This window comes from Esox lucius, chromosome 15 (assembly GCF_011004845.1).
Source record: "Esox lucius isolate fEsoLuc1 chromosome 15, fEsoLuc1.pri, whole genome shotgun sequence".
NCBI classification, from domain to species: domain Eukaryota; kingdom Metazoa; phylum Chordata; class Actinopteri; order Esociformes; family Esocidae; genus Esox; species Esox lucius.
Genome location: NC_047583.1, coordinates 18,838,981 through 18,980,547, shown reverse-complemented (window position 1 = coordinate 18,980,547; position 141,567 = coordinate 18,838,981). Strand labels below are relative to the sequence as shown.

Genomic DNA, 141,567 nt, shown 5'->3' with positions numbered 1-141,567 from the left:
TTTCACTAGTACTTTACTTTTAAGTTCCAATCTCATTATAAGATTTTTTCAAAGCCCTTTGATGCTCTTTATCCTATTAATGAATGGTGCCTTGAGTGCAATTTCCCTTTTATTCCAGCTCTTAAATTAATCTGAAGGTGAAATAACATCACACATTTATTTAAATTTCCCGGGGTATTGTGTGAGGACGTTTCTGAGGGTTTCGCTGAGTGTAGCTTCTTTTCTTGCACTCAGTCGCTTCTCAGCAGGGGCTGGCCTGTGGCTGAGTCGTGCTGCAAAGGATTACAAACGTGAGCATTCAACTGTGATTTACACAACCTTCAAATTGCGGTTTGCTTCATGCAAGCATTCAGCTGGCTTTCTTTACCTCGGCTGAGACATGGCTTGTAGGCTGCTTTGAGTCGTGCCACCTTTTCATGGATGCAGATGCTCCAAAGTTTTAATTTTATTCCTGGAAGTGTAATTTTCACTGTGTTTTTTAATTATCAATTCTTTTTTTAGGAACGCATAAGGAGTCAGTTTACCAGACAAAGTTCTGCGGTACACAAACACATGCACATTCCTGAACCAAAAGGTGTGCTTAATTGACATTTGCCATTGAATGTGTTTTCAGTCCTGGACTAAACTTAATCTAAGTCAGAGAAACCGACCATGTGTCTCTGAAACTAAATCCAATTCAATCAGTCTCATAACAACGGTTGTTTGTGGAACATAGCAGGAAGATGCAATAATCAGTGTGACATCCAGAACGCAGTGCAGGTGAGCGGAGAGCCTATGGACAAGGCTGTCAAATCCTCTTAGGAGAGGGAGCCCATATGTTACAGATGAACACTGACACCCATCTCTCTACTACTGATTACGTACACACACACACAAACACAAATCGTTCTTTTTCCTCCACTCTCCCACACCATCATCCTTTACCTACCAGGTGCAGAGAACTGAGCTTTCTGGAGGATGAAGGGAGACAGTGGATGGAGAGAGACAGTGTGACGAGATATGAGAGGACATGAAGTAGAGAGAGTGGGAGCGTAGCGTCTGTAGTGACCCTCATAATAGGTTTTCAACAACACCATAGTCTCTCAACCAAGAGAGGCAAATGAAGAATTAACTGCCTGCTCATCTTCACACAAAAACAGACAATACAGAAACCACCTGCCTTGTCAAGTGTGGATGCTTGACTAATGTATTTTCTTTAGATTTTAACAAAGCATTTAATTTTTCAGCCAATTCAAGGGCTGGATATAACTGTTGAAGCACTTGACACATTGGAGTCAAAAATTTAGACAGGCTTTGGTTTTATTTCTTCATATAAAAATAAAATTAAAATAGTGCCACACTCAGTTTGAAGTAGTCCATGCTGGATTGTAATCCACTCTACTGTCAGTTTATTTGCGCCATTTGATTAATCAATGTAGCCAGTGTAATAACATTGACATCTCCCTGCATTTAAACTCCCTGCATGATAAAACTGTAAATCTGTACATTACTGTAAATCAAACCAGTCAAACATTTGGACACACCTACTCATTCAAGAGTGTTTTATCTTTATTATTTTTGACATGGAATAACCAAAAAAAGTGTTAAATAAATCAAAATAAATTTATATTTTAGATACTTAAAAAATACTGATGACAGCTATCTTCATGAGGTAGTCACCTGGACTGAATTTCAACAAGGTGTGTGTTGTTAAAAGTTCATTTATGGAATTATTTCATTCTTAATGTGTTAGCGTGGGTAAACAGAAGGCAATCATAATTCAAACCACCCTGTACATAAGTTAGCAATAAGGCACAATATGTTGTCTAGAAGTAGCAGTTGTAAAACACTAGTTGCAGCATTTATTTTTTTATTTAGAATCATTACAGCAATGCACCTGGCCTTAGCTACTTGAAGTTAAGGCTAAGTTGAGTGTTGGGCAAATATGGCATTGCAAATATTTGTGGAGTTACAGATGGCGAAGCAAGGCTCTTAAGACAATGAGACAATTTTCTCAACAAAATAGTAAAAATAATTACCAGCAGACTACACAGTGAAACATGAATGATGATTCAACAGCAATCCCTTCCTGTTTATTTCCTTTAGGCAGTCACAGAAACGATCCATTAATCAGGTGTGGTGTCAAAAGAAAGAATCCAGAACCAGCAACACTCCCCATTGCAAAGTCTATTTTAAATATCATAAATAACAAGTGACATGAGTGTTGTTACGCCCTTCATCCTTGCTTTTGCTCCCTTTCACTGAGTCTACATGGTTGTGTACTTGTTGACATTTTCCACAATGCACCAGGATCCCTGCCATAGCCATGGTGACTTGAGAATGACAAGCTGAAGAAAAGTTTGTTGTATTCTTTGCAAGTAAACTTGATTTCAGTTAGGAGTTCCCTAAAATGACATACAATCTCCTTCACATTCTGTAAATTAACAGTGAATAAATGGGACTTGCTCTCATTTTGTTGTTTGTGACACTATTCACCCGTTAGGGACTATTTTTGACGAGCTCTACCAAATCACGAAGGGCAAATGACAAGATAAACACTTGGGTCAATGAGGGATACATGGTATGTTGAAAGCAGGCACTTCCATATGCAGAATTAACATCCCATCATCCCACTTTAGGATCATCTGGAAAAACACCAGGCAGGACTAGTTTTTCTGTTTATCATGACTAAAATAAGAGATCTCATTGACTGTAAAAGAGGGGTGATGTGCGTGGTCCACTGGGAACAATCCAAACAAATCACTAATTGGGCCTATAATGCATTTTTGTAGGCACACAAACTATTTGAAACAGGAAGGGAGGACACCTCATCCACCATATATCTGGCTCCCTGCCGGAGACCAGGGTTCAATACCCATCTCCACCTTTCACCTCTGTCTCCCTCTAATTCCTAGTGTCAATAAAAACCTTGCAAATAAAAATGAAATTAGTGGAAGAGAAAAAGGAAAGATTGACTTTGACAGAGGGTTAAAAAGGGCAAAGCAGGAAGAGCATAGGTGAAGGAAGAACAGTAACTGGGAAACGACAGATAAGAGTAGCGAGAAGGTCATGGAGGAGTAACTGTAAGTGGAGAAATGGAAAGGAAGGAGAACCTGGTGAAAGGAAAGGAAAAGGTCAAAAAATTAAAGCAGGCAGAGCAGACTGTTGCAAAGAAAGAACTGTGACTTGGAAGAGAACAGTGAAGAGACTGTGGCAGCAAAATTCTTCTGGTGATGAAGAAAACCTCTGATGAGGGAGAAATCAAGCAGAGCAAACATGTATAGCAAATATAATTGGATATATATTAGAAATGTTCTCTAATAGAATTGCATAACTTAATTTAAGGGCCGATTTGGCCAAAAGTATTGGTCCCCCTGTACTTTCGTCAAATATTGCACAATTTCTTCCAGAATATTGGTAACATCTTTTGGCATCAACATATATACAGGTGCTGGTCATAAAATTTGAATATCATCAAAAAGTTGATTTATTTCAGTAATTCCATTCAAAAAGTAAAACTTGTATAATGTATACATTCATTCCACACAGACTGATATATTTCAAGTGTTTATTTCTTTTAATTTTGATTATTATAACTGACAACTAATGAAAACCCCAAATTCAGTATCTCAGAAAATTTTAATATTGTGAAAAGGTTCAATATTGAAGACACCTGGTGCCACACTCTAATCAGCGAATTAACCCAAAACGGCCTTTAAATGGTCTCTCAGTCTAGTTCTGTAGGCAACACAATCATGGGGAAGACTGCTGACTTGACACCTGTCCAAAAGACGACCATTGACACCTTGCACAAGGAGGGCAAGACACAAAAGGTCATAGCTAGAGGCTGGCTGTTCACAGAGCTCTGTGTTCAAGCACATTAATAGAGAGGCGAAGGGAAGGAAAAGATGTGGTAGAAAAAAGTGTACAAGCAATAGGGATAACTGCACCATGGAGAGGATTGTGAAACAAAACCCATTCAAAAATGTGAGGGAGATTCTCAAAGAGTGGACTACAGCTGGAGACAGTGCTTCAAGAACCACCACGCACAGACTTATGGAAGACATGGGTTTCAGCTGTCGCATTCCTTGTGTCAAGCCACTCTTGAACAAGACACAGCGTCAGAAGCGTCTTGCCTGGGCTAAAGACAAAAAGGACTGGACTGCTGCTGAGTTATGTTCTCTGATAAAAGTACATTTTGCATTTCCTTTGGAAATCAAGGTCCCAGAGTCTGGAGGAAGAGAGGAGGGGCACCGAATCAGTGATGGTTTGGGGTGCAATGTCAGATGCTGATGTTGGTCCACTGTGTTTCCTGAGGTCCAAGGTCAACGCAGCCATCTACCAGGAAGTTTTAGAGCACTTCATGCTTCCTGCTGCTGACCAGCATTATGGAGATGCAGATTTCATTTTCCAACAGGACTTGGCACCTGCACACAGTGCCAAAGTTACCAGTACCTGGTTTAAGGACCATGGTATCCCTGTTCTTAATTGGCCAGCAAACTCGCCTGACCTTAACCCTATAGAAAATCTATGGGTTATTGTGAAGAGGAAGATGCGATATGCTAGACCCAACAATGCAGAAGAGCTGAAGGCCAGTATAAGAGCAACCTGGTCTCTCATAACACCTGAGCAGTGCCACAGACTGATCGACTCCATGCCACGCCGCATTGCTGCAGTAATTCAGGCAAAAGAAAGTGCTGTACATGTACATTTTTTGTATTGGTCTTAAGTAATATTCAAATTTTCTGAGATATTGAATTTGGGATTTTCATTAGTTGTCAGTTATAATCATCACAATTAAAATAAATAAACATTTGAAATATATCAGTCTGTGTGTAATGAATCAATATAATATACAAGTTTCACTTTTTGAATGGAATTACTGAAATACATCAACTTTCTGATGATATTCAAATTTTATGACCAGCACCTGTTCTTTGGTTTGCAGTTGAACAAAACCAAATAAATCATAATTATTTCAAAAGCTTAGCTTTTTCCACAAAGGAATACTAAAATGGCCCAGACAATATTATTGTCTCTGTCCAGAAGTAAATAGAAATATAATTTTAAGCAGGTGATTCTCCTTTACTTTGAAACTGAACTCACCAGTGGTGAGTTGCAGGTGCCTGCAATATGAAAATCATTCAACAAGGTTGAATAGTGAAACAAACTCATTCTCCTGTTTTCTGTCAGTGTACATCAATGGACATGGAGAAAAGAAAAGCAGATGGACTGAGGTCAAACACAATACTAGCCATGCATGGACAATCCCAAGGCTACAAGTCCATTTCCAGAGACCTTGATGTTCCAGTAAACATTGTGTACACTGTGATCAGACTGAAGTCCCGTTCCACTGTAGCCAACCTCCCTTGATGGGACCGAAAAACGTTGCAGCAAACGTTTGTTGGAAAGGTAGAGGAAGCACCTTGATCAACTGCCACCAAGCTGACCTTCAGACACCACGTACATCAGTCTCAAATTCAGCATCTGTTGCCAACTCAATGAAAGGGGTTTTTATGGTAGGAGTCCCAGGAGGACCCTACTGCTGAGATGTAAGATGCAATTTGACGAAACACACCCAGAACATGCCATAATCCTCCTGGGAAAATGTGAGATTTTTGGTGAATCACACAATATATGTTTGCAGAAAATAAAAATGAAGCCTTCAAAAAAAAAGAACACCTTCCTCTCAAATATGGAGGAGATGGTAATGTTTTCATGTTACTTTCCTGCCTCAATGACTTGCAGCCTTGAACGTATGCATGGCATACCACGGTATTTGGGAGGACAATTTCAAACCCGGTGTCAAACTGGGTACTGCAGCGGCGTCTTTCTGCAGAATAATGAATCCAAACACACCTCAAAACCCACCCAAGAATAGTTTAAGAGAAAATACTGGACAGCTCTGAAGTGGCCAGCAATGAGTCCAGATCTAAATCCCATTGAAAACCTGTGGAGGGATCTATAAACCGTAGTTCGGAGAATGCATCATTTAAAATCTGGGAGAACTGGAGCGGTTTACACAAGATAATAGCGCCACACCGCCAGTACAAAGGTGCAGAAAGATCAACCATGGCTGTAGGAAGTGCCATATACAGTATCTCACAAAAGTGAGTACACATTTTTGTAAATATTTGATTATGTCATTTCATGTGACAACACTGAAGAAATGATACTTTGCTACAATGTAAAGTAGTGAGTGTACAGCTTGTATAACAGTGTAGATTTTCTCTCCCCTCAAAATAACACAAGACAGCCATTAATGTCTAAACCGCTGGCAACAAAAGTGAGTACACCCCTAAGTGAAAATGTCCAAATTAGCCCCAAAGTGTCAATATGTTGTGTGGCCACCATCCTTTTTCAGCACTGCCTTCTTGGGTTGCCTTCACCGGTTCAACTCCTCCATGACAACATCAAGGAGCTGGTGGATGTTAGAGATCTTGTGCTCCTCCACCTCCCATTTGAGGATGCCCCACAGATACTCAATAGGGTTTAGGTCTGGAGACATGCTTGGCCTGTCCATTACCTTAACCCTCAGCTTATTAGCAAGGCAGTGGTCATCTTGGAGGCGTGTTTGGGGTCGTTATCATCTTGTCTTTGTACTCTTCACCTGGTTGCCACCACACACGCTTGACACCATCTGAACCAAATAAGTTTATCTTGGTCTCATCAGACCACAGGACATCGTTCCAGTAATCCTTGTCCTTAGTCTGCTTGTCTTCAGGAAACTGTTTTCTTGTGCATAATCTTTAGAAGAGGCTTCCTTCTGGGACGACAGCCATGCAGACCAATTTGATGCAGTGTGCGGCGTATGGTCTGAGCACTGACAGGCTGACCCACCACCCCTTCAACATCTGCAACAATGCTGGCAGCACTCATGTCTATATCCCAAAGTCAACCTCTAGATATGACACTGAGCATGTGCATTCAACTTCTTTGGTTGACCATAGCGAGGACTGTTCTGAGTGGAACCTGTCCTGTTAAACCGCTGTATAGTCTTGGCCACCATGCTGCAGCTCAGTTTCAGGGTCTTGGCAATCTTCTAATAGCCTAGGCCATCTTTATTTCGAGCAACTATTCTTTTTTTCAGATCCTCAGAGAGTTCTTTGCCATGAGGTGCCATGTTGAACTTTGTGACCAGTATGAGGGAGTGTGAGAGCGATGACACCAAATGTAACACACCTGCTTCCCATTCAGACCTGAGACCTTATAACATTAATGAGTCACATGACACCAGGGAGGGACAATGGCTAATTGGGACAAATTTGGACATTTTTACTTAGTGAGGTGTACTCACTTTTGTTGCCAGCAGTTTTGACATTAATGGCTATGTGTTGAGTTATTTTGAGGGGACAGCAAATGTACTGCACTGTTATACAAGCTGTACACTCACTACTTTACATTGTAGCAAAGCATAATTTCTTCAGTGTTGTCACATGAAAAGATATACTCAAATATTTACAACAATGTGAGGGGCGTACTCACTTTTGTGAGATACTGTTAAAATTGATACATTAGTTCTGGAATGAAAAAAAAGTTCTGTAATATTAGCAGTGAAATAAAGAATTGTGGACACTTTTTTGAGACAATTGTTATTTTAAGTGCAAGGATGCCAATATCTTTGGCCACGACTATCTCTGAACTATTCAGTAGAAAATTACAACTTAAAGCTAAAACAAGTTCAATATAAGAAATATAAGCTGTTTGATGACTCAATCATGTATTTTAATCTACAAGTATCTATGTAATGCTTCGCACCATGCCCTTAAAGGACCAAAATGGAAATACAATATATTCCTAAACTTCTCCTTGGGTATTGCCTGATGTTTCTTATTCCAATCTTACACTGTCAAACCTAATTTAATTAGTCAACTTATTAATCCTTAGACTATTTGCATCAGCTGTGCCAGTTTGTGAGTAACAAAAAGTGAAACATCTGTGAAGGAGCAAGGGGTTTTGTGAAAGGAATTTTCTAATTTCCGCTACATTAGAAATGTACTAATGTAAACTGCCAAATGAAGTCAATCAGAGGTTGATTCAAAGGGATAATGTATGTGAGGTTAAAGAGATGGTGGCATCAAAAAGAAAAATTGCTCAAGGGTAGGAATAAGAAAAGCGATGAAAATAAGCTACTGCCAGAATGCTGGAGAGAAAAAAACAGCAGAGGAAATAGAACTAGAACCTCCTGGAGCAGGTGACTGAAAGCCTTGCTCAAATCAAATGAGAGGGTGAGAGAAAAGCTGAAGCAGCTAGAATGGATTTTGAGGGGAGAAAGGGGTTTTACAGTTCCAAAGAGTTGTCAAGCGTCCCCAAGGAAAATGTCAGCTTTTATTGAGCACACAGACAACACTGGCCTCTGAATAGGAGGGGGGATGAGGGGGGTGGACATTACATTGAGCAGGAGACAGCAAAGTAACTGGAGATGATTCCAGAGCAGAAAAGAGGGGTGTTGGAAGGTATTGCATTTTCCCGATAACAAAAAATAATGAATGGCTTTTGTTGTTTGCTACATAGTTCCTCTTGTCAACAGTGGACTGGTGTGTGTGTCAAATCAAGAAAAATCAACGATTGCCCATACTTTGAAATCAAGGAACAATAATTGTAACTCAGGCATTATTGTGTATTAGATAAGTGAAGTGTGATGCTAGATTTAATTGGTAAGTGTGGCTTGCTCTTTTTACAGAGCTTAATTTTTTCACAGAAGCCATAAAGTCATCACAAAAGCAAAACAGACACACCTTGACATTACCATCTTTGTCATCTCAGCTGTTGAATTTATTTACAGCAAAATGAACATTTTGCAGGAATGAAAAAAAAAATCATTAGACATTTCAATAAATAAAGACATCACACGCTGAATATCCAACTGATTGATGGCCTAGTATTCTTTCTGTAGATTATTTGATTCATTCCCTCATATATACAAAAATCTGATACACGCCCCTTTAGCTTTCCTCCGGCACCTCTTTATTTGTCTTCTGTCCCACAAATACTTTTCGGTTTCTTTGAACTTGGAGCTGAAAAGAGATAATGGGAGAAAGAGAACACTGACAACTTGTATTTGTGTAAAACCACCCAAATTGGCTTTCAAACTAAATGAAAGAATTTATACACATCCTGTACAAAGAACACACTAATTCTTTAGTTAGACAGTTTGGGGTATACCATCAAATCATAGGCAATGGGGTTGGCATTATCTAGTCTAATAAGCAATACCGTTGCTCCCTCCAATGTATGAGGGTATTTCTGGAGAGCGTTTTGCAGGCCTTCCTCAGACGTGTAACCAATCCAGCAGAAGCCTCTATGGAACCCTGTCTCCTTGTCCTGTCAGAATATATACATTGTAAACAAAGTGACTTTTACTACAGCCTCTATTTCATGTGAATTAGCTGAAAGTGCATCAAATATACTGAGAAAAGTGTGAGGCCTGTTATGTTTGGATAACAGGAAGAGTAGCCATGGCTTAAGCAAAAGAACAAATAGTTGAGTAAAATACCAAACACAGTTATGTTAAAATGAGATACACGTTCAGCAATCTGTGGAGGCCGGTGAAGACTTACAAAGGGTAGGAGGCATTTCTTGACTTGACCAAATTGGCCGAAGTACTCCTTCATCTCCTCTGAAAGGCAATAAAGACATATACACGTTTATATTGTATGGTTTGATGTGTCTGTGTAATTTGATCAGTTTTAAAGGACTCTGCAAAAGTGACATTTGCTTCGGTCCCAACAACAACAAAGCTAAAATTAAAGGTTAAATACATTTAAAAAAATCTAGGTACAGTTCATAGCGAAAAAGCAAAAGCACAGTACACACGAGGGAAATAACTAGCTAGAAATTGACAGTCAAATACTGGTTGAAATAACGCAGAAGCTAATGTATGCTAAATCAAAGCGCTACAAATAGTTTCCAGCTAAACCCTACGTAATACCTATTTTAGTCGTAGTTAAGTACCTACCGTTGAGGAACTTAGGTACAATAGTTAGACATTTTCCATAGCCACATTATGTATTTGACCAGTAGCTATGTAGCATGATTAGCAAACAATGATGTATAAAGGTAACACATGTGCAATATATCAGTCAAACATTACAATGCCAACATAGTCATTATATTTGTGATAAAATGACCACGCTTACTGCTTGAAAGGGTCCATGGTACTTTAGAAACAAACAACTCGAAAATCTTCTTTGCCGACGTTGCCATGTCGCGTCCTTGGAAAGCTTGCTACAAACCTCTGAGCATCCTGGTCACGTGATACACGCCGGTCTTGTTTTCAATATATTTCAGATTTTTTATAACCGTAAGTCGCGAAAATAACCACTGTATTCTACATTTGAAAGCAATTATTATTGATAATAAATCTACAAATTGCTCTGTTTTGTAATGGTGAGATCTTTTTTTAATACAGTTGAAAGGTCATTTGTGATGGCAAAGATGGCGGCCACCATAGGGGAGCATGGGGAAGACGCATTTAGAAAGTTGTTCAAGTTCTACAAACGTAGAAGTCCTGCACCCGATTTAAGCGATGTCATTGACTTTTCAAAAGCTGCGAAACATGAGAAGGTGAGGTATTCTGTTATAACTTACATTGAATGTTGGTGAACATATAACTCCCCCTCTCCCCAAGCAATCCAAACTATTTAACGAACGTTTCGTCTTCACTGACTAGCAAACCCTCACCTATGGCCTACAGATGTACAGTTAACATACATGGCAGTACATTGCATGAGGTACACAATCAGCCGCCCACTTTTCAGTTATTTGCCATTTAATATCAAAACCTCATTTAAATGGACATGCTGCATTCAATACGCGAAGATATTCATGAAACACTTCCAGCACACCTACAAACAAACAAACACCTCTAGCTGAGGCTGGCGTAGCTATTTGTGTGTAATCTTAACCAGCCTCAGACTGTATGATTGATCTAAATAATGTGACAATGATTTATAGGTCTTAACCACTGAACTGAATCCAGCTGCAGTGAGTGATGACGAGGCCAGGAGGGCGGGCCTTCGCCCTGTTAAAGACTGGAGGGCGTTTGGGCTGCTAGGTTATCCGGGTGAGTCAATTGAAGTGATTACGGGCATGATACACGCACTGCAGCCACGCTGTGGAAATGCCGCTGCCATTCATTTCCAGTGTACAGGTGCTGGTCATATAATTAGAATATCATCAAAAATGTTATTTATTTCAGTAATTCCATTCAAAAAGTGAAACTTGTATAATGTATACATTCATTCCACACAGACTGATATATTTCAAGTGTTTATTTCTTTTAATTGTGATTATAACTGACTAACTAATGAAAACCCCAAATTCAGTATCTCAGAAAATTTGAATATTGTGAAAAGGTTTAATATTGAAGACACCTGGTGCCACACTCTAATAAGCTAATGAACTCAAAACACCTGCAAAGGCCTTTAAATGGTCTCTGTCTAGTTCTGTAGGCAACACAATCATGGGGAAGACTGCTGACTTGACAGCTGTCCAGAAGACGACCATTGACACCTTGCACAAGGAGGGCAAGACACAAAAGGTCATTGCTAAAGATGCTGGCTGTTCACAGAGCTCTGTGATCAAGCACATTAATAGAGAGGCGAAGGGAAGGAAAAGATGTTGTAGAAAAAAAGTGTACAAGCAATAGGGATAACCGCCATAGACATCATATATAAAAGCTAGATAGCTCATCCGCGCTGTTGGCCAATGGAGGTCGACGTCCGCACATGGCGGCCATCTTGCCACAGGCCGCTCGCTCACTCATAACATTGTGTTTTATGGTGCATGTACTTTTTAAATAACTATAACTTGCTCAATTCTCTACCGATTTTCAAACGGTTTGGTTTAATATAAACGTCAGATGTAGTTATGACACTGCATACATATGAACATATCTTTGAACAGAACCAGATAGGTGTAATGAATATACAAACACAAGGTATTTATGTTAAATCAATAAATAGGCTACTAAAACTCAGTGTACAGAATGGCAACATGACATATATACACTTTTGTTTTTTCTTTGTGCCGGATAACAAGCATCTCTGAACTGGCCACATTTCAGCCCTCTAGGTCACTTGATATGACTTTAGAAACACAACTGAGCCCTAGCACCAGGTCTTGTGAAGCTGTGTGCAAAAGCAGATCAATATAGAATTAAATTGAGTACTTTAGACCATTATTTGCCAAGGTATGGTCACGCGTATTGTAAAATGCCCTATGGAAACTCCCCATAGGACTTTTGGTTAGACAAAATGCTGACAATAAAAGGCTTACTGTGTGGCAACCTCTTCGTGTAGAAGCATAATGAAATGAAATCAAATGAAAGGTAACACTGATGTTACTTGTAGACTATTTGGATCGTATGTCAGGGGTTCTGATATAGAATGACTACAAAAAAATAAGTCTCTATTTTTAAAGTCTCTATTTTTAAACAAAAAAAAAATAGGTACATGATTCCCCTTTACAAATATCCAAAAAAGAAATGCTGTAGAGAGAACTACACTACTGTTGAAGTAAAAGAGGACAGTACCTTGAAAACACATACCTTGGGCTAATGCCCTTTGAAAAGGACAGTTTTACTGTTTCTGTCGCATGTTGTTGTTCTGTAAGCTGAGGATTGTAATTCTGGTGATGTGGTGCAGCCTTAACTTAAAAACAGGGACAATTTATTTTAACAGCATATGGTGGTGGCTGTCTATCCCATACTGCATCTCGCCGATGTGCTCCCCTAACACAAACACATCCTCTGAACCGATCCTTTTTCGGACAATGTGAACAACCTCAAGCAGTTTGATGGGCTGTGATCGTCTGGTACTGCCTGATGACTGCCGAATGACCCACTCTACTGCCCTGATGACCCTCACGGTTCCCTCTGATGGAATCACCAGACCTCCATTGTTTTTTAAAGTCAGCAGGTGGTAGCTCTGGTCCTTGATGGCAGATGCAGCATGCAGCTTTCACCAGGCTGGCATGGCAAACATCACACGACAGCTTCTTCAGAGCCCGTCACACAACAAATCCTGAAATTTGAGTTAATATAGTAATATCATCACTTATAACAATAATCATTAATAAGCATGGGGAAATTAAGGGGACACTTCTCTTTTTGGGCTATCATGAGAGTTTTTCCCCAGATTTTGACTATTGGCACTTTTGGTTATAGCCTTTACCTGAAATGTACATTTCAGTTAGCCTTTACCTGAAATGTACACGAGTGCGTTGTCCACAAGACCATCGAAGCGTGCCGTCACATTGCCTCTGCATGGTTTTACAACCCCACACCGGGCCATCAGCTTCCTAAAGATGTACTTGAACTGGCTGGCATTAAGGTTGTTATTCCAGCCACCGTAAAAAAAAACAATAAAAACAACACAAGATATGAGTATAATTCACAGATATCCAATACATGCTTTAAAATGTTTTATGCTTAAAAAATATATATATATATACATTAGAACTAGCCACCCCTGAATGATCTTTCCACATAAAATAAGCTGAATGACATTGTCGTACAATTCAGACTGTATCAGTGATGATCAATTCTACAAACAAATAGTCAAACACACAGGCATTTTTCTAAATACTCAAAATGGTTTGTGACACTTCCAGGTATTGTGTATGTCTTAGGGTTAGGGTGTATGTCTTCAGAAAACACATTTTACCAAAAATAAAAAAACATATGGACCGACAAACTAAAAACAATACAAGCATTTGCTGACACTGTGTTACTTAGTGTTGCGGCTGGTAAATATAAAATTATGAAGCCTACCAGATGCTCTGAAGGAGTTGAAGAGAAGCTCCAAGTGGTCCTGGCTGAACCTGTAGGTCAGGACATATCGCTGTCCTTCAAGATGCACAGGAACCATCGACATCAACGTGTCAATGTTTATGATGAAGCCCAGGACAGAGAGGAACCTTCAAAAGCAAATACTGTATTACTATGATGATCCTGCCAAAACCGGAAAGAAAGCAGGAATGCAAACTAACGGTATAGGGTGACTAGTAAAGTTGACTAGTTTGCATCCCTGACCTTAAAAGTATAATCAGTGTGAGGTTTAGGATCCTTAAAATTACTTTTAGGGCATAAAACCTTCTTGAATTAATTGACAACATAACATGCAGACCATCCAATACATACCATTTTGACACCGGCATCTGGGGAGAAAAAAACTGAATACAAGGGAATTGAAACTGAAACATTTGCAGACAGCAAACAAATTGGAGCAAGATAGTATCATAATAATAATAATACCTACCACACCAGGAACTTGATGTAGACAGAAAAGAGCATCTTATGAACTCGATGCAGACCGGACCGAGCATCTTACAGAACAGAGCATCATGTGCAACTTCGCTGGTTAACAGCTAAACTGTAACGTTAGCTGCTATAGGTCTCACTCAAAGCTTATTGTTATTAGCCAGCAAACAACCACATCCACAAATATTGTAATTTAGACAAAAGATTAGTTGTCATAAAATCGTTATTGGTGTCAGTAAAACCTTTATAATCGAACAGCTCGATTGTGATATCTGCCTTGATAACTTGCGCAAGTAGCCGTGATACACAACTATGCTGCACGATTAAGTCGTTTTTAGAAAAGAAAAGCTGCAATTTCAACTCTTTCAAGCATTCAGAATTATAGCCACGTTAATAACGTTTGTAAGAAACCAAACCGTTTGTAAATCTGTCAAGGTTTCAGCGAGATTAGAGTATTTGTGTTAGTGCTGATCACTCACCTTACATCAGGAACCACAGAACCCACCAGAAAGCCGGCCTGTGACAAGATGGCCGCCGGTGATGCCAGAAGGGACTGCGCCATAAGACATCTTGCCTTTATATATGATGTTTATGATAACCGCACCCTGGAGAGGATTGTGAAACAAAACCCATTCAAAAATGTGGGGGAGATTCACAAAGAGTGGACTGCAGCTGGAGTCAGTGCTTCAAGAACTACCACGCACAGACTTATGGAAGACATGGGTTTCAGCTGTCGCATTCCTTGTGTCAAGCCACTCTTGAACAAGACAGCATCAGAAGCGTCTCGCCTGGGCTAAAGACAAAAATGACTGGGCTGCTGCTGAGTTATGTTCTCTGATGAAAGTACATTTTGCATTTCCTTTGGAAATCAAAGGTCCCAGAGTCTGGAGGAAGAGAGGAGAGGCACAGAATCCACGTTGCTTGAAGTCCAGTGTAAAGTTTCCACAGTCAGTGATGGTTTGGGGTGCTATGTCAGATGCTGGTGTTGGTCCACAGTGTTTTCTGAGGTCCAAGGTCAACGCAGCCATCTACCAGGAAGTTTTAGAGCACTTCATGCTTCCTGCTGCTGACCAACTTTATGGAGATGCAGATTTCATTTTCCAACAGGACTTGGCACCTGCACACAGTGCCAAAGCTACCAGTACCTGGTTTAAGGACCATGGTATCCCTGTTCTTAATTGGCCAGCAAACTCGCCGGAAAAATCTATGGGGTATTGTGAAGAGGAAGATGCGATACGCCAGACCCAACAATGCAGAAGAGCTGAAGGCCACTATCAGAGCAACGTGGGCTCTCATAACACCTGAGCAGTGCCACAGACTGATCGACTCCATGCCACGCCGCATTGCTGCAATCATTCAGGCAAAAGGAGCCCCAACTAAGTATTGAGTGCTGTACATGCTCATACTTTTCATGTTCATACTTTTCAGTTGGCCAACATTTCTAAAAATCCTTTTTTTGTATTGGTCTTTAGTAATATTCTAATTTTCGGAGATACTGAATTTGGGATTTTCATTAGTTGTCAGTTATAATCATCACAATTAAAAGAAATAAACATTTGAAATATATCACTCTGCGTGTATTGAATTAATATTATATATATTATTAAATATATTAATTCATATGTTTACATTTTTGAATGGAATTATTGACATAAATCAACTTTTTGATGATATTCTAATTATATGACCAGCCCCTGTATGTGGATCGTCTACATGTCATCTGTGCAGTGGGAGGCTGAGCTGTGCGATTCGACAATGCCATGGTTATGCAAATCACCAGCTGCCAACGCCTCAATGACCAGTCACAGGGGTTGCTGTCAGTGTTTTCTGGAATCTCTTCCCTGTTGTGAAACCAAAATTGTTAAACCATTGTTAAATCCCAAATCAACATGTAGCTGCCCCTTCAGTGCCATTTTAACAACTAATTATTACGGAGGGTGCTTCAATGAGGAGACCACGAGGCTCATTTGGCATTTATGGGAATATACTTTTGTTCCGTTAATCAAAGTTCTGTTGCCCACATTATATTTTAGCTAAAGTCAATTGGCGAATGTATTTGGATTTGTGGAGGAATTATGTATATCTAGATGCAATTTTTCAGAATAATTTTAAAACAGATGTAGTCAACTATAACGGATTTGGTCTGATACTTTTAAAAACACAATTTAAGAACTGGAGATCCCTTCTGAACAAGATATGTTGAAGATTTCAAACACAAACAAACTTGTTTCTGTGAATCAGGCACAGTTTTGTTACAGTGGTCCGTTTTAACGGAACATCAATGGAAGATTGTCAATTTGCAGCTTGTTGATATGTCATGGGCTTTTGGCTAGTAGTGTTGCGTTTGGGGTAGTGACCAGAAGTAACACGTCAATTCAACTGTCCAGGACCGTCTAACGTAATCTCAGTCTGGATTAATTATTTTACGTCTGTTGTACTGTAATATTTCTGCATTCTTATCCAATGAGGGCACCATTTTTATAGAAAATGTTTTCATCTGTTGACAACCATTTGTTATTTTTTTTTTAAATTTTTCCTTTACTACATCTTGAGTTGACAGTATCTGTGTGGATATAACCTTTTGGCTCTAAGCTGACTGTGGGAGAAACTGAGTTGCATTTCCTTGATTTCATGTGCCCTTTCTCATTACCTTCTCAGAAATATTGGATGAGGTCCCACGGAGAAGTAAGGCAAGGGGACAAAATATTTTCCTCATGCCTTTCATTGTTCATTTGAATAATCACTGTTTTTTACTCCTAAGGGTTTATGTTCATCTCCAACCCGTTTATGCCGGGCTCCCAGCAGCACTGGGTGAAGCAGTGTCTGAAGACATATCCACAGAAACCCAATGTGTGTAACCTGGACATGCATATGGCACCCACGGACACACAAGACATCTGGGGGAAGAGTGCAGATGTGCTTCGGTAATTGGACAACTTTGAGAATCTTCAGCTTACCTGCTCAATTTTTGAGAAACATTGAATTGTTTTTCAGAATGATTCAGTGATTCAATGGCCACCTTTAATTTAGCATTAAAAAAAACAAACAATTCTGTTATTGTTGTAATACATTGAAGTACAGGATCGGAAGATGGAGCGAGCAGGAATATATGAAATAATCTATCATGATATAAATTTGTACCAATCTGGATTTAATTTAACTTCTCAAATACAACATGGTAGTTGTTGTAGCCTATCAGCATTCAGCAAAATCAGGAAAAACATGAGTAAAGTTATAGCGTCTGGAACGTTTTTATATTTCTGATTATCTTGTCAATACTTCTCTTTTGTTACTTATTTGTTTCGTATAATTTAATCCAACAGAGCCTTAAAGTATCGAACAACTTGGTTTTATTAAAGGGGAATACAGGGGAAGATTTGTCTTAGTTGGTAAATCACTTGAAGTAATTGTTGAACTGGCTCTATGTACGCAACTCTCACACTCAGGGAGAGCATGGCCAAGCTCGAAATGCAGCATCATCTTCTTATATTGCTCTCCACCCACTAATGCAATTTGACAACATTTTAAAAGTTTTGATCAGGTTTTCATAAAAAATGGGAATTGGCTTTCAACTGACTTAGGCCCATCTGATTAAGTAATGTGTTAATGAACACTGTACCAACTCTAAGCTATAGCTTTAAACATTTTGGTGGGCCTGTCCTATGTTGATTGCCAGTGGTCTTGAAATTTCTGCATTTGTAGAGGATCTGTCGGACAGGGGAATTATATACTTTGAATTGCTTGGAAATGGCTTTGTAACCCCTTCCAAGATTTGCATTTGCTTTCTTTCACTTCAGTAACAAATGTATTTTCTTCAAGATATGGGTATATTGCTTTCCTTTGTAGTTTGATGCTGCACCTTGTTTGATTGAGATACTGGATATCTGGTCCAATCTCTCTTTTGCGACAACTGTGGCATCGCCCTGTGATGCCAAAGAGATAATGACCCAAAATAAATTGTGGAGGATGCCAAAAAGCTAGTGGAGATAAAATTAAATCAAAACCTTATTTATTTTTCAGACATTTTTAAAATAAATATATTTTCCACATGAACTAACCTACTTTTGAGAAACAGTTCCCTTATTCCAGTTCTTGACATTGTGCATACGCGTGGTTATGGATTTGCATAAATCCCATACTTTACGTAGATATTATCATACGCATGGTTTTGGGCTGCTTGCACGCTTGATATATATATAAGTCAATGTGGCTATCATGACTTTTTCCAACGCCTTCTATCATCCTAGACACTAGCTCCCCAATAGGCATCATTATTAACAAATAATGTACTACATGGACTTTCCACATTAGTTCCCGTCTTTAGTTACAGTTAATATAATAATTATGTTTGTGTGATTGCCCACAGTAAACCTGCCTCTAGGATCAGGGAGCCCAAGACACTGCTGGAGAAGCTTCGATGGGTGACCCTGGGTTACCACTACAACTGGGACACTAAGGTATTATGTAATGCAACTTGGTAGATTGCATCTCTGTCTCATTATGGCATTCACAAGAGCATTGACAGAGATGCCCATGTAGAAAATAATATACTTGATAAAAGATTAAAAGTATAAATAATATGGAGTATATTTATCTTTTTCTGTATTTAATCCATGTACTCTTGAAGTATTCTTGATTGTCATGCAACTCAATATGTACTTTCCAAGCTGGAATGTACACTGCCAGTTAAAGGTTTTAGAACCATTTTTACATTTTTTATTTAAATGTAAGCAGTTCAAGCCCAGTGAATAAACTGAAATGGTAAAAAGGTAGGCAATAAAAGTTGCATACTGTATAAATCACTTGAAAGTTTACCAAAAACTGAAAAATTATGTAAAATTCAGTGTTTAAAAAAGGCCTTTTTCAGGAAAAAAGTAATATTAACTTACAGCTGTTCTGCAGCAAGTAAATTAAGCCTTGAAAGTTATTGCTTCCTGCAGGTGTCCCAGCTTTTGTCAATTCCCTTCAAACCTTCAGTCTGCATAAAAGCAGTGTTGGAACAGACAGTGTGATTACAGGACAACAGCAGGGTTTTTTTACACTACCAAGTAGGCGAAAGGATATTTCCTTTGTGTTACACCAACTGTCAAACCTGAAGAAGGAAGTGTGATGGTCTGGGGCTCTTTTGCTTGATCCAGAGTCGGCAACTTGAGTGAGTGGCACCCTGAATCAAAACGGCTACCACAGCATTTGTCATGGCCATGCAATACCCTCCGGTGTTCACCTAGTTGGTCAGGGGTTCATCCTACAACAAGATAATGACCCAAAACATACCTCCAGTCCATGTCAGAACTACCTTAGTAGAAAAGTACAATTTGTTAAACATAAACAATTTACGACGAAATGGATTGGAATTATTTGTTCTTTGCTTTTATTTCAGAGTACATAAAGAACTGTGTGAATTTCAATAAACTGGAAAACATTTTCAAAAACTTTTGACTGGTAGTGTATATTTAATAATTATTTTTTATTTTAAAAGTACTGCAGTATACCTGCATTTTAATTGTACTGCGGTGTATTATTTGGAACCATGAATGTTGTACATTATATATTGAAATACTACACACACCAGAAGGAATGGACTCTCCGAATTTCTACCTCGATTAAGCTCATAGGTGCCCTAGCCATCACAAGAAGTCACTACAACACGGCAAGACCAGGGGTCCCACAACACTGAAGGACCCCTATGCAGATCCAGGTCTGATGTTTTTTATAGAGCTCCTGCTCTGTAATTGAGGAGTCCAATGGTTTTTAATTGCATTTTCCAGTCTATACAACCTGTCATTATTTGGCATTGTTCTCCATTTGCGTTAATTTGAACCGTGATGTAGAACGCTTTAAAATGGGTTGTCCACATGTCTCTATTTTGTGTCGCTAATTCCTCTTGTTTATGTATGTGTAGGTTTATTATATTTTGATTTGTTTTCTTTCCTGCTCGTGTTTCTTTCTGCTGTTCATTGCTTTTTGGTTAGGGTTAGGTAGTAAGGATGTTACGAGAATCCATAATAACTTTTTTGTTGATTCTATAATAACGGTTTTGAGATTTGTGTGCCTTATGATTGCGTTGTTACGATCACATTATATGTGCGGACTTCGAATTATTGCTTCTCACACTTGTCTAAAAGAGGCAGTGTTTCGTTTCATACAAACTTAGATGTTTGTTCTTGTTTCTACCCATGTCAGTTATGTGTGGACTGTATGAAATATTAAAGAGGGATTTGGATGCATTGAGCTATTTGGTTTGGTGTGCGCGTGTGCTAAAGATCACAGAGGCCTTTGGCAATTGGCTCTTATTAGCATTGTTTGCTCTTTTCAAGACAGTTCATCTGTAATTGTGCAGGCATGACGCCTGCCTGTCTCGTTTATATGCTAATGACATCCAATGTGTTTAGTCCTCTGTCCCATTAAAAGAGCCAGGAGTTGCACACCGAATTCATTAGCTCCAATCCTGGCTCTAACGGTGCCAAATGTCTGACAACAATCGCTGCATTTTAAGCAGGGGTCTGTGGCTGGTCTACCCTTCTCACCTACCCATCCCTTGCTCCCTCCTCTGTCTCTGCCTGCCTAATTGTGGCTGGAGGTGTGGTAGCTGGCTCGGCAAGTAGTAAGGGCGCTAGCTAGCGGCTAATTCGGGTGTTTTGAGCAACACAGTGATTATCTTGTGATTACTCATGTATGGCTGAAGGCAGACACAAAGGGCCATGCCCCCAATGCTAACCAGGAAGAGAGACAGGCCTGCAACGCTAACCAGAAAGAGAGACAGACCCGCAACGCTAACCAGAATGAGAGACAAGCTCGCAACGTTAACCAAAGAGAGACAGCCCCACAACACTAACCGGGATGAGAGACAGGCCACAGGGCTAACCATGAATAGAGACAGAACACTAAGACATTTTTTAACTTAGGCCAACTCCTTAGGCCAGTGTCCTTTGTTCTGCATTTCCTCAAAGTCTAAAAGGAAAAGCTGAAAATGTGATTTCTATTACTATGCAATTGTGACAAACTGACTTTTTCCTGAATTCCACTTCAGGGTTTTTTGCACTGTTTGTTGCAACCCAATTGTACATTTAATCTAAATAATCTTTAGCAAATTGTTTGTTGGCTTTTTCTTAATAGTTATGTAAACATTAAAGCATATATGATATCAGTACTCTTACCCTGAGACAATTTTTAAGTGCTTATTTATCTCCCAGCCCCTGTAAAGACTTGTAATATAGGATAAATATATACAACACAGACCTCTAAAATGTTTGTGCAACACAGACGATATGTGCAATTTTTCGGTTCCTTCAGAGGAATAGGAAATAAAATGAATACATTGCTTAGGGATTTTTCCTGTACATTCTGTTGCAGACATACTCAGCGGATCACAACACTCCGTTCCCGTCTGATCTCCAGTCATTATCTGGCCATGTAGCCGCTGCCTGCCAATTTCCCGTGTTCAAGGCAGAGGCTGGAATCCTCAACTACTACCGCTCTGATTCCTCGCTCGGGATCCATGTGGATGAGTCAGAACTGGACCACACTCAACCCCTGCTTTCATTCAGGTTAGGGGAGGAGTGTTTTTTTCTACCAACCATTCAACCAGTTTGTTTTCACATATACACTTTGATATTGTCTGCTTAATTCAACCTAAATTACCCACTGGCACTCAAGGATATATGTGCTTTTCTATGGACTTCCAGTATGCGTTAATGTGCATGTGAATGCCACACAGTTTGTTTTTTGTTGCTATAGTTTCTGTCTGGTTATTGCTGTCTTACTCTTTTGGGGATTTGTCGGCAGTTTTGGTCAATCGGCCATCTTCCTACTCGGTGGAACGCGGAGGGAAGACCCGCCCACTGCCATGTACATGCACAGCGGTGATGTCATGGTAATGTCAGGACACAGCCGCCTCCTCTATCATGCCGTGCCTCGTGTCATCCCCAGCCCAGAAGGAGATCCCTTACACCCCTCTCTTGAGGCAGAGGGCCTAGGTTCAGTGTCAGACCAGGGGCTCATCCAGGATCCTATTCAGGGAGAGACCACTCTGATCCAGTCAGTGACAAAGGAGGACTGGGCCGTGTGCTCCAGGTACATCCAGACTTCCAGGGTGAACATGACCATTAGACAGGTGCTTGGTCCCGGCCAGGCCTTCCCCTCAAAGGACAAACGGACAGAGACTGTTATGGGATACACTGATGGTTACCATGACAGCCAAGATGGAGAGAATGTGGGATTGAAGAGGAGGAGGAGTAGTGATGCTAGAAATCCTGTGAACACCTGACCCTAATCTTTATTGTCATTAATATATCCAGGTTTAGTTTAAGGAAGAGTAATGTAGTAAAGATTATGCTTCAGGAGAGAATGTACTGTATGGAATTCTTTATGTGTATTGTCTTGCAAAAGTATTCAAACCCTGACCAATTTCAAATGTTTCATATTTAGTAGAACTACTTTTTTCCTGCAAAGACATCTTCATGTATTTTGGTATGAATGAACTAGCTTTGCAGACAGTGTCACAGTGATATTAGCCCATTTATTTTTGCACATTTGCTCCAGGTTGTTTGGACAACAATTGTGTTTTTAATGTTTTTAAATAGCACCACACATTCTAAGTTGGATTGAGATCAGGGCTTTGACTGGGCCACTGTAGGACATTTGTGTTTTTGAGCAATGTTATATTTGTCTTATTCTTGGGATAATTGTACTGCTAATAGGTGAATGTCCTCCCAAGCTTTAGTTTTTTAGGGGACTGAAGCAGGTTCCCTTAAGTATTCCTCTCTATTTTTACTCCATTCATTCTTAGTTCAATTTGAAAAAGATGCCAGATCCTAGCTGATGAGAAGCATCCCAACAGCATGATGCGGCCACCACCATACTTCACTATAGGGATAGTTTCCTGAGAAATGTGTAGTGGTAGGTTTACATCATGCAGTGCTTTGAGCTTTAGCCACAAATTGGCAACTCTGAAATCTTACCACAAGTCCATTTACCACTTCACATCTGGGTCCGTCCCATGCTTTTAGATGGTACAGTTTGGGTAATTGCTTCCTTCTAGCCACTTTCCAATACAAATCAGTTTAATGCCTAGCTCTTAATGTAGTTGACCAGAACACTGTTACTCCAAGTATCTTTCTTTGAGGTACATCCTTTTCTTGACTGTGCCTGGGTGGTGTGATGCAGCTTCTGCTTACTGATTATGAATCCAACTGTGTATATCTAGTATATCCAAACATTAGAATATTATTTAATACCCTTTTTCTAATTCTATGCATTTGTGCTTTATTGTATCTAATACCTGTTGCTTGCTCTATTTATTTTTCTTCAGATTTACAGCCTGGCCAATGATCCTTCAAAACCTTTTTATTTTTATTTTGAGTGTGAATGTTTGAAAATAAAATATCAAACAGAACATGAGTTAAATATAACATTTGTAATTCAGTATAGTGAGAGAATTGGTCAAGGTTATGAAAATGAATGCAAGGCACTGTATGTTGTTACCTCATGATAATCTAATTTATTTTGTGAATAACTGAAATGGAAATAAATATGTGATTTTATTTAGGAAATGTTCTGATTTCATATTACATTGATAAATAAACAACATACTATCTACAGCGGATATAAAAGACTACACACCCCTGTGAAAATGCCAGGTCTTTGTGATGTAAAAGAATGAGACAAAGATAAATCATGTCAGAAATTTTACCACTTCTAATGTGACCTATAATGTGAACAATTCAAATGAAAAACTAACTGAACTCTTCAAGAGGGAAAGATGAAAAATAGAAACTTTACAATAACCTGGTTGCATAAGTACTAGAACGATATATTTCTCAGTATCCCCTCACCCCTCATAAAGTGTTAGAGTACTGAAGTAGTTGAATCTCTTCAGGCCCTTTGTGCCTTGCACAATGTTATCAGGAGAGAGAAGGAGGCCTGGATAGGAGAAGAAACACATGTAGGAACGTGTTCCTCTATACTTGTACTAGAACAAAATCATCTCGCAAATTCACAGACTCTAATTCGACTTATTTAATATATTCTCAAAAGCCAGATGATAACAATAAATGCATAGCATAATACATTCATGCGTGACAGGAAAGTCATATTCCCCCATTTTGTTATGTTTTCTACACCAATGAACTATATTATTATAATTTTTTTTTAATCAGACAATACATTCTATCAGTATGCCGACTGATGTCTGAATTATTTAGGGCCAGTCAATACAGAATACGGTACATCCTATCTATGAATGTTGTCATTTGTTGTACGATTGCTGGTGTGTTGCCACTATCAGCAGTGAATGTCAATCTAATGAAGTGTTAAGAAAAGCTGAACCATCAGAGAAAGGCCAATCTTTCTTATCTGGTCAACTGGTGTCAGCCCCATCAAAGTCGCTTTCGGATTGGCTGTGACAACCAACTACATGCACACTGTCCAGTGGAATACAGATCTGACAATGTTGCAGTGGCTATAGAACTATTCTGGAAGAGCAGGCTTTGCGGGTCGTACTGGATACAGTCCTAACTTGGATTTGCACACATTCTGCCAGGAATGTAAACAGGTATAGGATTCTGTTTTGTCCTGTCCATGGATCAGCCTTGACTAATTGATGTATTTGACATGGAGCCCATATCTCTGATGAGCAAGGGTAATTAATACTTTTGCTGGAGCAGACATGACTGCCTCCAAGGATACATGTCTGTAAATTGAATTAACATTTAGTCATTGGTATCCAGATTTTTCTTTCAGTTGTCCATCACCACTTTGTGTCCTCCATTTTATATTCTTTAAATTGCTGACAATACAGTTGAAACAGCAAGGCAATAGGATGCAACCAATCTTAGGTACTGAATTTAGTCTTGGCTGTTTTTTCTGGGTATTTTAGAGTATTGATCCGGTTGAGACTTTACATTTTGCACAATGGTACTCAAAACTGGGGACCCCAGACGTCTCACAATGTGATTGTTGCCCTGGACTAACTCAGGGCAACAACTAAATGGGGGCTTGTTGATTGCTAGAAAGTGGATTCTGGCGTGTTAGCCCTGGATTATATCTAATACACTGTCTTTGGAAAATATTCTCCTTTACTTTCTCCACATTTTGTTGTAATGGACTTAACTTATAATTGATTGGATTTTTATTTTCTGCAATCCACACACGGTACCCTGAAATGACAAGGCGGAATTTATTTATTTTTGCCCGTTTATTTCAAATGAAAAACAGAAATATCTCATGTTCATAATGTAACAAATTCATCATGGAGGTGTAGTTTTTTGTTGCAGTCCAGTATCTGGGGACATGCTCAAGCAAAACGTTTTATTGGAACAAAACAAAACTTCTTCAAAACCTTTGCATAGGGTAGGTCACCAAACTTGTAGCCCCAAAGGTTTACTATTTTATTGTGCCTGGGGAGTAGGGTTAGTTCTCCTTCTTTGCAAATCTAAGGAATACACTCAAAAACATTTCTGTATTCTGCTCTGTTTTAATTTAAGAGAACATGAGCCTTTGGACCACACCTCACAACTACCAGACTTGAAAGTACTCCTGGTTTTGTTTCAGATCAAGTATCAAGTACCTTACAATTTTGGCTGCCACTCTGCTGACCATTCCTCCCTCCTGATCGTCCCTGTCCTTGTTCTTTTGGCCATTCTATTGACTTGGATGATGTTTTTCAGACTCCGGATAAAGCCCACGTGCATTTATTAATTATTACAATTTGTACTCTTAAAGTGCTCATGTGGCACAGCCAGAAGAGAACTGGCCACCCCTCAGAACCTGGTTCCTCTCGAGGTTTCTTCATAAATTTCGTCCCTTTTTGGGAGTTTTTCCTAGCCACTGTGCATCAATTGTTGTTGCTTGCTCTTTTTTTGTTTCAGGCTGGGTGTTGTGTAAAACCGCTGTGACAACTGCTGATGTAAATCGGGCTATTATAAAATACATTTGATTGATTGTTTCGCAAGTCAGAGCCAATGACCAAGCCATGACGTCCAAATAATTTGCTGCAGACCTCTGACAATTGTTGAGTCATAGATCTGGGGAAGGTTATAAAAAAGTGTCTGTTTAGAAAGTTTCCTGGAGTACAGTGGGCTCCACTGTGAAATGGTAGAAGTTTGAAACCACCAATTCCATCCAGCCATACTAAGTAACCAGACATGAATGGCCTTGGTCAGGGAGATGACCCAGAACCCAGTGGCCACGTTAACAGAGCTTAAGAGTTTCTCTGCCAAGGTGGGAGAACCCGCCAGAAGAACAACCATCTCTGCCCCTCTCCACCAAGCAGGCTTCATGGTAGAGGCTAGATCTGTGGCAAGATAAGGCCCCCGGGCCGGATTCGGCCCGTTGAGTCATTCTATCCGGCCTGCGATACATCCAAAACATTAAAAATAATATAAAATACAAATACTTGACGAGCTCTGCAGATTACTTAACTTTATTTACTGCTGCTATTTATATTATTTCAAATTAAAAGTATCGTGGCACTTCCAGTGATAAGTACAGTAGTATCATACTGTCTATTTTAAATACTTTTAAGTTGAAACAAGCTATGATGTTGCTGTGATACGTAGCTATGGACCAGCACCACAATCCACGTGCGTAGGCTATTATTTGTTCATATACGCAATTGATGGCTAGCGATCTCTGAAAATGAGCCTGTCTAAGAAAAGTTGATAACGAAAGCAGGGTATTTAAAAATAATAGACAGAAAAATATGTATTTGCAGATGTCGCAGGTAAAGCAACTTGCTTAATATGTAAAGCTAACGTTGCAGTTTTTAAACAGTACAATCTGCGTAGGCACTTTCAGAGCAAGCATGCAGCCAAATCCCAAAAACTGTCAACCGATGCTAAAATTCAACAAGTCCAAGCACAGTTCTAGGCTCACGGACGAACATCTTGCAGCAGTACCGCACACAGCTTCAACAGAAATGACTCCTGACCTCATTTGTGAACGCCAATACGAGGCTCTCCTGTTCATATTGAGTGAGTGGGCCAAAATGTTGATTTATGGGGTCTGGGCTGCCATTAAAAGCATGGAGTACAAAAATATACTGTATGAAGTTAGATAACGGCAATTATACCAACATTTGCATTGAGTGAACATCTTGAAAAGGAATTTATGGCTTATGGCTGCCTTAATAACGTTGTTAACAATATACCTCATGTAATATAGCCTACTCTGTTAAGCTGGAAGGCAAATATGTTTTGCAACTTTTCTGTTCAGTAATAACCATGAAAATGTATTTCTTAGGCCTTTGTCTGCTATAATTCTGTTAACAGCTCTTAACAGAGTATAATACAAAAAACATTGTTTAAGTAAATTAAGTTAGATTATGAAAATCTGGCCCGCGATGCTCTCTGGCATTTTCAATGTGGCCCCCCATTGAAGAATATTGCCCACCCCTGGGCTAGAAGTCGGTTCTAAGTAATAGGACATGCCGCCATACTTACTGCCTGGAGTTTGCCAAATGGCACTTAAAGGCTTGCCTATCTAAATAAAGGTACAAAAAATACATTCAGAAAAAAACTCAGAGAACATGAGGAAATAGATTCTCTGGTCTGATGAGAAAAAACAACATAGCGCAGCTAGCACTCATCACCGGCCAATATACTATCCATACAGTAAAGCATGGTGGTAGGAGCACCATGCTATAGGGATGCACCTCAGTGGGCAGGGACTGGGAGACTGGTCAAGATTGAGGGTAGGATGAATGGAGCGAAATACAGAAATGCTTTTATAGAATCCAGATTGTAGAGGACCTTATACTGGAACAAAGATTCATCTTTCAGCATGACAATGACCTGAAAAACACAGTAAAGGCCGCAGTGGCTTGGGACTGGTTTGTGAATGTCCCTGAGTGCCCCAGCAAAAGCCCAGACTTGAACCCCATTTAATCTGTGAGGAGACCTGAACATCACATTTCACCAACACTCTGCATCCAATCTGACAGAGCTAAAGAGGATATACAGGAAGAGAAGAATGGGAGAAACCACCCAAATCTGAGTATGCAAAGCTGGAAGACTTGAAGCTGCCTTGGCTGCCAAATGCACTTCTGTAAAGAACTAAATTAAGGGTCTGAATACTTACATAGGATATTTTTAGCTTTTTCATTATTGGGTGTTGTGTGTGGGTTGACTGCAAAAAAATGAAATACATTATTATGTCCATAACACTTTCCAAAGGCACAGTATATGGAACGGTTGGGGGTCCCCAAAAGAGGCTTAAGAACCACTGATTTAGTAGACTGCCTTATCCAGTGCATACTCATTTTTGGGAATCAAACCTACAACCCTAGCATAACAAGTGAGCTATAAAGGGACAGTGAAGTATGGTGTGGAAGTTTAAAAATATGAAATGTTGACACCTCAAGCAGTCTCTATTGACTATACAGATACCATGCAGATTGCAACAGAGAATTTATAGTTAAAAATGTGTACCATAACCCTGGAGAACGTGAAAATAGGATCAGCTCACACAGACATTACACATCACTCTCCTCAATGGAAACCTATTTAAAATGCTGCCTTATAAGCTGCGATTGTGTTCTCTAAGTGTTTGAAGTCAGGAAACAGGGAAGCTGTGTGAAGCTCTTTACAGTGATTTCATCTTTTGTAATGTTTGGCCCCTTGAGAAACACATCAGTGGAGAATCCCATTGGATTAAATTGCCGGTATGTATCTCGTATTGGTCAGACCGAGATGGAATAATAATTGGTTTCACATGAGATCTTTTGTGTGGTCTTCATGCTACTCTAAACCAACAGTTTGTCGAGTTCGGAGTTTTACCACATTAACTGGGGTGTAATGTTTTTTAATCTCTGAAAAAAAAGGACAAGAAAGTGTATCCTTACATGTGTGTAGATTGTAAACACAAAAAAAGTTAGCCGCAACTTTCCCGGATCACATGACAAGGTTACTGTCGGACGGCTGGGGACAGAAACCGGCTGTTGTTCAATGTTTGGTCGCCTTTAGTTTTACACAATGGCAAAGACTTATCTATTAGTTTGTCATGGAGATAATTAACATTTATTTACAGGCAGTTGTATGTGCTTTTTTTGTTCAAACTCTCAGAATAGAAAATAGGCCTATGTATGTATACAGCAATAATATAAAATCAACACACACTAAGTGTTGAGTTAACTGCATTTCAAGAAATGTACTTAAAGCCTCCGGGCCTTATCTCTCCTATTCATGCAACATTGGAAGTTCTCTCTCCCTATAGTTTACATGTGCCATGGGAAAAGGGCACATTGATTTTGTCAAGTTTATTTGTGGGCTTTTCACACGCAGGAGTCAAAGTCATCCATCGCTGCAATGTTTACCGAGACCAGAATTCAGTCCAATTGAGCCTATCCATCTGTCTCTAATTAGATGTCCATGCTCTTATCAATTAGTCTCCAATTAGTAGCTGACACCTGGGCATGGAGACAAACTCCAGGAGAAATGGTTGGCTACAGATGATTGTTGAGTTAATTTATATTAATGCAAGTATTGAATACATTTTTTAACGGTCCTAGTTTCTGCCGAGACGAATAATGAGCATGCAAGTTCTGATGCAGGTTGCAAAGTAGAGAGAAATAACTATTCTGCGAAGAGAGAGCTAATGGTTTGCTGTGGTGAACGTTAAAGGACAGCACACCAAGGACAACAACAGCTGGTTAGCATCTCACGGTCAAAGTACTTCACTGGATTGGAAAGATGCACAGTAAACCCGCTCGATCAGCAGATAACCCAAGAAGAACATTGACTTAATTCACTTTCGCGCCACTCATGGTTGTAATTTAATAAACAACACATACAATGGAATTGGGTGGGTAGCACAAGTGTGGTCTCAGATTGGTATGTCAATGATACGACAGACTCTCTCCCGGCTTTGATTTCCTTCTCTCCACCTCATGGTTCGATATCAGGTTTCTTTTTGGCGTTGGGCCTGTAGAATCACTCCAGCCTCCAATAGGAGTGACACTCCATCAAATGATGCATAAGCCTGTCATGGCTAATGTGTGCTGCGTTGATAGCTTGACTGTCTGAGTAAAAGAGCTGAGACACCTAGTCTGACGATCAGCCTAATATACGCATTTGGTGTTTACAATATTATATATTGAACAATAACTGTAGTCATAGAAATGGAATCCATAGAAAGGCTTGAAACTTCAAAGCCTGGTCATTTGGTAAACTCAAGGGTACGCTCATAATGGCTGCCTGTTCACTTAAACTGCCATCATTGACTTGAATGGGAAGACCCATTCTGTGGACTGTTTTTCTATGATTTTTGAAAACATGAGCTTTCTGTCTCTTGATGTTGTATCGTATTGCTGAGTTGTTATTTAGCTCATTTGTCTGTATGGGGGAACAAATACAAACCTAGTTGCTTGTGTCAGTCAGCTATACACAATTACTGTACCCTTTGTCATTGACAGAGTAAAGGGGAGTGGAATAATAGTTGAAGAGACTGCCACCCCGATTAGGGAGGTCCAAAAGCAGAAATGACAAAAGTGCCTGGGAAGCACTTCTGCCTTACAGACTGATGGTTAACGGACACATGACCGCAAACACACAACGTGTGTTCACAGACACCTAATAAACTGTGCTTAACACTGCATCTACATTGGCCAAAATAGTTGTTTTTACATTTGAGAAATATAACAGAAGCTGTTTTCCAAAGTGACTCATACTAGTCATTAGGGTTAAGCAGAGCACAGCAAAATATTTCACCATGTCAGATTTGGGAATTGAACCAGCAACCTTTTTCTTACTGGTCCTAAAGTAATCACCATCATATGTGTTGGTGCCTCCTGCTGCCTTTACAATGCTCTCACTGCCTGTCTATGTTTCTAACAACTCTCATGCACCAGTCCCTGCCACCTCAGAACTCCCTGCCACACACAGACAAACACCTCAACCCCACGGTTGAACAACTGTCCCCACACACAGAGAGGGGCCTGCATCTTCAGGTGAAATGATACGCTGACACAATGATGTATGTTGTCATATCCATTCTTATTGTTGACACTTCCCGTGCTCTCCCCTGTGGCTCTGTCTGCGTTTCTGCCCTGTTGCTTCCCTCTTTCACTCTAATTTCTCCATCTGCTTTCTCTCTTGCCCTCCCTTTTCTATTCTCTCTTTTTTGGCCATCCCTCTCTCGCTATTTCTCTTTTTTCAATATCTCTCTGCCCGTTTCCCCCTTAGTTCTATCTTTTCCTTCTCTCTTTCTGTTAATCCATGTCATCCTCTTTTCTTTTTTTCCGATTTCCATCTTTGTCTTCTCTTTTTCTAGGTTTTTCTTCTCTGTCCATCCCTCTCTCTATTTACTCTCAACCTTTTCATCCCCTCTCATCCTCTATCTATACACTCTCTCTCCCTGTCCACACACTCTCATCCTACTGTCATCCCACTTCACCATACTGCAGAAGCATCTTCACGTCCAACTCTCTCCCTACCTCCTTTAACCTGTTTAAGTGTATGAATGTATGATTGTTATGTATAGATAACAAAAGAATATCCGTACACAGAAAGTCACATTCATACAAAGTGCAACAGTAATTAGCCAATGGGCTTACAGTGCTGGGATGTGTATTCTGGTTTGTGATTTCTGTAAGTAGAGGACAACCCGGAGGTTTCTTTGAGATTGAGTGAGATGAGTTTGAGTTTGTAAGAGCGAGTATCGAGTCTGTAACATCATGAACAATAGACTATAAAATGCTTCAATAAATAATTGAATTACTCTGTCCTTTGACGACCGGGGACGTGATCATTATTCAACCACTTTACGAAACAGCTGATTTCTAACAAACCTTTCTCACATATCAAAATGCAAAAACTGACTGTGTCGAAGAACAACCTCTCTGTCCTAATGTTGAATGACACAAAATTACTCCAACGTTTTGTTTGCCTGTAGGTATTCAGTGTTTTAGTTGTGGTGTGTTGCAACTAGAATCTTTGGATGTCAGGCCAAAAAGGCACTCAGTTGAAGTGCAACTCCATAATGTCCCTTAATGTCTATGGCATGTTCTGAGATGTTTCAGGACTGGGAGAGATGGTAGGGGAATATCATACATCATGGAGACAGGAGTGGAAATGGTTCTCTCAGGCATTGTTGACTCCCAAAGACCCCATTTTCACAGACAATGGGTGATCATTCGCTTGGCTAATCTTGGCTGTGTCATTTTAATAATTATTGTCATTGAATTATGGCCACTATGATACTGGCTCCAGACAGACAGACAGAGAGACGGAGAGAGAGAGAGAGAGAGAGAGAGAGAGAGAGAGAGAGAGAGAGAGAGAGAGAGAGATCTGTAACGGCATCTTGGCTACCTGAAACAGGGCATCTTGGCTACCTATAGGGCATCTCGGCTACATTGGTAGGGCATCTCAGCTACTTCAATATTTGTAGGGCCTCTTTGCACTCTGGACATAGAAATATTTCTCATTCATGTCAATGGGCCATTACAGCTTTATATGAAAAAATACACATATGACCAAAAATTATTCCTTGTAAGATTGCATATCTCTCCTGTCTATTTGTAATGATGCCTTGTAAACTACAAACCATTAAAACAAAAATCTTACCTATTGTTACCTATTGTTACCTATTGTTATTTTGGTATGGTTGCATATTTAGTGCAGTCACAAACAGTCAAAATTGCATGGCGATTTTGACAATAATTCGATACACTCACCTAAAGGATTATTAGGAACACCATACTAATACTGTGTTTGAGCCCCTTTCGCCTTCAGAACTGCCTTAATTCTACATGGCATTGATTCAACAAGGTGCTGAAAGCATTCTTTAGAAATGTTGGCCCATATTGATAGGATAGCATCTTGATGGAGATTTGTGGGATGCACATCCAGGGCACGAAGCTCCCGTTCCACCACATCCCAAAGATGCTCTATTGGGTTGAGATCTGGTGACTGTGGGGGCCATTTCAGTACAGTGAACTCATTGTCATGTTCAAGAAACCAATTTGAAATGATTCAATCTTTGTGACATGGTGCATTATCCTACTGGAAGTAGCCATCAGAGGATGGGTACATGGTGGTCATAAAGGGATGGACATGGTCAGAAACAATGCTCAGGTAGGTCGTGGCATTTAAACAATGCCCAATTGGCACTAAGGGACCTAAAGTGTGCCAAGAAAACATCCTCCACACCATTACACCACCACCACCAGCCTGCACAGTGGTAACAAGGCATGATGGATCCATGTTCTCATTCTGTTTACGCCAAATTCTGACTCAACAGAAATCGAGACTCATCAGACCAGGCAACATTCTTCCAGTCTTCAACTGTCCAATTTTGGTGAGCTCGTGCAAATTGTAGCCTCTTTTTCCTATTTGTAGTGGAGATGAGTGGTACCCGGTGGGGTCTTCTGCTGTTGTAGCCCATCCGCCTCAAGGTTGTGCGTGTTGTGGCTTCACACATGCTTTGCTGCATACCTCGGTTGTAACGAGTGGTTATTTCAGTCAAAGTTGCTCTTCTATCAGCTTGAATCAGTCGGCCCATTCTCCTCTGACCACAGAACTGCCGCATACTGGATGTTTTTCCCTTTTCACACCATTCTTTGTAAACCCTAGAAATGGTTGTGCGTGAAAATCCCAGTAACTGAGCAGATTGTGAAATACTCAGACCGGCCCGTCTGGCACCAACAACCATGCCACGCTCAAAATTGCTTAAAACACCTTTCTTTCCCATTCTGACATTCAGTTTGGAATTCAGGAGATTGTCTTGACCAGGACCACACCCCTAAATACATTGAAGCAACTGCCATGTGATTGGTTGATTAGATAATTGCATTAATGAGAAATTGAACAGGTGTTCCTAATAATCCTTTAGGTGAGTGTAGATTTTTGGCCATATCTTGTCCTTAAATATAGATACAGGCAAGCTACTTCAGCAACTCCTTCAAGACTAGTTTCCAGGTGACATATAAATTGTGCATTTAAATGGGTAAATTGCAGGATCAATAACTGAACAATTCCACTGTAAAATTGTCTCATCTTGTTACAACCTATAGATACAAGGGTGTAGTTGACAATTTAAAAGTTCCAGAATGTTACCTATTGTTATTTTGGCATGGTTGCATGTTGAGTGCGGTCTCAGCTAGTCAACATTGTATATACATCTTTATAACTATTTAATGACATTTTAGCTTAGCCACTTCACCCATTTCTTCAGACATAGCCCACTGTTGACATATCCAAAGCACCAGTCTCAACTGTTAAGCTTTCATATTGTTCACAGAGGTCAGGGGTTGTTCAATATGAATGAATTGATACAATTTCAAGGGAAATTTGCAGGATCAATAATATCAAAATTCCACAGTAATATTGATTCATACTGTAATATCTAGTAGATACAAGTGTCTAGTAAATAGGTTACCAGGTTGGAAATGTTACCTATTGTTGTTTTTGCTGCGTTGTCTGCTTTGTGCATTTAGGGACATTTATGGTGTGGGTTAAGAGAGGTCTCCTAGAGGCCCTAGTGGGTTGTAAAGGTATGATTATCTGAGAACATTAAAATGATGTTATTTACATTTACACTTCTCATGCTATGTCATAGCATATTCTAAATAATCTATCAATATACAGTTGGAAAAATAGAGTTACATTGTTTTAGATCATTTTGTAATTTTTTTTGGAAAACAGCGTTAGGGTTATGGTCTCCAAGATGCCCTATTTTCCTAAATGTTGTTATTTTTACTATATTTTTCATAATATAACAAATATCTACAGTTGTTTGTAATGAATATGGATTGTATCTATTCATTTCCTATAATAAGCTAATCAATTCCCACAACAGATGAAGTGTTATAATAAAATTATCTGTATTTTTGGTCCATCTGATAGGGCCTCTGTGCTACCTACAATTTGAAATAATCATAAATCCCAAAATAAATGACATAACATTGTAAAACTGCATGCAACTAACAGGAGAGTTCTAAGGAACATGCTGGCAAAGTTAGAAATGTCTGACAGCATCAAGTCATGAACATTTCCTATCCATATTTGCAAATTGTCTTTGAACATCAGATGGATGTACAATCATGCAATCTACCAAGATTATTTCACCCCTTTTGAGACAAAAACAAATTACCATGGAGAGAATGAGAGAGAACAATCTTATTACTAGATACATAGTTATGATCCCTCAAAGACTGAAAGAAAACTATAATTCTCTCTTTTTGAGGTATTGCTATAAGATAGCTACCTGGCTACCTGTCTCCAGTGTTTTCGTAATTAAATGTAACATTTTACAGATTATAACAAAAATGACTGTTTGTAGCATTGAAAATGGAAGAGGACAGTGATAGCCATGTGTTCATTTATAAAAACATATACAATTGAAATATTTATTCAAGAAGAGAGAGATGGTAACCTAGAGGCCCTACAATACTTCTAAATAGAGAGAGAGAGAGAGAGAGAGAGAGAGAGAAATGGGCGCGCCTCTTCTATTTGTGTAACTAGAGGAAATACTCCCTCCAGTGGCCAGAAACTGTAACATCATTCAAAACCCTGCACCCAACGTAAAATCAGTTTACCAGTAAACACTGATCACTGATCTGAGGACAGTTTTATGTTTCCCTACTGATTTCTATGGTTAGGATTTAGAATAAGTAACTCTGATCCTAGATCTATGTATGCCAGCTTCTTCAACACTGCTCCTCTCCTTTCTCGCTGTGCAACTTTTCCAATCGTGCAGTATGTTTTGTCTCTGATAAGCCCTTAAAATACACACACTGGCAGGATTTTGTGTGTGAGTGAACTGCGTGTGTGAGTAATCTCTTGGCGAGTGACCGCATTTATCTGTCCACACCACGGGGACGCCCCCCGTCCAATCCGGTGTTCTCTCCTAGCCGCGTCCCATTCCTTTCACCTCCCCCAACCCTCTCTTCTGCACACTCTTCTGTCTTCTTGTCTAAATGTCTCACTGCTTCAACAACACCCCCCCCCATACAACCAAATCTCCTTCTTTACTCCTTCTCTCCATTTCTAGAGTGTCAGTGTTTGCGGGTTGTCGTCTCAAAAGCCGTGGAGCCTGTCCTCAGAGATAAGGCTGGGAGGGGAAGGAAGCGGACAGAAGGGAAGGAGAGAGGAGAAGAGAGGAGTGGATAATCAGAACATTTCTCATTAGGACAAATCAAGTCCTGCAATTTTTAGCAGCCTTTTTAAACCTTTTGTAAAAAATAACATTTATTAAAGTTTTTTAGTTAGGAAATCAAGATAACACATGAAGATAAAAGTACTTCCTAACATTAGTAGGAGAAGATTTGATGCAACTCATAAGTTGTTTTTGATTGTGACATTTTATCCACGGCAATGGTTTCAACAGAAATGCTGTGATTATGAAGGACGTTTAACCCTTTCAAACATGTAAAGCTTACTGAAAGTCACCCTGTTCAATGATCTGTTTATAGATCTTGGACTGTCATCTGGTAGAAATCTGCGGTTTCTGCAGTGGCGTGGGGGGGGGGGGGGTTCGTAGTGCCACTCAGAGCCACTGAACTCTGAAATTGGTCTCAGGAAGGGAGACAATCTGTTGTTTGGTGTCTGGGTGAAATCTTCAGTCATTCTGTAACAATAACGTCAGGGTAGACTCACACACATCTCAATTAAATTCAAAGGGCTTCATTAGCATGGGAAAACATTACAATGGAAAATAAGAACAATGAGAAAAACTTTCTCGGATCTCTCTGAAGGTCGGTGTCCAGACCAGCGAGGCTGAACATTATGCTAATTCTGATTCACACACATGGCATGCGCACACACAATGAACCATACACTACTGATGTGTAGGTTGACTTAACTCATAGTTCTGGTTATTTCTGACGGCCATGTGGGTTTAGGGAATTATAGAAAATGTCTGTGAATTTCTTTATTTTCAGGTTAGGTGCTTAAATGTGACACGTAAGCTTGATTTCCATTAAAGACTGCAAACGTCCACTTAGCATTGCTTTACACGGATACAAATGAAATTGATACATTTCCATGTCCTGTAAATTGGAGTGCTTTCACTGTGATAGCAGCAAGTAGTCCATGCTTGAAATCCAACACTACTGTTGTTTGCTCCTTGGGGTTTAAGGCCGGGTGTCTCTGTAAAGCACTTTGTGACAACTGTTGTAAAAAGGGCTTTATAAATACATTTGATTGATTGGTTGATTGCTTAAGCCTGCAGATCCACCACTCTCCATGTCATTTCACCTGTAGGACCTAGACATTTAAAATCCCAGTGAGTGGAGAAACTCCACCAGGAAACTTGTATTAGACACCAAGGCTCCACAGAAATACAGGAAGGCTAGCTGAACAGCTCAAAACATTTAAAGTAGACTTCATTAAATGTAGAAGGGGAAATGATTGTGTTCAAACAGCCAAGCCAGACGTCTGACCGCAGGTTGACATTCAAACGTGCAGACTTTGTCTCTATTCAAGAAATAAAAACGTATTCTGTGCACGGAACTGGCGCTGTGCATACACTTTTCTAACTCACCCAAACGTTATTTTCTTTCTAGGGGGTGTTAGACGTTTGGCTCTTTCAAGACTTATTGACAGTGGGCAGTGGCGGTTCTAGCTTGTAAGGCTCCCTGGGCAAAGCCCCTGTACTGCACCCCCATATTAATATACAAATATATACAAAAATAAGACTCAAATATCAAAAAGAAGTAACAAATACAAACAGAAACATATTGTAGTATTTAAATACAAATAAAATGAATCACATTTTTAAACTAGTACCTTAATGCTAACAAAATAAACTAATAAAACTAAATTGTACAAAGCCTAGATGTCTTCTCATCCTGGCCAGTGCCAGAGGGTGCTCCAAAATATTTCAGACGTGACCCTGAATTTGCATTGAAATACAGTATACGAGTCTGACACCCTAAATACATTTGTTGTACAATTAAATATACATGTCATTATGTGCTATTAATCAAACTTTCAAATGAATTATACAACCACCTTGGGTAATTCTAGGCATATTACCCCAAAATATAAGCATAATATAGAGATCTTTTAAGTTAGCTTACAGCATTAGAAATTCCCTTTACTGACCTCAGGACCTAGTCAATACAATCACAGAAAACCTTTATGTCACCTCAATGAAAGTTAACCAAATCAATATTGTTAATCAAAACATTACCCATTCCCCCAGCACTGTCAACCAAGAGTCAAGACTAAACCAATTCACCTTGATGGTGTGCAGAGGGGTTTTGTATAATTCTTAACCATTTCACACAAACCAGAAAAAATGCAGCAGTGTAATGTAATGTAGGGTAACTGATTTAACTAGTTGCATTAGTACTGTACGAAGTCAGAGGTGCGCTGTTTGATAGATTCCCCCACTCCACCTACCTCAGTCTTCCAGTGGGGAGACCTTCCCATCTCCTACTTCTGAGTGGGAGACCTTCCCAGACAGTAATCTGCCTAGCTCACAAACGATAAATCATGCAAATAAATAAAAAAAAGAATTGTGCTGCTGCCCATGTTGCCTACAGATGCATCTCAAAAAATTTGAATATGATTGAAAAGTTCATTTCTATCATAATTAAAGTTTCGACAGGTGTGGGTTGATGCTGGAGTCAGTGCATCAAGAACCACCGTGCACAGACGTGTCCAGGAAATGGGCTACAGGTGTTGCATTCCTAGTTTCAAGCAACTCCTGAACCAGAGACAATGTCTTCAGATGAAAGTACATTTTGCATTTTATTTGCAAATCAAGGTCCCAGAGTCTGGAGAAAGAGTGAAGAGGCACACAGAATCCAAGTTGCTTGAAGTCCAGTGTAAAGTTTCCACAGTCAGTGATGATTTGGGGTGCCATGTCATCTGCTGGTGTTGGTCCACTGTGTTGTATCAAGTCTAGAGTCATTGCAGCCGTCTACCGGAGATTTTAGAGCACTTCATGCTTCCATCTGCTGGCAAGCTTTAATGGAGATGTTGATTTCCTTTTCCAGCAGGACTTGGCACCTGCCCACAGTGCCAAAACAACAAGTAACTGTTTTGCTGCCCATGGTATTACTGTGCTTGATATGTCAGCCTACTCACCTGACCTGAACACCATAGAGAATCTATGGGGTATTGTCAAGAGGAAAATAAGATACACCAGACCCAACAACACAGACAAGTAGAAGGCTGCTATCAAAGCAACCTGGTCTTCCATAACACCTCAGAAGTGCCACAGGCTGATTGCCTCCATGCCACGACGCACTGATGCGGTAATTTGTGCAAAAGGAGCCCTGACCAAGTATTGAGTGCATAAATTAACATACGTAGGAAACCTTTGCAGGTGTTTTGAGTTAATTAGCTGATTAGAGCCCTTCTCAGGTCGATATTTCTGCATTATAAATTTTTTATTAAAATATTTTGAGATCCTGGATTTTTGATTTCCATGAGTTTTAAGCCGTATTCATCAAGATTGAAACAAAAAGGCTTAAAATGTCACACTTTATCTAGAATATATGATGGTGTCACTTTTTGATTTGAATTATAGAAAAAAAAATTTCCACAATATTCTAATTTCTCGAGATGCACCTGTATACCTAAATCCACTGCAGAGGGTTATTAATGTGGCTAATTGAGGCATCTTGATTTTAGAAAGACCTGTAGAAAAAAAGTAAGACTATTGTTGGCCTGCACAATTTAGACCTGCATTAAGTTTAGAATATTTGATGCGATTGCAACCAACGCACTCTCACTTGCAGTATTTTTGCTTGCTTGGCAGGAGCTCTTGTCCAGCAATACTTAAAAGATCTAGTAGTGTAAACTGAAAACCCACAAAAGATGAAATGACTGAGCCCCTCATCGCTGATTTTGATCAGTAGAGCACTCAGTCAAATTTAAGGGCCCCCTCAGGTCCCAACTCTCTTTTTCACTCTCATATCAATCTTCTCTCCCCCATTTCTGATGTTCTGGTGGAGTGCACCAGATGCCTCTAGTTGTTATGGTGATGGTGGGCTCAGCTAGCGGCAGACTGTCAAGGAGCGGTGTAACGACAAGCCCTATCAGTGCGTTGATTGCACCCCATTATGTAATTCCACTCTGCATTGTTTTTTAATCGGCCTGTCCCTGTTTCCATGGCCACCGATGGAGCTACTCTTTTCAGACTGCCTGCGTTGGCTAATGGCTGTTCTCTTGACTGACAGACAGGTCGTCTCAAGTGAAATGGGTCAAGAGCTTCCAGTATATTCTGTTCAGTAAAAACTCAGGTTTGAGTGGTCCTATGGGTTTATTAAGGTTACTCCTTATGGCTTTATGTATGGTAAGCAGGCACTGGGTCACAAAGTTAGCCATAACTGGCTAACAGATTTTGTTCTGTTTACAAATGGCCTCTACTGTATCTCTGACTTTTATTAGCTTAAGGAGGGTCAGAGGTTTCAAGTAGGAAAAACTCTAAGATCTATATTATAGCGGCAAAGTATTTATCATGTCAGATGTTTAGGAAAAAAAACATTTTAAATACATAAATAATTCCAAATATAAACGCCCACTCTGTCCTGGAGTTGCCCTTTTTCCTTGTCTGTTTGCTCATAGCAAAAATAACCTGTCGTTCATATTGTTTCCGTGTTGCCTCATGGCCTATGGAACACATTGAAAATCAGAGACATGTTAGTTCCTGGTTTCTTATCTCCTTTTTAGCGAGACAGTTGAGTTTCCTTCCCAGAGTTTGTGTGAGTGGGGACCCAGGAGTGAAAGGACTTTTGTTTACATTTAACATTATCTCTCTGGGCGAGCGAAAGCTATAGAATGGTGGCGCTGTGCCTCTGTGTCCCTATCGTTTCCTTCTCTTTTCATCTCTCCCCACCTCTCCCTGTGCTCTCTCGTCTTTTGGCAGCCGGTAATTTTTCTCTTTCAATCATGTCGGCTCCCATGATAACTATCTGCTGAGAGGCCAGAGAGGGTCTGTGAAATGGCTCTAGGCCCCACTGTAATTGGTAGCAGGTTAGATGGAGAGGAAAATGCTCTGTGCTCTGCCTGGTGCTCCTATGCTTTATAACAGTGTAGAGTGCTTTGTACATGAGCAGGTGTTGCTGGCTCTTTGATGTAGCTAGGCCTAGCTGCAGGTACCTGCTTGGAAAACGATGTCATTACAGTGCTTTGATTTTTAGAAACGTAACAGTTCATGTGATACAAACTTTCTGCTATGTCACGAACGAACAGTACTAAGCATCACAGTTTTATTTGATCGGCTGCAGGGAGGGGGGGGGGGTTGTCTACAGCTACTAATCCGATGATCCCACCCGGGTTGGGAAACTAATCAAAATAGCTTGTGGATAGCTTTTTCAGTTTTTCAGTTTTTGCTCGTCTTCCAAGGCTAATTCTTTGCTAATAACTAGGGTCGGCTTAAGACCTGGTAATTCTAGGAATCTCTTAATGAAGCCTGTGGTCCACGCTAAATCAACAGTTATCATATATATGTATATAATATCTAATTCATCTGGGTTGTTTCAATACAATTTCACTACTATTACTATTTATCTTTATAAGAAAAGGGTACTATTCTTTTATTAACTATTGTCTGTTTTATTTATTTTTTTAAATGACATAATGTTTTTATTCGTATTGGACAACATAAGTCAAATAAATCAGCTCCAAGGTGTTGGCAGCGTGCTGCTGTACAACAGTGCCACTCATAGGCATGAGGCAGTGGTGCGGCGATACACTGTAGCAGCAGGTGCATCAGGTAGCATCTACAGACGTATCATTCATACATGCTATGCAGTCTCTCAGTAGAGGAATAGTGCCAACATGTGACGGGAGGGCTTGAATTAAATGTGTTTAAAAGTACATTTACATTTAATCCAAAAGAGTATTTACACTGTTTGTCTAGCTGTGCCTACGGCTAGACGAACAACAACAGTGTCTGTCGTGGGTCCGCTGTACCGTTGTGCCATAGGCAGCATTGCAGAGCAGGCCCAGTCACGTCCAGGTGTAGGATGGTGATACCAGTACAAATACAAAGGAATACTCTGTGTAGATGTTAGACTGGCGCAGGAATGGAATCTGAGTGGATTCTTGCAACTGGGACTAATGCCAGAGACAAGTGATGATTGATATATGGCCCACCAGGGGACTACTGGAACAAATAGGACACATATCAAATATTTTCCCAGAATTATTTTTCACATACTTCGAGTAGTCATACATTTTTCCATTACCTGTGCTTAACCATTTAAAGGCCTATGGATATTAACATATTCAGTATACAACGCTGTTCCCAAAAGAGTTGGGACGCTGTGTGAAATTCTAATGAAAACAGAATGCATTGTTGTGCAAATCATTTGTCCCTATATTTAATTGAAAATAGTACAAAGACAACAAATCAAATGTTGAAACTGAGAGAAACTGTTTTTGGAAAAAACATGCCCATTTTGAATTTGATGCCAGCAACACGTTTCAAAAAAGTTTGAACAGGGGCATGTTTACCACTATGTTGCATCACCTCGTCTTTTAACAATAAGCGTATGGAAACTGAGGAGTTTTGAACTTTGCTCAATAGTTTGGCATCTCCTTTCTCGTATTTTTCATTTCAGAATGCACCAAATTTTTTCAATGGGTGTCAGTTCTGGACTGAGAGCCTGAAGGTCACAGTTTTTCGGCCTTGTCTTTTGCATACAGACATTTCTATGGATTCTCTGAATATTTTACATTAAGAAATGTTGTTCTTAACTTGTTGCACTAATTTGCCAGTGCAGTCTTTCACAGAGTGGTGAACCCCCCATCTTTACTTCTTCAAGAGTTTGAATCCCAGGTCTGACAGGAAAAAATCTGCAGAAACCCAAGCTATCAAAAAAGCTATGTATCACAATCCTATTTTAGAAATGGCAGTGGGTGCCATTGTTTTTCTGCCTTAGTTAAGAATATTCTGTGGAACACCAAACGATTCCCACTGTGACATAAGAGCTGCGGATTGCAGAGCCGAACAACCCCCCACACCCACTGCCTGTGATCCGTTGCTTACTGTGGGCACACCCCCCTCACCTTGTCTCCTGTCTGCTCTGGGCGGTGAGAGTTACCCCTTGCAGGGTAATGGGTTTTTCTCAGCATCGCTGCCTTGAAATGTAGGAGTCCTTTTGTGGTGTCACGTGCTATGCCTCAGAGAAGACTCAGAGGGGGATGAGGAGAGGTTCGGGGGCAGAGATAAGGAGATGGCTGTGTGTTAGGAATGCTCATTTTCTCTCTCTCTTTCCCTTCTTTCTTTATCTCTCTGCCACACATATGCCACAGTCTCACCACATCAAAATGTTTACCAACAAAACTACCGCAGGGCCTTTTCCTGCTTCTCCTCCTCCTGTGTCATCTTCTCTTTTTTCTTATCTTATCTTTTTCTTCACACATTTGTCAATAGTGAAAACTTAGGGCTTTGTTAACTCTGTGTCACTGAAGCATTACAGATTGGACGATGAAAATGCAAAGGTAACTTTTCAATTGAGCCAACACATGAGGCATTTACCGCAAATGCAGTCTCCAGCAATGTGACAAACAGCGCCTTTAAATTTCAATCACACTGTCACTCTGAACTGCTGTGATAAGGCTTGAAAAGAGGCAACAAAAACAAACAAATAAACTGTGAAATCTAACAGTGATTACAAAAGCTACTTAGTGGTTGGGGTTAACTCTAAGATCTTGGTTAATGGTTTCAGGAGCCATAAAATCAATAGGCATAAGACATATCACCTACTCCCTTCAGCTTATAGGTACTGGGATCAGGGTTGGGATCAACAAAAATAATAAACCAAACTCCAATTAAATTAAAAAAAATATTATCATACTAATATTAATAATTAACAAGTATTTAATCATTTTTGTGTGCTTTCTCCAGTGACTGGAATTGAAACTGAATTAAACCCAACCTTGGGTTGCCCTTAACGTATATGTAGGCCAATGTTGTTGCAAGCCTGGGGGGTGTGGTGTTGGAGGTGGGGAGAGGTGTATGAGTTATTGAGCTATTACAGCGCCCCCAGCCCATTAACTGGGGTGATGAACCTCTCGGACTGAGCATAGGTAGCTGGTGTCTGATCACACGTTATGACGTAATGCTGTGGTAAACTAACACAGCATTGCATCTTCACTGCGGCGAAATGTAAGACAGGGAAATGTCCATTGTCTCTGTCCCTCACAACCGCTTCTTCTTCATCTAAATCTTCCTTCTATCTCACTCCTTTACTCTCCATCGTTTTATATATATATATATATCTCCTGAGCTCTCCTTTTATTTCAACCGTTCTATCTCTCTTTCTCTCTTTCCATTTCTCTCCATCTCTCTGCAAGTAGCTAACACGAATCCAGTCAGGGAAGAGAGCTTTGGTTACTTCCCTCCTTCCACATTCTCCCTCCCTCTCCTAAAACATGTTTTATTCCCATCAGCTCCATGCCTCTTATCGGCCTCTTCCAGGCGCATGGCGGGCGAGAGCCTCCATAATGAGGTGGAGAGATCTCAGACTCTGATCACTTTGCCGTCTTATCGGTCCTGACACCAATCTCCTTGAATGACATTCTGCCCAAACTGTTATATATAAACCAGCAGAGCCCGGGATCAGTAGAGGAAAGTCAATGCCACAAAAGAGATGAAGAGGGGGAGAAAGAAAGGAAAGCAAGAGAGAGAAAAAGGCACAGGATTCAGAGCTGCCTTTGCAAGGCACAGGGCAACTGTTTTTTAAGGCACAGGGCAACTGTTTTTTATTTTAGTTTTAGTTTTTCCCCCCATCACTTATTTCATTAAAATCTGAGCTGCTTTGCTATGAAAAGGAAAAGCAAGATAACGGGGGATTGTTTTAAAGTATCATGGCCTAAGATCATTAGCCTGTCTGAATCCTGATGAGTGATCATGTTATGCAGTCAACTATGCTTTTGCTTATGACAAAATGTAGCCAATAACACCAATATCTTTGATCTATGATTGTAAGCTTTCATTTGACCTATGATTGTAAGCAGATGTCAACCAAACTACTAATAAATAATGCCACACCTTTAGTGAACATTCCCGTAAAGATGCATTATGGGATATTTTGGCCAGTTGTTGTATTTACGGCTGTCTTGCACAAACTGCAGAACTAACTCACCACAAACATTCTGCGGAAAAACACAGTTATTAAACACCCTCACAAAGCTGGCAAGACGGTGGGCTTATTCAGAGCTAGGGTTTGTTACCCACTCTTGTAATTTTTTGCTGAATCACCTTAAAGTAGAAACTCTGCTGCCTTATAAGGCAATTCAAATGTCACAAATTAAAGCATTTTGTTATTGCTTTTCTTGATGATGTATTTCATGTCTATGTATTTTGGACATGTTTACATTGCTGTAATACAGGGCTCAATTTGAAAAGAAAACTAGGTTTTTGATTTATTCCCCTGTATAAATAAAAGTAAAATTTAAAATTAAAATGAAGCTGAGCATCTGTAAGAAAATCTTTGTCTATTTGAAACTAACAAACGTTCCGGCAGATTCTATTTGATTATAAGGAAATGTTTTCTTGCTACATTCATTGAACATCACATTAACATTCATATTAAAAAGTTAGTAAATGTACCTAATACATCTAATAAAGACACGATCTGGGACATTTAGCATGTTGTTTATTTGTGCTTGATCTTTTAGTAGAATCACTATAATATCTCAGTTAGCCATGGAACTCCAAGTATAAAAGCAATAGTTTTGATTACTTGTGGTTAATATTAGCCTGTAAATGACATAGTACATAATTTACGGTGACCCATTTTGGTTCAAAAACAGTTCCCTCTTATTCAAACATCGACCAGTGTCTGGCCCTTCTGGAAGTCCAGGTATCCTGGCCAACCAAAGTGTACAAAGACAATGGTGTGTGCAAAGGTTTTTACAAGTAATAAAACGCAAAACTGCATGATAGAATCTAGAGGTTTTCAATACTGACACTGAAGTATTCATATAAAGAACATCACCATAATCTGGCACCACATTTTAATCTTCTGCTTCTTAACCACCTCAGTAATTTGTGTTCAAAAGACAGATTCTCATCTAACTAAATCCTGAGGTATTTGTAGGAATTATGAATCTACAGTTTCTTTTAGTTTCACATATCATTAATATACAGAATAGAGAACCCCAAACTGAACCCTGGGGAACTCCTTTGTGAACTTAAACAAATGCAAATACGGTCTGTTACAATAGCTTGAGTTATTTCGCTAAGGTCAGTCTTAAACCATGTGTCACTGGCCATGCCCAGCAAAATTGACTGAACCACTGTATTGAAAGTGTATGATAAGTCAATAAAACTGACTACAGCAAATGTGATTACAGCAAATGCCTCACTGTATAAACATCAAGGCGTTTGCTGTAATCATACCGTGTCCTATTCTAAAACCAGACTGATATCTTTTCAGAATGCAGTTGTCAGATAAATATAAAGCAGCTGTATATTTACCAATTATTCCAGAATTTTAGCAAGACAATTACTAGGTTACTAGTATTCCCACTCTTATGTAGTAACACCACATGGACAGTTTTCCATACTTTTTTAATAACCCCAGAAATTAGTGTAAGGGTAAGTGTTAATTTTCACTCAATGTCCCAAGAAACATGCATGAATTTGTGTATAGGATGTTTGTACCCTGTATTTTGATGGAGAAGTGGGTTAATCAATAGTTGTCTAACAGGGTGTTCACAAGAAGAAATAAACCCCCAATTACCCCGGTTGTAATGTCTGAATAAGGTTTTCGACATAAGATCTAAAACACAGTTACCCGTGACAGCCCTGGAGTACCTACACAAGCCTTGATATGGGGGGTTACAAATATACTGTGGCTAGCCTGCCAAAAGGCATACCACATAGTACATTAATGCTGCCGATAGACCTGCTATTCTAGGGGGTAGTGGACCGGAATAGAAACCATTAAGAGCCCGAATAGGAAAGTAATAATGGCAGCAATCATTTAACACATGCAAAGTAAAACACAGGTCCTTATCTTGCTTGAACAGGAGTGTGTTGTTTTCTCTTCCTATGCCTCAGTCCAGCAAGTGCACCGTGACAATGAGAACCATTCCATTAAAAATACAGACCCGAGGGGAGTGTGTGTGTGTATGGGTATATGGGGGTGGGAGGGGTGGGTGTGGAACCACATCTCAAAGGTAAAGCTATGCATAGTACTCTGTATATATAGTTCTAAAACTGGAGTCCACAGCCAGATCATTTCTTTCAAAAACATTAAATTTTTTAACAACGACAGATTAAAGTGATTTTGGCCAAGGGAGATCTGGCCTGTAGGATGGTGTAATACACATAAAGGCAAAAACAGAAAGTGAAGGTGGCTGCAGTACAGGCATGATAGATCATTAACAGGGAAGAAACCCTGTGCCTGGCAATTTCTATGGTACACAGACTTCAACCAGTAATTGCAATTGTAGAAAACAATATTAAAAACATTATTTTGTGTAAAAATATCAGAGATGTGGGCATTATAAAGCAACATCTTTTTTGGGGCCAGAGACACTGTTTGTGATTGCATTCCTTATCCCCTCAAAATCAAAACCCAATATGAGTGAGAGGTTAATAGTTTGTAGGACTGTTACTATGACTTCATCAGTACATGGTTGAATCTACCAAGTCCTTGGCCCTGGGAAGCAACGTAATAGCCCCTAGGCTGCGATAATGTATAAGCTACTGTCCTTCTACCTTACAGAAAGACTACAGAAAATGATGAAGGGAACTACAGGAAAAGGGGAGGTCTCCTAAAAACTAAGGTAGCATGTCATCGCTCTGTCTTAAGGACTCAGTCAGTATGTTTGCCCTTAATCCTGAGAGCAGTACTAATATAAGTTCTGCTCTTAGGATAAATATTATTTAAGTAAAGCATTAAGAACTATTCCCAGAATACAGACATAAAAATGTAGGCCTGAGAATAAAGATGTAGGGCTGCTACGGTGATATCCACACTAGTAAGTTATTTATACTTTGCCATCAATTTAAAAGTAAAGAACACCAGTACCACCGAAAGCCATACAATTTTGAATTTGACCAGATTATCTGAGTTTAAGATCCTGGTCAAATTCATATAGTGGACAGTATCTTTGTTGGTCGTGACATGCAGCAGAGACCATAAGTAGAGGTTACCACAGTTCATTTCGCCTACAGAGGACCATCACTGCCCTTTCCCATTCTGCACTCCGGGTCGTAAACCGCATACACATGAATGTGGGTGTGTCTCAATTGGTAGAGCACGGCGCTTGCAATGCCAGATGTGGTGGGTTTATTTCCCATGGGGTACCAGTTCGGAAATGTTTACACTCACTAATGTACGTCGGTTTGGATGTAAATGAATGCTGCCAAACTATCGGCTGACGTTTGTTGTTAGGGGCGTTTATTTCCGGTATTGCTGGATGGAATTTCATGGGTGCGTTCAGTTCTATTTATCACAGTGTCTGTGACAAAACGAAACGTTCCCCCAAAACGATTTATGAACCTAGAAAACGCTGAACATCAGGGGCGTCGGTTTGGTTTGAAAACTGTTAGGGACATTTTTTCATAGCAAATTTTTTATAGTAGGGACATAATACTTATATATTCTACTGCATCTGATTTGTAACCAGATTTCTGAACCAAAAGGTTTGTATCTACAGTATAAGTCAGCGTCCATAGGGAAAACAGTTTATTACTGCAAATACAATGCATGAAGTATAAAATGAAATTGCAGTTGGACCCCCAATAACATTTTTAAAACATATCAAATGAATGATACGTTATTTGTCGCCTGACAAATAATACATTGATCCATGCTTTTTAGAGGCACGTGACGATTGCTATATTTGTAAATTATTTCTACATTTGCTAGAATCATCAACTGCGAGTAGACTTTGCCGGCTGAATAGCTATCTAAATATCTTTCTGCTACTTACGCGTTGTCTTTTTGTAAAAACGTCTTCATGTCGATGTTTAGTTTGTTAACTGGCATTCTTTCAGCTGCTATCCTAAAACACTTTGAAGCACGCAATTACTACGGCTGAGTTGATGTTATTAAGTTGGCGTGACAAACATGAAAACATTATCACAGTCACCAAATTAGAACTAGCAATGAGTAGCTATTGTTACAACAAAGCTATACATTTTGAACAGAACTATCCAGGAGCGTGAAATAATTAGAATTTACAGGGCTGAAACTCCCTAACGTAGGGTTTATTACAGGTACTAACAAACTGACAGCATCTTGTCAACGTAACTCAGCCGATAACTTTTTTGGCTCGCTGCAGTCACTGACGTTCTACGCCCTCCCAACCGAGGAACCACTGGGATGCTGAGTATTAACCCTTTGTGGGGTGGAAAATGTGAAAACAATGAAAAATAAATTAGAATTCTAGTTGTATAAAATTTAATTGTTCTTGAACATTGGTGGGGATAAGTCCCCACTGCCCTCCCACGGTAAAATGACGGCCTTGGTGAACATTAATTCCTCAACATTATTTATGTTTGCTCCAACTTACTGACTGGTGAAGGTGAGGCATGATCAGTGTTTGTGCCACTAATAAGTTATTTGATTATGTTAATTAACTATTTTAAGTGATTTTACAGTTGGCTAGTATTGTGCCGTTACCGTTAAAATTGTTGACCAGCGTTCCATCGTTCTTAACACTTCTCTGGTACCTATAGCTTAGTGGTTTTGATGATTTACGCTGTAGTTTTCCCACTATTAGGCAATACAAATAATACATTACTCTGAACATTGGGTATGTTTAAAAACGTGTTTTAAATACATTTTCCGCATTTAATACACTTTGCATTTGTATTTGGTTGTGCTATCTTTAGAATTAAATAATTGCATTGACATGAGGACTTTAATTTTGAAGGTATCTCTATTAACATGCGAAAATGACGTCATCGTTGGTGCTGTAGGCAGAATACTAGTGGAATTTTGGTGATTTGCAAGAGCTTTACATACAGCAACAGACGCGAAACCAAATCATAACCCGGTTCCCATTTCTATGCTAGCCAGCTAGCTACATGCAAGTTACTGTACTTAGGGTCCACAATTGGCAAGGATGACCGAAAGCTCCGCTAACAAGCCCGCTAATGGAGAAGTTTGTCACCGACCGAAGAACGGAATTAAACCAGGCAGAAACGGCTTCGTAAAAAACCATCACCATTACCATCATCAGCAGCCAAAGCACTGCTATCCCGAGGACAAGGTGAGGCCCTAGCGCACCTCGGTAATCGATATGGGATGGATGCTGTAGAAGTGTCGAGGCTTATCTGCGTTGTTTGCAAATCAGTATTGTTTTCCAACAACGAACTAATTAAGGAACGTTCATCTAACTGTTATAGTATAGCATATATGTTTTGAAGCGATAACATAGCTAAGTCAGCTAGGTTATCTTTAACGGTACCTGCACCTTTACGTTTATTGACCAACTGTAACGTTATTTGAATTCGCTAAACTGTGAACAAGCTGAAGCAATCGTGAGTCTTCCACTTCATTTCGATGTACATATCACAGTTCTTGGCCTGTATTTTATGAACTGAGTTGGTTACCATGAGCTACTCCTAACTATAGTAAGCTGTATTCGTTTTTTTTCTTCAGAAATACAGTAATTTGTTGCTAGCAAGTACTGTTACTAAGTCACGTACTACCTAGCTATTATGTTTACGTTACTGTGCTACCTCTCTATCCACAGAACAGTAGTTTTACACAGTACTTTTTAGCCATTGTTTTGCTACTGTCGCTTGATATCTTATTCAAACAATACGGTAATGTACATAGTGCTTGCATAGGTAGTACATTTTCAACAATCACTTTAGTGCGGCTAATCAACGAATGTCACCAACTGAATTTTGTGTGATTCAGTGTTGAGTGTGACAGGTGGTGAAATTGTTTTCTGCTTTCTAGTTGTGGTATATCTGTGTATAAACTTATAAGTACACCTGTACTCCGACGTCCTGTGGAGAAAACACAGAGGAACAAGAGCACTGTTAATTAATTTTCCATCCCTAGATCCATGGTTGATTTTAATTAGCCTTGTGTGTTGCAAATTTGATAACATCAACAACATATCCTCTGAAGGCACTCAATGACGATCCTTAGAGAACATGATAACAAATAGGCCTATATCATTGTATCAGACACGTATCTAAGGTGACATACAGGCTAACTAACTAAGCCAGGACAAATCCATAAGGACTGGGTAGGACTCATAAACAGATCTTGGATGCAATTAATGAATTACGAATTTAACATAACCTCTGGCCCAGCTGGTTGTTGTTCCACTAGCTCCGTTCCCAGGTATTTCATATTAAGACCTAAGAGTTCCATGGTCGGGTAAATTACACAAAGCTAGCTGTTGTGCATGTGGATGCCACTGATACTAGCCTCTAAGGTATGTGAGAGTGAGAAGCGTGACTAGTCACATGTGGATGCTTAGCAGTCTGTTGGGCTTTAAGCTACTCACTTGATGTTTTAGGGGAAAGACTCAAAGGCCATTTCTGTGTAGCATTTCAAACCACTATTTTTAGTTCAGGACTAGTCTTAAACTAGTATGCTTGGACTCTTGTATATGTAAGGTGTGCTCAATTCACACATTCAGACCAACCCCAGTCTTTATTTGACTTACAAATCTGATTGTTGGAGCCACAGTTCTTTACATATGGTCAGTGTAAACACAAATCTATCAAGTCTCTTTCTGTTGTGCAGTTTTTAATATCTTTAACTTCTATTTACCATATTCAAGCACTGGTACAATTTGCCAACCAAGTATGCTAATCACCATTTTATGAATTAATAACAATATTTTTCTGTGTTGTTCTGGAGTAGTGTGTGGGTGAACATATGCCTTTTCTGCACAAAGCTTGAATTAATTTGAAAGGGATAGTGATCAGAGCAACATTATCATATGAATAACCAGGAAGTTGGGTATGCAGACATGGGAGCAAGCTGACATATGAATATTGCATCATTCAGGTTCATGTATAGGGATTTCTATTTAATCATTTCCTGGCGATGACTTTGGGAAAGAATATCTGTTTATTGGCAGTGTGAATCCCTCCCCAGGCACAGCACACATCATACAATGGCGGCCTGGGACTGTATAACCGTCCCTTCAATGAGTCGTTTGAGGAGACTCCCTTGCTGGTGGCTGTCCTCACTTACATGGGCTACGGCATCCTGACCATCTTTGGATACCTCCGAGACTTTCTCCGGGACTGGAAGATTGAGAGGTGTCACATTGCTCGCGAGAGGGAGGAACAGAGGGTATGACTAGTATGAACATTTTGCCTGTTTGAGAAGCCTTATCCAAAGTTGATGAAATTTCTCTCTTCCGTGCATATCGAAATGATCAGTCCCAAACAAAATGGTCAGTTGTTTTCATATTTGCAAAATTGTTTGTTAATTTGCGCAACGTCTTTGGTCCTTTGAACACAAGTGAGGTAACTTTCCGTATTGCAATTGCACACTTTGTAAGCATTCACAATAGCACGTACACCCATTTACTTTGGCTCTGAAATCCGCTTTTCCTGGAGGATATATCATTAAAATAATGTCAGATCTCAGATGGAATGTTTGTGAAAAAGGAAGTGAATAATTACCCAATCAGAACCATGGGTCAGTCTGTATAGCACAACATTCATTCATTATGACTAATAGTAGAAAACAGGAAGTATGGATTTGAGGAAAAGGTATTCTTGACCTATACTGCACCAAAACAGACCTTCACGCAACCTGCAGTTAAAGAACAGTCTTCAAGACATGTTTTGGTTCTCGGTCACCTCTTTCAGAGGAAACATTACGCCTGAAGGATATCCTACTCTCTTTGCCCAACAGACTGTCGGGTTAGGAAGAAAGCACTTTCAAGGGCATTTGTAAACCAGCCTCTGTATATACAGAGAGATTAGATTCTAAACTAGAACAGCAAGTTTTATTAGGAGCTGGACACATGCTTAGTGTAGTTTGGATGAATGTGACATGGTGTCACAAACATGACTGTGGTGACATCTGACTCTGAGATTAATGCTCATGTTTAGAAAGGACATGTAACATTTTGTTCTTGATACTAGGCAATGAGAGTAGGACTCATTTAAATGTTCTTGTTCCTCTCTTTGTTAATTTTCGTCTTTTAGGACTTTGTCCCACTTTACCAGGACTTTGAGAACTTCTACACCAGGAACCTATACATGCGGATCCGGGACAGTTGGAACCGACCCATCTGCAGTGTCCCAGGAGCCAAGGTAGACCTGGTGGAACGTGTGTCTCACGACTACAACTGGACCTTTGAGTGAGTGTCCTTGTCAAACAACTCAATGCCCTTGTGGTGGGAGTGTCCCCTATGAGTTTGGAAGGTCGAGTGTTCAATCCTCAACCATATCAAACACTGTAAAAATGTGTCCCATCGTGTTTCTGCCCATGGCCTTAGGGGATCAATTTGGTGTTAAAGCTGCATGCTAGACTAGCATCCTATTCAGGGGGTGCTCTTTTACAATGAGCTGCATCACTACAGAAACAGGATGTTGTCTTTTGGTCCTTTAAGACATTCCAGTCTCAAAGGCCAAGTCTTGTGCAAATCTTCTTTTACAATAACACAACCATATTCACCAAGTAGGGCACTAGTTTGGACCAGAGCCCTACAGGCCATGTCAAGAAGTAGTGTACTTCTATAGGGGAAAAGTGTGCCTTTTGGCATGGAGACAACAATCCTGGGCCAGGTGAGAACTTTCCCAGTAGGGGTTTTAACATAGAAACAACACTGAAATCCTTAGTGACCATGGGTAGAATGTTTTGCCCTGTAATATACGATGATGTCATAGTAATATTTCTGCAGTAATAGTGGAATTATAGTTCCATAGATTATAGATTTTGACAACATTTATTCACCAGAAATGTTGTGTGCTTAAAAAAATCTGTCTTGTCTTATGGAAAATCCTACCTCTCTATCAGTGACACAAAGACACGTGATCATCTCTTCTTCAAGCCCATTGGCAAGAAAAGGGGCACAGTTCATTAATTTTCTTTAAATCCAAGGAAAAGGGATGTTAACATTAAGACTTTTTTTTGGTGTTTTTCTTCACAAGAAAAAAATCTTGAGTTATTACAAAACAGCCACTATCCAAAAAATACCAGATACCTAAGACCACAACGTTTCAATTTTAGGAGCAGAAAAAACATTTTACAGCTACTTCATTACCTGGAGCAACCAGATCGCGAAGCATGGAAGCATCTCAAGTAGACAACAAATGTACCTGGTGATGATGTGGGGAGCAGGGGACAAAGGAGAGCCCTTCAAGTCAACTCACGCTAACCTGGCAAACAAATGTATTACGTGTTATATCATCACATCTCATTACATAGTAGCTGTCTTGACAACTGAGAGAAGCGAGTTAGGCTAGCTAGCTAATGTTGCTATAATTGAGAACACCAAAAGTTACTGTTCACTTTCTCCAACTCCATTTAGCTTATTAGCTAAATAGCCAGCCAGTCTGTTTGGTTCTTTAGCTAGTTTTTCAATTTTCTTCTTTTGCTATACTACCTTCCATTGATTAGCCAGATATCTCCTTGCCACACATAGGCTCAAGTATGAATTTAGACTAGGGATAGTTTAATGAAGTTGTGATAGGACAGTAACAGAACTCTACATGCACTAAATCATGAGGATTTTCAGTTTTTGTTCTTTTTTTTGTTTGTTCTTTTTCTTTTCTTTCTTTTCTTTTTTACAGAAAACCTATAGAAAAGTCACTTGGAGGGGGCCATTTGTAAGAATTTTATTGTGCTATTAGTATAAATGACCAGAACATTCTGAAAGGAATTCATTTCAAATATTTTTTTCTAAGTGCCAAATGCCTGAGATATTCTCCATTAATACTTTCTCACATGTAAGTCTGTCAGGGGTTTTGTTCCAGCCCATAGTAAAAACACCAGATTGTGACTGATAATCAATAAGTCATAGCTTTCAGTCTGCGCAACCCTTATGACATACAGGCCGGTGACAAATTAAAGGAAAAGGTTGATAAATGAGCGGAGGAACATAACAAATGCAAATGCTTTCATACAGGTGTATGGCATGATTCAATTAAACAATTAATTGAATTTTGGACCGGCGTGTTAGACAGCGCTCTCAACCCCCATCATCAAAACACCAAATGATGGAATATCTTTTTGAAGAATGGTGTTCCATCCCTGCATTGAGTTCCAGAGACTCAGAATCCATGCCAAGGCACATTTAAACTGTTCTAGCCGATCGTGGTGCCCCAACAGCTTATTGAGACTGTCTTTATATATGACATTGTTGTGAGCGTGTTATAGACCGAGTGGTCAATAATGTGAACCGAGTTTGGTACGACAAAGCTGTGTTTAGAACGATATCCAGGCTTACATGCACACTGCCCCCTTCTGACCCGAGGTCTCAGTGACGCCCCCCCTCCCCAGCTCTGAAACCCACTGGGAAGCTACTTTGCAATAATCCTGTCTGTCTAATAAGATAACGATAACAACACTAATCTACACCCAGTGTTTGAAAAGTGAGACTGAAGGTTGTGTTAAAAAGCCTGACAAAGTGACTTTCTCCTTAATCTGACAGAGCCTTACTCAACTAACCACAAATCCTGATGGCCTGACTAAAGGCCTCTGGATTTTTCTGGGATGACTAAAAAGTCTCCATGCATCTACAGTTCTCCATCACGGGTTAGAGTTCCTCCTTTCACTGTCAACTCTGACACTGTTCCTCTATCTCTCAGCTACACAGGCAGAGTGGTTGGAGGTGTAATCAACATGGGTTCTTACAACTACCTAGGCTTTGCTGAGAACACAGGCTACTGTGCTGAAGCAGCTGCTGAAGTCACCATGAAGTACGGGGTTGGAGTGGCCAGCACAAGGCAGGAAATGGGTATGGCCTGGTAACATACACACCTCCAAAACACAAATGTATGCAAACATGCACTCACTCCACCTAAAACAGGTTAGAGAGAAACTGTTGAATTTGTCTTGCTTCCCAGAACGATTAATGTTGCAGAGTGCTGTGGACTAGGCCCTGTATTATTTCTGAAAAGCAACACGTTTACACTTTAATCCCAAATGTCAGCATTTCTATCTTTCACACCAATTTATTTGTTTCACCGCAGCAAGTGGTCTGATTAATCCTTAGGCTCTGAGGTAAACTCAATATCAGAGATTGAATTAATTAGATATGAAGTGAAGACATCACTTGAGGAAAGCATTTGTTTGTGCTCAACTTTGTTTTTGGTTCATCTCAGCGTTTCCTGCCTTTGCCAGAGCCTCCGGACTTAGATCACTGTCTTGGCCTGTAGATTGCTAAACTAAGCCTTTTGATATATGTTCTGTTTTTAGAACATATATCCCTTCTATTTTTCATTTGACATCAGCATCAGATTTTCTTTTTTACCTGACCCACCCTCAACAACTTTGGGAGAGCTAATCCACGACTAACTAAATGCATTCTATATCTTTTTTTATTCCAAAGTAGTAATAATACCTCTTTGCATCACTGAATTTCTCTGCACATCTATTTAAACTGTAGATAACAGGAAACAATGCCTTACATTAAGAACAACATATCTACTCCTCAAAACCGCTCAGTAAAAAGGCAGACAATACCTGTAGATTTAGTGTTTTTGAAAACTGAACATTTTGAAATTGAAAATTGTCCTTAAACTTACAATGTTACTGTTTCTAAACCACAACCTGATAAGAATGTTTTAATTCCACTTGCCGGCTAATCATCTTTAAGTTCAGCCACAGAAAACAATATCTGACTCAATGCCTCACTATGTATGTGTCAATTGAATGTTTTTATGTACCTTTGATTTCCCTAGGTAACTTAGACCGACATGAGGAGATGGAGGCACTGGTTGCTAAGTTTCTGGGCGTGGAGTCAGCCATAGCTTTTGGGATGGGCTTTGCTACCAACTCCATGAACATCCCTGCCCTCAGTGGCAAGGTAGGGAAACACCCTATCTACCCAATCACTGGGTTCTGTGTTTTTGCTTTGTTGTATTCTCTTTCATTTGTTCCATGTTTCTTTCTCTGGGTTTCACATGTCTTTGTTGGCATGAAATTCCCTAAAAATTTTGCCGAAAGCATTAAGCAGGCAATCAGTTGAAATAGTGGGTCTGGAGTGTGGAATGTCAATGTCAAGAGTAAAGACTTACTAATTGTCAGATAATTGACCAGACAAAATATTTTTTCAACAATTATTCCATTAACACAACCATTTTTTACTGTGTAATGCTTCTTAGAGAAATGTATTCCCAGAAACAAGTAAACTAGTATATTGTGTATTTTAACCAAAATATCACAATTAGACATATTTTCAGGGCAGGAGGTTACTGTGGAAGCCAAGCCACACTTCCTTTTACCGTAAATGTCCTTACTTGTACAGCTTACTAGCTTTAATCTGAATGGTGTAGTAATTTGACATCTTCACAAGCAGTGGCATTTTGGACTCAAACTAACATTGAATCTACCAAGCATGTGAAAACAATTATGCAAAATAGTCAAGAAACAAGATTTATGACAAGGTTTTGGGATTACAAATGATATTTTAGCTCCATTTACCAGCTAGCCACAGCATCACACTACAGTGTGCACCTGCTGTTGCTGCCTCTGCTGCGCATAGTTGGATACAATGTTTTTTTAATTTATTTCCAGCAATAAAATCATGTGGAAGAATTACTTTGAGAAAACAACTTTGAGTAACATTCTTCCCACTTACCAGTGTTGTATAGTTTTGCCATGGTTTAAGTTTATACTGACGGATTGGATGTCCTGGTTTTTGAGGCTTCAGTGTGTTAGCAGAACCAAATGTTGTGAACATAGCCCCAGGGCTAGTTGAGGCATTCAGGTTTCTCTGTCTCACTTCTTCACAGATTTCTCCTTTTCTGTCTTTGTTAATTTCAGCTCTCCCTGGCACGGTGTGCTCTGTCCATATGTCTCTATTGACTTGCTGTGTCTGTGTAACCTCCACCACACCTTGGAAATATCAGGATCACAATCACTACTTCCAAATATTTAGATCACCCTGTCCTTTACTGACCTTTGTGCATGTTACAAACCCTGTGGCTCTAGCAGTCTAGGGTGGATGGGTTAGAGACCCGTAACATAAAACACATGCCAAGTGGTGTAGTGTACATGAACAGTGGGAACAAACGACACAGACAACCAAAGCCACCGTCAAACATAAAACGTTTATTATAAACACACAGTAAAGGGGTTAGGGAAAAGGGTCTGAGCTGGACCCAAGAAATAATATAGTCCAAAACACCCCTAAACTGAACTTGCCTGTCTCAAGATCCGCTTAGCTGACTACTAACCAATACAAAAATACAGTGGGTGGTCCGCTCAGTTCTGACTAGTGTTTTTAGACAGGTTGTATATGTTTTTAGACAGAAGTTTTCCTACAGGTTGTATGCGACTTGCTAAAAAAAACATTTTCCCAGGGACAAAGAAAACACACAGGTTGAACTAGGACTAAACAGCAAACAATGGACTAGACAACACCAAACAAAACACCACAGGTATACATACTGACATGAAACAGGACAAAGTGAGATGTATGTGCTAAACTAAGTGATGTATGAATGAACAAAGTGTCTGTCTGTCATGTACATCCTTGTGGGGTAAAGCAAGAGAGTCTCTCTGGGAGAACCAACTGACGGGTTTTTAAACCAGGGATGTGTGATGCGATTGGGTAATGGTAAAAGGAACAGGTGGTGCAATTAGGATTGGTTCCACTGATTGGTCCACCTCAGCAGTCAGGCGATGCACTCATGACTGCCAGGTGGGAAACACCAACAAGCACAATCAGGAACATAAAGGACACCTGGGGAAACGGCAGGAGGGGAAAAACACCAATCCACATACAGGGTACCTGCATGCGTAACTGTGCACATGCACAGAGGAGGACTTTGGTAAAAAGGGGAGAATCCATGATAATGTTTTGACTAGCAGCATAGTATGCAGTGGTGTTGTGGTCATACGGTAACCAGTTCCAAATTTTTTATAACAACATTCATGGCGCCTGCCCAGATCTGACCTTCCCTCATGTCTGATGAGCTGCACACTGAGAGAAGCCTGATAACACACTGTGTATTATCAGAAGGAAGTGCTGCTTGCAGCTCCAAGGACATCATAGCTCCGCTTCCTGTCAAAGGTCATCGTCAGGGGTCAGTTCTGTTTTGTTGCTGCGGGAACGGAAGCTGCGGGAGGCTTACCAGCTATCCTGGGGACAGGAAAGACTAAGAACACTTTTTAGTATCTTGCATAGTATTAAAATATGTTGAGGTTAGGGGTTACTACATAATGAACCAGAAAGCGGATGAGTAGACTGACATTCTGTCTCCCTCTCTGTCTGTAGGGCTGTCTGATTCTGAGTGATGAGCTGAACCACGCCTCACTTGTCCTTGGAGCTCGGCTATCTGGGTCCACCATCCGCGTGTTCAAACACAACAGTGAGTCCGTCTCCTATCTCTGTCCACCCCACAATATATCCGTCCCTTATCTGCGTCCTCCCTGCATCTCTGTATGTCTGTAGTTCCACCAAATGCCACATGGGTTTTTTTTCTCCCCTCTCCAAACAACATTCATGTGAAGGTTTATTGGTAAATAATGTGCATGTTTTTTATAGTAAGTTCCTTGATTTAATGTGTCTTAGTTTTAACTGAGTCACACGGGACCACACTGCAGTCTGTCCTCTAGTGGAGGGACATGCGCTATGACATAACACTGGTATCTGATAAGCATTATCTGCTAAGTTGGTTTGACCCCTTTTATTGTGCCATAAGGTTGTTCTGGGGTCTAAGTGGACTGTTCTCTGGCTGTGTCTTGACAGATATGCAGAGCCTAGAGAAGATGTTGCGAGATGCCATTGTCCACGGCCAGCCCCGAACACACCGGCCATGGAAGAAGATTCTGATTTTGGTAGAGGGGATATACAGGTAGTCTTTTAGATGTGGTTCTGGATGGTCTCAACGTGAGCTCAGCTGTGTATGGTCTAGCAGTTATTAGCGCTAGGCCAGTAAGTAACGGAAAGGTGGCCAGATTGTTTCCCTTTTATGCTTTGGAATTCAATAAATTGTTCAGTCCTTGAGCCAGGCTGCTAATCTTAATTTATCCAGGGTCCTCCCTGTAAATGGCTGATCCCCTACGATGAGACCACTTGCCAAGGGTTTTTCAGGGGAGTGGAATAGGCAAAACAAATCTGACTCCTAGGCCTCACCAATTCCTGTTATTTTATAATGAATGACACTGTGCTGACAATCCTTATAGTGATAAACTAACATCATTTCTGTGACAGTCATACACTGCTGTTGGAGGATATTTGTTAATGTTCTGCTGCTTTGAATGTCGATAAACATGCATAACAAGAAGGTTGCAGAAAAACCCTTGAAGAATTTCAAATATTTTTTACTCTTGATAGAGTCCTCTTATTGACACCTATTCAGCATCATTCATGCCCTCATAAGCCTAATCCCCATCCATCCTTAATGAAGTCACATTTAAAGGAAGTCAGCAAAGCATTAGTCTGTGTAGGGCTGGTTGAAAACAAAAGCAAGGACGGTTTTCGGGAAGCTTTGAGGAAGTTGAGGCCTTGTCTAAAAAAAGTATTTTCTTTTAGCACCACTCGGTTGTTTTCTGTCATGCCTGATAGGTTAAATTGACATTGGATTGTGTTCTAGAAAATATTTCCACTAGCGACATTTGTCCATATCTTTGAGAGCTAATAGCAACAGTTTTACATCTTCTATCTTTATTCTGTATCTTTACAAGAACAGTTGTAGAACAGTTTACCTGACCATGGAAATTCCAAACTCTAGTGGGAAAACTACTTGAGCAAAAATTGTTACAGATATCTGTCATGAAACAATGGTTTATTTCACTTAATAAGCAGCATTAGTAGCGGTGCTTTGGAGAATCCTAAATTCGCAGGTGTACATTTCAGAAGGGGACTGGTGATTTTTGCACAAACATTTGTTATATTCGAAGAAGAATGGAGCTTTTTGTTCCGGTACCAATTTCATCTCATTACATATGAACCTAGAACTTAATCGAGCATCTGACCAATCACTCAAGACTTAAGACTACTTTAACTAATTTTATGAAAGACCACATTTTGTTCTAGAGAATAATGTGACAGACATATTAAGACTTATCTCTCAGCTTGTCCAGCCCCTCAATTATCTCACCAAATCATGTCAAGCCAAGAAGCATCCTGTCTTTCAGCCTTCCTAGACCATTGATTTCCTTTGGGACATAAAGTGAGTTTGTCAGAAACCTCATTGTCTAACTACAACTGGATTTGATCTTGTTGAACTTCAAATGCAGCTTGTGCAGTTAAACAAACAATCAAATGGTTCTTGTCCATAACTTCACATTAGAGTAGCGAGCAAGCAAGTGAGTCAAGCTGAAACATCACAAAATAGAGCTTGATATAGCCTGAAGAATACGTGTTAAACATAGTTTGATATAGCCTGAAGAATGCATGTTAACCATAGTTTGATATAGCCTGAAGAATATGTGTTAACCATAGCTTGATATTGCCTGAAGAATGTGTTAAACATAGTTTGATATAGCCTGAAGAATGCATGTTAACCATAGTTTGATATAGCCTGAAGAATGCATGTTAACCATAGTTTGATATAGCCTGAAGAATATGTGTTAACCATAGCTTGATATAGCCTGAAGAATGTGTTAAACATAGTTTGATATAGCCTGAAGAATGCATGTTAACCATAGTTTGATATAGCCTGAAGAATACGTGTTAACCATAGCTTGATATTGCCTGAAGAATATGTGTTAAACATAGTTTGATATAGCCTGAAGAATGCATGTTAACCATAGTTTGATATAGCCTGAAGAATGCATGTTAACCATAGTTTGATATAGCCTGAAGAATGCATGTTAACCATAGTTTGATATAGCCTGAAGAATGCATGTTAACCATAGTTTGATATAGCCTGAAGAATATGTGTTAACCATAGCTTGATATAGCCTGAAGAATGTGTTAAACATAGTTTGATATAGCCTGAAGAATGTGTTAAACATAGTTTGATATAGCCTGAAGAATGCATGTTAACCATAGCTTGATATTGCCTGAAGAATATGTGTTAACCATAGCTTGATATTGCCTGAAGAATGTGTTAAACATAGTTTGATATAGCCTGAAGAATGCATGTTAACCATAGTTTGATATAGCCTGAAGAATATGTGTAAACCATAGCTTGATATAGCCTGAAGAATGTGTTAAACATAGTTTGATATAGCCTGAAGAATACGTGTTAAACATAGCTTGATATAGCCTGAAGAATACATGTTAACCATAGTTTGATATAGCCTGAAAAATATGTGTTAAACATAGTTTGATATAGCCTGAAGAATATGTGTTAAACATAGTTTGATATAGCCTGAAGAATATGTGTTAAACATAGTTTGATATAGCCTGAAGAATACATGTTAACCATAGTTTGATATAGCCTGAAGAATACGTGTTAAACATAGTTTGATATAGCCTGAAGAATACGTGTTAAACATAGTTTGATATAGCCTGAAGAATTTGTGTTAAACATGGCTGTATCCATCGGTCTTGTGTATTTTCATGCTCTGTCTATATAAATTGTGGTAAGGTCTTCAATTCTCCTGTATCAGTTGGTAGTGGTGGCAAGGAGATAGGGCTGTGTATACAATTGGATACGATGAAATTGGCAAAAAAAGATCAAAGGTAGGATATTCACACTTCCCCTAACTCTGAAAGGTAATGTTGTTTTCTTCATCATTGGAGTGAAGTGAAATGCACTAGTAGCTTCTAAAGAAGCCAATAAAAATAAATAGATCTTACACTCCTCCTCTTCTCTCCGTCCAGTATGGAAGGCAGTATAGTGCGTCTGCCTGAAGTCATAGCTCTGAAGAAGCGCTTTGGTGCCTACCTTTATCTGGACGAGGCCCACAGTATCGGGGCCCTGGGGCCAGCAGGCAGGGGGGTGGTGGACTACTTCGGTCTGGACCCCCGAGACGTGGACGTCATGATGGGGACCTTCACCAAAAGCTTTGGCGCTGCAGGGGGCTACATCGGTGGCAGGAGGGTGAGGATTCCCCATCAGTGATACATTTTCTTAAACCTTTTCAGTAGTTGCATGGGCCACGTTACAGTGAACCCTTCCAGGTACTGTGGAAGTATTCATTTTGAAATGCTGCATATTTACAAGCGCAACACCATTGGAAGAAGGATGGTGACCAGCAGCGCCACACACAACACAACACGTTTAAAATCAGAAATGACTCCCACCTACTCAATCTGTATCCCATTTGCCATCCCCAAAACAAGTACTTTGTATTGCTTATTAATATCACATGTTAGAATGATTATTGACATTATTTGGGTTCTGTTCTGTTTGAATCCTTTTTCTAGGAGTTGATAGACTACTTACGTGTCCACTCTCACAGCGCGGTTTACGCTACATCCATGTCACCACCCGTCGTGGAGCAGATCATCACTTCTATGAAGTGCATTATGGGGGAAGACGGGACGACGCTAGGTGAGTTTGCCACACTGTACATATAGTGGACTATTTGCTATTTTTCTTTAACACTGATGCAATTTCATTTATACAGTAACATCTGTTTTAGAATGTTTGCCGGACCGTGTAATCAGAGCCGGCTAAGAAGAGCCAATGTCTCTTACTGACTGACTACCCCTTGTTATATAGCGTAGTGGTTAGAGACTCGGACTGCCACGACTGGGGATCGATCCGTGCCATGGACTAAACAAAGTAGGCATTAGAATTTGTTCAGGATAGGCTAAAACTCACTAGCTACAAGCTTCCGTAGCTACATTATAGTAAGCCTAAAGTAAAACTGTTTACGATTATATTGAGATGGACGAACTGCACCGACAAGGACCATTTCGGAGTATTTGTGTTGCCATCCTATTATACCTGCTGTTGGTTTGGATGTTAATAGGTAATGTAGGGAACTAGTTTTGACAAATTGGTTTGACAATGCAGGACGTAAACAGACACAACATATCTACACACTTGAATTGACATATTCTTGTACTTTTTCTGCACTCCTCCATTTGCACTTCTGGTTAGACGCAAACTATGTTTCATTGTACTGTACTTGTACTGTTCAATGACAAAGTTGAATCTGGTCTAATCTACCGAGCAACAACTCCCGCTGTTTAGATAGCGTCGTGGTTAAAGACATGGTCTGTCACGTAGGACACCATGTATTGAATCCAGACAGGGCAACAACATTCATTCCTTCTAATTGCGGGCTGGCTGAACTAGGCTTGCCTGGTTTCTTGTTTAATCTGTGGTTTGCTGGTGGTTTTCTGATGGCCCATACCATGCTTTCACCACAAGGGGGCAGTATACATTTGTGTAAGATTGCCATTTACAAATGGTCTGGTCATGATATACTGTAGCTACTTCATTTCCGAACAGGCAGTCATTAGAACATGGTAATTTAATAAGATAAATTATCAATTATCGAACTTCTATAGCACGTTTTGTACTCATCTCATTGCCCTTCAGATAAAAATTAAAAAAACATGGCAGTAAATGATGACATGAAAGTTCAGCCAGCTGACGCCAGTTTTGTGTATATTGCGTCTTCTGAAGATATAGAGGGTCAAGTCATGACATGTGCGAAGGGAGGTAGTGAGAGGTTGATGATGGTGATGCAGTCTGTTTATGATCCCGTAGAGGACAAGTCTGGGAAACAGCCTGGTCTTAAAATCTTTTTCCCTTCTGTGTGGCACCCATTTGGGTGATGACTCAGACACTCTGAGAGCCAGTTAGTTCACCACACAAAGTTCAGACAAGTCCCTCAATACGAGTCCTCATCGTCAGCATTACTGTGTCTCTGTATTTCTGTCATAATTCTGGCAAGTCCTCAAAAGATCAAGAACTGGCATCCACATCAAAAACGTTTTTTTTTGTTCTCCAAAAAGCAATATAGGTAGCTATAGCTAGCCAAATCAAGTGTCAGCCAGATACATCAGATATGAATTGAAACTTAATGTAATCAGAATCAGTTGATCAGAAATAAATAAACACACTTTGAAGTAAGTTGAAATGTACAGAAACTGTCCTGCTGCCTCTGCTAAGTTGCAATGGCAACTACAGAACTCTCTGCTTCTGATTTACTGGTCGTGAGATCATACATCTTCTATATTGGTGGAAACGTACTGTTCTCGTTACTTAGGCTTGTTGAGTCACTGAATATACTGTAGACTATTCATCAGCTTTTATCTACTGTACCATCAAGTGTTCTAGAGACGTCTGGCAACTTGTACATTTTTACTTTTTTCCCCCAATCTGTATAGAGAATATATGTTTTTGACTTGCTCTGGCCTGTCTGAAACAAACGTGGATTTGGATTTTCTAACTGCAGCGACGCCCAACTTTGCCAGACTCAGGCACGCTCACAAACGTGTAACAGCACAAGCCGTTACCACACACTCACACGCTTGTAACAGCACAGGCAGTTAGCACGCACGCACGCACGCGCGTAACAGCACAGGCAGTTACCACACACACACACACACACACACACACACACACACGCGCAACAGCACAGGCAGTTACCACTCACACACGCATAACAGCACAAGCAGTTATCATGCAGCTGCGTGTGCGTGTGTACATGCCTGCATGTGCGCGTGCATACATCACATGACAGATGAAGATCACCCACATTCAATTGGGCGACTCACACTCGAGTCGGTAAATGGCTCATTTGTTTTTGTGTTCAAATCACACAGGATGCCCACTTTATAGGCCTATGTCTCCACTGGAGTCATTGTAATAAAGATATATTTATATAAACTTGGAATAACTCATACATAAATACGTTCCTATCTTACTTCAAAAGACAGTCTGACAGCGTCAACCTCTTTGTCCTTTTTGGCAGAGCGATACAATGTCACGTGGGAGTGTGTTTCGATCCTGCCCTCCTCTGTTTTTCACCACCCATAAGTGGTGATGGCTTCCACAGATGCTTCCAAAGACTCTTTCCAGGTACAATATCTAGCCCAGCACCCCGAACGAACCCTCCAATATGGCAACAATTACCCAGCAGGCCACACCGATAGGCCTCTTTTGGTGAGGCCCTTTCTCAACTTACCCGCACACATATACACGCACACTTTTCCTCCCCCTTACGCGTACAGCCACGGTACATACACTTAGTCTGGTACACACGTACCTACTCATGTACACACAGGCATGCTGCTTCATCACGGCCGGACAATGACAACAAACAGTTGCTCTTGCCTGTCTGCCCTGGGTGAAGGGGTGTGCTCGTTCAGTCACACGTCCAGTGAGTGTTTCCGGTCATTAACGGTACTATAACCAGGCCTTGCTCAAGATTGTTCGTGTCTTGAAACATCTAAACCGACACTCCAACACCACTGCCAGAGAGAGACGTTTAGTTTCTTCAGGGATTCCTCCCCTTACTGCCGTTAGGAGGCTGATGACCAGTCCTGGGGTGTATACGTTCCCCAAACAATGTGTTTGAGACGTTACGCAGGTATAACTTGAGTTGCTGTTGGAGAAATCCATGAAGAAACCTGTTTTATCGTGTGTGAAGAAGCAACTAAAAAGTTTTGTTAGTTGGAATGAGCCGTGTTCCTAGATCCTATCCCCACTTCTTTGCTGTTCTCAGTTCACTGAATACAGGGCCCCGTTCCAATCGTGTTAACCACTGGATAATATTCCTCCTTTCACTTAGTTTGATTGACAGCTGAGCTGGGTTTCCTCCAGGCCCGTTCCTCTGACTGACAGCTGAGACTGCAGGTCCCGTACAGCTCAGCTGGTAGAGTGTGGTGCTTACAACATCCGGGCTGTGTAGAAAAATGTGTGCACTCGCTACAATAAGTCTTAGAATAAGAGCATCTCCTTTTGATATCCAAATTACAAAAATGTGGATATGAAAGGAGATGACCATACTCAGGTCTTCTCCACACCGTTGACTAGAATTGATGTCAGTGTGCGGTGGCGAGTGACAGGCAGTCACTCGTGTTCAGTGAGGGGCTGTGCTAATTGCATATTTAATGATCCCTGTTTGTGGGAACTGGGTCATGACTGAAAAAGCAGTCCGACTGGGGGAAGGGCCATTTGTGTGTGTGTGTGTGTGTGAGTGAGTGTCTGGTAGGGGATGGACAATGTAAATCTAATCAGTTTGAGGTCGTTTATAGGCAGGCGGATATCCTGTGGTCCCCCCGGGGGTCTGACACCCTCTAAAGCCCCATCAGGGTGGTCTTCTTAGTGAGGCAGAGGATGCTTGGCCCCCTCCCCCTGGATGTCACCAACTACACTCCGAGCATAGTCTGTACAGAACCGGAACTCTCAAATAATTATTCTGTCATGGGGTGAACGTTTTGTCATATGCACATGAGCATCTCCCGATAATATTTGGTTAGTTGATGGGTACATGCGAAGGGATATCGCATTCAAATGCGCGCATATCCACATTTAAATACTTGAGTTGAGCCTACGTCTAATTTATAACTTTCAAGTAACTTAAATTTTTTGGTAAAATCCCATGAGGACATCCAGGGGCTCAGATAACACCTCCACACAGTGAGGCTGCCTATGACAGATGACCCTGAGCAGATTTTTGCTCTTCACTTATGTAGAACTGCAATCGCAAAGACCGGTACTGTCAGTTTGTGCACATGGCCCAGACTCCTGAACATCAGCACGGCAAGTTTGTGCTGTTGACTGCATGTTCAGGTGTAACTTGGCATCCACACGCTCGCATAGTGGGGTTTGATTGGGTTCCAATTATCCAGTGTAAATTCTCTACCATTGCCAGATAGCAGCATAGCGGAACTAGTACCAATTGAGTTACAGGCCTGTGATGTGACCTTTACAGTGTGGGTCTAAGTCCACAGGTTCAAGCAGAGTCCTATCTAAGATGCAGTTTGGGCATTGTTGGGGAGAGACATCCTCAGGGATTTCTGACTCATCACACCGTAGCTTAGGTTATTAGTAGACACTCTGTACAGTATCTACACACTGATTTTGTTAACTTCCTGTTTGTGTAAAATGAGCAGGTTAGCTAGCACAGTATGTTTCAAAAGAAGCATGTCCCGGTCTTCAATTCTCCTAAGCCGTTGGGATTTGCTTTGATGTAACAAGTTTGTAGATACTGTACAATTAGATATCAAAATGGGAAGTGAAAGATAAAGTTGTATGTCAGGGAGGGGTGTTTTTTTTTGGATGAGTTTATAAATAAAGTAATCTATGCTTTTTATCCAGTCATTTTTCTCATCTAGCAAAGCACTTGTCAGCCCAATGACAAGGAGTGTTCTTTTGGGCAAGCTGTGGTTGTTTTTGTTCAGGGCTGTTCAGGAAAAATGTTCAGGACTGCAAAAGCTGCATTCTTATGCTGGACTGTACCCATACATAGCCTCATACATAGTATCCATTAGAGTACATAGCCTCATACATAGTATCCATTAGAGTACATAGCCTCATACATAGTATCCATTAGAGTACATAGCCTCATACATAGTACCCATACGGTACATAGCCTCATACATAGTACCCATACGGTACATAGCCTCATACATAGTACCCATACGGTACATAGCCTCATACATAGTACCCATACGGTACATAGCCTCATACATTGTACCCATACGGTACATAGCCTCATACATTGTACCCATACGGTACATAGCCTCATACATTGTACCCATACGGTACATAGCCTCATACATTGTACCCATACGGTACATAGCCTCATACATTGTACCCATACGGTACATAGCCTCATACATTGTACCCATGCGGTACATAGCCTCATACATTTTACCCATACGGAACCGAAGAATGATCATATTTCTTTTTATTATTGTTGTTTATTATTATTATTAATATAAATTTTTCTGGACAAGTCTCTAACTTTCAGAAGCAAGACGCTGCTCCGTTTGGTCTTAAGCTTCAATACCAATATTTATATTTCCATACCAATGTTAATCAAATAATGTTTCAAATTAACCTGTAAACATTCATAAAAATCTAAAATAAAAAATTATTCATAAAATATTTAGTAAATGTACAATTAAAATCATGCAGAAATAAAAAATAAAAAGTTACACTACGGCTAAAGGTGTTATTGACCATGTACCACAGCCCCCTTGGGCCTTATTGCTTAATGATACATGATGGATGCATGTTTCACTGGTCAATTAAATTTTTTGTGAAAATACAAGGTAGATTTGAATGCCTATGTAGTTTCCCAAGACCTCATTACAGGACCATACATATTGAAGGGATACATCCTTATCTGTAGCCCTGGAGAGGGTCAAGAATAAATTCCCTTTATACCACAAAGAAAAATCACATTTGGGCTAATACCCGACAACATTCTAGATTTTCCTGGTGTGATTGGGAAGTGTCAGACACGCCTGTGAACATGTGGGTCTGCAGTGAAAGCTATGGCAGACAGGAAATGCAGAGATGCAGGATGGACGTATGGTAAAGGGCCCTCTAGTATCACTCACTCATTGTGACTCTCTCCCTTTTCCTTCCTGTCTCTCCTTTGCACCTGACTATGGATGTCCAAATTCAGACATCATATCATGGTGATGGTCTCGTTCCATCATGATACACCGGGTAGCTGTTCACTTTGCTGTTTAAGGTCTTACGGCTTGAGCTAGAATGCAAGTCCGTCCCTGCTCGTCTCAGCCAGACACAGTTGAGCTGAAGCTCCTGTAGAAACCTCCAAAGTGTTGTGTGTGTTCGCAGTCCTCCTTTTTCTCCTCTTCTCCACCACCCCCATTCTCAGATGAGAAGGAAGTGAGGAGGAACTTTCATCTGTAAGAGAAACAGCCCGCACATCTGGAAGCTCTTTCTCTCCCCCACTCCACCCCCCCTCCGTCTCCCACTCTCTCTCCCTCCATCCTTCTCTCTTTCCCCCTCCGCCCCTCCCCCCTTTACCTTCATCTCCACCGCCCCCATCTCTCTCTCTCTCTTCAGATCCTCTTGGCCTGGTCTGGATGGAGTTAAGTATTTGAGTGTGTGTGTGTTTGTGTGTGTGTGTTGTGAGACTCGCTGTTGAAAGGGTACCCCAGAAAGATTTATTTTGGAAGGCCCCCCACCCCGTACCCCTGGAGGGAGAACAGTTGGAGCGTAGAGCTTGAAGTCCATCGCAGCTCCGCAGGGTGGGCACGCATGCACACACACCTAGGCTCTTTGGCTTTAAGTCCTTATTGCTTTCAGATGGGTTGCCCTGTTCAGGGCCCGGTTCAGTCTTAATACATTTGTTCTCCTCACGGTTCACACAGCCGATCACAGCTCAGGAGCAGGAAGTACAGTTGGAGAACAGGGCAGTGTGTGGATGTCTGTGAGAGGGTGAATGTGACTTATTGTGCTCTTGCTTTTTCTTTTTTCTCTGTCTTTACCGACCCTCTCTCCTATTCCCTCTCTCTCTGCCTCCCTTTTATCCTTCCCTCCTACCTTCCTCACTTTCTCTTCCCTCTTTCTTTAACCCCTTTCCCTCTGTGTCTTTCTGTTAGCGATGGTGAGCAGTGTCAGTTGAAACCGCTCCATTAGGAAGAAGACTGTGAAGTGATCCGGGCTCAGCAGCTTGCAGCGATTTGTTTTCAACATGCTCGTTCTAGATTCAGAGCAGTCTTAATGATCCTCTCTCCCCGAGTGTGCTTGTCGTTTTTGGCATGTGTGGAATGTGTGTACATACACACAAACGCACACAAATGTGCAGTCCGTCATATGTTGTCTGATCTATACTTTCCCACAGTTTGAGAGCAGCTGATGGAGGGAGTGAGGGAAGGAGAGGAACAGTCAGCCCGTCTGTCCAGGGAAGTTGTGTACTTGCATGTCAGAGTGTTGTTTTTCTGCGGTTCCACTTCGGTTTGTACGGTTCCACTATGGGGTTTGTGCTCATGCTGACCGGGCTTCCACTGAAACGGGACCAGTCAAGTCCACATTTTAGCTAGCGCTCATCACATAGGTCACTCGGCGCACCCACCAAGTACCCCAGCCAGACTCCACCACCTTCCCTGTGTCCTCTTTCCATTTCTCTCTTCTCATTCGTCACTCTCTCCAGTCTTTTACTTCCATTTCTACAGAACAGGCAGCGTTCTGTCAACAAGGTTTGTTTGTGTGTGTATTTGTGTGTTTTTGTTTGTGTGTGTTTGTGTCCGCGTGTGTGTGTGTGTGTGGGCGCCAGAGGATCCTTTAGGCATATCTAAGTGTCCCACTTCCCTTGTGGGTTCAAGGCCAAATCATTGTTCACCGCGACCCCGGAACGGTTAGGGCAGATCCACATGTGACGGTTCGGGGATTGGATCCAGCAACCTTTTGGTTGCTCTAATGTGTTATAGCTAGTTCTTAATTAGAATGTTGGTTCTAGGCTTTGGTTGGCTCCGGCAGACCTGGCAACAATATGCCACCGCCGAAAGGGCCTGGGAGTGTGTTCGCAAGTTTGTACAGTGACGGATCAGCAGTACTCACCGCCCCGTTCCCTTCATTAACACAGTGGGTTGTTCTGTCAAAGCACAGCGCCCCGCATGAGCCAGACTCACAGTCGAGTGCTTGGCAGTATGGGGGGGGGGGGGGGGGGTTGGAACTGTCAGGTAAAAGGAAATTCCTGGGCCCGAGTCCTTAGCATGTGCGGAATGTTTGACAAGTGAGAATGGAGGCGTGCCGAAATGCAAGCTGGCCCTCCAGAACAGTTCCGTCCCCTTAGCCAATAAGGAATCGGCAGAATTCCACCTCGCCGAAGGTCATCCGGAAAAATACGTTCCACTCTCTCAGTAATACAAGAAGAGGAGCTGAGGTTCTTAGTTGAGTGTGTTGGCCTCCTTCAAAATGCTGATCTCGATACTAGTAGGTATAGTAGGAGGAAAGTTATGTAACGATTGGCTGGTAATGTTTTCAGTCCTTTTAAAACAGCCCGATACAGCTTACATACAGACAGGTTACAGACGGACCTTTACTGGTGACAGACAGAATAAATGTCAGCTATTTGTCTGGGGACAGATCACCGAATGACATCACTCTTTTAGTCTCTTAAGAGCCGTAACCTGCATTGAGTTGGTTCTGGATTCAGAATCAAACAATTATTTTACTTATTCAATGGAATAATTTTCCTGAATTGAAAACATCATCCTTGTGTGTGTGTGTCTGTCTCTAGGTCGTGAGCGTGTGAAGCGGTTGGCAGAGAACACAGTTTATTTCAGACGAAAAATGACAGAGATGGGCTTCATCATTTATGGCAACAGTGACTCGCCTGTAGTTCCTATGATGCTCTACCTGCCCGCCAAGATAGGGTAGGTCAGCCTTGTTAGCAATGCCATGAAGATGAGTCAGACTTGTAAAGATGGATTTGATTGTTCACCTGCTCACAAGTCCCTGTAACAGTTCACTGCTCTCTCAGTTCAGTTTCAGTTCAGTTGAATCCTCACACGTCCTCTCTCTTTCCCTAATACCCTCTCTCAGGGCGTTTGGTCGGGAGATGCTGAAGAGGAACATCGGGGTAGTGGTGGTGGGCTTTCCGGCAACACCCATCATAGAGTCCCGAGCACGATTCTGTATCTCTGCGGCTCACACCAAAGACATGCTTGACACGGTAACTACCCCCCGTCAACCCCCCACCCCCGGGCACAAAATGGCTGCCGTAACACTGCACACATGAAGAGAGTGCACAGTCTGTTACTGTACATTTTTACACGCAAGTCATTCAGCTCGCTCATCTATGCCACCCACGACCCTGACATTGCAAGTGCCATGCTCTACACGCTGAGACGCATGTTTCAAACAGACTTGAACCCATGCTTATTGGAGGGGGTTATGAAATTCTTTCTTCATTTTGGTGCCCCTATCCCCCTGGTGGTGGGTGTCTGTAAGTGCTGCGTTCCCCACCACAGCACCAGATCAAACAGCCTCTCTTAATCTCTCTCTCCCCAAGGACTCGCCATTTAAGACGGCTTTTTTTCCCTGTCCTTTTTCTTCTTTCAACTACTTTTCTCTTTCACAAAGGCCTGCGTCCCGTCTTCTCCCCCAGAAGCCAAATCACCCTTTGATGTGACATTATCCGTTTTCACATCGCGTCATGCATTTTTCCTCATGTTCTTCAACACGGTCTGTGATTCATCATAGTTGGTAAAAGATTGGTCCTTAAGGAATGCTCAGTCAGGGGTTTTGGTTGAGATTCCAGGTGAACTTGCCTACGTTGGCATCATTGCGAGACCAGGATTCAACTCCTGCTGAGACCCAAGGTTCGAATCCTGACCCTCCCGCGGAGGGCCATGCAGTTGTCCAGCACCAAAACCAGAACATGTTGCATAAATGACATTTATAAAAATGCGTAATTGGCTCAGAGACTTGTGATTGGTTAGAGATCATCCAATCGCAGATGAATATACCTAGCGAAAGATGAAGGGAGATTTCAGCTTGATTTGTCAAGTAAAAATAAACATCTTTAGGGTTATTAATGTCCATGAACTGCGTCGAAAGGAGCCAGTTGAGGTGGTTCGGGCATCTGGTAAGGATGCCCCCAGGACGTCTCCCTAGGGAGGTGTTCCAGGCACGTCCTGCTGGGAGGAGACCTCGGGGTAGGCCCAGGACTAGGTGGAGAGATTATATTTCGACACTGGCCTGGGAATGCCTCGGGATCCCCCAGTCAGAGCTGGCAAATGTGGCTCGGGAAAGGGAAGTTTGGGGTCCCCTGCTGGAGCTGCTGCCCCCGCGACCCAATACCGGATAAGCGGATGAAGATGAGAGAACTGCGCTACCTGCGCACAGTCTCGCCTGCTACATCTGCGAGATGTTTTGGGTTGTTTCACAAACAACTTGAGTTCGTAAAAAGGATTAATAAAAATAATATTCATAAACATATCATATGATTCAAATTAATGGGTTATTCATGCATTCTTTATAACGGTAGCCTATAAAGACAACATAGCCTAAATAAAAAAAAATTGTGCCTATCGAAATAACAAAAAATAACACTTTTTTGGCTCACCTTTATCATTTTTTCTAAACCTGAAATATTGCCACACAGGTGAGGAAGGGTTTTTCCTGCCCACCAAGTCGAATATTGTATTTTTTCTCTCTTGTTTATAATTTAGCGGGAATCAAAAATAATGCCAGTGACTGACACGGTTGGAAAGTAGCCTATAGGGGAAACTGATGTCACCAATACTTTCCATATGAATTAACACACTAATTCAGAAGACTTCTATTAAAAGCCACTATAATTTTTTCCCATACCATAAGCTTATATAATTTAGACTACACGAGAACACAATGCCATGTCTAAGCCATCTAAATAATTATATTGTTCAAGAAATAAGGTCTACAGTACTTATTACATTGGATATAAAAAGTCTACACACCCCTGTTAAAATGCCAGGTTTTTGTGATGTAAAAGAATGAGACAAAGATATATCATGTCAGAACTCTTTTGAAAAACAAACCTGAAATCTTCAAGGGGGAAAAATGTGAACCTTACAATAACCTGGTTGCAAAAGTGCAGAATAAACCAATCACATTCTAACTCATGTTAAATAGAAGTCATTACACACCTGCCATCATTTAAAGTGACTGATTAATCACAAATGAAGTTCAGCTGTTCTAGTAGGATTTTCCTGACTTTTTCTTAGTCGCATCTCTATAAACACCAAATCCTTCACAAAATGAGTTCTTCAGTACAGTCTGTCTGCCTCCTGTATAGAGTAAGTTGCCCCTGACTCAGGTGGTGGGAGTGACCGTGTTATTGGGCGTGCACTAGCTGGTTGTATGACAGCCTCCTGGGCTTCTGCATTTAAAGAGGTTAGGTTGAAAGCAGAAGTTTAGTTTCAGCTGGGCCTTGTATTTAACTGACATGCTGTCTGTCATGTTCCTCTTGTGTTATGATGCCTACCCCAGTCGCCCAGTCTCTATTTATTTGTGCTTTTTTTCCTTGTCTCTAACTCACTCCTTCACTCCTAGAAATATTGTCATTACCGTTTGTTTTCTCTTTTCTTAAATGGCAGTGTCCTTTCACGCATTCATATATCTAAGTCCTGTCTTTTATCCGTCAAATTGATTTGTGTCAACTCTCTCCCCTCCTCTCCTCCCTCTTCTGCCTGGCTGCTGGTAAGATTCTGCTGTTATGTTTCTTGAAGTGGTTGTTATGCTGTAGATCACCAACTTGAGAGAGATACCCCCCCCCCCCCGCTAGCTGCGGTTTACCCGCGAAACACCAAGTCTTTCCCCTGCACCGTGGACTCTGCCGTTCCATGTGTAACTGTCCTGGAGGGCTCGCGTCGCTCTCAACTGACTCATTTTAATGGTGGCTTCAAATTGCTTTAGTCAGCCTGTGCTTAATAGACTAGTCATGTGAGCGTCTGCCATTACTTTGTCTCCTGCTGGTACAAGTAAAGCGGGTGGGTGCGTTTTGTCTAGCCGTGCGTGGGTGTCTGTGTGTGTGAGATCACTGATGTATAAGTAGTGTTAGATTCAACAATTTTGTGGTTAAAAATGCATGTGAAGTCTGTTCAAATCAAAGTTTAAGCATCGTTTATTATAACTAGGGATGCACCAATGCCAAGTTTCCTTTGTCACTCCCGAGTAATAAACTCCGACCACCAATCGCGGCACCAATCTGATACTGCTACTTTTATTTGGTTGATTTGTGCTATGATTGCCATATTTGTTTTTTACATGATTTAATTGAATGTCATACATTTTATTTACAACTTTCTCAATATTTAAAATTGTGGAACTTACACCATTTTACAGATTTGTCAATATTCTATAGCCATGTAGAATGGGAATGAGGATATGTATTGGACAAACAGGTCACTGCAGTTAAAACCTGGCATGTAACAAGCTGACAATTTTCCTTAAAGTATATACACAGGAATTTTCTGATTGTTAATTGGTTTAGATCATTAGAATTGGCATGTTTAGCTTGTCCAATCACAACTTAATCGAAGTGGCCCAAGATTTCCTTTAGGTTAAGCTATAAATCTGAATAGATTTCAAGGTAGAAATTGCACAACAGCAATGTATTCTCAATTAACCTGTGTTTACCACAAATTGTTAGGGCATTCTGTTACGTGGCGTTGGCTCGTTATATAGACTCTGGGTCACTGATATCCAATTCCATATTTTTGTCTTTTATCGGAATGGGCGCATCCCTAATTATAACAATCATCCCAGGGGATACCATTATCCTAGGACCCTGAACTGTGACCACAGCTTTTAGAAAAGTTACTTCATTCACATGTCATTAGTGTACTGTCTTTAGCACAATAAGGGCCAAAAAAAACATCCTGTGTCTGGCTTCTCAGCACTCTGAGGCGTAATCATATTATTCTTATAATGAACCTCCCTCTGTGACATTACATGTTTAACGGCTTTTCCGATAGAGTACATAACTGGAATCAGTTTCATTGTACAGTACTATACATACCTAGTCATACTTCTCTTTATGATTATTGCATTATGTTGTATGTGAAAAGACTTGTGGTTGTGATGTCGCTAAGAGTTTGTTGAGAAACTGTGCTATGTTTCAATAGTTACTGAAAGCAGTATGTGGGTCCTCAGATGTCTGATACATTTAACGTGTGTGTGTGTGTGTGTGTGTCCATGTCTATGGTAGGCACTGTGTGTAATCAGTGAAGTGGGAGACCTTCTGCAGGTCAAGTACTCAAGGCACAGGAGATTGCCCTCTCTGGACCGAGCCTTCGACCACAGCATTTACGATGAGATCCAAGACTGAAATCAACCCTCCTGGGCCAGACCGGACCAAACTGGATCTCGGACCCCACTTGGCCTGGCACACTTCCAGAACCAAATGTGCACAGCCCTTATCCGGCCTTTGACGACACTGACCCACTTGATTCTCCTAACACAATGTTGTTACCTTCACAAGCCTTATTTTACCTGGAAACGCACTGCGTCATGGCAGATCTTTTTTTTTTTAAACACACAACACAATTTCATTCCTATATTTTGTCTTCATTATGGAAATGTTGGGTCTGTTCCCTGATTGGTTGGGGCTTCCATAGTAAAACATACGTAGGCTAATGGGGAGTTTAGCCAAATGTGTCGTAGCTACTTACTACCAAGTCGGTGTGAGGACATAGCATGACATACGGCAAATGTAATAAGCACACACAAGTGGTCCTCACTCCGTCTTGGTAGTAAGTAGCTACGAAATATTTAGCTAAACTCCCCATTTTACTTTGGATGTTCGATTCCATGTATCTTGATAACTGTTGTCGAGTAGAGTGGAATAATTTTGGCCTTCACTAGGTTTCATTGCCACAACGTTTTATGTCTACTCTAAATCTAACTTCATCCTTTACCCCTAACTAAGCTTATTCTTCATCTTAAAGACCAATAAGTGTAAAACTAATCAAAAAAATTCACTGCTGTTCAAAGGTTTGGTGTCACATAGAAATGTCCTTGTTTTTTTTAATGAAAAGCAAATGTTTTGTCCATTAAAATAACATCAAATTGATCAGAAATACAGTGTAGACATTGTTAATGCTGCAATTGACTATTGTAGCTGGAATCAGCTGATTTTCAATGGAGTGTCTTTTTAGGCATACAGAATGACGTGTTGTTTGCCAAGTTTTTTTTATTTTAAAATGATCATTGATCATTAGAAAACCCTTTTGGAATTAATTTTGCACTGCAGACAAATGCTGTGCTCATTAAAGAAACTATTGAAATGTCCTTTTTTAGACTAGTTCTGTTTCATCAGCAATTTTGGGTTCGATTACAGGCTCAAAATGACCAGAAACAAAGCACTTTCTTCTGAAACGCATCAGTGCATTCTTGTTCTGAGAAATGAAGGCTATTGCCAAGATACTGAAGATTTTGTATAATGATGTGTACTACCCCTTCACAGAACAACTCAAACTGTCTCTAACCAAAATAGAAAGAGGAGTGGGAGGCCCTGGTGCACAACTGAGGACAAATACATTAGTGTCTAGTTTGAGAAGCAGACCTCACAGGTCTTCAACTGGCAGCTTCAACACTGGTCTCAGTGTCAGCAGTGAAGAGGCAGCTCTGGGATGCTGGCCCCCTGGGCAGAGTTCTTCCTCTGTCCAGTGTCTGTGAAATGTTGCCCATCTTAATCTATTCTTTTTTTTTATTATTGTCCAGTCTGAGGTATGGCTTTGTCTTTGCAACTCTGTCTAGAAGGCCAACATCCCGGAGTCGCCTCTTCGCGGTTGACACTAAGACTGGTGTTCTGCGGTTACTATTTAATGAAGTGGCAGCTGAAGACCTGTGAGGTGTCTGTTTCTCAAACTAGAAACTCTAATGTATTTGTCGTCTTGCTCAGTTGTGCACTGGGGTGTTATACTACTTCTATTCTGATATGCGCTCCTCTATGAAGGGAGTACTACACATCATTGTACGAGACCTTCAGTATCTTGGCAATTTCTCGCATGGAATAGCCTTCATTTCTCAGAACAAAAATAGACTGACAACTTTCAGAAGAAAGTTCTTTATTTCTGGCCCTCTTGAGCCTGTAATCCAACCCACAATTGCTGATGCTGAAGATACTGAACTAGTCTAAAGAAGGACATTTCAATTGTTTCTTTAATCAGCACAACAATTATGTCAGTGGTTCTAACATGATCGTAAAAGGGTTTTCTAATGTTCAATTAGCATTTTAAAATTGTAAGCTTGGATTAGCAAACACATTGGAACACAGGAGTGGTGGTTGCTGATAATGGGCCTTTGAACACCTTTGTAGAAATTCCATTGAAAATCACCAGTTTCCAGCTACAATAGTCATTTGCAACATTAAAAATGTCTAAAATGTATTTCTGATTAATTTGATGTTATTTTAAGTTACAGTTTTCTTTTCTTTCAAAAACAAGGACATTTCTGAGTGACCCCAAACTTTTGAACAGTAGTATATTATTTTCACAAATTTGTGTGCTGCACTTATGCTGATTTTGAATTTGTGGCTGTGAGATCAAACCTTGTGGCTCTGGAATCTAGTGGAATCCAATGTATTTGCCTGGAAACACTGGTCAAATCTCTGTTGTGTGCTTTGCTTTTACTGTTAACACTTATTAGTGGATTTGAAGCTAATCATCTGTACCTATGGGCAACTTCTACCAGGAACTTGCTGTATGACCTCTTTTGCAAAGCCAGGCTTTAGAAAGCATAATGTTTTTGTTGGTTGTTGTTGTTAATGTTTACATTTAGATGTTAGTCATTTAGCAGATGTTCTTACCCTGAGTCAAATTGTTTTTGCTGTTGCTGCTACTGCATTCCTTCATTCCCCTGTCCTAGTCTCCTCTCAGCCTTTCTAACCTGCTTGCAGAAAGTGTCCTACTTGAATCTCTGTTTCTCTTGCTTTACCAAAGTAATTATTTCTTTTGCAGTGGTGTATACCATACTGTATAAAGCAACTGAGCGAGTCACGTTGTAACCATAGAGATGGAAAGAGGTCTTGGTTGTATATATGTGCCATTAAGATGGAAAGCAGTGTCATCTGTGCCATTATAATGTCTCATCCAGCGTGGGTGGAGCCATTGAGGACATCTTTGTTAATGAATATTGACGTGGTTAATGAATATTGAATTGGCTGATCTCTGCCTATGACTCAGTTGGATTGTGGTCATATGATCAACTGGGTCATCGGCAGGAACAAACCAATAATGTTGTAAATCCCACCCACTTGACTACATTTAAATAGCTGATGCCTTCCCGTGGCGATGTTCATGCTGGAATGTTTTATATTGTGTCGTCTATGGCTGTAACCAAGGTCTTTACAGGGAGATTGTGCTTACACATCACTCCTTTCTTGTATTCACTAGGTTCTTTCAGCTGTGGCTTGTAACTACAACCCTCTGTCTTAACATTATCATTAGGGGGATGAACATAATCATTGGTTAAACTCAACCTCTGTGCCCACAGATATTCAGGTAAGGGTATCTATCAGCTTTCAGTCTATCATTATGATTTCACAAAGAGCTGTCAAAAATGATCTAGCTGTGGGCCATTGAATGGCAGATTTATATAATCTTGACACATTTATTATTTTTTGTTTATTTGGGAATGATAGATCCCAGTGCAATCTAATTGATTCATCTCATAAGCTTGCTCTTCTTTCTAGAAGGCCCTAGTTGTCTTATTACAACACTGCCTTTTCTTAACCAACGAGTTTAGCTTACTGTGGAATGTGCATTGACTGTATCAAACGTCAGGACTTCACAACCAAATGTGTGCTAGCGTGTGCGTGTGAGAGACAGTTTTTATTTATTGTTTTCATGTATTTCTCAGTTAGGAGGAAAAACATCGAACTTCATATCAGTGGCAGCTCTGAAACCATGTCCTGCATGCACAGTACGTTTACGTCTCTGTGACGGACTGCATGCCCCCAGTTCAACCACTACTGATGAGTATTTGTATTTCGTTTGTTTCGCACTATCGAAGCATGTACAGTCTGCTGTAGTCCCTGACGCTGCCAGTACACCACAAAACAAGGTGCTCAAATGAACACATCTACACGCTACACTCCTTTCTGTGGCTTATGTGGTTTTTCCTTAAAAAACAAAAAACGGAACTCATTCCAAAATTTGTGATTCAATGAATGAATGTTACATCTATTTGAAGACATGGACATTTTCTGTGTAAATTTGTTTTTCATTCAGTTTTATTACTTTGAGAGATTATTAAAAAAAAGTGACATGTGAAGAGCTTGGAGGGAAGACCATAATATACTTTAAATAATGAATATAGAGATTTTAGAAAGGCGTTTTAGTTTTCCTATTGTTCAAATTGTTGATGATTCAACTCAGTCAACTAGCTATGTTTTCCCTCAAAGGCAAACCGTTAGAGGTAGGCTATACCTGCACTGGATTTATGAGAGCATTTCTTATTTGTGTCTTTCTATTTTCTTGTTTGCACACAGAGAAAACGAATATGATGCTGATGAGGTTTCAAATACTCTTAATGTCTAACGTCTTAAGATATAAACACTGTCCGTATACCTCATGTGTGGATGACACGTCTCTTGTGTGAGAAAACGTGTTTGGCCATTCAACCAAATTAAAAATACATGTATTTTTGTGTTCTAACAACTTGGATGTGTTATGGATAAAACATAATTAGCTGTCCACTTTTTGGGGTCAAAGAAAAATGTAATTTTGTGTTGGCTGCATATCAGTGAATCACTTATTTGTAACTTTCACTCATGTTACGGACATCAAATGTCATTAAAATAATGTAAAGAAGTGTTGTGTTTTATTTACAAACAAAATGTTATTTACCCCATACACAGCAAGTCATGTAGAAAGCATCACAGGCAACTTCCCCTTTCTAATGAACTGGTAGATCCACGCTTATGTGGAGCTTTGAGTATGAGGCTCAGTTTGGATTGCGAGTGAATGTCTCAGCTTACTACAGCTATGTCTCAGCTACGTCAATGTCTCAGCTTACTACAGCTTAAGATCTGTTTTTTCAGGAGAGATAAAAGGGCGACCGTAGGAAGGAAGGTGAGTGTAGTTTGTGATTGGTAGAAATGAACCTGTTAGTTTAGTCCACTGTGATATAGGCTACTTTTGCTCCCCTAATATTAGTTAATATCTTAACAGAAAATTCTGAGGGTTTACATTTTGTTCCTCTTTTAGTCGACATTTAATCAATGCAGGCAAAATTTTAGCTTGCTATTGATTCTATATCTGGTGCCAGGCCTAAGAGTTGCAGCTTCAGGCTCAGCAGCCCTGTCTGCTCATACCCCTGAACCAGCCCTACTCCCTGTCTGGCTGTCCCCATACCCCAATAGAAGGAGGTGAGCAGCATTGTGTTGAATGTCATGTCAGTTGGCATAATTGCAGGGGATCTGTGGGAATTTTTCTGTTATGAAAATAAATATTAAATCCTTTTTAATTATAAAAATTTGAGCACTAATTATTTCTCCACATAATGATGATTAAATGAAACAAAAAAAGCTTATAGTCTGTATTGGATGCTGGACAGTTTGAGGCATTGGCTGACAGCCTGTATAAGTGACAGCCAATGTTAAAATAATATCTTTATGTATATTTTACACACTGCCCGTGACTGTTGCTGGTGATGAGAGAGCAATGATGAGGCTTGCGCTGGGCTCCAGATAAGGCTGAGCAAGAGCCACCTTTTTATTTCCACATCCATTTTGTTTAACATTTTACATATACATTTTTACAGCTGCTTATTTTCTAGTTGGTATGTAAGTGCAAAAATCTGCTGATGATTTTGTTTGTTATATAATTCTATACACTCACCTAAAGGATTATTAGGAACACCATACTAATACTGTGTTTAACCCCCTTTCGCCTTCAGAACTGCCTTAATTCTACGTGGCATTGATTCAACAAGGTGCTGAAAGCATTCTTTAGAAATGTTGACCCATATTGATAGGATAGCATCTTGCAGTTGATGGAGATTTGTGGGATGCACATCCAGGGCACGAAGCTCCCATTCCACCACATCCCAAAGATGCTCTATTGGGTTGAGATCTGGTGACTGTGTGGGCCATTTCAGTACAGTGAACTCATTGTCATGTTCAAGAAACCAATTTGAAATGATTCGAGCTTTGTGACATGGTGCATTATCCTGCTGGAAGTAGCCATCAGAGGATGGGTACATGGTGGTCATAAAGGGATGGACATGGTCAGAAACAATTATCAGGTAGGCCGTGGCATTTAAACGATGCCCAATTGGCACTAAGGGGCCTAAAGTGTGCCAAGAAAACATCCCCCACACCATTACACCACCACCACCAGCCTGCAAAGTGGTAACAAGGCATGATGGATCCATGTTCTCATTCTGTTTACGCCAAATTCTGACTCTACCGTCTGAATGTCTCAACAGAAATCGAGACTCATCAGACCAGGCAACATTCTTCCAGTCTTCAACTGTCCAATTTTGGTGAGCTTGTGCAAATTGTAGCCTCTTTTTCCTATTTGTAGTGGAGATGAGTGGTACCCGGTGGGGTCTTCTGCTGTTGTAGCCCATCCGCCTCAAGGTTGTGCGTGTTGTGGCTTCACAAATGCTTTGCTGCATACCTCGGTTGTAACGAGTGGTTATTTCAGTCAAAGTTGCTCTTCTATCAGCTTGAATCAATCCCATTCTCCTCTGACTTCTAGCATCAACAAGGCATTTTCGCCCACAGGACTGCCGCATACTGGATGTTTTTCCCTTTTCATAACATTCTTTGTAAACCCTAGAAATGGTAGTGGGTGAAAATCCCAGTAACTGAGCAGATTGTGAAATACTCAGACCGGCCCGTCTGGCACCAACAACCATGCCACGCTCAAAATTGCTTAAATCACCTTTCCCATTCTGACATTCAGTTTGGAGTTCAGGAGATTGTCTTGACCAGGACCACACCCCTAAATGCATTGAAGCAACTGCCATGTGATTGGTTGATTGGATAATTGCATTAATGAGAAATTGAACAGGTGTTCCTAATAATCCTTTAGGTGAGTGTAGATGACAATGATACTATATATTAACCTCTTCAATTAAATAAATTATATATAGTAATTCATTGATTTATTCAAGATAAATCAAGATTTATTCCTTTACATTCATACTAAAAGATAAATGTATTCTTACAGAGGGTACCGTCTTGCGTCAAATTGTGAATTCCACTGCATGCATTGCGCCAATCCCCCCTGGCGCCCCTGGGTGGGGCCTCGTGATATATTTTCATGAGGCTTAAAATCCCTGGCGGCGCCCCTGGCAATGCGACTAATTGCTACACGCTTTCCATTTCGTTTTGAAATGCCTACTGTATTTGCAATGTAATTAAAACATGGGTGTGGGATGGGTGCACAACATGAGATCACACCCGAAAGAACTTAACGTGCATTTACAGGCTCAAGTTAAAACTAAGCTTCCAACACATTATCAAATTATCAAACACGAGCTGAACAACCGATCCTTCATCACCTGCTGTCCAAACATGCAGCGCTTTCAAGCAAGACCGGGTCCGACGAAAGTTCGAGACAACACATCTTTGTCACACAAGTACACTCCCATAATCCTGGTGACTTGTGGGAGATGTGCAAATAGTTTTAACTTTCTTGTGTCATAAATCAGAGCTGGTTTATCTGATATCAAATAGAGTTCGCCCTGGGGTTAAGAGATGAGTGGTATTCCTTATATGCTTATCACAGAGAAAACTTATGGGTCGCTGTCAATCACAACATGAGTGCACTTGTGTCTCGTGATGTGGAACCATGCCAGATATAAGGTTCTTTCTTAAGTTTATAATTTCTCGCTCTGGAGTTTACAAGGTCAAACTCCTCATCAGGCTTCACCTCACATCTATTTTCAGTCTGTGAGAAAAGCCAACACTCCAGTCTCATGCTTCTACAACCTTTGGAGTCCAAGGAAAACAATCAAAACGTAGAATTCCGTTGATAGCAAGATAAATCTGAACTCTATGGGAAAAGTAATTTAAGTTCTTCCACAATGAAATAAATCACTCATCATATTAATTTGCATTATTAAGCCTTTCCAACGTATAGGTTGCCGTGAGCCACGCTGAAAGGAATCCACACGCCCTAACTTCAGTCGTAGGCCTACAAATTCCTAAAGTGCTCTTTCTGTTTACTCGCTCTATCCTATAACCTTCTCGCTTTTATTGGTTTTCATTTCATTTTGCTCATATTCGAACCTCCCTTTCACATTAGTTTTTTTTTTTGTGTCTCTAATTTGATCTTTTATTGTGCGTTCTCTGTAAGACCCTCCCCCATAACGTCACTCAGGCTGGGAAAGATGCGGCTCGAGACCTCAGCCAATGATGCCACTACTACGAGTGGACTCCGCAAAGATGACTGGGACTGGACAGATGGTGGTGACAGAGAGAAAAGCAACGTGTCTAAACCAGTAGACTTTAGTTGACAAACGGTTTGTTTTCATGTAGTTAGAGAGACGAGGCTCTTCAGAACAGCAGAGAGCATGGGACATATGTGCGGCGTGTGATTTGCAGCAATTGTAGTCAGTTAGGCTACCTGTTACTTACAGTTCAGGATAACTACACTCTACGTAGGTATCTCTAAAGTGTAGGCTATCATAACGGTGCAACCGCACAACAGGGAAGAAGTGTGCACGGAGGAAGGCGCAAAGAAAGACACGAAGGGTCTTGGGACAATGTAAATGTGCCTTTTGGAGAGCAAATTGCAAAGAGACATCAAATTGTTTTAACATTTAGCACTAGATCTGAAAGCGGAGTTTCCGACATCATTGGATTAACTGAAACTGTTGCATATTTTAATTGTTATTGATATTGATTATATTTTGGCTCCAGTCCAAACGTGATTGTTGTGAAAACCTATCCAGGACGCCGAGGGGTTTCGAAATATCTAAGGGGAACAACCCCGTTGTTTTTCACACTAACCATAGTATCTCAACACCAGCAAACACCGAGTATACAACAGCAGTTGTCCCAACCTGGAAAAGACATGCAGATGATGCGCAGTAACGTTCAGCTGCTGTGGGTACTGGTCTTGACAATGAACCTGGTGTCAGTCAAGAGCTTTCCCACCTTCAGTCAGAAGAGCCTGGTCCACAAGGGCAGAAGCACTGCGACCACCGAGGTAATAAGAAAAAAATTATGAAAGTGAATTCTCCCACTACTGTAAATCTATACCTCTGGGTTGGAGTGTGTCTGTAAAATACTAGAATGTAAAAATGTAACAGCCCGTTTATATTTCCGGTGAAAATTATCAATAAATAGGGATTTATGTCACTTGTTATTTTGACCCAATATTTTTCTAAACTTTAACCAACCTATGTTGGGAAAATTGGTAACTGTCCTGAACATTGAAAGAAGGCGCATTGGTGAATTGATGTAATGTTGCTTTTCCTTTGCTGCGCGTAAAGTTTAATCTGAAATGAAAACATTATGTAAATGTATTGGAAACATGCATCATGAACTTAATCTATTACGTGAAACGATTTATCCTGAATTCCGAATAGACCTGAAAAAGCGTGCAACAATGGCCATTATGCACCAACGCATGAGAAGCGTTGGTCTCCTTTTTAAAACCTTTTAAAACGCATACAATTATGTGCAGTAGAGTATATGTTCACATGGTCTTGAGGCAGGACAGGGATTGAGACCTCTTTGGTTGATTAGGAGATGGTCAGGTTCTGGTCCGGATCACACGCTGAGAAGTGGGTACGTTCTCATCCCATCCCACACCCAAAAACATTCCACAGGTATTATAGGAACATCTGGCCTTATGTTTGTCTTGCACCAACAACAGTCACACATATTCACCAATCTATTGTTTGCTTGAACATATATTTATTCAGTGGCAGCGACTATATTCACTGTTTGGCTATTTGTGTCAACAAGCAGGTGTAGCTAATAAAGTTGCCGGACAGTGTGATTTCTACAGATGTAATTTATTCTGAATGATTAAGGCATTGCACTTCACATCTACAAGCATTCCTGTAATTATACTATTATAACTGTGCTAATAATAGTTTGTCAAGCTCTTCAATTTACAAAATAAGCTCAAAGTGAATAAACGTATATTACAAATTGTATTAATTCATAATATAAATAATAATAAAGCTCCAAGCAGTATTGAGTGGGTTTCAGTTTTCAGCTACCATTGGCCTTAATGCACCACTTTTATGCTTAGAAACCTATGTGCACCATATGCCAACAGATGAACCAAATACATTTTTTATGTTCAATGGTGCCCCCATATGGCCAAATTGAACCCTAATTCATATAATAGCCAGGTTAAAAACCCTGATCTTATGTGCCAAATGTAGTAACAATGGGTGACACAGATCATGAGATATTATCGTGTAGCTTTTATGGCGCCACCATGTGGCCAAACTGAATGTACTTTCACATTTTGAATCTTAATGGTGTTTTGAAAATGCAATTGATATTATGATACTGTTATTGCTGTCTGATTTTTATGTGTTTATATGCCAGAGAACACCAACATGGATGTTTATTGGTCAATAATAGCCATGTCTTATTATTATTTGTTGTCGAATGTTTTTCATTAATTCAAAATATTATGGTGGAGTTAATTGGTTAACATGGCAGATATGTCCCCTGTGAGGACATGGACCTATGAACCTTTGTTTAAGGCTTAAGGTCAAATGGGATAAACAACATGAGATTACATATTTGGCCTGTTGAAAAGTGCCCCATGTGGCATGTTTCCGAACATGTATACCAAGTTGTATTGTAATACAGTTAACAGTATCTGATTAAATACGTACCTGATCTGATTAAAGCCACACCCTTGAACATGTTCATTTGTAAAGAGCGGCCATGTTTTTAGACATACTACCTGGGTTTATATGATGTTTAAGGACCTTTGTCCATAGATGCCAAATACCAAGTTACGGTAAGATTGGTGCTATGGTACTGTAGAAGTTCACAAAATCCATAATGGACAAAAATCCAATATGCACCAAATATCAAGACTTGGTCAAATGGGGCTGGTGTGGTGAGCTTGGAAAGTTGGCTATTTTGGACAGTTGTTGCAGTGCCACAATGAGGCAGATTTGTACAGAATTGCATCAGAAGTTGTGGCCCTTAGGCCTGTACTATCATGCAAACTTTACCCTTTTTGTGCTATTTTATCACACAGGAATTTGCCTGAAAGCTCTTATATGATCATATATGTTAATTACATATTTCAATCTGACATATATAAAAACAGCCAATTCTTGTATATTTTGACATATATGTAAATGTACATATGTGTCAATCAAACCAAATATATGTTTAAAACATATGCTCATACAGTGGGGCATAAAAGTATTTAGTCAGCCACCAATTGTGCAAGTTCTCCCACTTAAAAAGATGAGAGAGGCCTGTAATTTTCATCATAGGTACACTTCAACTATGAGAGACAAAATGAGAAAAAGAAATCCAGAAAATCACATTGTAGGATTTTTTATGAATTTATTGGTAAATTATGGTTGAAAATAAGTGTTTGGTCAATAACAAAAGTTAATCTCAATACTTTGTTATATACCCTTTGTTGGCAATGACAGAGGTTAAACATTTTCTGTAAGTCTTCACAAGGTTCTCACACACTGTTGCTGGTATTTTGGCCCATTCCTCCATGCGCATCTCCTCTAGAGCAGTAATGTTTTGGGGCTGTCGCTGGGCAACACAGACTTTCAACTCCCTCCAAATATTTTCTATGGGGTTGAGATCTGGTGACAGGCTAGGCCACTCCAGGACCTTGAAATGCTTCTTACGAAGCCACTCCTTCATTGCCCGGGCGGTGTGTTTGGGATCATTGTCATGCTGAAAGACACAGCCATGTTTCATCTTCTATGCCCTTGCTGATGGAAGGAGGTTTTCGCTCAAAATCTCACGATACATGGCCCCATTCATTCTTTCCTTTACACGGATCAGTCGTCCTGGTCCCTTTGCAGAAAAACAGCCCCAAAGCATGATGTTTCCACCCCCATGCTTCACAGTAGGTATGGTGTTCTTTGGATGCAACTCAGCATTCTCTCTCCTCCAAACACGAAAAGTTGAGTTTTTACGAAAAAGTTATATTTTGGTTTCATCTGACCATATGACATTCTCCCAATCCTCTTCTGGACCATCCAAATGCTCTCTAGCAAACCTCAGACGGGCCTGGACTGGCTTAAGCAGTCGGACACGTCTGGCACTGCAGGATTTGAGTCCCTGGCGGCGTAGTGTGTTACTGATGTTAGCCTTTGTTACTTTGGTCCCAGCTCTCTGCAGGTCATTCACTAGGTGGTCCAGTGTGGTTCTGGGATTTTTGCTCACCATTCTTGTGATAATTTTGACCCGACGGGGTGAGATCTTGCGTGGAGCCCCGGATCGAGGGAGATTATCAGTGGTCTTGTTTGTCTTCCATTTTATTATAATTGCTCCCACAGTTGATTTCTTCACACCAAGCTGCTTACCTATTGCAGATTCAGTCTTCCCAGTCTGGTGCAGGTCTACAATTTAGTTTCTGGTGTCCTTTGGTCTTGGCCATAGTGGAGTTTGGAGTGTGACTGTTTGAGGTTGTGGACAGGTGTCTTTTATACTGATAACAAGTTCAAACAGGTGCCATTAATACAGGTAACGAGTGGAGGACAGAGGAGCCTCTTAAAGAAGAAGTTACAGGTCTGTGAGAGCCAGAAATCTTGTTTGTTTGTAGGTGACCAAATACTTATTTTACAGAGGAATTTACCAATTAATTCATTAAAAATCCAACAATGTGATTTTCTGGATTATTTTTTTCTCATTTTGTCTCTCATAGGTGAAGTGTACCTATGATGAGAATTACAGGCCTCTTTTATCTTTTTAAGTGGGAGAACTTGCACAATTGGTGGCTGACTAAATACTTTTTTGCCCCACTGTATAAGACATGTAAGTTACATACATATGTTGCCATGTATTACATTTCCATATGGGATATATACACATACTGTATATATAGCTTAACAAGAAACCAGGCAAGCCTAGTTCAGCCAGCCCGCAATAAAAAGTGTTGATAGTTGTTGCGCTCCTGAGATTCGAACCCAGGTCGCCCACGTGAAAGTCTGTGTCTTCCACTATGCCACAGAGCTATACATTTGCTGGGTGTTGGTATAGCCTCTTGACATAGAATTCTGTCACGCATTAACATCACGCCAAGTTTGATTATATTTCATTAGACACCATTAAGCATTGCGTTAAACTTAGTAACGTTTCTTATTAAGTTTACCTCCACTACAAATAGCATATATGAACTGTATGCCACTTGCCGTTTTAACAGCTTTTTAACCATTCGTGAATGACATTGATACAATAACTACTGTATTAATATAGGTGACGATAACAGATTTTTTGGTCAAGTAAAAAGACGAGAGAACCGTGTAGTCAGGAAAGTTTTTGTCTATCCTGAACAAATCCTAAGACATAATTCGAAAATCCACTAGAAATAGTCATAATATAACAGTAAACTGTTTAATTTTAGGCTTCCTATGACGTAGCTACTGAAGGTTGTAGCCAGCAAAGTTTTAGTCTATCCTGAAAAAAATCCTCTTTTGCCTCTGGCCATTTTAACAGCTAATTAGCCATTTGTGAATGACATTGATACAATATCCATCAATATAGGTGTCGAGGACTTTTTCGTCAAGTGAAAAGATAAGAGAATCGTGTAGCCAGATTTCTAGCTTTCGTCCGCAATCGATGTGCGTGGATCATCCCCCAGCAGTGACACACACATGACACATGTAATCTGTCCGTTCGATATCTGTTCAATAGCCCACACTCTTCACTCCCCGCTCAGGCATCTTCAGCGCCCCCTAATTAGAACTTCTTCCCCCAGATATATGAGTTACAGGGACATTTCACCACTGTTCTGTTTACCTATGTCAGCAGTATGGTATTCAGATATCATGTGTGGTGTCAAAATTGTTGATGTCCTCTCCCAACGCAAATACACTGAACACAATTATAAACACAACACTTTTATGCCCTCATTTATCATGAGCTGAACTCAAAGATCTAAGACTTTCTGTATGTACACAAAATAACTATTTCTCTCAATTGTTGTTCACAAATCTGTGTTAGTGAGCACTTCTCCTTTGCCGAGATAATCCATCCACCTCACAGGTGTGGCATATCAAGATGCTGATTAGACAGCATGATTATTGCACAGGCGTGCCTTAGGCTTTCACTGTATTGGGGGGGTCCGGGGGGGTTCGGGGGGGGGGGGGCGGGGGTTCCGGGGGGGTCGGAAAACCAGTCAATATCTGGTATGACCACCATTTGCCTCACGCAGTGCAACACATCTCCTTTGCATAGAGTTGATCAGGTTGTTGATTGTGGCTTGTGGAATGTTGGTCCACTCCTCTTCAATGGCTTTGTGAAGTTGCTGGATATTGGCAGGACCTGGAACACACTGTCGTATACGCCGATCCAGAGCATCCCAAACATGCTCAATGGGTGACATGTCCGGTGAGTATGCTGGCCAAGCAAGAACTGGGATGTTTTCAGCTTCTAGGAATTGTGCACAGATCCTTGCAACATGGGGCTGTGCATTATCATGCTGCAACATGAGGTGATGGTCATGGATGAATGGCACAAAAATGGGCCTCAGGATCTCGTCACAGCATCTCTGTGCATTCAAAATGCCATCAATAAAATGCACCTCTGCACCTCTGCAGATGGCAGACCTCTGTCTGCCATCTGCCCTGTACAGCGAAAACCTGGATTCATCCGTGAAGAGAACACCTCTCCAAAGTGTAAGACACCATCAAAGGTGAGCATTTGCCCACTGGAGTCGGTTACAATGACGAACTGCAGTCAGGTCAAGACCCCGATGAGGTGGACGAACATGCAGATGAGCTTCCCTGAGACGGTTTCTGACTGTTTGTGCAGAAATCCTTTGGTTATGCAAACCGATTGTTGCAGCAGCTGTCCAGGTGGCTGGTTTCAGAAGATCTTGGAGGTGAAGTTGCTGGATGTGGAGGTCCTGGGCTGGTGTGTTTACATGTGGTCTGCGGTTGTGAGGCCGGTTGGATGTACTGCCAAATTCTCTGAAACGCCTTTGGCTTATGGTAGAGAAATTAACATTCAATTCAATTCAACAGCTCTGGTGGACATTCCTGCAGTCAGCATGCCAATTGCACACTCCCTCAAAACTTGCGACATCTGTGGCATTGTGCTGTGCGATGGAACTGCACATTTTAGGGTGGCCTTTTATTGTGGCCAGCCTAAGGCACACCTGTGCAATAATCATGCTGTCTTATCAGCATCTTGATATGCCACACCTGTGATTATCTCGGCAAAGGAGAAGTGCTCACCAACACAGATTTAGACAGATTTGTGAACAATATTTGACAAAAATAGGCCTTTGTGTACATAGAGAAAGTCTTAGATCTTTGAGTTCAGCTCATGATTAATGGGGGCAAAAACAAAAGTGTTGCGTTTATAATTTTGTTCAGTGTATGAGCAATTCTGTCTTTCACTGGTAGAAACGGGCCATCTAGCAAACCACGATATCCAGTATTCATAGCAATTTCAAGACTCTTTTTGTAAAGAGGATTTATCAGAAGCAGACAGTTTTGCAATCTCAAAAAGACAAGCTAGCTAGCAAGTTTTTGAGAAACTGTAAAAACTAGTACTGTCCCCTTATTGAAAAGCCCACCTTCAAGAGTAGAAGCACAATTTGACAAGGAAGTAGGTCTTGTATGTAGTCATTACAAACCCACGGAAATTAGTCAACCTGCAATGATGTGGTCCAAAGGAATTGTTTGGACATAAGTCATATCTTTTTTCAACCACGACAACCAATGCATGCCAGTAGTGTGGTCAAGCAATTGGTGAATCAGAAAAAACGAAATAATTGCTACAAAACATGAATCCATTCATTTTCAGATCAGACAGCCGACCTGGTGAAAGATATAAAAAATACTGCTGTAATTATGTTTGAAACACCTCTAATCACTCATAATTATTTAGGAAGACTGACAAAACACTGAAGTAGTGTCTAATGGTGGATTTTCCCTGTAATACTTGTTGGAAGAGCCTTTGGAAGTAATTACCGCTTTGAGTCTGTTGGGAGATGTCTGTACCAACTTTGCACACCTAGATTTGGCAATATTTGATAATTCTTAAGAAAACGGTTCAAGCTTTGTTAAGTTCCATAGGGAGTATGATTGGTCAGCAATGTTGTAGCACACATTTCACTTTAGCTTTGGCTGTGTCGTGCAAATCAGTGTCATTCGAAGAGATGAACCTCTGTCCCAGTTTCAGTTGGTACAGTTTTTCACAAGGACTTTTCTGTACATCGCAACTTTAACTTTCCCTTCTCTCTTAAAAGACAAACATCCCCATAACACGATGCTGCCGCTACTGTGCTTCACAGTAGGGATGGTGTCTTTTGGGTGACATGCTGTGTTGAGTTTTAGCCAAACTTAGCGCTTTGTATTTAGGCCAATTATTTTTTTTCTTCTAACATTTCATACAGGATTCATGGTGGCTTTCCTTGAGTAACGGCTTCCTTCTTGTCATCCTAGTATCCAGGCCAGATTTGTTGATGACTAAGCAAAGAGGCTTCTCAGCATGTCACAGTATATAATATATTTTAAGGATGTGCTGTGCGATGGCCATTTCTTCTGTATATATGAATTGCTACACAGAACACTGAGACCCTCTGTGTCCTTTACCTTAGCTAACTGAGTGAATCTGTTCGTCTGACTGATTCAATTCGACTGACTCTGTCAGTCAGTCTGACTCACTGTCAGAGGCATTCTCTCTCTATATATATATTTTGGGTTCTCTATTACTTTCTTTCTTACTGTTTGTCTTGGTCTCTCTTTGAGCCTATTAGGAAATATAAATTGTTCTGAAAGCAATTTAATTTAAATCACATTAACATATTATGTAGATACAACTTTTGATATGCACTAGGAATAAGAAACCCTCGCTACACCGTGAGGCCATACCACTGACCTGTCAGGAGTATAAACTCACTGTCAATGTTGTTTACTGGTAACTAACATGGTGCTCTCTGTCAAACCTGTGCTGCTGATTGTGATAGTTGAACTGTTTTAGTGTCAGTGTGAGATGTTTTTAGTTGCATACAAAAACACTTTTGTTTATGGAGCTAACAGGACTTTCAGAACCAGGCTCCCTATTCCAACGCTCATTCCACTCCAATATACACTCTGCAAGACATCATCTTTAGACCATGGGGGAAAGTGTCCCACATGACTTCAGAAGGTGACTTCAAATTACACTTTCGCTATACATTTGTTTTAATCTCTGACACAAATCTGGCATCAAGTCTTATCTAACTATTATGGTGTAAAAATGCTCTTTGTCTTTCTGTCTGTCTGACTGCCTCACTGTTTGTTTGTCTATGGCAGCCTGTTAGGCTGTGTGTCTGAATGTTGGTCTTTTTCTTACTGTCTGTCTGCCTGCCTGTGTGTATGCACTGTATGTATGGCTCAACCACAGTCCCCTAATAGAAAGATTCTCTATTGAGCATGGTTTCCAGTAGAGGAATAGCTAAGACACAGGTCTGGGAATCCATCTCTGTGATCTAATGATCTGTCTCATTATGTGTCTATCTATCTCAAGGAACACACTTTGATCCCCAGCTGCCCAGAAGGTGAAAACAGATTTTAAAGAATTTGAGGATTTGGTGAAAAGTAATGCAGAAGCAGTTTAGTAACAAAGTGTTGACAGCAGGGCATCTTTGTGCAACGGGTAAAAACATGCTTGTTCTCTCTTCCTATACAACTTTTTTTTCATCACATTATTCTCATTTTCTTCAACTTTCTCTTTATCAATTATAATTTTTTCCTCTCACTCCATTTCTCACACAATCTCTACCAATCCCATTCCTCCCCCTGTGAAGTGCTGAGGTTTGTGTTTTTATTAAATCTAGAAAGCAGTTGACATTGCTCAGATGGAGCTGGCAAGGCTGAATCTACGGACGTAGCATAAGCTGCTTGTTTTATACACAAATAACTGCTTATTGAAATGCTGCTCTGGAACGTGTGCAGCAATATAAAATAGGATTCTCGTGTGTGTTGGTATGTGTGCCCATAGGTGAACGCTGTGTTTGTGTGTGTCTTATGTATGTTTTCATCTGTGTTTGTGTGTGTCTTATGTATGTTTATGTGTCTGTATGTGTATCTGTGTGTGTCTGTGTGTATGCTTTCTTCTGTGTTTGTGTGTGTCTTATGTATGTTTATGTGTCTGTATGTGTATCTGTGTGTGTCTGTGTGTATGCTTTCATCTGTGTTTGTTTGTCTGTGTGTGTGTGTGTGTACTCAAATTCTTATCAAAGTGAGGAACGTTTATAAAGTGAAGACGTTTTGGCAGTTTCTTACTAAATAAGATTAGATTACATTGAGAATTTGGCTTAGGTTTAAAATGAAGGTTAGGCTTTACAAAAGAGATTCAGGATTAGAAGTTCAGGTTAGGTTTAGATATGTAATGTATGGTTAAAGTAACATTTTGGGCTTAGTTTAGCGTTAGTGTTCGGGTTTTGTTTACAGATTCATTTTTGAATACAATTGAATATAATTTTCCTTACTGTCATAGGAATTTCAGCGTATTTGTGTTGGTGTGTGTATGCTTGGAGACAGAGCGACTTGAATGCAGGGATAGAAAGGCTACAGTAATTGTTCAACCAAATAATCCTGAAGGGATCGGCCTATTCCACCTCTTAGATGGGACCTAAAGCCCATGGCACATTTTGCGGAGGGTGCCAAATTCTTAGCCTCGTTCAGAAGTTCAAGTTGCTCGTCCGATTTGGTGGCAGGGGAGGACCGTGTGGGGCGGAAAGCTCTCAAATTTCCGGCGCCCTAATTGAGGTTAAGCTGAAACCATAGGCTATAATCTAGGTATGAAAGAATAGCCCGGTTGCATACGCTGGTGGGTTCACACACTGCAATCTCAGCTCAAGGTTTTTAATGAAGAAAAAATATAAGCTAACCTTTCAGAGGAAACACACTTTGTGGTGTGCTTAAGAACACAGTGTGTGACGCATTCACACACACACACACACACACATGCTCACATGCTCACGGACGCACATACATATAACTGAAAGATTCGTATAAAGCCTATGCGGGATTTCTGAAGCCTTAATGTCAACTCTTTTTCCTCAGGGCACCGTCGCTTCTCCAGTCATGGAACTCCAATTAGTCACGACGAGTCATTCGGAATTTTCCCTCAGAGAGTCAGAGCTGTTACCAAGATGGAAATGTCCACTTAAGCTCTTCTTTACCATCTGAGCTGTGACACACACCCAAACACACGCAAACACTCACATATCCACAGAAACACACACACTCTGCTAATATTCCTCTTGACAGCCTTTCTTGGGTTTCACTTCCTGTCCGTCAAAGGTGTTTAACGGCATAACTGCCGGCCCACGAATATAGAGAGTTGGCAGAGTTATTAATACACACACACGCAATCACCCACACACTCACGTTCTATTTCCCTCTTCACACACACACACACCAGAAGATGTTTTGTGCTCTTCTCAGGGAACAATCAAATCATTTATTGAGAATGTTTTCTCACTTCTGTCATGTGTTCCATTTGTCGTCTCTTTCACCGCCCAGGGAGGTCATGTCTCTAAGTTGTCAAGAACATTTTGGCACAGTGTGTGTGTGTGTTCCTCTTTCTGGCTTTCCATGACTCTGCTAGCTCTGCAAAGCACCGGTGGTGGTTTGGTAAAGTAACACACCTCTATAATGGGATTGTTGGGAAATTCAAGGTGTTATTGAAATCGAGTTGTTAGCAATCTTTCCAGAGTTCCCCAAAGCTACAGTGAGTGAGTGTGACGAGAAGACACAAAGACTGCTTTATTGAAGAGATAGGAGAAAGCATGCTTGCTTATGTTGATGATACTATCAGGGAATGTCAACCTGATCAGATAGTTACATACAGACGGAGAGCAGACGGAGAAGAAAGAAGCTTGGCAATGCAAATGCAAAGTTTCTGCCAGTTTCTGGGCAGGAGTCCAGACATACCACACACCCACACACACATACATGCCCACACACACACACATACACACATTCACTGGCCTCCAACCTCTTAGCGTGATATGATGGTTTGCTTTGTGGGTTTTAAGGGATGTTTGCCTTGGCCACCTCTACCTGCCTTTTGTGGATCTCCAAGGTTTCTCTGGTTTAGTTTACACTGTGTGCCCTCATTTTACTACACTTGTGGGGACAGAAATTAATCCCAGCGAGGAGAGTAAAACAAGGAAAAGTCAACCTTATGGGGACATTTTACAGGTCTCTGTAAGAAAAAAGGCTATTTCACTTAAATAATTTAGCAGATGCTCTTATCCCACTCCACCAAGAGTAAATAGTAAGGGCATACAATCTAATACCGGTTCTTTATGCGAATCAAACCCACAACCCAGGCATTACAAGTTCCAGTCTCTACCTACAGAGCCATACGGGACCTATTTTAGGCTCAGGGGTTAGATTTAGACTAAGACTTACAATTAGGGTAAAAGGTTTGGATCAAGCTTAGTTGCTAGAGTTAGGTTGGGAAAATAATCCAATTTAAAGTATGTGCTGGTGTGTGTGTTACAGCAGTTAATTCAGAGAGCCCTCCCTGCGCTGTGTTCTCCCATCTCTTTTCCCTATTATTCACTCACACGCCAAGAAGATGAAAGATGTCTTTTTTTTATGATCCCTGAAACTGGTTCAGTTGGTGATGTCAATGTTAATGTGGAGGAAAGCTAGAAGATCCAAATGGCTCTGAACTCATGTGAAGTTAAGCAGGACTATTTTGTTTTTAGTTAGCTCTTTATTGTCCTTCCAGTCTGGAATAGGTCAACAGAGATTCACCATTGGCTGTGTTTAAACAGGCATCCCAGATGTGATCTTTTTGACAGCAAATAGCCTTTTGAGCAGTCTGATCAGATATTTTGCAAGCATTGAACAAGCATGGAATATGTCAACATGGCTGCTTATATTCAGGTTTCACATACATTGTGAGTTTTTTTGGTATAATTTTTTTGGCCACTAATCATGTAAGATCTTTTGCATTGAGGTTAGTCAAAAGAAGCTCTGGAAAAGATCTGATATGATTGGTCTAACAACCAATTACTGGAATGGAGAACAGAACTGGGGTGCCTGTGTAAAGGCAACTGAGGGGTTTACAGAGTAGAAACAGGCATGATTTTCATTTTAGACTACAGTGTAGTGTAGCCAGTGGATATCGCATCTTCAAACTCAACTCTGGACCATGAGGCCAGTTACGCTCCATTTTTCTTATTGCAACCTCCTAATCGAAGACTTATTTAGACCTGGGACACCGGGAGGGTCCAATTAATGATGAGGTAGATCAGAAAACCAGCAGGCTGGACCTTGTAGGGTAAGGGTCAGAGTTGATACCCCTGGTACGATGTGAGAAGATTCTTTGTCTTGTCTTACCCTTCTTTCCCTTTATTCGTTCTCCCTCTGTGTGTGTGGGTGTCTGGATGGAAGTTGTGAAGCCTGTAATAACTTTGCTCTCATTGTATTGTGCGCCTGGTGAATCCAGACCCACTCATCCACCACTAATAGTTATTCTTCCTGGCACACAGCGTTGCGTTCTTGGGCGCTAACTCACTCTTTGACTCAGTCTTTCACTCATTCAAGAGCAATTCTCTGTTATGACTACAGGGATACATTTGTTTTAACACCCAACCTCCGCTAAAAGTAAATCCCCTAACCTAAACCTGTTCCATGAATGGCCTTCTCTGCAGCAGACCTCTGGTTTTCGGTCATGCTGAAATCTAGCCGAGGGCTGGAGGTGGAATGCGTGTGTTTGGGCGGTGTGGGGAGGGGATCAGGGGAGAGGACATCTGTTTCGCGTGTGTTGAAGACACCTCCAGAGACGCAAGTCAAGGCAGGATACCCATGATCAGCGGAGAAAAGGCTTTGATCAGAAAGCAGAGCTGACCGAAGCACCCCCCCCACACACACACACATACACACACCTCCTCCCCCCTCATATGCCTCCCCTCCTCTCTCCTAGATCTACTCCCCTGCCTTCTATAACACCCTTTCCCAACATCCTCCTATTTCTCTGTGTTCTTCTGACTGCGAAACCAGCTGCTTTAGTGGTTGAATACTGTACAATAGAATGTCGCCCCATGTAGAAAGACAGTGATGGGGAAGACAAACACAGCAGGCTTTGATGTTGTTGACTTAAGAGGCCCCTCTCTTGGCCCAGACTCACAGACTACGTACTAAAGTGAACCAGATTATGGCAATCTGTGTGTGTGTGTGTGTGTACCTGCTTGTACCATCCCAGGCCTCCATCCCTCCAGACGGTCTCATGCTAACGCAGCTTTAACCCTTCTTTGTTCACAGGTCAGCTTATCTTTCCCAGTATTATTATGTTATAGTTTCGATGGTGTCTCACTAGTACTTGAATCTTCCAATCTGTATCATATACAGCTGATGCTGCCCCCAAAATAAAATATTTTCCCCAATAACATTTTCTGTTGCCTGACCTCGGTCCCTGTAACTAAGTTAACTTTTAGTTCCAAAACATTTTCACCAAAAATAGGGACCATTTCATGAAACATAAAATTCATGAAGGAATTTCCTCCCTGTTTCTTTCCATTTGCTTCTGTTTGGCAAAATGTTCCGCAACTAAATGTTTTGCTTGGCTCAAAAATCCCCCAAACCCAAATTGTTTGTGTTTTATTTTGCTTTGTTTAGCGTTGTCTCTGATCATGGTGATTGCTATTCTCATGACGTTTCTAATTTAGCGAATTTAATCCGCCTTCAGCACATTTATTAATTCTCATCTAGTATGTGTGAAGTCTTCTGTAATAAGGAATGTCTAAAATCTAAATGTATAAGATTATTATCTGGACATTCATTCTCTCATATTTCTTTAATTTCCTGATATTTCTCATCCCAAATATAGTGTTGCAATAATATGAGCAGCATGGGCCAGCATCAGGACGGACCTTTCTTGTAAAAGAAAAAAACGTGCTTTCGATGTATTAATTGTCATGCATGAAAATATTTGCAATTACTAATTTAAATGTTTTCTCCAGGCGATATTTTCGGCCAAACTGGGTGCTGATGAAGGGGAGAACCTGGAGGACATTCAGCAGCAGAACCATCTCCAAAGCCTAGCGGCCTCCACCCCATCCTCCCAGAGACTTCGTCACCGTGGCTGGTTCCAGGGGGTTCTGCCAAAACCAGAACCTGACGAGGACCCTGAACCCTTTATCCTGGACCTCAGGAACTTCCCGGAGCTGGCCAATGCAGACCTGGGCTCTCACAACCCTAATATTCAGGTAGGACCTTGTACCGAACAGGCAATCATAGTTCAGTTAGGACCTAAATCCACAACCCTAACATACAGCACATCCATGAACTGTGCATGAACACAAGGAGGAGCACAATGTTACTGAGCAGGTGAACCCGTCCACACCAAGGTCAAGGTTATCACGTCTCAACGGGGAAGAGATGAAGCTCTTTTCTATTTGGTCGTCTGAACCTTTTGTCTTTGAAACGGGATGGGCCTTTTCTAGATGTCATCATCTCTGAAATAGCAGTAAGCTGGATTCAAACCTGTGCTGGACCACTCTAGACCACTACAGTCTAGCTTAGGCGTAGATGACTGTCTAGACTTTAGTTATTTTAATCATCCGTATTCACAGCAAACATCTCAGGTGTTTTTCAGTGGCAGCTTATAGAGAATTGATACACAGCAGGATTACCATGAGCTTTACACACACACGTGCACGCAAACCTTCCATATAAAACATTACTGAACTGTACTCCATTCATTCTGTCTGATGGGAATACAATTATTGACAGCCAATTTATTCTGTGACAAGCTATTAAAGCTTGTTTCGCGATCCAGCTAGCCTGTAAAATGTGAGCCATGCTGAAGCCTGGTTGACAGCTAATTCTCCCAGGGCTGCGTGTTAGAGTAAATTAGAAGCATAATAAGCATTCCTTTAGATCATTAGAAAGGAATAGGCGGTCCAGATCGCTGGATTGTATGTTTTCAGTAAATGTTAGCCAAAGGTTAACAATGGGCGGTTTGGTAAGCATTGTCGAAAATTGGAGACAACCTAGCAGAAAGTATGAAGGTCATCATATAGCATCTAAGGGACAGTACCATGTTCTGAACCAGCAACTTAAAAGCACTCACTGTGGTGAAATGCATTCGTAACAGTATGAGGCCAGAATTCAAACTGACTGCAGGTTCTACGTATTACAGCTTTTAAAGAAACGTAAAGTGTAGACATGTTGCTAGTTGCTTTACACTCTTAGTTTTAACTTCAGGTCTCATGGTTAATGGGTGTTTCTTTCTCAGTAAGTTTATTAATGGGCTCAAACTGAACTAAACAACCATACACAGAAATCTTTGTGTCAGTCATGTAAATCATGCCTCGATGTCTGCTCAATAAGGTTCGATTAAATAAGATTTGGAAGTAAGTCAATTCAGTAATTAAACTGAAATGCGATGATCAGTCAAAAGCCCCAAAATGGTGTTATTTAGCAATTTCAAACTCAAATCACTTTCTGAACTGAGCAATTTCAGTACGTTTTGACCCAAACCCTGGCGCACACACAGTTGATTTCCTTATTTGGTCCTGGCACCAAGGCAATATTTAATAGGGTTGAATAGACTGTTTTGCTCTTTTGGTGTTTCATATCTGATCGCTGCTACTGTACCAATCATACTGTGAGCTGCTGGCCAACAGTAGAGTTTAAAAGGGCTCTCTGTTCTCCTTGCATTTCATTAAGTTGGTCATTCATCTCTTTAATTTCTTTCCTGCGATTATTATAAGAGGCTGCAGTGACTCCAGAATGAGAGGGGGATGGGTTTGGGTTCTAAAGCTGATTGTGTCCCGCCAAAATACATGCAAACACACACGCAGGCACACGCTCGCACACACACACACACACACTGCCTGCCTCCTCCCATCTTTCTTCACAGCTGTTTCGAGTCGGAGCGGCCTCTTAAATTACCCCATGCGAGACCTTTACAGTGGTGCGTTTCAAGTCTGCCATGATGTTCAGACATCCGCATGGGGTTTAGGGAGAGGGCAGAGAAAAAGAAAAGAAAGCAGCCAAATCTAAGAGGTGAAAGGTCAGTGTATTATTTGAACAAGGTTTTTTTTAATGTGCTTCTCAAGTGCACCAGTTCTGAACTGTCTCACAAGTACTTTTTTTATAAGAAGAAATAAAAAAAAAATTTAAGCCTTTTATTTTTAGTATTATTATGGAGGTTTTATGTGTGCAAGTGGATTTGAAAGGAAATTAAGTTAGACTTGAGGGAAAAATTGACATAAGAAAAGCCCAGGTATCCAGAAATTGAAAACGCCTCCTTTTTATAGGCAAGGAAAATGTGTTCTTCGTCCAAGTGGGATTGGGCCATCCTTTAAGTCTATAGAAACCAGACAAAGCTATTTGGTTTTATAAGTCTTTCTTTGGGAGCCAGCGGCTAATATCCTCAGTTGCTTTAGTGGGCCTTTTACCTTGTAATCACGTCGGTTGGAATTCATAGGTTTTGACTGCGGAGGGTCATAGCGTGACAAACTGAGCGAACCGTACCAAAGAGTACTGGTTCGTAATGGTGACGTGAATGCAAAAGCCGAATAGAGCAAAGTATATAAATATTTCTGTCTTGAACATACACAGGCTCATAATCTCTCATAGACAAAGTAAACATAAACTAGGACAGCGAGTCTCCACCTCTCACTCAAAAGACTGGGGACGGTGTTCTTAGATTTGGGCAGAACCCTATGGTTTGTAAGGGGCATTAACACTGGATGTGGCTGTCCTTTAGATCCACAGCTATGTATAGCATGAGTCACAGCATCTAATGAGTCGTAGTTGGGCCTAATTTACTTCCTCCACTTAACGTTTAGAATAAATATTAGTCACATTCAATAGGCAGAGGTCTAAGAGAACACATTCCCAATTCAAGCTGTTGACAAGCAGTGTCTTGGCTATTCCTTGTATGCCACAGTGTCTGTGATTGTGCCACTGTGTCTTCTGCTGGGTGGTAGAAGACACTGTGGCATGCAAATCGAAAATCTGTTTTGTCCTCTTGCAAGGCACTTCAATTGCTCTAAGGCAATCAATGGATAACCCCTAGGTGTGACTGCTCTCTCTAGTGTTATTTGCAAGGACACCTTTCCATTTCATCCGAAGCAGTTGTACAGCCCTTAATACACATAAGCACCCACTTCACCGTTGACAAAGCAGGGGTTGATATGGATGATATGTCTGAGAGACATTTGGCTAGAAGCTTTGATTCACTGTCCTAATGTGTGTCTTTTGCCGGTGGGTTGTCTTTGTAAACAGTGGGAGCTGCTATCACATGGTCACTACAGCAGAAGCATAAACAGCCATTTCTTTGTCTGGACCTGCAGGCTTGTGTCAGAGACAAGGACAGGAAGGCAGTCTATCAGTTGATCTCTCTCTCTCTCTTCTCTCTCCCCAACCTCACACCACTTTCCTGCTCTTTGTTTCTTCTATCTCTACCTTTCCTACCTGCTTCTCCTTCCGTCCCTCTATCCCTCGCTCTACCCCTGCACTTGATTATGCTCTCAATCCATCTTCCCTGCTCCCCCTCTCCATCCCCTATCTCTCTAACCACCATCCTTCCCTCTCCCTTCATCACACGTGTCTGGAGCCATGCTGTCTCCAAACCTGCAATGCTGCACCACTGCAAAGTTTCAACTCCACTGACAGCACCATTCTATGGCTTCCTCACTACCTACCTGCACACCTGGTTCAGACTGGCCCGATTGGCATCAGTAGCAGGGTTGGGATGGAACCCGGAGGGGAGGGGTGTATGTTTGCAATGGCAATGTTAGTGGAATGGTCATGTTAGTGGAATGGTCATGTTAGTTGAATGATCATGTTAGTGGAATGGTCATGTTAGTGGAATGATCATGTTAGTGGAATGAATGGTCATGTTAGTGGAATGGTCATGTTAGTGGAAAGATCATGTTAGTGGAATGGTCATGATAGTGGATTGGTCATGTTAGTGGAAAGGGGCATGTTAGTGGAATGATCATGTTAGTGGAATGGTCATGTTAGTGGAATGATCATGTTAGTGGAATGGTCATGTTAGTGGATTGGTCATGTTAGTGGAATGGTCATGATAGTGGATTGGTCATGTTAGTGGAATGGTCATGTTAGTGGATTGGTCATGTTAGTGGAATGGTCATGATAGTGGATTGGTCATGTTAGGGGAATGGTCATGATAGTGGATTGGTCATGTTAGTAGAATGGTCATGTTAGTGGATTGGTCATGTTAGTGAAATGGTCATGATAGTGGATTGGTCATGTTAGTGGAATGGTCATGATAGTGGAATGGTCATGTTAGTGGATTGGTCATGTTAGTGGAATGGTCATTTTAGTGGAATGGTCATGTTAGTGGATTGGTCATGTTAGTGCAATGGTCATGTTAGTGGAATGGTCATGTTAGTGGAATAGAATGTTAATGGACTGGTCATGTTAGTGAAATAGTCAGGATAATGGAATGGTCATGTTAGTGTATTGGTCATTTCAGTGGAATGGTCATGTTAACGGAATGGTCATGTTAGTGAAATGGTCATGATAATGGACTGGTCATGTTATTGGAATGGTCATGTTAGTAGATTGTTCATGTTAGTGAAATGGTCATGATAATGGACTGGTCATGTTATTGGAATGGTCATGTTACTGTATTGGTCATGTCAGTGGAATGGTCATGTTAATGGACTGGTCATGTTAGTGGATTGGTCATGTTAGTGAAATGGTCATGATAATGGAATGGTCATGTTTAGTTGATCTGTCATGTTAGAGGAATGGACATGTTAATGAAATGGTAATGTTAATGGACGGTCATGTTAGTGGAATGCACGTGTTTAGTTGATTTGTCATGTTAGAGGAATGGACACGTTTGTTACAGTAAAGTTGGTCATGGTATGTAAGTGAAATGGTAGTAGTAAGTAGTGTTCTCTGAACCTGTATCAGAAACGTAGTTATCAGTTGTTTAAAGTCATGTGGTTAAAAATCTCTGTGCAGGGTCTTTGAATGTGATTGCTCAGGTCCCTGAATGGTGCAACAAAGATGTACAGTGAGGATCCCCTGCTGATTTTGTACGTTTGCCCACTGACAAAGAAATGATCAGTCTATAATTTTAATGGTAGGTTTATTTGATCAGTGAGAGACAGAATAACAACAACAGAAATCCAGAAAATGTCAGCATCTCAGAAATGTTATAAATTGATTTGCATTTTAATGAGTGAAATAAGTATTTGATCCCCTCTCAATCAGAAATATTTCTGGCTCCCAGGTGTCTTTTATGTAGGTAACGAGCTGTGATTATAGGGAGTACTCCTAATCTCAGCTTGTTACCTATATAAAAGACACCTGTCCACAGAAGCAATCAATCTGATTCCAAACTCCCCACCATGGCCAAGACCAAAGAGCTGTCCAAGGATATCAGGGACAAGATTGTAGACCTACATGGGGCTGGAATGGGCTACAAGACCATCGTCAAGCAGCTTGGTGCGAAGGTGACAACAGTTGGTGCGATTATTCGCAAATGGAAGAAACACAATAGAACTGTCAATCTCCCTGGGTCTGGGGCTCCATCCAAGTTCTCACTTCGTGGAGTTGCAATGATCATGAGAACAGTGAGGAATCAGCCAGGAACTACATGGGAGGATCTTGTCAATGATCACAAGGCAGCTGGGACCATAGTCACCAAGAAAACAATTGGTAACACACTACGCCGTCAAGGACTGAAATCCTGCAGCGACCGCAAGGTCCCCCTGCTCAAGAAAGCACATGTACAGGCCCGTCTGAAGTTTGCCAATGAAAATCTGAATGATTCAGAGGAGAACTGGGTGAAACTGTGAGATGAGACCAAAATCGAGCTCTTAGGCATCAACTCAACTCACTGTGTTTGGAGGAGGAGGAATGCTGCCTATGGCCCCAAGAACACCATCCCCACTATTAAACATGGAAACATTATGCTTTAGGGGTGTTTTTCTGCTAAGGGGCCAATGCAACTTCACTGTATCAAAGGGACGATGGACGGGGCCATGTACAGTCAAATCTTCCCTCAGCCAGGGCACTGAAAATTGGTTGTGGATGGATATTCCAGCATAACAATGACCCAAAACACACAGCCAAGGCAACAAAGGAGTGGCTCAAGAAGAAGCACATTAAGATCCTGAAGTGGCCTTGACACCTTAATGACTTGGGGAAGATCTGCAAAGAGGAGTGGGGAAAAAATCCCTCCTGAGATGTGTGCAAACCTGGTGTCCAACTACAAGAAACGTCTGACCTCTGTGATTGTCCACCAATTACTAAGTCATGTTTTGCAGAGCGGTCAAATTCTTATTTCCCTCATTAAAATGCAAATCAATTAATAACATTTTTGACATGTGTTTTTCTGGATTTCTTTGTTGTTATTCTGTCTCTCACTGTTCAAATAAACATAGCATTAAAATGATAGACTGGTCATTTCTTTGTCAGTGGGCAAACGTACAAAATCAGCAGGGGATCAAATCATTTTTTCCCTCACTGTAGTTAGCTTGGCCTTAATAACTAAATTGGATATTACAAAATTGGGAGGAAATATTTGAGGAAAGGAAAGGGGGGAAAAAGGTCAGTGTTTTTGAAACTCCAGGCTTCTTTTACAGTGACATAACACTCTTCTGAACCTGGTATTATCAGGCATTAACGCATAGCATTTAAAGAAGACTATGAATAGTAGTGTTTTATCACAGTTAGATATGTTGTTTGAAAAGTTGTTTGTAAAACTTTGTGTGAGCTTAAAACAGGTTTTTAACTTAAAAAAGGGAGTCTATGTTTTAAGATGGCATTGTATTTTTTCAGCTGTAATTTTAACTTGGTTTGTGAGCAAAATTCATCCCAAGACAGAATTTGCCTGTTAGGATCTAACCCTTTGGGCTACAAACGAATAACAATTTCACTTAATCTCAGTGAATTCTTAGGATTTTTTCTTAGTGGTACACATGAGCTTCAGAGAAGGTAAGCATTTCCTGTGGCATTTCAATGCAAAACTGAATAACAAGGATTCCTAGTCAGGTCACATGGTCAATTCTTATTTTCTTTTTTTTACCAAGAAGTACGTATAGTAATGATGAAATTCTTTATATATTGCTGTAGTGTCTTTAGTGTGCTTTCTATATATGGTAGTGCTAGCATTTGAATGCCGTTTTCAACATGTTTTTGTAACCAACATGTGGTTACAAAATCTGTAATCTTGTGGCCTTTCAAAATCTTAAATCTTGTGGCCTTAGGTTGTGGGGTACTCTACAGTCAAGGCTATTTTACTATAATGTGAAAAAGTACTGTGTCCAATAATTGCAGGCCATCAACTGCCTCACAGTCTGTGACTTAATGTCTGTTCCCCAAATGGCCAACTACTCCCTATATAGCCTTTTGACCTAATAGCCTACATAGTGAATTCGCTTTGACCAGAGCTCTACAGACCATGGTCAAAAGTAGTGCCGTATGTAGGGAATGAGGTGCTATTTAGGACACAGGCTGTTAGTCTTTGTAAGATTGCACAAGTAACTGTGTTGAATGTTACTCTTGGCAACATGTCCGACCCAGAGGCAATTTACTTGATGATTCTGTTGCAGTTTGCTGAGGATGATTGTCAAGTGTAAAATCACACCCTCAATTTTAGAAAGGTTAACTTCTATAAAAGTTACCCATTATTCATTTGTAAATGCTATTATTTTAAACATGAAAGGAGACCTGGGAAAAATGCAGCTTATCTTATTATCAATTGAATACATTTTTAATTAGTACTATGGCTAACAAATGATCAAATACAATTATTTTCTGGAATTAATCAGAATCAATTGTTTTTAATTTGTCAAACTTTCCATTTAAAAAAACAGTGCTTTGTGTTAGAGGCATACTGTGCTTGGAATGTAAGGGATGGAGCCAACAGTATCGGAATATTTCTAATATGTATCAGAATATTTTTAATCTGTATGAGAATATTTGGTATCCTGTTTCAGCTTGTTTTTGTATGTGTGTTTTTTAAAATAATCATTATTAAACCCAAGTCATTTAGTATAAAGCTATTAATGTTCAGAATGTCTAATCAGGCCAAACACTCATCAATATTCTTGAAGTTGACACTACTATACTGTGCATTGTGTTTATAATGATATGTGAAGAAACATGCAAATAGATTCTGTTAAGTGAAGAAATGGAGACGCATTTGAAGGCATGAACATTTTTACAGCTTTAGAAATGCTATCTGTCAAACTGATATTACTCATTCACTTTGAAAGCCCTGATTAGTATACATGCTGAGAAGGTTGCAAAAAGCATGTTTGCCATTGTTTACAGGAATTCAAGACTAATTGACTCATTTCATTTCCAAACCAACAGCCAGCAAATTAGAAACTCTATCATTCTTCATCCCTCTAACATTCTTTGTTGCGGCAAGAAGCCATTGTAATCCATGTCCCCGATCTTTTCTTCATCCCTGTCGCTCTCAGGTGACCATCGAGGTGATTAAGGACCCCCAGACGGAGATGGAGATGGACCTGGCCAAGGAGGGCGGGGAAGGTGGCCGCAATGACTGGTCTCTGTCCTCTGAGGAGTGGCTGGGCAACAAGAAGCTCTTCTGGCCCCTGTTCTGGGATTACCCCGACCAGACAGAGAGTGACAGCGGGCCTAGTGGCAGGGCCAGTCTGGAGGAGCAGGAACAGCCCACAGACGACTACAACTATGACCTTGAGGATTCTGTGCTCAGTGGGACGGGGGGTATTGGAACCGGGGTCAGGCCGGGGGCCGGGGTGGGAGATGGATGGGGCAACCGCTGGGCCAGCAACAAGGGATGGGACTCCAAGGAAAACAACGGTACGTTTCTTGTGATTCCGTGCTTTTGTTGTTATAATTATTGTGACTTTTTTTTAGAGGGAACAAATAAGATGAAGTTTGTAGTTCCTGAAAAAATGATATCCTCCCCATACAGAGAAATTCTTCAATGTAAATGTGTGCATTTTAAAATGACATATGAAACATAAAGCTGACATTTAGCCTTTTTTTATGAAAATGGATGGCTTGCCTTTTACTAACTGTACCTTCCTGTTTTAATGTGTCCCTTATCAAAGTTCTGAGAGACGGAGGGTGCTTATGTTCAGGTCAGGGGTCAGGGCATGTATGCAGTGAGCAGAGATAGTTTTTTATCGGGCAGTTTCCTCCACGGGGCCCAGACAGAAATACGGGCCTCCGTCGCCTCTGTTCCTCTGACAAGATTTGTGATTCAAGGCAGTTCTTTTAAGGTCCTCTACATAAACATGTCAGCTCCCTCCCTCCCTCAAGTTATTTTCCAAACTCTCCCTCCCTCACATCTCTGATGCCTATCAGTAGTAAACAGCCAGAAAGGGGAGGAACAGGCTGCAGTGTGTCTGTAAGGGATATTGTGTTCACCTTCATTACATTCAGGTTTGTGGTATGAAACATTTCTTGATTGCTGAATGTTTCTGCCTCCTGACGACTCGGGAAACGATTAGAGGTTAGCGTTGAGAACTTCAATTTAAAGATCAACAACTTACAATCATTTTGAGATTGTAAGCCGCGGGGCTATTTTATTTCCTGATATTTTGTTTATGTCACATTTCAAAGACATTGAAGAAGTTTGAACTTTCTAATAAAAACTAAACAAGACATTCTCTTATAGGCTTTATATCTACTACTCTGAATAGTGATTCGCTTTTCTCTCAAATTTCTGTCAGGGAAAACATAATATGTATCTAACTGGTATAATATGTGTAACTAAAATGATATGGCCCTATTAGAATGACTAGGCTGCATTCAATCAAGGTCAACATTTGGCAACATTCAATGAACAGCATGCATTGACAACCTCTGCTAATTTCAGTTCATTTCTGATCTTTAAACTTTTCCTCTTAAGCATGAAGTCTCTCCAAGCTCTTTAATGGAGCCCTCTGGAAGTAGTATGAGGTTCTTGATTTGCTCAGTGTTCTTTGTATCTCTGGTAGCAGTTAGCTATCAATCTAGCAAACAGCACCCTGACGCTGGTAATCTGAATAGTAGGCCGTCACCTCTATGTGATTCCTGTCAACCCAATGTCCTCCTCCTCTTGGCTCTGCTCTGTCTAGGGCTTTGCCAAAAGATCTCAGCTAGATTACCACTGTCCTCACATCCACAGCAAATGGTCAACAATTGTCTGAGACCATTTGGTGGGATGTGCTCCGCGGATTTGTCTGTCTCTGCGTGTATCTCTGTGTTTCTCTCTCTTTGTCTCTCTATATATCTCTGTTTCTCTCTCTTTGTCTCTCTATATATCTCTGTGTTTCTCTCTCTTTGTCTCTCTATATATCTCCATGTTTCTCTCTTTTTGTCTCTCTATAGATCTCTGTGTTTCTCTCTCTTTGTTTCTCTATATATCTCTGTGTTTCTCTCTCTTTGTTTCTCTATATATCTCTATGTTTCTGTCTCTTTGTCTCTCTATATATCTCTGTGTTTCTCTCTATTTGTCTCTCTATATATCTCTGTGTTTATCTCTCTGTTTCTCTATATATCTCTGTGTTTCTGTCTCTTTGTCTCTTTATATATCTCTGTGTTTCTCTCTCTCTTTGTCTCTCTATATATCTCTGTGTTTCTCCCTGTTTGTCTCTCTGTATATCTCTGTGTTTCTCTCTGTTTGTCTCTCTATATATCTCTGTGTTTGTCTCTCTTTGTCTCTCTATATATCTCAGTGTTTCTCTTTGTCTCTCTATATATCTCTGTGTTTCTCTCTCTTTGTTTCTCTATCTATCTCTGTGTTTGTCTCTCTATATATCTCTGTGTTTCTCTCGGTTTGTCTCTCTATATATCTCTGTGTTTCCCTCTGTTTCCCTCTCTATATATCTCTGTGTTTCTCTCTGTTTGTCTCTCTATATATATTTGTTACCGTAAAATCATCAGGGATCTCTCATAACCTGGACCCAATTTGAAAGAGAAACTTGAACAGTTTTTCTGGCTTTGGATGGGTATGGCTGAATGCTTCAAATGTTGGGCCCTGGGAAGAACCATTTTAAATGCCCACCTCTTGGCAACTGAGAGAAAACAAATTCCTGCAATTCTACACATTTTGTCATGTGGCAGTGAGAAAATGTTATTTTAAAGCTTAAATGACTATTTATTTTAAAGACAGAAAATTAAAGGAGAATTCAATAAGTATTCCATTAACAATGTGATTGTTGGATAACTGTGGATACCAATATCTCAGAGGTCCTAGTCCCACGCTGCCCAGGATTAAAAACATGGATGATTCATTTATATTATTACAGTTTGTGTTCCAGGGTGGTCTTGCGGTCTAAGCTGCTGCCACCAGTGCACATATACCACTGCAGTATGAGTTGTAATCCAACTCACTGCAATTTCAGAACTCTGTCACCTTTTAAGTGATTCCACAGATCCTTCATCCAAAATTACAGTTGGTGTTGTTGATGTTTTTGAGAAACAATGCTTGTTAAACTTTATGCTCTCTAAATTAAATGATCTCTTTTTGACTGTTTGGAAATCTGAAGGGTAAAGGTTGAGGCAGTGAGACAAATGACCGGATTGCAGATATTAGTGATTATACGTTAGATAATAGGAGTAAAAGATGAGGCTTTTGGGTTGGTAAGAGTGAGACAGCAAAGTAAACGGGGAGAAGGAAAGAGTGGGGGAGAGCATGAGGCCAGGCTCAGGGAAGAGCGCTCGACCATCAGGCCATTGTGTATGTGTCTTTTGAAGTGTGCGTGTGCGTGTGTGTGTATGTCCTTTGAAGTTGACACTGAACCTTGGGAAAGTGCAGCCGTTTGAACTTCTGAGTCTGATTCTCAGGGTAATGGCGGCAGGCGGTCTCCTCTCAACTCCCTGGTCAAACAGCTAATATTTGTGTTTAATTAGACAGCAGAAAAAGAGGGAGGGGCCACCAGGGGCCGGAGAAGGAGTGGGGCTGGTCTCACTCTCACATCCCTCATGAGAACCCTTGTGTCAATGTAATGAAAATGATAAAATAACAAACAGAGACATATACAGGCGGGTGACAAATTAAAGGAAAAACCTGAATAAATAAGAGGCTCTGTTATTCTTTGGGGAGCTTTTACTGACATGGTTTGGGGCCACTTGTCCTGGAGGGTCACTGGAAATCATTACAAAGTTGTCCTGAGTGATCACCTTTATCCGTCATCCTTTATCCAGTGGTGAAACATTTCTATCCTGATGGGAGTGGTGGCCTCCCCGCAGACAATGTCCCCATCCACTGGGAACGAGGGGGCACTGAATGGTTTGAAAAGTATGAAAATGTGAATGATATGTTATGGCCTTCATAGTCACCGGATCTCAACCCAATTGAAGATGTCAGAGATTCTGGACTGAGGTTGTTGGATAGAGCTCTCCACCACCATCATGAAAACACAGAATTAGGGAACATATTTTGAAAGTATGGCCTTTTTTAACTAGGATTACACATTATTTCCTCCATGAAAAAATACTGTTAGTTTTCCCACCGTGTTGGAGAGTGCTTGTGGTGTGCGGTCAGGTCTTCCAACCAGCTTTTAGCAAGGAATTACAGTTTTACCACTGCGGTGATGTCAACACACACAAACACACTCAAGCAAACATTTGTATCCTTTGGGATGCACATCAAAAGGAGTCCTAAATGCATGCTGGTCACAAAATGGCAATCTAAATGGGTGAGCCTTACTTCTTTACATAACCGCTAGCATATTTGTGTGTATTTGACACTGTGCATATACGTTGCCTACAATGTTAGATGCTTGCCACACAACTGTCTTAGATGTTGAGCAATGGATGAGGAACTAAGAGAGCAATTAGGTTAAGAGAAAGCAACACATAGTAAAAGGAAGAGGGAGAAGGAAAAGGAATGAATGAGAGAAGAGCAAGGTGTGTGTGTGTGTGTGTGTGTGTGTGGAAATAAAGAGTATCCTAGTATTAGTGTTTTTGAGTGGAGGAGTGCAGCATTTCATCCACACCTCTGTGTTGTTTCACTTGGGTAGCCAAAAGGAGAAAGCTCATTCTCCTTCAAAACACACACACACACACACACACACGGTAGTCTGTCGACAGAAGACTCCACCTCACTCGACACCCAGCCCATACACAGCTCACAGTTTGCTCCACACTAGCAGCTCGTGGCAATAAGCCCAAAACATATTAACTGAACATGTCATTTTTTCATATTACAGTTTTTTTTTCCTTTTCATCTCTTCCACTCTCGCCCTCATCCCTTGTTTAAGTGTTGCCAGTGTTCTTTCCTGGCACATCTTTTACTCTCTATCATCCAGCTCGTCATCCTCCCTCCATCTTTTTCCTCTCAGCTCCTCTCTTCAGGACACACCCTCTCATTCTTGATCCATTTATCTTTCAAATTGTCTTTCCCTTGCTTGTCTCCTCTCCCTTTCCTGTTTCTCTCCTTTGTTTTCTTTCTCCCTGAATCCCCCATCGTTCCTTTGAGTTTGTAATCTTCTTAGCTCGGGAGCGATGTCATTGTTCATTAAACATAAAACCTATTAGTTGGACTGGTAGAAGTCTAGCTGTCTTGAGGCGTTGTTTGTCTTGGCTCTGTTCACTATTAGCTGATGGATTTCCCATTGACGTATTAATTGTAACCAAGAGGAACACACACACACACACACACACTGGTACATGCACATGACTACACACAAACCGATACACACGTGCCCACACACAACAGCACCCACACTCTGGCCTGCCAGCTGGCCCAATATCCTGGTCATTAGTGAAATTATACTTTCCTGAAAAATATGCAATATTAATTTAGTCCCGCATCATTAATTTCTGTTTGGAAACAGAACTGAGGGGAGCAGTTAAGGGTCTCCGGTTCTGGGATTTAGGCTCACTGAGCGAAACAGATTCCAGATCAATTTACAACAGGTTGAGGTTTGTCTCTATTGAATAAATCCACTTTAAGTCCTGGAACAGAATTCCATGTGGCATTGTTGGTAGAGCGTGGTTGCAATGTGATTGTTTGATTCTTACAGTGGTCCAGTAGGAAAATTTGTGCACTCACACCAGTAAATCTCTCTGGATAATAGTATATGCTAAATTACCTAAGTGTTGAATGGAGCAGGTAAGCAAGTGTCTGTCTTTTAAGAGAGATTCACTAAACTTGACAGGACCTAGACCAGAATATACCAGGTGAAGTGACTTGCTTATTTCGGAATTCACTGTACATAACAGGGCCTAGATGGGAACATAGCAGGTAGGGTGACTGCTTTGCTTAAAGACATTCTCTGACAGGTCATTATGCAGCAGGTATAGAGCAATCCGACAATGTGTCTCCCACAAATGATGTATGTTCACGCTTTTAACTTAGAATGACCTGCGTTTTGAGAACTGTGGAATTTATCTTAAAGGAATCTTATCAAAGTTCAAAACTCTGGTATCGTTTTGCTTTCATGTACTAAAGATGATACCCAGCATCTGGTGGGGTCAATGGGTCACAGACTACAGACAGTTATTGCATACAAAGGAAATGTAACCAAATACTAAACCTATAGAAAGTACTTAATTTGGGTGTTATATTAATCTGGCCCAATAATTTTTTTTGCTCTAAAAAGGGACTATGTATAAAAAGTGTTATCATATCTAAACCGTAATGCCAGTAATGCACACAAATAGTTAAGAATCTATATTTGAACACAGCATATCTTTTGATTCCAAAACCAGTGTCAGAGTATAGAGCCAAAAGAAGAAGAAAAATCTTTCCAACCCAATAATTACAGAGGGCACAGCATGTATGCAGTGTTAATGCTGACACATGCTCTAGTCTAGCAGCTCCACAGATGTTTGGTCGTCGCTGTCTTATTGCATAATGCACTCACCAGCTGGGTGAGGAATTCACAAGTCTGACTTCAAAGACAAGCCTCGCTCTTCTAATATACCTGTTTGTTTTGTTTTCCACCCCCCCATTCCTTCATCTCAGAGTATGAGGAGGAAGAGTGGAGTGAATGGTCACCGTGTAGCGTCACCTGTGGCCACGGCAACCAGAAGCGTCACCGTTCCTGTGGTTATGCGTGCACGGCCACCGAGTCCCGGACCTGCGATATTCACAGATGCCCGGGTGAGAGAGTCACCACTGAGTTTTTTTAACCTAAAAGTGCAGCATTGCATCATGCAGACTATTTTTACCTCATTTTGATTTAGATTGTGATTGGTGGAGATATGTCTGAGACAAGGTGAGGCTACTCCCAGAGAAGGTGAAATCACTTTTGTGAAACTATGATTTCAATGAGCATGGCAGTTTCAGCTGGGTGATCATATGACATTGATTTGATGTTGTAGTTTGGCTCAAAATAACCACTAGATCCGTAGATTGGATTCTGCACATGAGGGTTTGGGGGTATAGTACTAGAATATGGTTGCTTTGCCTCATTGCACTCTGCCTACTCCTTGTGGCATCTTAGAAATCTGTGAGCTTAATTGAGTTAGAAAACCGGAAAGTGCGGTCCTTTCTGTGCCTAAGGTTACCGGAGATTGATAACAAACCAAACTGCATTATATATGCTTCGGACGACACATCTCCACATCAACTGTCTCGAGTCAACTGGGAGTTGCTGCGATAAAGCGGAACCTTAATATCACAGAATTAGGGAAAAGAACATGGTAAAAGTAAAAAAAAATGCACATATTACAGTGATAAGGCACTCTGCAACATCTCAATGGCTTGGGAAGTTTAACGTCAACTACTTTTTCTCCAGGACATTTAGAAAGCACTGCTGATGTATTTGCTCACCCCTGAGATTGTTGCTCCAGTTTTAACTTTGAAAGCACTAACCATGTGAATGGTCAAAGTTATTGGCTCTTTCACATACTGAACCCAACTCTTGGAAAGAGGCGTGTAAGCGTGTGAAAAATACTTAAACATTGTCTTGTACCGGGATTGTACCATTAGGTTCTTTCTAGTGTAACTGTTTCGCTCTGACCACCCCATGAGGGGCTCAAACCAGAGAACCTCTGAATAAAAAGATGACTATTACCCATGAAGCATCTTTACCATCAGTCCACAAAAGCCCAACCATTGCAGAGCAAGGGCGAGTAAAATGCTAGCTACGAGTGAACAACTACCCAAGGTCTCAGTAACTGATTGAAATGCTATTTATGCCGACCACGGCGGGAACTGACTAGCCATTTTACACCTGTTACACTAAGGTGAATTTAGATAGAGATTTCAATACTGATATGTGCAATTCTTTTAAACACATCAGCCACACGTAAGGTCAGTTTAATAGTAATGGTAATTTATTTTTCTTCTCTTGCAGCTGTTTCCTACCCACACCAAATCCTGCCCGCTGTCACTTTCTCCTCTTTGCTGTTAGATTCATTACAGTGAACAGCTGGAATCATTGAAATATAATAAAGTATTGAAAAGTGAAGTGGCAAGCACCATCAATCAGGAATTGGCTTGCCTGCTGTTCCAATACAGTAGGTCTGGAGAGTCAACCCATTCCAAACAAGAATGATGCTGCCTGCCATTTTGCTTTTCAACATTTTATTATATTTCAATGATTCCAGCAATTCAGTCAGTCTACGTCTACACCCAGATCTATTTCGCACCCTGAATCATATCGCAATATTTGGTGAAAGAATTGCAAGTGGATTTTGTGCCCACGTCTTGCAGCCCTTGCTCCTTCTGATTGCTCCGGCTAACGCTTCCTGTACATGGTTCTATAATTTAGTGGAATGGGGTCAGTACAGTTGGGACCTGGACGGACCTGATGTTGATGCATGTTAGTGTCTTTAGTACTGAGCTTCTTATTTCTGTTGCCCTCCTGCAGAGTTTGATGTGTACACAGTTCCATGGCTGTTTCCCAACACTTAGTGAGGGCTTCCACTGCTGCCCAGAAGGGGTGTGTGTTGGGCACATACAGTAACCATAGTTACTAGGATGAGGCTACCCATTCAGTATCTTTCTTTAATCAAAACACTGTATTTCTCTCTGTAGATGACTTGCTATCAGTGACTGACCTGATGCCTCTGGAAACAATGAATGCCACCGACCCTCTTGCCACAAGTAAGATGTTACAACTGTTTGTGTTTGTGTGCGTGTTTGTGTCCCGCTCCATGTCTGTCAGTGTACACATGCTTTTTTCTGTGTTTCTGTTTATTGTCTGGTTGTCCCATATTCAGAGCCTACTCAAATAAGTGTGTACAATTTTAAAACAATACTATTTTTTTTCTCACATCTACATGCGCAACTCTAGTAAAATGAGCTGATACGAAATAAATATTATTTTAAAAAGGCTGAAATCAATTGCTAACTTTATACCTGTTTTGATTTTGGGTCATTCTACGAAGTGGGTGCTCTTTGTGTCCCTCTGATATATTTGCATATAATATGGACTATGTTCAAGTTAGCATTTATACTTTAATGGTTTCATTATATGAGTTTGTTTCCATTAATAGAAGATGCAAATTAATAATATAATGCCATAATTAAGCAATAAAAAACATCCAGAGGCATAGTTGTTCAACTTCTAATAGCCATTTAAGTACAAAGAAACATATGTTAATAAACAAAATACATTAGTAAAAGTTACATATGTCCTTTTCTTTATAAAATATATATTTCAAGACTGGCATATTCATATTTTACTTAAAAATATCATTTTAATTGTGTTCCTACATCTTCTGTCAACCCTGTTACTTTGATTGAAACCCCCCAGGTTTCATATTGGACTGTGACACACATCACTTGACTCAGGAAGTGACATCATCTTCCTCTTGGAAACAGCATAGCCTGAGGTGTCTCCTTCAATTATTAACCTTTTCTCATATTTTTCTATGTTTGACAGAGGGGACAAGCTCAATATGTCAACACTGTTACCCTGAATTAAAATAGTATAACAATTAAATTATTTTTTTCAAGATTATAAACTAACTGTAATCAGTGCTGACATTGTGGTCTCATTAACTTCATCACATGGCTAGCAATGGCTAGTTGAGGCCTAAATCATCAACCCTGTTACCGTCAACCCTTTTTAATGGTAACAGGGCTGACATAATGGTAACAGGGTTCACAAACAATATTACGTTTTAACAGCTGTATGCAATTAGGAGAAATGTATTGATTAATCTACTTGCATCTTCAATAGAATGGCTCTACCCTGGTATCATTTTGGCCATTGAAGAGGGAGATGCACAGGTCAAATGCATGCACTGTGGCGGAAACAACAGATTATTCTGGCCAGCTGGGGAGGACATGATTTGGTACCTTTTTGATGACATTATCAGATGAATCCCTGCTCCCTGGTCAGTTACAGAGCGTCACATGGAGATTCAAAAAGAAATATGGGCAACATTTAATGAGTAAAATGAAAGACTGAACATTGTCTGGATAATGCAATGACACAAAGCCTTCTTCTGTTAAAAAATGGCACAAAAATGTGTAGCGATATTAACATTACCTAACTAGCTAATATTCTGTGGAGTCCTTAATATTAACTACCTGGTTAACATTATGCTACACCTAAAATCAATATGGTGACACAATTATAAAAGGTCTAGTTGCTATTTTTTTTGCCTTTAGAGGTGGTATCATGTTTTCAAGTCTTAGTAATTAACTTTAGACAAAATCTTAGTAAGTTCCGATTGAGGAGGCATTGAGTAGAAATGTCAGTTGAGCCTCAAAAGGAATGTCCAAAACAGTATTGTGATGTTACATGCATCTATGAATTGGTAGGTATTCATAGTTTTCAGTCACGTGATTGCTCTGACAGCCTGGCGGGCAAAACATTGTTAGAAAATGGCGGCTTGGGATTTGTATGGAGGTACTGCACAAGCCGGTCATATTTTCTACTTTTACAGCCCATTAGTGTTTAGATCACCTCACAAACATGAAAAACAAAGGTATGCAAACACACTGCAAGTCTTGCAATTGTGACCCATATACAGCACCCGCTGCGTTATTTACATCATTAAAAACAGCGACATCACTGTTTAAGCTTAATTTGATCAGGGTGGATCAATAATGCAATTGTTTGGGAGGTGATTATTTATCGTCAAAGCGAAGTTGTGTGCTATTTTCCCTAAATTACCGTTGGTTCTATGGCTGGCCAATGTAACACAGAATATTGGGACAAATGTACCAGTAATAATATAAACATTTTCCCAATGACAGGTAAACCATTCCTACTGTTTAAATGACCCACCATTGACAGCCTGGGTTGCTGTGGAGAAGTTTGATTGGTGTGATTTATTGTTATTAATGTATTGTTATTAATGTAGCTAACGATGTATGTTTAACAAAAGAGGTTTAGCAAGGTTCACTAACATTAGCTAGGCCATTGGAGTTGGGTGCAGCAGTGCAGATGAAAACCGACCATGTCATTGATTACAATGATTACTTGTAGATATGATTGCATATACAATATATATGTGGTTAGCACATCCAGTGGAACTGCAACTATCTAGCATTTTTAAGTATAGCTAGTAAAAGTTGGCAAGGAAAGGCAATGGACGGAGTCATTTTTTTCCCCGCCAAGTGGCTGTTCCCATATGCCGTGACGAAACATGCAAACTATCAGTACAGATACCAGCAAGGGAAGTCCTTTGGAAAGTCAGTTGTAAAGTTCAAAATGTCATCTACCGTGTGTTTTCGGCACAAGTCATTGAGATTAGCAAAATGTATTGTGAAATTCACATTCACAATACACAATTTTGCAATGTTAAGTTGAGGTCTACCATCTCGTCCATGTGTATTGTGATCACATGAGCAGTGATAGGTGGTCTAGGTTCAGAACTCTAGCTAACTCTACAATTCTGAGCTTTTGCTCACCATCATTTTTAAACATAATTATTTTTCACAACAACTTGGCACAGCATTGGCAGAACATGCTTAATCAACAGATGTCCAGCATGGCTCCTCATACAATCACAAGTTTCATGTCCATTCTAATGTCCAAACCCTACATTTTCTTTAACACCCCTCTCCACCTTGTTATGGATTGCTCCACAGAGTGTTGCAAAGCCCATGAAAAACCCAAACATTCCTCAAAGAAATTGATTGAATTGCTCTTTAGTTTTTCTTTTATTGCTCTCCATATGTCTGGCACATGCCAGTGAAAGTGATAGCTCTTTTCATTCCGGGCAAAAATATCAAAGAATGCTCTGCAAAAACACAAGATAAAGTGTCAGAAGTTTTAAAAATTTTATTTAGCTCTTTCCCCAATCCAGTACGGAATAGAAATGTTTATAATGAATTGGATCCAATTTGGTCTAGCCCCCAACATAGATTTGTGTCTCTGGCACTGTTTGGCCATGATCTCTGTCCTCTTTCAGAACTTTGCATGTACTAGGTTCAAAGCATTCAAGTGTTTTAATGCACTGAAATCACTCCTTAATGCTTAAAATAGTCTTTCCCTGGGTTCATCGGAGTAATCAAAGCTGTCTGAATTCATCATAGTCTCCAGAAAGGACAACTTTATTTTCAACAAAAACATAGCCGTTGAATGAGAGCAGTTGATCGCTGTGACAGACACGCTATAGCTGTATTCAGCATATAGATGGATGAATGTGTTGTTGCCTAATCCTAATTAAAGAAATTCACAATTCACATAAATCATGCATTGGTCTCAGTGGGCAATTTTTTTGCATGCCTTAGGCAACGATTCATCTCATTACTGTTTCTCTGTGCCTATTGATAGTTCATTTATTGCAGCTGATCATTGATTGAAACTTGTTGGCCTGTTGACTGTTGTGCTCTAATTTGATCATTTATTCATCATCTATTGACTACGATTCATCTCCTCCCCAGATGTGGACAGCTGTGAGAAGTGGCTGAACTGTAAAAACGACTTTCTCCAGAAGTACCTCCACCAGGTACTGACCGAACTACCCAGCTGCCCCTGCACCTACCCATCCGAAGCCGTCTACAGCGCTGTCAACATCTTTGACAAGACGCTGCGCAAGACCTACCGCTGGCGTGATGCCTCTGGCCCTAAGGAGCGGCTGGACATCTACAAACCCTCCGCCCGCTTCTGCGCGCGCTCCATGCTCTCCGTGGAAAGCACCACCCTGGCGGCGCAGCACTGCTGCTACGACGACCACATGAAGCTGATCACGCGGGGGAAAGGGGCGGGTGCGCCGAACCTGATCAGCACAGAGTTCTCACCGGAGCTGCATCACAAAGTGGACGTGCTACCCTGGATCCTGTGCAACGGGGACTGGAGCCGCTTCCACTCAGTGAGGCCGCCCAACAACGGGCTGCAGTGTTCTGAAAACCCCCTGGAGGAGGTGTACCAGGTCGAGCTGGAGGAGGCCAGGGAGTACTGAGAGAGGGGACCCCGAGAAGGGGGAAGAGAGAGACACCTGGTTTCAATCGCTCTACTGGAGTCTAGCATGGGTTACCTACCAAATATGCTGTGTTAAATATCAGCGTCTTTGGATTAAAGGACATCTGGGTAGCCCCCCATCATTCAGTATTGCAGGGAGTTAAGACTGACGTTTTACATTTCTCCAATCAGCCAACTCGACAGCCCCCTCCCCTCCATCCAGAACGGAGTCAGGTTGAATACTCTCGGGGTGCGTGGGAAAACTCTGTGAGCGTCACGACTAAAAGGCATTTTGTTATGACATCACCACCATCCAGCGTTTCCCCATCGTATGACACATTGGGATCGAACGGCCAATTGGAATATACTTTTCTATCGATGAATTACTGCGGCATTACGGGAAGAGAAAAAATATTTGCTTGTAATTTATTGCTGTTCAAAGTCAAAATAATTTGGGGGGGTCGGGCTGCAACACATTTCAATCATGCACCGCAAAACAGCAGACGAAAACACTGGGGATGTTTGGAGAGGTGAAGACATGGTGCAATAGGTCTCTATCTTACACACCCTCGACCCCTACCCAAGACCAAACCTCTGCCCCACCATGTGACTCAAAGCTGCTTTTGACAAGAAGGAGGTGGATACAGGGGACTCTGAGGCTTTCGTGGTTCTCATGGAGTGTTCCATAAGCCTGAGGGAGTATGGAGGAACACGAAGAGAGTATATTCATTGGACTCATATGGGGCCTGTATTGTATTTACTCAAAGACTCAGATGTCTCATGAAAGGAATTCCTGTCAAGCTGCTAAAATAGCGTATGCATTTGAAAGAGAATGTTGGCTGTTGTTTGTCTTTGAATCTCTCTGTCTCCCTGTCTTATTTCTGTCTGTTTGTCTGTCTGTCTTTCTCTGTCTTCGGTCCTCTTTCTCTCTCTAACTCTCTCTCTCTCTCTCTCTCTGTCTGTCTCTCGGCCCACCTCCAGTTTGAACCAAAAACAGATTCCTCAAACACAGCCCAAAAGATACATTGTGTTTGTTTTTTACTGCAAGTCAAACCAAATCTTTTCTTCAAAGATGTTGACCCCTAGAGCTCCATGGTGTTCTTCATCCTGTCACATCTGCAGTGTCAGAGGACTCATTCCCCATAATGCTCTGTAAGATAAGTTACACTAGACTGTAATTAGCTAATCACTGGGGAAAGAATACAAATAGATACATATTTTTCTCTTTCTCTCTCTCCGTGTCTCACTCTCTTTCTCTCTGCGACTGACATATTTGCTCGGTTACTTGTTAAGAAATGCAGAACCATTGTGTTGATGTTTTATTTTTCTTTCCTTTCAACATATCCTGGAGCCACGCTCCTCACAACCTGAGAACCTGCCCAACACTTTGGAAGAGGTGTAGGTAGCAAAGTAGGAGGAGGTGGCACTCTGAGAGATGTTCTGAGATGGACGCAGGCCTCGTGGGTGAGGGAGAGGGAGTCACTCTCCAGGGTTTGAGATGGACTTGGGAGAGAAAGGAGAGGTGGGAGAGATGAGCGGGTTGGGAGGAGTTGGGGAGAGGGGATGTCTGGGTACAGTTGATGGATTTAGCTCCTTTCTCCTGAGAGGAGTGGGAGTTGACAGGAGGGGGAAGTGGGGAGACATCTCTGTAAACAGGGAAAACCTTTGAAGAGTTCGTCCCCTTCTCGTCCCAGTCTCCCCTTGTTCTAACCTCCTTTCCCTGGTATCTATGGCCTGCTGCCCCCCCCCTTTCCCTCCACCCTTTCCAGGGGCCTATTGCCTGTCTTGTGAGGATGTTGTTTTAAGGTCTTTAATCCTGACGCTGGTTGCCAGGCTGGGTGTCACTGAAAGATGTTGAGGCCGAACGCGTCCGGATGGCATTCCTGATACAGTGGTGTTGAGGGACGGGCCCCCTCGCCACATCACAGTGTTAGCAACAGAAACAACACAGCCGGCTTTGGTGTGACCGCCACTCAGTTCCTCTGTTTCTCTGTCTATCTCTCTTCACTTTTACCTTTTACTTATTTACCTACTCACTTATCCTCTCATACATCCTCTTTCTGTCAATGCCATTTGAGGGAGAAGAGCTTTGGAAACGTTTGCAGAGATCCCAATTCATCGGGATGCCAGTCACAATAGGAACGCCAAAGCCTCTGCTAGTTGCACTAAAACACACCAACAGACATGTCGCTCATCTCTTCAGGCTTTTCAACTGTGAAAGGTATTTCTCTGTGGAAAAGTCTGGTGGACGCAGTACCTGGCACAACCATGTCTACGTTGCTACATATCACTAAATAAACCCTAAGTACTTCAGTGATTCTGGTGAGAAGTGTACTTTGGAATATGAACAGTCAATGGCCCCCTATTCCCATTCTAGTGCACTACTTTTGACTAAAGTGCTGATCAGGCAAGGCCCCGGTCAAGAGTACCGCACTACAAAGGGAATAGGGTGGTATTTGGGACGAATACCCTCCTTAATTGTTTCTGTTCCGAGCATGTTTGGCGTTGTAACGGATACCTCCATACGTTACACTGTGTTGGTCTTCCATCGGGTCCAGCTGTGAAAACCAACCGGATCCTTCAGGCATTAACGGCTCAGGCCCTCTCTGCTGCATGGCTCTTCTGCCAGCCCGCCTGCCGCCGCCTCGGGTTTCGCCATCGCATTACGTTACATCTATGTCACACCTTAATAGCGTCTTACTCTGACCAGTGGGAATGGTCTCTGCCGTGCACGCACATGTGTGTGTTTGCCAGAGGACACCCAGGTTCGGAATGGTTGGGTTTCCTATGCCACATGGGAAAGGTGGAGAGGGGATATGTACTGCAGCTAGGTACAGTAGACAGCTATAGATATGTGTTATACGAGAGCTTTGAAGCGTATGTTTGGGAGTGTGTTTGGCTGCAGAGAAATGGGAAAGAAAGAGTGAATATGTCTTATTTTTTCCTTAAAAAAGTCCTTTAAAATAAGGGGATTTGATTGTGTGCTTTTCTAGAAACATTTCAAATCAAATTGTCAAGTAATGTAATTTTCTATTCATTTGTAAATGTATTTAAATGCATCGTTTTGAGGACTGGAAAGACCTATACATTGTTTGGATAAATATTGTAAACCAATTTAACTTGGTATGAGAAGAGAGAATGATTGAGGGATGTCTGACTCTTGGAATTGTTTCTAAGACTTTGGCATGATTCTGAAAGTAATATATTTTTTAAAGCAAACCGAGGCCGTCTCCCTCCCTTTTTTCCTCTTTCATGACAGTATCTGTACAGTTTTAAACTGACCTTTTTTATTATATGTACTGCAAAAGTCAGGTCTTCTATGTTAATATATGTGTTATACGTATCAAATATACTATATATATATATATATATATATATATATATATATGTGTATAAATAAATATTATATATATATAAATAAATAAATATTATATATATAATATATATATATGAATTACTGTATATATATATATATATATATATATATATATATATATATATATATATATATAATTTATTTATATGTACAATATATGTGTCTTCACACATTTAGTGTATGTGTGAAGACAGTGGAAAAAAGGCAGAAGAGAAAAGGCAGTGGACTGGATGTGAACCTATGCTGTAGAAGCACATGCACCGGAGGCAGAAGTGTAGACCGCTGGACCAGCCAAAGCCACCAAACTGATTTCATGAGCTAGTTTGAATGGCTTGACCCTTTTTTAATGTAGACTACCTTGTAGTTTCTATCTAATTCTTAAACGTTTTACAGGACATATTTAAGTGTAAATGTTAGGGTGAGGAGCTTGTTAGAAAGGAGTGCAACGATTATTCAATTCACAACAGCAATGATTGTGTGTTTATTTGTCTTTCTAACCAATAAGATGGTGGTGATGATCCAAAACCATCTGTTTTAAAGTTCATTGGTTTATGGGAGGAAGGTTCCTAGTACACTGTTGGCAGCATGTTTCATTGTGCTATTTATCATTGGCCAACTTCAATGCTGTTTCTCAATTAGAAACATTCTTTGTTGTTTTTGTCATGGAAAAAACTCTATACTTTTTCAGAGCCGTCTCGTCATGTGCTTACTTTGGAAAGTTTACGTCACAAAACTTTTTATCAGGAATATTTTTTAAATAAAAAAATAAGATATCACATTTTGAAATATATTTTTTTAAAGAAAAGGCACTTTATTTAAAAGCACAGGCGAAAAATATACATGTATATACTTTCTATTGAAATATATATGTAATACACATCGCAGTGTATCAATGTTCTCACCAATTTTGTTTTTCCAATTGTAAAGGGATAATTGCTAGAATGCTGAACTTCTTTTCTTTACTAAAAAGTTTTGTGTATTATGTATGTCATTTCTTTAGCATGTGCCATGTTTTATTTTTAGCTTCCTGTATAGTATTTATTGAAATGACTCGTATGAAGAAGCAGTACTGAGACCAGAACAAGGCATCCTTTGTGTGGTCTCTGTATGCCACAAGAAGGAAATGTTCTCACGCGATCAATGTTTCTTCCATTAATACAGAACAGTATAATTGTATTTCTGTGAGTTCTTCACCCCTAGTATGTTAACTGGTGTCAGTCTCTTTGGTGTCGCTTATGAGTTTCTAAAATCTTCAGCTGACATTGATTTAATGTTTTTAGTTTTGGTCCAAGATTCAGTCCAATCTGTTCTAGATCAGTGTTAGCACTGATCGGTGTTAGCACACTACTCTCTACTACAAAACTACATCAAGTAACCATATTCAATTTACTGCTAAGCATTATTTTCTGTGACTTACTGTATAAATGTGCTGTGATGAATATAATAAATATAACTTTGACAAAAACTGTGAGTCTGTCTAGTGTCTAGTGCAGATCTGTTGTTACCGACCAATAACAGAAGACACATTTTTATTGTGTGATAGTTAGGGAAGAAACCAGCTTGCAAATAAACAGTGTTTAGAGATCTTTCTCAGGTGGTTGCTTGAGACCGTAGTCCTGGATTGCAGAGTACAGTGGTTCTGAAAAGTATTCACCCCCATGCCTTCTCCAAAAGGTTTTGTGTTACAACATGCAAATCCAATGTTGTAATCCAAAAACTGATTGAATCTGGTGTATTTGCCACTGATCAACACAGAAATGTGCATCTGTAAATAGTTCTAAATGAATTACAAATTTTAAACAGACTGTCTTTAGAAGTCCCGTAATTAGTTGAATGGAGTCCGTCTGTGTGTAATTAAGGTGCTTCATGTGATTTCAGTTAATAAACACCTGTCTCTGTTAGGGCCCACACTTGGTTAATGTAATTCCAAACAAAAACTACATAATGAAGACTAAGGAACATTGAAAGCAAATCCAAAATATGGATCTTCCAAAGCATTAATCAGGTAGGATATATATTTCCAAGGCAATGAATATCCCCCAGAGCACAGTAAAATCCATTATTAAGAACTAGAGAGAATGTGGTACAGCTGTGAATCTGTCTAGAACAGGCCTTCCTCAAAAACCATGAACCAGGGTGAGAAGGGGCACTGGTCAGGGAGACCACCCTGTGGTATCTCAGGAGCCCTGTGGTGTCTCAAGGTGTCACAGTCTTCCATGGCTGGAAAGCTTGTGAAGATATAGAGCAAAATGGATGCAGCAAAGTAAAGAGAAATCCTGCACGAAAACTTTGTGATGTCTGCAACAGACATCTTGCAAGAAGATTCATCTTCAAGCAGGACAATGACTTGAAACATACAGCCAAAGCCACAAAAAATGGGCCGATGTCCTGGAGTGGCACAAAGTCAGGACCTCAATGAAATTGAGAATATCTGGAAAGAGTTGAAAATTGCTGTCCAGTTAAAGCCCCCATTCAAGTTGACAGAAGTAAAGCAATTTTGCAAGCAGAAATGGGAAAAATAATTATTTGTCCAGATGTGCAAAGTATAGATTGAAGGTTTTAATTGCTACCAAGTCCAAGGTGGGTGAATACTTTTGAGAGACACTGTATTTTCTAAAATAAAACATTTGGTATTCATGTTTACTATGAATCAGAAAAAAGGGGATATGGAGGTAAATAAGAAATATTTATTTTGATGGAGAGAAAGCAACTGAATCCACCAGACAGAAAAAGCCTTGAATGGAGTAGGGAGAAAGACGATGTAGCACTCCAGGGTCTTGTAAGCTTATCACAGAATAGCTATCTGGCTATGTAACTCCCATCTGGCGCTGTAATAATCTAATTACCTCCACATTAGACATTGCTAGGATGTCTACCCCAGGAGGTGGGCTAAAGCTGCACCAGCCAAGTCAGGTGTGGGGTCACAGCTGGGTTGTTCCACCTCAAAACGCACAAAAAAGGATTTCAACACCCAACATCTCATATTAGTTATATAGTTACGAACAGATATGATTAGTGAGAATATTTTGCTACTGAAATTACTGATATATTTTGTTTCAAGATAATGTGAGCTCTGAGAAATTATGCTAATCAATATGAGCCAAGATTAACATTTTACATTACAAGGATCGTATATTTTTCAACAACTATAGAACTGGAAAGTGTGAGTGTTGGGACCTGCTGAAATGTAATGAAATGGCTCAGGACCCCACGCTCATCCCCCATAAAATGAAACCCCAGTTTACCCCTCCCATCACCCCAAGTAATTTCCCCCAAGCTGCCTTCATGGTGCCCTCAGTTTCCCTGCATGGCTCAGGGAGTCGCTTCAGCCCCACCTGCCTTCTACCCTTAACTAACCCCTAAACCCTCTCTCAACTTTACCCTATTGGCTTCTAGAAGGTTTCTGCTCTGCCTGGGAATATTGTTTCTTGGCTCATGAAACAACAGAATCTGTATGGCCCTTTTTTGCAATTAACAGAATTCATAACGGGTAAACTGATTCTCAAATTTCACATAAACACACTGTCCAACTGAGAGGGGTTTGATTCCCATTTCCCCCGTGGACAATCCTACATTTTTATTAGGCATGACAGAATAATAATTAAAATGTAAAAGCCCTAAAAGACATTTGTCACGTTTCATGTCAGGCTGAATATTGTTCATTTCCAACCAAAACAGGACCTCTGCTCTGGGGTTTTCTTAGAAGTGGAACACTCCGGAAGATTTTGAAAATCTTTCAACCATAACCCTGTTTTTTCTATCTGTGGGAATAACATGTTGAAACGATGCTCTCCTGCCTCTCGTGATTTTTAAGGGGGTAATATTTACTGCATTTCTTTCGGTTGAGGGTCCCATGCTGACCTTGGTCAGTATAAAGGGGGCAAAAGGTCCGGCCAAGATAACGCTACCTGTTTCTACCCCTGTTTAGACTGAAAATACTGCATTCTGGGAAATCAGCAGGGGCAGGGAGAAGTTTGATTTTGTTTCCTGCTTGCAGAAGAAATGAAAATAAGCCAGTGAGGGTCAGGTCAGGGGATGCTGGGATTTGACTTCCAGCAGTAAAAGACAGGGAATGGGTCAATAGATACACAGGAGATGTCACAGTGTGGTAACTGAATTACAGCAGTACTGGATGTCAAAACTACATGCCTTCAAGCGTATCCTTTTGGAGTTGACAAATAATCTCTAGTTTATAGTCGGGTCACTTCACATGTGATGCATCATCACAACGTCTCCAGCACATTTTACCTGCAAGACAAAAAATAAATATATATATATATATATATATATATATATATCACTTCCCAATGCATCTGCACAAAATAGACATTAGACACACTCATTTCAATCAGACAAGGATCAGTCTTTCAACAACAATTGAAATTATTTCAAGTATCAAAAGCAACATGCACTCTGTCTCATCTGCAGAGATCTATTGCTGTGTGTGTCAGTGTAAGTGTGTATGACGTACATCACTGATGGCTGAGTCTGGGATATCTCTGTTGGCTTCAGAGGGCCGGAAGGGCATTTGGGCTCATGCTGCTGCCGGCTTTGCATTCTTCAACGAATTTCCTAACACAGTGGCATTTTGTAGAGGATGGGGTGGGGGGCGACAGGAAGGAGGACATGTATGAAGAATGGAACATACGTTTGCAGGGGCAGGGAGAAGGGGAGACAGCGATGGAGGGAAAAACCAACATTAAGAAGGAAAGAGGGAGTGATAGAGACAAATAAAACCAGAGAATAACAGAGCAAGAGGGTGAGAGGTACAATAAGGAGAAGCAGACAGAGAAGGAGTGATATATATAGAACAACAGAGAGGGATAGAGAGAGAAAGACAGAGAGGGATAGAGAGAGAAAGCCAGAGAGGGATAGAGAGAGAAAGACAGAGGGATAGAGAGAGAAAGACAGAGAGGGATAGAGAGAGAAAGACAGAGAGGGATAGAGAGAGAAAGACAGAGAGGGATAGAGAGAGAAAGACAGAGAGGGATAGAGAGAGAGGGAAAGACAGAGAGGGATAGAGAGAGAGGGAAAGACAGAGAGGGATAGAGAGAGAGGGAAAGACAGAGAGGGAAAGACAGAGAGGGATAGAGAGAGAGGGAAAGACAGAGAGGGAAAGACAGAGAGGGATAGAGAGAGAGGGAAAGACAGAGAGGGATAGAGAGAGAGGGAAAGACAGAGAGGGATAGAGAGAGAGGGAAAGACAGAGAGGGATAGAGAGAGAGGGAAAGACAGAGAGGGATAGAGAGAGGTTTGAGGTTAGTTTTATGGTCGACGGAGGGCTGTAAATACAGAGGATTTAGATCCAAAACAGAGAACAGGAGAAGAGCTCCTGGTGGGCTCTGCTGGAACAATCAGAACACAGAGGGGAGGAATTCAAAGTGTCAAAGTCTTAAAAACACCAAGGAGAGCGCTCTACCTGGACATGTACAGAAACCTTCTGACCTATTGCTGCGACCTGTTGAGACTTACCTATCAGTGGATCCGACAAGCCTGATCAGACAGTCTCCCCTCAGTTTACTGGCTTGCCTTCTCATTCTTTTCTTTACCTTCTTTTTTAGGGGAGTTGTACCTGGTCTATAGCGGGGAGAGGGGCTATACGTGTCTAAGCCTGGAACGTTACTATTGGAGCATAATCACCCTGCACTCAAATCCTTTCTTCAGCGTATGTTTTTCATACATCGTTCAGTCTGTTGAGACTTAGAGTTGACTTTGTATCTACAGTCATCCATCAGTACTACCATGATGAATATTCACACAGTATCAAAGTGAACACAGGCTCTCTCTGTATAGACGTCAGCTCTGGGCCTCTCATTGGGTCTCCAGCCAAAGATCCTCGTCAACACAGGTCTCTCACATTAGACTGCTTAGCTAGGTGTCAAAGTCTTCTGCCCATTAGCACGTTTATGTTTACTCGGTCCCCAGGCTAACCAAAGACTTACCAGAAGTCATGTTATTTATTCCCAGCCAGACCAAACACTTTCCAATGAAAAGCTAATGCTAGCTTGGTGAGATTGAAGGTAAAGACGGGCCCAGCGGTTGGTCAGAACAGATCTGGGACTGTCTCTCCCATACGGGCTGTGACAGACATCAGGGTTTTGAAAAGCAAATAAGTAAATCAGATATTCAGTGGTTATTGGAAACAGTTATTTAGAAAACAAGGATCGCAGAGCTGAATGTTTGACTATTTCAGGTCAGCCAAGCAGCCAAAGGTAAAACGTTTTTTTTGGTATCGTAAGACTCAGAGGAGGTTCTGGGCTGGGAGCTCTGAATTTTTTTTGGGTATCGTAAGACTCAGAGGAGGTTCTGGGCTGGGAGCTCTGAATTCAAGGTGCTGCTGCCTTCACTATCATCCATTCAATGCAATTCAGTAAAATTCCTCAGGAATATGACATTTTAAGTTATGTGTCCCCTGAAGCAGGGAGCAGTAAGAAGTGTGCTGAAGAGGGTCAGATGAGCAACTGAAGAGTGCATAAATGGCAGTTGCTGGGAGAGTTCCCAGCACTGACTGCAAAGACACAACCCTAATGGCGGAGGAGAGGGAGGAGCCAGTGGCGTGTTCTAACATGATTAATTCATGATGTGACTCAGACCTCGTATTGGCCTCAGGGAAACAAACACATGTGGTGCACATTTTGCGCACAACTTGCTCTCTCTTTCCATTTCTCTGTCTCTCTTTCCTGTCTTTCTCTCCCTTTGTCTGTATCTCCCTATTCCTCTTTTTCACTCTAACCAAATCTCTCAATCTCCCTCTCTCAAAAAAACAGGAGAGATTTTAGACAGATGTGATAGCGGTCCTGGGAGAAGGGCGGTGGGGAATTGGCGGGGGGCTCTGGGTTAGTGAGAGTGCGTGTGAGTGTATGTCTGTGCGTGTGACTTCTGGCTGCCTGGCTGCTGGTCTAAGGTAGTGCTCTGTTCTAAAGTCCAGGAGAGACTATAATCTCAGATTTTCCTGTGGGGAAGAGTGCTAATCCTAGGCCTCAGTCATGGCATGCTGCTTTCCCAGTACATAGCTGTCATTAACTATATTGTAAAGGGAATAAAGAAAATCAGCCAAGTTACACATAAACTCTGACTGATGCCCTTCAACCTGACACTAAATGTATCCTTTTACCTCCAACAACACAAACCTGACTAAACTTGTATTACTCGTATTGTTCAAAACACTTTCTGTAAACGGTCCATCCTGGTTCCTTACCTCCCTCTCCTCAGTCTCTTCTCCAGGCACCTGTATTGACAACAGGCAAGTGGAGCCCCATGAATGCTGCTCTTCACACAACAATCCTGACAGTTGGTGGGCTACTGTAGGCTCTGGGACACATACACATCCAATGTGTTCACTGCCCCTGGCAGTGCTGGTTTGTCTATACCCTCTAGGCATTAAGCCAGTGTTTTCTTCTTCTCTCTCACCAACAGGAATCGCTGGTTTCCTCCTGTCAGACTGGGGCGAACAGCATACCCCTCAGTTCGGCAGTGGCCCCTGTGCTGCCCCCTTTCCAAGGCTCTGCCTGTGCCCTGTGAATTCCCGGGACAAACAGGGCAGTGTGTGTCCAGAGTCGTTACACAGTCCATGTGGGCTGAGTGAGGGAGGGTGGGAGGGAGGGATGGATGGCTTGAGGGAAAGCCATCAACGGCCCCTTCTGTGTTTCGACTGCAACCAGGCATGGAAGGGAAGAGTTCTAGTTTGTTGGTATATGTGTTGTTTTATTTGCCAAATCGAAAGGATAGCTTGTGCTTCTTCTAGCTGGATAAGCGGAATTTTATAAACCTCTGAGATACTAGTAGTCAGTTATTTGGTGGGTTGACATTGGCTGCCTATAAGTCAATTGCTTTGAACAAACAAACAATCCTATGGCCCTGAGTAATACGACTTTGCTCTGTAATAACTGAATAGCATGAGCGTATGCGTGCACATGCGTGCGTATGTGAGCATGTGTGCTTGTCTGGTAGTATCTGCATGCAGGTGCGTGTGCTGTATCCATGTGCTCATAACAGTCTGCCTATGCAGGGGTGTGTGTCTATACTTCACGATAGAAATGTATCATAACCCGGTGATGTCCCCAAGATGAACCCCGGGCCCTGGGTCACAGCTCCAGCTCAGCCCCAGGTGACCCCAGCTGTTGGCTATTCAGGATCGGCCGGGAATCGTGTTAATGTGCTAATCGTTCGTCCCCATATCCACACGCATAGAAAATAGCTTAGAGAGAGAGAATGGACGCTGATGTCACCCCGAAACCATTCCCCTCTCAGATCTCCCATGATGTTTTCATTTCCGACAGATTACTTCAGCAACATTTTGAGCCTCTTCCTATATGGTGGGTAGAGACAGGAAGCAGAGAGACCTGCGAGCCAATGACCCCTGACCTTCAAATAAGAGATTACAGGTGTGCGTAACAAGCCACATGTGGATGGTTATCTTAGTGATGTATTATCGGCTTAAACTATATTTCAACTAACAAAAGAAATGTTTCAATGACAGTTTTTAGCTGAAGTAAGAATATCGCAAATAATGTGCATTAACATGCCTTGCTTGACATGTCACCATTCAAATCTCCTCATTGTAATCTTAAAGGTGTAGAAGCAGTGTCTAGACTTTTTTTCCATGTGGAAGATGACAACTGTCTCAAACCAATTTCCCCACTTCCGACTCGCTCTAGAATATTTCACAGGGATTAAGATTGCAAACTGACTCCCTACACTTCGTCATTCCCCTATAAACAAGAAATAAGTCAATTGTGTAGAACGTTTCCCACCAGCCAATGAAAGAGGGACTTTTCTTGGCCCAGTCTGCCATTGTTTATTCACGTGCTTGTGGAGAAAACTGCCACATCTTTTAGTGACACCGGTGGGAGAGTGGGACGGTGCAGATTTTCCACGTCTATACAGTCCACATTTCAGAAGGCACTTCTGTACACGTCCAAAATGACTTATATGTTGTAAAAACATGGGACCGTCATTTATAGAAGATACTGTATACTATGGACATCTTGTAATTTAACAATGCACCGATCTAGATATTGCTCCTTTAAGGAGACATTGGGGATTATTTATTTCTTTTTATTGGACATTTCAGCTCCAAGCGGGTGCTGTTCGAAACTCTCCCACCTTGCGTAAAACAACACGCACACAGACACACCCACACACACACACACACACACACACACACCCACACAAACAAAATATCTTGATTTAAGCACTGGAAAGGTCAACAGTAAACGTAACCCTGTTGAAGGCTGCAGGTGCTAGCCGTTTCCTGTGAGGAGCGTGTGTATTCTCGTAATAGTTCTAGCATGATTGTTATATTAATAAGAAATAACTTAGTTGAACAAAATGACAGCTGGAATGTTCTCGCGACTCAAACTTCTCTTCACCTCAGCCCCAACCTTTACTGCCAGCATTGTGTGAACGGAGGTCATTAAGCAGTCTTCTAAGAGTGGAAGTGGCTCCTACATTGCTTAGCGTCACTCCAATATCTGATGGGGGATTTCATTGTTTGTAAAAAAAAAAAAAAAAAAGACAAAAACCTGATGTCTGGAGCCTTTCGCTAACCCCTCACTTTCCTCTCTCTTTCTCATAGTTGACCTAGAGTGGACACGCCATACGACCCCTATTCCTCCACAATGGACCTCAGATAGTTCACCTGGCCCTGGTGTCAATAGCCCGTGTCTGACCCCATTTATCCCACAATGTCCCCTTGCATCTCCCATTGTTCAAGATCGAGGCCTGCCCTGTCCAAACGTTTACCAAACGGTTCTCTCTCTGAACTAACCAAACGGAACGCCCGTATGACTGTCGCTGGGTGCCCACACACACACACAAACACATTCACATAATGCTCACTTTGCATTCCTGCATTTGTCCTCCTTTTACAGGGTTCAGAGGTCAGGAGTGGTCTATGTTCTTGTTTGAGGGAACATTTTTGTTGAAAAGGAAAATGAGTGAGAAAGAGAAGATGGGAAAAGTGGGCGTTCCGACCTGAGTGATAGACAAACATTTGTCCACTCCAGGAAGGGAGGGTCTATTGAGGTGCTGTGAGGCCTAGCGCTGGACCATGAGATAGCCTGGAGCTTAGTTTAGTAGAGCGGAGAGAGTCAACAAGATATAATGACTGCAAAGCACCCGAGGAGAAACGCCTCTTTTAGCACCATGGCCAGATGCTTGGAGGACACAGTAACAAGCTAACATACCAACAAGTCATAAACCTTCCAAGGCCTGAGTGTGTCATACCTAACAACATGTAAACAGAGTGAATAGTGTTATTGTAATACACACAGGCACAATTACCCCAAACAAGCCACTCCAGCTTTCACCAGTGCTGCTGGCTGATTTCAATGAAAATCACACAGTCAAAATATACATTGTTTACCAGTGGGTGGGTAAAAGAATGGGCTGGTGGTATAGGCCTACCAAATCATGTAATTTTTACATCCCACTAAGTGGTTGGCCATTTGATTCTAAAAATATCATTGAAGTGAAAGGAAGGTGTTTCTCACACATGGTTTGTTTATCTTTCCCTCAGTATCAATGGTTACATTTGTTCTGATCTGTTCACACCAGGGGTTTCCTATTGGCCTTCCTGAGGTGGCTGGTTTCATGGTTTGAGAAACTGTAGATGGTGTTGGAATGATCTGGGCTTCTGTCCTAGTTCCTATGGTTAGAGAATGAAACTATGGGAAATCATTTTCCTTTTGGATTGTACTGTTATACTGGCACTAAGCTGCACTTAAACCACACTTAAAGTCAGACTTCTAGTCATACATTAACTACTATTGTTTGGGAGTGTGAATATTGCGGTGGTTGTGAAACTAAGATGTCCTCACAAGTATATAAACCCATGGCAAATCTGGGGAAGTGAGGATATTTTGCCTGTCATATTGTAGACTTGGGTTAAGCAAAATATTCGATTTTTAGTGGAATTACATTATTACATTATGTCATCTCAAGTAAAACAAATGTGTGTGACATATTTTTTTTAATGGTCTTGGCTGGATGTTAAAGACACAAGATGCTGTGTTCTATGACAGACTGAGGAGTCAAACTCTGATAAAAGTCTACTAGTGATAAGCCCCCAATATTTACAATAATGAATAAACCAGAGTGTACTCCTGACACAAAACATACAGATTTTAACATATTAAATCTGATAGCATGCAGTCTACATGAGACAAAAGCAAAGAGGCTAGTGAGGTATTGATTGCGGGTGTGGACACCCGCAATCTGTGTGTAGAAATAGGTGCTTGTTTTGATCGTTGATGCACATAAAGAGCTCTGCAATGTTTGAAAACTATTTGAATGTTGACGTTTTTCTAGATTCAAAGAAAGCATGTCAAATGTGTGTGGCAGTGTTTGTGTGATGTCTGACGGGTTGGCTGCGATTAAACAGCAGTCTCTAGGATAGGCTGGAAACCATGTGCCTGTGTTTATGGCCCATGTCCTACTGCTGACCCTGTTCCTTATTAACAGAAAGAACACAACAACATGGAGACCACTCTAAATGGAAAGACGCCAGAGAAATGTGCTTTCAGAGGCCATGTGTCAGTTAGTATGGTGTCAGAAAGCGTTAGCAAGACAGCTGACGTCAGAAGAGTTGCTGCAGCCAACATATTTCTGATGACCAGGCCATACTAGCATCAGATGGGGAGAAGTGCTTTCGTCGCTTAGTCATCACGCACCATTATAATTAATCTTGATTCTCTATTATGCCACGTGGCTTATGAACATCACACACAGGCAAACGTCCCTTTCGGGAGTGGGTGAAAATTCCCGGCGTCCCCGTGGAACACCAGAGTGGTGTGTCATACACACATCAGGCAGGGGAGAGGGAGGAAGGAAGCATACGGAGAAATGAAGAGATTGGAGGAGCATAAAAGGGGAGACAGGTAAAGGAGAAGTGAGGGATTTGTTCTGATCAGTGCTCTACTTGAAGCTTGCTAGAGGAAAGAGAGAGCAAAAAGAACGACAGAGCGAAACACAAACTAAAAATAGAGAGAAAGGGAGGGAGAAAAAGAACACATGAAAATAGGAATGGAGGGGAAAGAGAGTGAGACAGGTTAGAGAGAGTGAGGAAGTGAGGGGGAAAGAGAGAGGAACAGGGAGAGATTAGTTAACCATACCTGAATCAGGAGTAATTAGGGTTCTCCCTAGGATCTCTGACTGATATCAGGAGACAGGAGTGAAAAGGGTTCAGGTTCCAAGGTTCTGCTGACATGGCCTTTCAGTGGCCCAGAACCCACCGCAAAAGAACTGAGGAACAGGAGAACCCTAAAACTACAAACCACAGGCCACATACCCAGATGGTACAACGTGTTCTCTCTCTCCAACGTGTGTGTGAGTGTGCGTGTGTGTGTGTGTGAGTGTGTGTGTGTGTGTGTGTGTGTGAGTGTGTGTACACACATGTAAAATGTTCACACACGTATCCCTTGACATTTTCTTAGTTTTTTTACGGCACAAAGCCTGTGAGAGATCATGTAGTATTCCTATGCATATCCAAATGACTGAATGAATGAATTTCTGTCAACCACATGGCTCAATTTAACTTTGTTTTCCACAGCTCTTTCACCCACATTACTCAGTTTTTGGCTGGATTATAGTGTACTGGACTTTGCGCACCAAAGTCCAGTCCATTACATTTAACACACCTGGAAGACCAATCACTGAATTAATTGACCGAGCTATTTGAACAGCTGAGTGAATGACTGCTGGCTTTCTTTGATATAGACTACATTAAAGATGAAGTACTTACATTACATTATTTACATATTCAGGACATCAGAAAAATAGTCTTAAAATCAGATGTAACACAATGTTGCCCTCTGCTGGGGTCACTTGGAACTTGTACCAAGTACTAGTCCCAGCCCATAAGCAGCAGAAAACACCATAATTGCAGACAAAAGATAACACAGAAGCACCATCCATATACAGGAATGGGCAGTATTTATGATACATGTATTTCAAAATACGTATTTCAAATGCAAAATAGGATTTAGCAATTTGTATTTGATCAGGTTGATGAAAATGGCAAATTCATATTGTGTATCAAAATACTTTTGTATTTGTGTTTTGTATTTTGTAGTTTATATATACTGTAAAATAGAGAAGTCTACATGATGACATCATAAAAATGCTACCTCTGACTGGTACATTCTCAGTAATTTGCCACAGGACAAAAGGTGTAACCACAATATATTAGGCAAGTTATCTCAAAGGACTTTTCCCAGAACAGCTAAAAATAAATTATACCTGTCAGACCTTTGATATGCCTGTTACCAGAAAGATTTGAACAAAATATTGTCCCTGTCCCCGCCAAAGCAAAAGAAAACCATTTTAAAATGTTAAATGATATCTATCCATCACAATGAATTCTTAAGATCGAAATTGAATGTTGAGCCTAACGACTGTGCTTTCTGTGGGAACTGCATTGAAACACTGAACATATCTTTTTTAATTATGATTGTATTGCTCATTTCTAGTTAGAATTGCAAAATGTGCTATACTCCCACAATATTCATATTCTCAATTTTACCCCCCATGATATCAAGTTTGGATTATTTCAAGAAATTAATTATAACAATTTTCTGGTTAATCATTTGATTGTTTTAGCTAAATTCATACACAAATGCAGATTTCTTAAAATGTCCCGTTTAGAAAGAGAGTATTATATTTTTGTATGTTCACTAAGATTTGTTAGAAACCAACCTGCCTTAAAACGTATTGCTGCCTTGCAAACGTTCAACCAAATATGATGTATACAAGCCTATGTTATTTGTGAATATTGTATAGCGTGCTCATTGTTTTATTTATTTTGTATTTATTCATATATTTTGCTTATTTTTTTACCATCTTTATTTGTGTGGCTGGTTATGTAAAGTTCCAAATGTAGATATTGAATATCATTAATGTTTGTATTATGAAAGTATGTTAATGAAGTTTTTTAAAAACTCAGTTCTTTGCCCAGACTTGTTGAGATCAAAACAGAAAATTAATCCACACCCGAAGAAAATCTGATAATGGATGTTTTCAGTTGTTACAGGTACCTGTCAGTTGAATCTAATCTAATCTAAAAAAAAAACAAGGTTATGGTGAGAAACATGTAGGTTGCATTGATTCTAGCTAACTATTTGACCAGAGTTGCAGCCCTCAGTTAACTCTAGCTTGCTATGTAGAGATAGGGTACGAGATTGTACCCTAACTGAAGTAGCTGTTTAGTAGGATCATGATTTTGCATACCATTGCATGAATGACAGCCTGACACAATTTAGTATTATATTCATGATTAACAATCAAATGATTAATTACTTTTTTCTATTAATAACTAGTTGCTATGAGTAAAGGTGCCATCAGTTGATTTCTTATGAATGACTCTTTATCATGAGTCAGTGTTGCTGATACAAAGTAGGCCCTTCATTACCAAACACCAACTAAATTAGGATAAAATTATGAGTCATTAGCAAACTGTTAGTTGCTTTAAAAATAACCTTAATCTGGGTGATCACATGGATATATGAATATTTGATCTGTTAACTCGTTGCATATGTCAGATTTATCACAAGACTTGTTAGGCAGAGGAAAGCTGTAGCTATCAAACATTGTCTACTTAATCAACTGAGTCAGTGTACTGGTGAAGGGATCGAACAAATAGGTTGATAGATGGAAGGTTTACGAAGTGATTTCATTCTCCCTAGTAAAAGTATTTTTAAAATACAAAAATACAGTAGTTTATTTTGATACATGTGGCTGCTGTATTTTGTAGTTTATTTTGATACACTTAAAATGTATGTATTTGGTATCTTATTTTACATGTTGATGTATCTTTGCCTATCTCTGTCCATATATATATATATATATATATATATATATATATATATATATATATATATATATACACATAGCTAAGCTCACTTACCTTTACACACCCAGATGACATACACAGACGCCTGCTCAGGGGGTGCATCATTAAACTTAAGTTCGGTAATTATGTTATGTCTTGTCATGCACCTCCCAGCACACAAGTGGCGTAATGTTTAAGTTTGTGTGGTTTGAAATTTGAATACACGTCTGCTCTGTGGAAAAAAAAATGTGTGGGTGTGTTTTTGTCAAAAGCTACTCAAATACAAATAACCCAAGGCAGTCTGGAAACAGTTATTTGTGTTTACGTTTTAGCAAAACAATGCCGCTGGTAACAACCAAATTACAACAATGTTCCTTTTACAGGTGGCTGGACTTTTAGGAAAGTGAGATTTCCATCAGAGCAAGAAGAGTGAAAAGTGAAAGTATTTAGTCAGCCACCAATTGTGCAAGTTCTCCCACTTAAAAAGATGAGAGAGGCCTGTAATTTTATGAGAGACAAAAATGAGAAAAATAAAAATCCCTAAAAATCACATTGTAGGATTTTTAATGAATTTATTGGTAAATTATGGTGGAAAATAAGTATTTGGGCAATAACAAAAGTGCATCTCAATACTTTGTTATATACCCTTTGTTGGCAATGACAGAGGTCAAACGTTTTCACAAGATTTTCAAACACTGTTGCTGGTATTTTGGCCCATTCCTCCATGCAGATCTCCTCTAGAGCAGTGGTGTTTTGGGGCTGTTGCTGGGCAACATGGACTTTCAACATCCCTCCAAATATTTTCTATGGGGTTGAGATCTGGTGACTGGCTAGGCCACTCCAGGACCTTGAAATGCTTCTTACGAAGCCACTCCTTCATTGCCCGGGCGGTGTGTTTGGGATCATTGTCATGCTGAAATGTTTTCACTCAAAATCTCACAATCCATGGCCCCATTCATTCTTTCCTTTACACGGATCAGTCGTCCTGGTCCCTTTGCTGAAAAACAGCCCCAAAGCATGAAGTTTCCACCCCCATGCTTCACAGTAGGTATGGTGTTCTTTGGATGCAACTCACCATTCTTTCTCCTCCAAACACGGAAAGTTGAGTTTTTACCAAATAGTTCTATTTTGGTTTCATCTAACCATATGACATACATTGTACCAGCTAAATCGCTATTTTACTGTTTGTTGATGTGTGTCTGTTTTTTTAATTTTATTTTAGGATGAGGACAAACCCAACCTACCACTCTGCTTTACCAAAGTCAAATCTGAAGCTCCTGATGGTGACAGTGGAGGCCAGAGTGCTCTACAGCATCTAAAAATGGCATCAGTGAAGGTGGAAGACTGCTGTCAAACACAGGGCCTTAATGCCAACATTAAAGATGAAGTGAAGGAGGAAGAGCTTGAAACTCTTGTGTGTCTTGGTAAGAACATAGCCTGTTTTAGCTGTCTTAGAGTTTCAAATTGGTCACATCTTACTCCTACTCTTATGCATACAAAGAACATCTGTGCATATGCTATTGATTATGCAAAATGATTGACAATCAACTCAATGCCACAGTCAAATAGGGCTTCTTTTCACTACTGTAATTCTGTTTAGATAATCAAGACTTGCCTGATTTGCATCCGCTTTAGTCCCAGTTACATGTATTAGGCTAATTCCTGTTTTAATTATAGAGGCAGTATAGATGTTATTTCTTGATACTACAGGACCTAAACTTTTAATGTTTTTCTTTATTGTAGGGCCACCTGGGGGCCACAAAGAAGAAACAGAGGAGCATAAAATCATACTATTCAAAGGTATATATAAAAACTGTCTCCCACATCGAACATTTAAAGGCATTGTTCCATGTCTGGACAGAGTTCAAACTGTCAAGGATGTTACCTGAAACCCATACTTGCATTTGACGTTTCTTATTCGCACAGACTTTGTTGATCAGTATTATTGTGAAAAATGTACTTATTCGTAGAGTACTGGTGTGGTTGTCTCACCTAGCTAATCTTAGGCTAACTACACTAATGTTGGAATAAACTTTATGATCTTGCAACAATTTTGCAGTCCCATTTCAGTGTTCCCTGGTGATACAATTTAAGAGCAATAGTAATAAAAATATAATGTGAGGACTAGGGCAGAAGTAAACATTTGAGGAGGAAAATACAGAAAGTGCAGCACATTGTCATCAACAATTTTTGTTATGTCATTTAATTAATTAATTGTAATGAATATACAGCATGAATAATAGCGGACGTCAAATCAAACAGCTTGATCCCAAACATATGGAGGACAAATAAAATGGAATAATCTTAAAACAAGGCAATACTGCATTAACAATGTAATTTGCTACCACAGTATAAGTGCTGTGCCCTGGCTTAATACCTG

The 141,567-nt window shown here is 40.7% G+C and overlaps 4 protein-coding genes and 2 long non-coding RNA genes across 7 annotated transcripts; 4 read left to right on the top strand and 2 right to left on the bottom strand.

Moving 5' to 3' along the window:
- Positions 1-8,718: 8,718 nt before the first annotated feature.
- On the bottom strand, positions 8,719-10,267 carry slirp (SRA stem-loop interacting RNA binding protein). 2 transcript variants are annotated; one of them, XM_010878627.4, is made up of 4 exons: positions 10,119-10,267; positions 9,540-9,598; positions 9,196-9,303; positions 8,719-8,996 (listed from the first exon to the last, which is right to left on the bottom strand). In XM_010878627.4, the coding sequence occupies exons 1-4, from the start codon at positions 10,183-10,185 to the stop codon at positions 8,925-8,927; spliced, it is 306 nt and encodes a 101-aa protein (XP_010876929.1). In that variant the 5' UTR covers positions 10,186-10,267; the 3' UTR covers positions 8,719-8,924.
- Positions 10,268-10,277: 10 nt separating this feature from the next.
- alkbh1 (alkB homolog 1, histone H2A dioxygenase) lies at positions 10,278-23,859 on the top strand. The gene is made up of 6 exons (XM_010878625.5): positions 10,278-10,545; positions 10,936-11,044; positions 17,004-17,166; positions 18,609-18,699; positions 21,596-21,789; positions 22,028-23,859. The coding sequence occupies exons 1-6, from the start codon at positions 10,366-10,368 to the stop codon at positions 22,506-22,508; spliced, it is 1,218 nt and encodes a 405-aa protein (XP_010876927.2). The 5' UTR covers positions 10,278-10,365; the 3' UTR covers positions 22,509-23,859.
- A 26,210-nt stretch (positions 23,860-50,069) lies between these two features.
- sptlc2a (serine palmitoyltransferase, long chain base subunit 2a) lies at positions 50,070-77,637 on the top strand. The gene is made up of 12 exons (XM_010878628.5): positions 50,070-50,373; positions 52,230-52,430; positions 53,297-53,451; positions 55,904-56,052; positions 56,999-57,123; positions 59,539-59,632; positions 60,013-60,118; positions 63,040-63,259; positions 63,586-63,712; positions 72,348-72,483; positions 72,653-72,782; positions 76,803-77,637. The coding sequence occupies exons 1-12, from the start codon at positions 50,227-50,229 to the stop codon at positions 76,920-76,922; spliced, it is 1,710 nt and encodes a 569-aa protein (XP_010876930.1). The 5' UTR covers positions 50,070-50,226; the 3' UTR covers positions 76,923-77,637.
- A 1,384-nt stretch (positions 77,638-79,021) lies between these two features.
- On the top strand, positions 79,022-81,408 carry LOC117595588. Its single transcript, XR_004576846.1, has 2 exons — positions 79,022-80,097; positions 80,456-81,408. It is a non-coding gene; the product is annotated as an uncharacterized LOC117595588 (long non-coding RNA).
- Positions 81,409-84,960: 3,552 nt separating this feature from the next.
- On the top strand, positions 84,961-124,312 carry ism2a (isthmin 2a). Its single transcript, XM_010878643.3, has 6 exons — positions 84,961-85,761; positions 99,709-99,954; positions 108,172-108,535; positions 114,639-114,776; positions 116,658-116,726; positions 120,468-124,312. Exons 1-6 carry the CDS (start codon positions 85,627-85,629, stop codon positions 120,983-120,985), a joined length of 1,470 nt encoding a protein of 489 aa, XP_010876945.1. The 5' UTR covers positions 84,961-85,626; the 3' UTR covers positions 120,986-124,312.
- Positions 124,313-127,867: 3,555 nt separating this feature from the next.
- LOC117595626 lies at positions 127,868-128,919 on the bottom strand. Its single transcript, XR_004576885.1, has 2 exons — positions 128,832-128,919; positions 127,868-128,608 (listed from the first exon to the last, which is right to left on the bottom strand). It is a non-coding gene; the product is annotated as an uncharacterized LOC117595626 (long non-coding RNA).
- Between the last annotated feature and the right edge of the window lie 12,648 nt (positions 128,920-141,567).

Bases quoted from the DNA above. Each gene is read 5' to 3' on its own strand.
- slirp (XM_010878627.4), bottom strand. From the start codon at position 10,185: ATGGCAACGTCGGCAAAGAAGATTTTCGAGTTGTTTGTTTCTAAAGTA. The intron at 9,599-10,118 runs GTAAGCGTGGTC...ATTGCCTTTCAG, and splicing joins ACCATGGACCCTTTCAAGCA to AGGAGATGAAGGAGTACTTC. The intron at 9,304-9,539 runs GTAAGTCTTCAC...ATATTCTGACAG, and splicing joins AGAAATGCCTCCTACCCTTT to GACAAGGAGACAGGGTTCCA.
- alkbh1 (XM_010878625.5), top strand. From the start codon at position 10,366: ATGGTGAGATCTTTTTTTAATACAGTTGAAAGGTCATTTGTGATGGCA. The intron at 11,045-17,003 runs GTGAGTCAATTG...TTTACTCCTAAG, and splicing joins TGGGCTGCTAGGTTATCCGG to GGTTTATGTTCATCTCCAAC. The intron at 18,700-21,595 runs GTATTATGTAAT...ATTCTGTTGCAG, and splicing joins ACTACAACTGGGACACTAAG to ACATACTCAGCGGATCACAA.
- sptlc2a (XM_010878628.5), top strand. From the start codon at position 50,227: ATGACCGAAAGCTCCGCTAACAAGCCCGCTAATGGAGAAGTTTGTCAC. The intron at 56,053-56,998 runs GTATGGCCTGGT...TGATTTCCCTAG, and splicing joins CAGCACAAGGCAGGAAATGG to GTAACTTAGACCGACATGAG. The intron at 60,119-63,039 runs GTAGTCTTTTAG...CTCTCCGTCCAG, and splicing joins TTGGTAGAGGGGATATACAG to TATGGAAGGCAGTATAGTGC.
- ism2a (XM_010878643.3), top strand. From the start codon at position 85,627: ATGCAGATGATGCGCAGTAACGTTCAGCTGCTGTGGGTACTGGTCTTG. The intron at 108,536-114,638 runs GTACGTTTCTTG...CCTTCATCTCAG, and splicing joins GGACTCCAAGGAAAACAACG to AGTATGAGGAGGAAGAGTGG. The intron at 114,777-116,657 runs GTGAGAGAGTCA...TTCTCTCTGTAG, and splicing joins CGATATTCACAGATGCCCGG to ATGACTTGCTATCAGTGACT.